A 119,526-nucleotide genomic window follows, 5' to 3' on the forward strand; every position below is an offset into this window, starting at 1 on the left:
TCTGGGTTAAGCCTTATATCTGCTATGTGAAACTGGCAACATCAATGGGGACAACACAGGGCTTCAGTAAACACCTCCTGAACATCCTAAGGAAGACAATTAAGATTAAGCATAAACATTGGTTTAACTAAAAAGCCTTTGTTAATGGAGACTGTAAAATAAGGCAATCTGTACCTAAGTTTTCTGTAGGAGGTTCTTCTGTTTATGTGTTGCTTTCTTTGGTTAATGAATAAAGAAACTGCCTTGGCCTTTGATAGGGCAGAACTTAGGTAGGCAGGAAAAACAGAACTCAATGCTAGGAGGAAGACAGCAGAGTCAGAGAGCCACCATGGAGCCGCCAGAGTCAGACATGCTGAATCTTTCCTGGTAAGCCACTGCCACATGGCAATATACAGATTAATAGAAATGGGTAAATCAAGATGTTAGAGTTAGTCAATAAGAATCTAGAGCAAAGGGGCTGGAGAGATGGCTCAGTGGTTAAGAGCATTGCCTTTTCTTCCAAAGGTCCTGAGTTCAATTCCCAGCAACCACATGGTGGTTCACAACCACCTGTAATGAGATCTGGTGGCCTCTTCAGGCATACATATAGACAGAATATTGTATACATAATAAATTAAATTTTAAAAATAAAAAAAGAAGCTAGAGCAAATGGGCCAAGCAGTGTTTTAATTAATACAATTTCTGTGTGGGTATTTCGGGACTAAGCTAGCCAGGTAGCTGGGATGAACAAGCAACCTCTCCCTAAAACAGCTGGCACTCCAACGTGGTCACTAAATCTACATAAAACCATAGAGGACTTGAAAAAGGAATTATATACGAAAACAATATATTTACATAAAGTTTAACACAGCTTTTTGCTGTTTGCTGGTGGTGTTTCATAGCTCCTTTAAGACAGATTTTCCTGACTCAGAAGTCGCAACAGGAAAAAAACAACAACAACAACAAAAAACGGCCTTTTACATCAGCCTAAAATAATCCATCTCTGGCTGTGGTCTCAGCTAGCTGATAAGCTCTTCGTTCCCCATGGAGATTTTTTTTTTTTACTGGATTCTTGTTTCTGGAATAAAGATTGTTTCTACTTTATTAGACTTTGGTTGTCTATCCCCACCTCTGCATGAGCCCGCTAGACCCTACATCTAGAAGTGTGAACACCACTGGCTGACTAAGGTGTGTTCAACGACATTTCTTTCTAGCCCATGTAGGCCATTACTCCTCTGGCCAAGGCATTTGCAGAAAGCCCAGCATTTCTTCTTCTCTGACTCTCTTTGTCTCTGTCTATGAAAGCACTAAATGCATGTTTATTCCTTCTGTTCCAGGGCACGTAAAAATGGTGATCATTTTTCTATAGAAACATTATCATAGTTTAGGGCGATCAGATTCAATCCTGCTTTTCTTTGATTTCCCTGCCTACAGCAACCCACAGAAGGAATTAGAGATGCTGTCCTCACATAATGGGAAATAAAGACATTGGCATGGTAGCTAAGAACACTCTGAAATCTGGACACCATCTGTCCATGGAGATCAGCCTTGACTGGGAGGCTCCCAAGGATCCTTGTGGGGAGCTGTGCCCCAAGGGGAGGCACATGCACTTGTGGATAAGCACTTGCAGCAGGAAAGCTGAGCAGCACAGAGGCAGCTGCCATTTGTGTGGGCAACAGGGACAGAGAGCAACCTGGATCCCACTGCGCATGTGCACTTGTAGATCTCAGCATCCAGCCTCCCCTGTGCACTTGGAGATCTCCAGCCTTTCTCAAACTGCAGGCACTCAATTGCAAAACACAATCCTAGCCACCTGCTAGAGTCATGGGAAATGTAGCCCCAGGCACAGTTTAGTCACTAGACCTATGACCATGACTGTCACCTGAAAGCTCTTAAAGTCTTCTGCCTCCTTGTTTATTTTATTCCACAATTTTATACCTCTGTGTTTTCTATATTTTTCTTTCCATACAACCGAAGCTCTCAGCCTCCTCCATACTGACGTTCTGTAGATGTTTTTATGAGCAAGAACATAAAATAGTTGCCTTTGAAAGAGATGATCACTATAGCCCTAGATTTTATAGAAAACAACTCTACAGACTCACATTTTCAACTCAAAAGGCAGTATCAACATAAAACAAGAGACATTTACATAAAAAGACTTAACATGGAAGCAGCTAGTGGTGTGCACGCCTTTAATCCCAGCACTCAGAGGCAGAGTTTACAGATCTCTGTGAGTTTACAATGAGCCTAATCTACAAGAGCTAGATCCATGATAGGCTCCAAAACTACAGAGAAACTCTGACTTGAAAAACAAAACCAAAAATACCCAGAAACCAAAAAAATAAAAAAGACTACACGGTGCCTAGTACTTCTTTACATTTTATATGTGTGTATGGATATAAATATACATACATATATGCATAAATTCCTGGTGGTATTTAGTTTCTTGCAGGAAAATAATTAAATATTTCATATCAAATATAATAAAATTTCCACATTTTGTCTCTTACTAAGGTACAGAAAAAAAATGTGTCCTCTCTTGGGTTAACCCAGTCAGGGATGGGCCAAAGCACTTGAACCAGTAACCTTGAACAGCATCTCCAAAGATTCACTGGGTGTCTCTAGGGTCCATCCCAAGAGCAATGAAGGTGTGGGGTTAGGAGATGGGATGGAAGATACTCTAAGCAGCTGCTCTCTTTTAGGACTCTAAGTACATAGAGTGGTAACTTATTGTGTTGTAGGAGTTCGCATGTTTATCTCGACTACCCAGAACCAAACTGACCACACAGACACTGTATTAATTAATCACTGCTTGGCCCATTAGCTTTAACTTCTTATTGGCTAACTCTTACATCTTAATTTAACCCATTTCTAGTAATCTGTGTATCACAATATGGCTGTGACTTACTGACAAGATTCTGAACAGAGTCTGTCTCTGGTGGAGTTACATGAGTTCTCTCTGACTCTGCTTTCTTTCTCCCTGCATTAAGTTTGGTTTTCCTCACCTAGCTCTGATCTACCCTATCACAGGCCCAAAAAGTTTTAACCAATGGTATTCACAGCATATAGAAGTGACTCCCACATCATTATTCCACTCCTGAAGTTCTCATTGGTAATTGTCTCTCTCTATGGGATGAACATGCTAATATATCACCCAGGGATTTGAACTACATGTCTGAGACAGTCTTAAAAACTCTAGCAAGTATTCTTTCACTCATCCAGCCCCATACCCACATTGTAATCATTGAACAAATTCTCTGGTCCATCAGTGCAATTAGTATCCTTTTCCCTTTTCAGTAGTAAAAAGAGAACCCATAAGACATAACAAATGATCGCAAGCAGACTCATCAGACCTGGTCACAAGCAAATGTCTGTGTCCTGGGTTCACTCAACCTGCAGAGCAGGGAAATCCTTACCCCATAGTGGCTGTGAAGGTAGCTGCAGTTGTCTGGGTTTTCTCCAAAACAGGACTCCTCAGAATCCTTCCTTGATGCTCTGCTCTCTTCTGACCTTCGCACCAACTGGACTTCTCATATATAAGCTGGGAAGAGTGCTATAAAATGAGGTGTGGTGTGCCATACACCAGTGGGAAAATGAAACTGGAAACTGAAACAAAAGCCTTCAGGTTTCTCGTCAGCGAAACTGTGGACAACCAGGTATTGGCCTTCCTGTTCTCTACTCTGAACTGATAAGGAGAAAACTCTGGAATAGACTGACATGTCAATTCCCCTCTCTGTCCAGAGAGAGACATCCCTGCACCAGGAGATGCTGTTACAAAGGGGTTGATGGAGGCAATGTGAACATAAAGGACCAGACTTGCATCTTCACAATTTTTTCATCAAAAGTACTAATATTCTGCATTTACTCTTTGGAAGTGAGACTATAATCATGTTGATTTGATGGGATGGCAAATGCAAGTTTAGGGATAGCAGAGTCCATCTGCAAGTTGGTTCCTCTACAGTCTGGAAGTGGTCTAAACCACTTGGCTTGCTCTGTGGCTTTCCTTATCAACTTTTGCAGATTCCATCCATGCATGTCCTCTTCCCTCTGCAGAACTTCCCAGTGTACCTGAGGCTTTAGTAGTTAGATCATAGGTCTGGGACAAACAATGAAACTCTTTAATTAAGCAGAAGGGTTAGTAGAAAAGGAACCTAACCTCTTTTCTCTCTGAGAGAGATCTGAAAGAGAAAAGGGAACATGAAATTTTATAATGCCATTGATTCCCTCCACCTCCCAGAGAGGGCAAAAGAGTGCAGTTCTATGTTGGTATCTGGCATGGGAGGAGACTGGGGAGGATTGGGAGGTGCTAGCCCAGTGTGCAGAGGGGATTTATTGGTGGAAAGTTGGGGTAGGACGGGGAGGGTGAGAAGAAGAGGATGGTGGGTAAGATAGAAGTTGACCTTGACCTTCCAGATTGGCAAGGAAGGGGGTAGACAGGGAAGGAGAGAAATGTAAAAAATGTTGCTTCATAAGAGGGGGTTGGGTAGTGTGGGCTTGACGGAGTAGGGGAGGGGCCAATGCCCCTGGCTTCATGGTCCAGCTGGAATTTTGGGGGTCACAATTCTCAGATGACTGGAAATTTGGAGGCGTTGTGGCCTTAGCTACCAAGACCAGTGCTGCGAGACACTGGCTACTAAGGGAAGGGAAAGAGCACAGAGCTAAAAAACCATGGAAATATGTAAGCTCTGCCCATTTTTTCTGAAGGCGACAAAAATTTTCTAGGATCCAGAGGATGGTAAGCCCATGGCTTCCTTCTGGTATCCAATGCATCCCATTGTCAAGATAGTATTGAGGCCAAATCTTAGTTGCATAGGGAAATTAGACAGATTGCATCGGACAGCCCCAATTTATAAAGATTTTGTAAGAGGTATCCCAGGGGCGACAGCAGATCTGGCTTTGAACTGCAAGTGCCCATTTTAAAGTCTATGCCCAACTGTGTGGCCTAAGTCTATTACAGTGTGTCCACTAAAATAGCTCTTCCTTCTAAGTGGATCAGGGAAATTGAATGCTAGGTGTCCCTAAAGCAAACAAAGTCCATCTCCTCTAGACCCGGTTTTGCCGTTCTAGCCACTGAGGTCAGGCCTCAAGGTGCAGGCCCGCAGCTTCCACAAGGGTCCAATAATCGATAAAAGTAAGTACAAATGGGTCCCCCCAAACCCCTGTAGCATAGACCAGAAAAAGGGACCCACAAAGACACAGCTCTGTAGCCTGGGAGCTGATTTTAGAGGGACATGGAGAGCTCAGATTGTGGACTAGGGGGCTTTTGACATGTGGCCTATGGCCACGAAGAAAGGCCACCCTACACGGTGGGACCTCCAAGATGTTAGGAATATTCCTAACGTGAGTCTCTGCTGACACAAAAATCCCAATCAAGCCAAATTACAAGTCAAACTTACAAATATTCAAATTTAATGGGACTCCTGTGCTCTTGAGTGGCCACTAGGGGGAACCGGGATACCAGGAATGTAATTACTGGCTGGAGCAGGGGAATGGAGGAAAGAGACCACGAGGGAACTTTCCAGGAAAGCAGTTTAAATAGACTGGAGCACTGGTCAAAATTTTGGCAGGCTGTCTTGACCCTGATACAGGGAATGGTCAGGGCGTGGCAGGCACAGAGACTGGGCCTAGAAAAATGGAAACCAAAGAATAGGGCTTATATCACAAACACTTTAGCCACTAGAGAGCCAGAAAGTACACCAGCTGAGCTCAGCACTCATTCAACCCAGACTGACAAATGGTTTACACATGGGAGAGGAAAAGAGGCTTCCCTACAAGATCATTGTGGAGAAGTCTGTGCCATACCCCAGTCAAGGCCTATGTCCAAGTCCCAGGCCCTACTACAGCAGTGATCTGTGTTGTTGTCCAAGGGCTGAGTTATAACCAAAGGCCATGTGAGTGTCTGGGGTCTGTGTTATCACCTGAGGCCATAGTGACATTTGTGGTCAGGGTGGTTGCAAGGGTCTTGTCTGGGTCCATGGTGCTAATGCAGTCTGTGTTCTGTGCCGTCAGCATCCATCAAAGACCATGGGGATATCCTTGGTCTCTGCTAATGCATGAAGCCATCAATATCTGTAGGCTGTGCTGCTGCAGGGTACCAGATTGTTGTGAGTGGGCATCTTGATGTCTGCTGACAGGTCAGCCTATGACAGCTGGGTCTCAGTTAGTGTTCTTACTGAAGCATAGGCCTGTGTTTGTGGTCTACAGTATGCCCAGAATTTGAGTGTGTCATCACGACCCATGTTCCCACTGAATGGAAAGAGCATAGAGATGACTTTTGTGGTGAAAGTGATATCGAAGTCTGCAGAGGCATGGTTGAGAGGGGAAGATATGGAAGGCTTTTGTGGCAGACATTGGACCTCCCAAACTGCCTTCGCCTAAAACACATAACAGCCTAGACAGAGAGCCACCAAAGAAAACTCCTAAAAAGTGTGACAAAGTGTGATGTCAATCATCTGTGATGTCAGCTACCCTACATCAACCCTTTTTTTCCACCTTTAAAACCAGAACTCCACAGGCAGAAACTGGTGGATATCTGAGTTCAAGACCAACCTGGTCTACAGAGGGAGTTCTAGAACAATCAGAGTCACACATAGAAATTCAGTCTCAACAAACCAAAATGAATGAAGCAGTGACTGAATAAATATAAGAAAACGTGTGAACTAGATGAAGACTAGCTGTGACGATTGTTCATCACTTTAAGAGACGAGTCACACCCACTCCCTGCAGCCCCTCCCTCCCTCGCCTTCTTGTTTTCTCTCTCTGTTTCCTTTTCTGCTTCCCCTTTCTCTCTCTTGCTCTGTCCTCTTTTCCTTCTTTTCTCTCTCCCTCTATCTCTTTCTCTGTCTCTCTGTATCTCACACCCTTTTTTCCTTTTCCTTACCCTCCATAATTCAACCAATAAATATCTAATTCAATTCTGTACAATGTGTCTGTCCATGATGTGCTGACCATATGCCTACACTGCTAGCCGGCAGGAACTTGCACATTCACAGGGAACTTGCACTTTCCAGGGGACTCACAGTCTGTAGGACCAACTTTTCTCTGCATGGCTGGGGCCAGCCACCTTGGTTTGTGGACCCACCACAAGCTGCCCGGGGCCTGCAGAAAAATCATACACTAGCTCTCCTCAATCCATAGCTTCTAGATTCTGGTGAATGTGTGGGAGAAGAAGGATTCAGTTGTATTTCCGGGGCCGGGCACTAAGAATTTGATGATGTTCCAAATACTATATAGATAACACAAAGTGAAACTTGTATTTTTCTTGTTTGCTTACTTCTGTTGTAAGTTTACAAGGGGCAGTAGACATGAAAGTACTTTCAAGATCAGAGTGTATGATGTAAAGCTTCCAGATAATCAATAAAAGATGATATGTGTTGAAAAAAGATTACCAAATGAATTAAAAATGTTGTGAATTAAGGGGCATTTCAAGGAAACCAGGCTCAAGGACTTACCTGACAAATCAGATTGAAGAAGTGTAGGCCCATATTTCTACATGATGTGACATCTAAGTTCTCAGGCCATTGGTAATCTTCAGGATTTGAAAAAAGCCTGAGACTCCCTTCCAATACTGCTGTGTGAACTGTGTCTCAATTATTCCTGCATTTCCCTTCACATCCAAGAGAGAAAAATACTTAATGTTGGAACATTGGACCCTGATAAAGAAGGGGTGTTGCTTCCACCCTTGGATATCATCCATAGAGTGACAGTTAGCTAACACTGGGATGTCACAGCCCACACTAACCTATCATCTGATACTTGATGTTTGTGTCAAGGGCTGAGAACCATGTGACAAACATTAGTCCCCTCCCTTGGTGCAGTCTGCTCTACTGAAGGCCCTTTCCCCTGATCACCCATCTAGACCTGGACCTGACTTGCAGCTCTTGCCTTTGACTTGGTTAGGCCTTTTGACTCCTGGCTTGATTCCTCAGCATCTTTCTTGGCCCGATGCTGACAACAACACCAGCAATCACTACCAGCAGCCCCTCCTGGCCTTCTACTCATCTAAGGCTCTTTCTCATTGGGATCATTCTCACTTTTCTTTTGAACTACAGATCATCATGGAATATTGGGAACTGTACTCGTAACTAAGTACACATAATCTACATTTAGTAAACAATAATGACACTATTAGCTACAGTGTGATGCTCAAACCATAAAGCACAGTGGTTTTACGTATTATTACTTTAAATATTTTTCATACTTATTTAGTGGTGTGTGCTTGTTATGTGCTTGTGCACATGCACAGTGTATCACCCATGATTGTCCCTTGCATAGCTGTGCAGGGCGGCCACAACTCATTGAAGTTTCATCCATGTAGTTGTGTCAAGGAGAAGAGTCAGGACAATGGGAGAGACAACTCTATGAGGGGAGAAAGAAGAGCAAAGTGGGCCGGGAGGTGGTGACGCACGCCTTTAATCTCAGCACTCAGGAGGCAGAGGCAGGCGGATCTCTGTGAGTTTGAGGCCAGCCTGGTCTACAAGAGCTTGCCCCAAGACAGCTCCAAAGGTACAGAGAAACCCTGTCATGAAAAACCAAAAAAAAAAAAAGAAGAAGAAGAAGAAGAAGAAGAAGAGCAAAGAAAACCCAAAGAGCTGACAGGACAGTTAAACAGCAGGAAGAGAGGGAGAGGAGGGGCAGAGGGCAGAGAAGAGCTCCTGAGCATTGGCAGTGTAGGTCAGCAGACATAGAGCACAGGTGCATCCTGGCCCAGTGAGTCGGGGATCTGGGAACTGAAGGCACGTTAATCAATGGAAGAAACTTAAGCATTTCAGTTCTTTAGTTTTCACATACAACTCTCATGAAGTTAAGGGCAGGATACAGGGCTTAGTGATAATAGGACATGCCAGATAGCTGAAGCATCCAGTATCTGACACACATATCATCCCCTGAAATATCTTGTAGATATGTCTCCCCTCAGGCAAAGGTGGAAATGGTTTCCTGGAAGAGAAGAGCCTGCCAAATAACCAGATACTAGCTTGTCAATCAAACTGCATGTCTTCCTGCTGCTGCCCAATCTTTCTCTCTCTCATTCCCTTTTCTTCTGCCATTTCAGTTACTCTTCCTCTCTATTAAAGTGGACTACCAGGGAGCATCTTTATGAATCCTGAGAGCTGACACTACAGTTTTCCATTGCTTGAATATAATACACATGTTATTGGCTTAACATGGATAAACCTGTAGAAAGTATGCGTTGTACTTTCCCAAGGGTCAGGCAAAGGAAGTCTAAGCCCATCCCAAGCCTCACCTTCCTACTGAGAAATATCAGCGCTCAGGTACCTGGGTAGCATCAGTCACCCTTACTATCTGGTGTTGTGTAGAATGAAATAACCTTCTTCATGTTTTCACATCCCACGTGCTGCTCTCATGTGCACAGCTTTCTCCCCTGTTGCCCACTCGACTCCTGGGAGTTGGTGTTGCTACCCCATGCCCTCCTGAGTACCGTGGAAGACTAACCTTTGGAATACTATCAACAAATTACACGGAAAGAGCTTGTGATTCCAGTAAATTTTAATGGATTTATTTTAATGCAGGGAAAAGCATCACACATAACACACTATCAATAGGACAGAAAAATTCAGACGAACTTCTTATGTCCTCTTCAGTCTGTAAGGTCCCAGCAAGTTTTCCTTGCATTACTGTCCCCACACTTAAGTCTCTCATTAGCTGTGAATGGGTGTCCAGGACTGTGAAAGCTCTCCTACTTTCAAACTCCCTCCTTTGCTCAAATCTTTTGCTCTGAGGTTGTACTATAGTAAGAGTTCCTGATGATCAAAATTGAATTCTGATTGGAAAAGACTTTTGGTCCATGACACTGGCAGAGAGAGGATGAAGACTTTCTTCTAACATTACAGATATAAGGAAAAAGGTTTGTGACAGGACTCAAAGCATTGAGAACAGCAGGAGTCAGTCCCGGCCATTAAGTGAGCAGGTGTAATGGGGACAGAAGATCCTTCTAGACATGACCATGAGGGTGAGAAAGAGGTGGCAGGAGCCAATGCATTTAGGTCTTGGATTCCAGCAAGATTGCAGTTCTGGGGAAAGCAGTCAGTTAGGAGGGATGGAATCTCAGTGATGAGTACATTATCTTCACAGAGGTGAGCTGCATTCAGAACTCAGGGTTCATCTCCCCAGTGAGCCTCAGAGCCTGCTCATAGTACATTAGGGACTCTTGCATGTTTCCTTTCAGCTTGTGGACTAACCCAAGGAGGCTGACACTCTCCACAAGGCGAACTTCCTTTTTAATTCTTTTGTCAGCCACTTTCTCCAAAGCTATGAGTAGTTTCCTCCAGGCATAGGATGTTTCTTCTATTTTTAGACCTTTTAAGTAGTGGGTGATCGCCTTGTCTTCTGATTTTTGATGAAATTGCTGGTAACGGCCATAGCGTAGATGGATATCTTGTTTTCTGTGACCTGTAAGGTTCTGCATGTTTAGCACCATCTGGAAATTTGCCTCAGCTTCTTCATATTGGTGAATTTCTGCGTGCACTTCAGCCATGCAAACGTAAGCTACATCAAACGTGGGCCTCAGTTCCACAGTCTTCTGAAATTCACAAATGGCCCGTTGGGCCATTTCCTGCGTGCTGCCCTGCCTTCTGGACGGTGTGTTTCTGGGTGTCTTCATTTGGAACATTTGTTCTCTGTAGCAGAGCCCTATTTGGAAATGCAGGTAGCCAGAGTTAGGTGATGTCTGCAAGGCCTTGTGTAGGAGTTGGAGAGCTTTGTCTATGCAGCCTTCCCTTCGGTAATACTTGGCTGCATAACGAAAGACATAGGTTTGACAGGATGTGCTGCTGAGGGCTTCTTCAATGTGTCTTTCTGCTTCTTCTCTTTCTCCTATATCCTGAAGTTTCAGGGCAAGATAAACTTTAATATATGGATCTGCTGGATTTAACATGACAGCCTTCCTTAGGGGTCCCAGAGAAATATTATTGTCATCGAAGTCTTGACGATAGGCGGCTATTGCATAGCCAGTGTTGTATTCGGGGTTTTCAGGCTCAGCTTCCAGAGCTTTTGCAAAGCAGGCCATGGCACGACTATAATTCCGTCCTCCACACTTCAGCAAGGCCCAGCCTTCCTCACAGTCCATCTCGGCACACTCCATCCTGTAGCAGAAGGGACTTGCAAAGTCCTTGCAAGTATTCTCCACCTTGTCCAGGTAGCTCTGGGCTTCTGCCAAGCTGCCCATGTGGTAATGCACCCAGGCACAGTTGCCCCAGGTCACCACACTTCTCTTGCCCAGTGGCTCTTCCTGAATCAAGGCTTCTGCTTCTCTCAGGCTCTGCAGGGCTTCCTCATGCTGGCCTTTCAGGTGTCTCACGTAGGCCAGGAGGTTGTGCATCCCCACTGGCCCCTTGATGTCTAGAAACTCTACCTGCTCTGAGATTCTCATTTCCAAATCGGGTATGTCAGCGTCTTCAAACAGCAAGCTCCACGTGAAGTGACAGCTCAGCTGAAGGAGATTCTCCTTGACCTGATCAGCACCAGCATTCTCTCTGTGAGAAGGAAGCAAGAAGATTTGTTATGTGAGACCTAGGCAGAATCTGACACCATGCAAAGCACATTTTACAACATTCTTGCTTATTTCCTAGAAATCTAACATTTTGTCCATTTAGAATTTCTTGATATCTTTTTTTACATCGATCCCTCAGCTCCACTTACTACAACTGTCAGAGTCTCCTTGACCATGCATGTCCATGTATGTGTACTTACCATCTTAGCTTTTGAGTTCATTTATTTATTCAAGACTAGACACGGTCACAGAGATACAGGCCCACCCGCATTCTTGTCAGACTCCTGCCCTGAGATGTGGAACTCGATAAAACTATTACCCCTTCCCCACTGTGTACATGTGCCTGCCATCTGAGCTGACCTAAATAGAAACTGTCCATGGGTTCAAGACCAAGTATCGGTCATTGCAGGTCCTTACCATTTCATCTCAGACACAAACAGCTGGTGTCCTGTAAGAAGTAGCTGACTAAGAAAAAATGGTCATGCCCCTGCCTTGTGACAGCCTTGTGACACTAGCGATATGATTTTCTCTGGATCTTTTCTCTCTGGGCAACATAGATGGGGGGGGTGACTCAACAATGGTATAGGTGGTCCTTCTGTATTTGTGTTGCTTTCATTGGTAATTAAAGAAACTGTCTTGGCCTAGTTGATAGGGCGGAACTCAGGTAGGTGGGGAAGACAGAACAGAATGCTGGGGAAAAGAACAGATTCAGGCAGACTACATGAATCTCCAGCCTGAGAAGGACATAGGTTAGAATCTTGCTGATAAGCCACAGTCACATGGTGATACACTGATTAATAGAAATGGGTTAATTAAGATGTGAGAGTTGGCCAAGAAGAGGCTAGATGTAATGGGCCAGGCAGTAATTTAATTGATACAATTTCTCTATGGTTATTTCAGGTATACACTAGCTGGGTGGTGGGATGCTGCCTGCTCCTCCTACTTGGGTAGGGCTATAAGCCCCCAGCTTCTACAGAGTGGCACCTAATACGTCCTCTTCTATGGTTACAAAGAATCCCTGCACTCTAAACATGCATCTACTCTCATGTTCTTTTTTGTTTTGCTATGGAGCAGGACAATCACTTCCCTAGAATGTATCACTAATACCTCAATATCACACTGTGCCAATCTGTGTAATGGGAATGATATCAGTGTTCCCCATTTCTGGTCTTTGGGGAAATTAGTGAACCTAAACACATGGCTATGTTATAAACTCCACAGGACTTTCCTGCTTTTCTATCAGTGTTGAGAGCAAGAGATAGAATTGTGTGACTCGGGTTTTGTAGGCACCCACAGCAGCACCTTTGAGTCTTCCATGGCTAGACGTCAATAGGCCATTGGTCCTGTTGGTAGTTGTCTGCCAGAGGCCAGAGATGCCATCGCGCTTAAATCAGCTGTTTTTGGCTTTGATCTGATCAGATGCCAAGAATAGCAGCAGGAGGTGCCATACCTGTTAGGTCTATCCCATAAAGGAACACTCTAGCTTGGAGCCCTTAAGTGTTGACAAATAGAAAATGACAGCCATTTAGAAACCTCATGAATCAGGCATTGGACTCACCAGCCCACCCATCCCCTATGCTTCTATCCTGAAAATGTTATGATCAAAATCCTGATGACTCTGGATAGCCCTCCACTTCTGGGTTCAACGTCTACTGTAGGAACTTTGTCTTCATTCTTTCAGTTAAGTCTGAAGCCTGCTTTCTGAAAATCCCAGGTAAGGTCCATGAGCACCAGTTTTAAATAATACGAGACCAGAATACAGCACCATCGCCTCAAAAAAAGCTTTGCATGACAGGCCAAAATGCTAGAAAATATCCAAGACGCTCCTGTAATAAAAATGATTTTGAAAACAAAGAATTGAAATCACTATAAAGCTAAAATAATCAAGACATTATGGCACCAGCCTAAGTATCCCTATAAGAGAAAAAGGCATATACAGCACCGGGGATGGCGTTTTAGAAACACCTGAGACAGAATACTGATTGCATGGTTGAGCCCTCTGCATACAGGCGGCCGTAGGAGAACCACTGAGCATAGTGCCTTGCCAACAGAACTTGGGGGATTTATATTTTTAAAAAATACTTTTTTTTACATACTAATCTTAATTCTCCCTCCCTACTTCCATCCTGCCCCCTACATCTCCTTCTTTTCACCCTCCATCCACTCCTCAGGCAGGTTAAGGCCTTTCTTGGGGACTCAACAACGTACGACATACCAAGTTGAGGCAGGACCAAGACCATTCCTTCTGTATCAAGGTTGAAAAAGGTAGTCCACCACAGGGAATGGGATCCAAAAAGTCAGTTCATGCACATGGAATAGGTCCTGATCCCATTGCCAGGAAGCCCCACAATAGATCAAGATACATGACTGTCACCCCACATTCAGAGAATCTATTTCAACACAATGCAGGTTCCCCAACTATCAGTTCATAGTCTATGAGCTCCATCTTGCTCAGGTCAGCTGTCTCTGTGGTTTTTTTTCCCACCATGCTCTTCACCTCCCAGTCTTGTTCATATGACAACTCCTCCCTCTCTTCAACTGAATGCCAGGAGTTCAGCCCAGTGCTTGGATGTGGGTCACTGCATCTGCTTCCATCAATTACTAGATGTAGTTTTGTGATGACAAGTAGGGTAGTCACTAATTGCTCAGCACTAAAAAGCAATGACATCATGAAATTTGCAGGCAAAAGGATGGTTCAGAAAAAGCATCCTGACTGAAAAAAGCATCCAGACTGAAGTAACCCAGACCCAGAAAGACAAACATAGTATGTACTCACTCATAGTCCATATTATATGTAAACAAAGAATAACCAGGCTGCAATCCTCAAACACAGAGAGACTAGGTCAAAAGGGGGACCCTAAGAGACACACACATCAGGGTCCCAGGAAGGGAAAATAATTAAAAGCTTCTGGGTAAACTGCACCAGGATCGAGTAAAGGATAGGACAGAAAAGGAGAGCAATGTAAAAGGTACCTTGATAGAGGGGGCCAATATGGGGTTGGGGAGAATCCTGATGCTGGAAAAATTGTCAGGAATCTTCAAGGATGACCCCAGCTACAAGTCCTAGCAATAGTGGAGAGGGAATCTGAACAGGCCTTCCCCTTTCTAAGATTACTACACTAATTGCCATGACATCAAAGAGCCTGCCTACATGGCACCTCACCTGGTAGGTGTTTCTTCCTAACGTGCAGAGGACCACATTTCTGCTAGATCCTCATGTAGTCTTTTTGTCTGTGCAATGAACTCTGAGAACTCTTTTCTGTTTTCTTCCTCTTCTTGTAGGAAAACCTCCCGGCCCTGTAGCAGAAGAGCCCACCCTTGCATCTTCAGCTAACTTTAATCACCTTCCTCTAACTTTATCCGTAGATAAGTACTTTCCTTGAGGCTAATTTGGACAGGGACACAGTTCAGACCTTAGTATAGCCAAATGATTTTTGACTTCTTGATTTAGCCTCTCTAAGGATTTGATTTGAAGAAAGAGGTTCTTTGGGGCAGATTTTAAAGTCTCTCGTGCAACTGAATGCAAAAATGGAGTAGGAAGGATATACTAAAGTAGTTTATTCACCATTTAGGATGGAAAAAGCACCCATGAGAAAATGTTGCAAGAATGGTTTAAATCATGGCATTTGTCTAGAGCCCAGGGGTGGGTACAGAGCTCCAGGGTGTATTCCTCAGTTTTCTTTCTGTGTTTCCACCTTCCTATAGTTTGTGGTCTGTGGTCTGTCTGGTGTGTGTGTTTGAGCTGTCTGTCCTTGTTATCTGAGTGATGGTGTAAAAAACTGTATGTGCTCAGGCCCAATTTTTAACTTGGTTTCAAGTCTGGCAAAAGTTCAGTCTCTTGGAACGTTAGAGATACTTTCAGAAAAATAGATTTTAACCTTGTCTCAAGGCATTCTGGCAGGGTTATGAAAAAGGGAGATAGAAAAAGGAAAATAAAATCAATACTTTCCCACAAATTAGAGGGTTAGAAGTGACAATCTGGAAGCAACTACTCTGAGACACGGGTTTTTGGTTTAGAGAAGCACACATCTCAGTAAGGGATTAGATAGAATGATGCCCCTTCCAACTTGGAAATCCTAGAGTCTTTTATTAGTTTTGAATGCCATTTCTCTACATAAGACCAGAGATAGAATTCACCTCCAAACTTTTAGAGAATTTTACTAGTATGAATGGCCAAAGATGAAATGAACAAGGATAACAACAATGGACAGGAAGCCTCAATGATACACAAAAAATAATGAACAACCAGTACAGTGAGGATGGGAGAGCTGGTATCCCCCGGCTAGGCTGTAGAGCACCAGATGTTCAACCCTGATATCATCCATAGCAAGAAACATTATAAGGACTGGACAGGTACACACACATATATATGTTTATATACACACATACAAAATCAATGAATGCACTAAAGAGGCAATGAATTTGAAGCAGAGCAGGGAGGGTAAATGTGAGGGGCTTGAAAGAGGAAAGGAAACGAAAAGGAGAAATGTCATTGGATTCTAACAGCAAAAATAAACAAAAACCATTAAAGTAAATTAAGGAAAAGTAAAAACATATTTTTAATTTTTTTTTCTGATGAGACGCCAAGGACAATGGCACGGGGTTTTGATCCTACTTAATGTGCTGGCTTGGTGGGAGCCTAGCCAGTTTGGATGTTCACCTTCCTAGATATGGACGGAGGGGGGAGGACCTAGGACTTACCACAGGGCAGGGAACCCTGACTGCTCTTTGGACTGGAGAGGGAGGGGGAGAGGAGTGGGGGAAGGGGGAAAAGGGTGGGAGGAGGGGGAGAAGAGTGGGAGGAGGGGGAGAAGAGTGGGAGGAGGGGGAGGGAAATGGGAGGCTGGGAGGAGGTGGAAATTTGTTTTTTTTTAATTTTAATTGAAAAATAAAAAAAATTAAAAAACATATTTTTAAAGCAGTCATAACGATCAGGAAGTAACTTTTCTTAGGGGCATCTTCTAAGCCTTGTTCTCTCCATGCTCCTCCTTTTCCCATGGCATTTAAACTGTGTTTGTGGAGGGGCTGCAAATGCCAAGGCCCACCTATGAAGGCCGGTGGACAGCATTAGGCACTTGGCTTCACCTGCTTGTTTTCTGAGAAGGAAAGAGAGTGGTTGGCAGCTCTGCTCTCAGTATAGCACTGAGACTGCCATTCCCACACTTGCTTGGCAAACCCTTTACCACTGAGCCATCTCTCCAGCTCCAGTCTAAGTCTCCAAGGGAAACTACTGTGATGCTTCCTTCTCCTGTCACGTGGTATTTCAGATCTTACAGAGAGTTACATAAGATTGATCCCCAGAGACAGTGGCATCAGTGAACATGAAAAAAAGGCCTATTGAGTAGAAACACTGACAGCCCTTTCTTCCCTAGGCTTCATGTATGCTCAAAATGTTCTTGATGTACCAACCAACAGAGGAGCCACGGCTCTTTGATATGCCGTATCTACATGCCCTGTGCTGTTTGGGCTTATCCCTCATCTCACTTGTCCATTCTAATTTCCAGAGCACTGTTTTATAATAAAATATCTCTAGTTCTGTTTCTAATCATGAGCCCATGGCAGAGTTCAATTCATGTTGGACACAATTATTTGAATATTTGAAAAGTGTCTCTGGGGATGGTTGGTCATTGTTCCTATACTCAGGTCTTTTACTATAACATTTGATAAGCAAAGCTAGAAAGAAATAAAAGTGTAAGAAGCTTTTTTGTTGTATCCTTGTCTGTCTGTTTGTCTGTCTCTGTCTCTCTGTCTGTCTGTCTGTCTGTCTCTCTCTCTGTCTGTCTGTCTGTCTGTCTGTCTCTCTCTTTCTCTCTCACTTTGTTTCTCTCTTCTTGCTCTGTCTCTGTCTGTTCAGCAGCACAAACTCCTTGTCCCCTCAGATGAGCACAAAGGACACCAGCCATGATAGACACATACGATTGTTTCTTCAAGAGGAGAAATGTATAGCTTGTTTTTTCACCCTGAAGGCTGGGAACAGAGATCATTAATAGCCTGGTGACTGTGCTTTCTGTAGATCCAGATATACAATGCTCCCACAGAGGGACCAGAAATGGCCAATAACTAGATGGCCTTTGCTTTATCTGTATGGACAAAGTCTCCCCAAGCTCCCAAATCAAGAAGAGAGTTGTCTAATGCTCCAAATGTCCTCTACATTATCTGTATGACTGACACCACATAAGATCCTTCCCTGGGTCCTTAAGGCAATACATAAAACCTATCTCCACAACCCTTCTTCTTAGAAGGAGTTCTTGGAGTTGAGTTCCATTGCAATTATGCCTCTTTGTGGACAGGGCATTGTATTCACCAAAGAAGTATTTTCATATTGAATTGGGCTTAAATAAACTCACAACAAACTGCTCAGGGTCAGACTCTAGTGAAGAGTCCAAGTCTATGAATATAAAAATGTAGATTCCAGAAACAGGAATGTAGAAATAAAAAAATTATAAAGTCGAGTCTAGGAAAATGAGAACAGAATGTCAGCAGCTCTCTCAGCAGCTTCAGGATGACCTATTAAAAATGGATTATTTTGCTTTATAACCGATCGCTCTATGTACAAGGCCATAGCATCTCTCTGCAAACTGAGAGCTACCCTAAGGATATGAGCTGAGTCAACTGTTAGGAAATAGATATATGACCTCTGGGTTATGCCTTATCCCTGCTTTATGAAACTGACAGAATCAAAGGGGAGACCACAGGGCTTCAGCGAACACCACCTGGAAGTACCAAGGAAAACAACAGATTAATGACAAACACTGGTTTAACCAAAAAACCCTGTTAATGAAGATTGTAAAATAAGGCAATCTGTATCTGAGTTTTACATTGAGATTTTAAAAATTCCTTTGTTCAGACCTAATGCTTGGTGCACCTACTATATAAAGGTGGATTCAGAAACTGGCCTTTTACCACAGCCTAACAAAATCCATCTCTGGCTGTGGTCTCAGCTAGCTCCATAGAGACTTTTTAATTTTATTTCTTACAGGATTCTTGTTTCTGGGATAAAGTTTGCTTCTAGTTTATTAGACTTGGGTGGTCTGTCCCCACCTTTGCACAACCCCCCTGGAGCCAGCATCTGGAGGTGTGAACAACATTGGCTGACTAAGGAGTGTTCCACCACATTTCCTTCTTGCCTCTTGCAGACCATTACACAGCTGGCCATTGCATTTGCAGAGAGGGCAGCATTTGTCCTTCCCTGATTCTCTCTGTCTCTGTCTCTGAAAGCACTAAATACATGTACTTCTTTTCCCGGGCATGTAGAAACGATGTACATTTTTCTATAGGAACATTAATCATGGTCTAGGGACATCAGATTCAATCCTGCTTTTCTTTGATTTCCCTGCCTACAGCAACCCACAGCAGGAATTAGAGATGCTGTCCTCACATAATGGGAAATCAATACATTGGCATGGTAGCTAAGAACGCTCTGAAATCTGGACACCATCTGTCCATGGAGATCAGCCTTGACTGGGAGGCCCCCAAGGATCCTTGTGGGGAGCTGTGCCCCAAGGGGAGGCACATGCACTTGTGGATAAGCACTTGCAGCAGGAAAGCTGAGCAGCACAGAATCAGCCACCAGTGGGCAACGGGGACAGAGAGCAACCTGGATCCCAATGCCCACATGCACTTGGAGATCTCAGCATCCAGCCTTCCCTGTGCACTTGGAGATCTCAGAATCCAGCCTCCCCTGTGCACTTGGAGATCTCAGCATCTAGCCTCCCCTGTGCACTTGGAGATCTCCAGCCTTTTTCACACCGCAGGCACCCATTTGGAATCCACAGTTCTAGCCACCTGCTAGAGTCATGGGAACTCTGGACCCAGGCACAGCTTAGTCATTGACCCTATGATCATGACTGTCACCTGACAGCCCTTAGTATCTTCTGCACTCTTGTTGATTTCGTTTCACAATTTTAAGCCTCTGTGGTTTATGTAATCTCTCTCATCATACAACAGAAGCTCCCAGCCTCCTGCATACTCACGTACTATAGATAGTTCTATGTGCAAGAGCATACAATAGTTGCCTAGGAAAGAGATGATCATTGTAGCTCTAGATTCGAGAGAAAACACTCTACTGACTGAACTTTAGACCCAGAAGGCAATTTCAAACATAGAAGTCAGAGGCATTTACATAAAAAGAGCTCACAGGGAGCTGGAGCCTAGTGGTAATGTCTCACTCCATTAATACCAGCACTTGGGAGGCACAGGTAGGGGGATCTCTGTGAGTTCATGACGAGCCTTGGTCTACAAGAGCTAGATCCAGGACAGGCTCTAAAACTATACAGAAACCCTGTCTCGAAAAACCAAAGACAAACAAAAACAAAAAAACTCCAGGTGCCTAGCATTTGTTACGTTTTATATATATATGGATGGATGTGAATATATATATGTGTGTGTACATACATACATTCCTGGGCATATTTAGTTTCTTGCAGGGAAATATTTAAATAGCTCTCATCAAATGTATTAGAATTTCCATATTTTTTTCTCTTACTGAGGGACAGAAAGAAATGTGTTCTCTTTTAGTGTAACCCAGCCAGGGTGGGCAGAAAGCACTTGGAACAGTAACCTTGAGCAGCATCTCAAAAGATCCTCTGGGGGTCTGTTGGGTACATTTCAAGGGGAGTGAATGTGTGTGGTCAGGATACGGCAAGGAGAACACTCTCAGCAGCTGCTCTCGTTTATGGCTCTAATTACATAGAGTGGCACCTTGTTCCATTCCTGAAGCTCTCATTGGTAACCGTCTCTCTGTATGGAATGAGCATGCTAATATATCACCCAGGGATTTTGAACTACATGTGTGAGACAGCCTTACAAACTGAAGCAAGCATCTGTTCACCCATCCAGTCCCATGCAAATATTACAATCATTAAACAAATTTCCTGGATCCTCAGTACAATGAGCCTCCTTATTCCTTTCTGAGTAGTAGAAAGAGAAGCCACAAGAGAGAACAAAAGAATGTAAGCAGACTCAGTCAGAACTGGCCACAAGCAAATGTCTGTGTCCTGGGTTCACTCAAACTGCTGAGCAGGGAAATCCTTACCCCATCGTGGCTGTGGAGGTCACTGAAATTCTCTGGACTTTCACCAGGACAGGACTCCTCAGGATCCCTCCTTGATGTTCTGCTCTGTTGTGGACTTTCATCCCCACTGGACTCTCAGATATAAGCCGGGAAACAGCTCTATAAAGGGAAGTGAGGTGTGGTACGCACCAGTAGGAAATTGAAACTGGAAAGTGAAACTAAAGCCTTCAGGTTCTCCTTAGTGAAACTGTGGACAACCAGGGATTTTCCTTCTTGCTCTCTCTTCTGAACTGATGGGGAGAAGGCTCTGGAACTGACAAACATGTCAGTTACACTGTCTGTCCAGAGAGAGACATTCATGGCACCAGAAGATGCTGTTACAAAGGGGTTGATGGAGGCAGTGAGAACATAAAGGACCAGACTGGCATCTTCCCAATACAACTGTTTCTCAGTCAAAAGAACTGAAGTTCTGTACATTGTTCTTGGCAGTGAGCCCATAGTCGTGTGGATTTGATGGGATGGCAAAAGGGAAGTTTAGGGATAGCAGAGTCCATCTGCAGGTCGGTTCCCATGCAGTCCAGAAGTGGTCCATACCACTTGGTTTGCTGTCTGGCTTTCCTTATGAACTTCTGTAGGTGCCATTATGTATATGAATATGTATGTGTATGTGTATTTGTATGTGTATGTGTATGTGTATTTGTATGTGTATGTGTATATGTATATGTATATATTCTAGTCTGCTTATAATCTGCCCTGTCATAGACTAAAGCAACTTCTTTATTAACGAATGGTAATAAAACATATTCACCATATACAGAGGGTATTTCCATATCATTTGCCCATGACTCATGGATTTTACCCCTCTTCCTGTATGACCTGTTCCATCTGCTTTCAGCTGGTGACTCTTTGGTCCATCTCAGTCAGTTGAATGTGGACTCTGCTCTCAGAACCAAGGTCAGACTCTACTCATGGTTTTGGGACAATCAATACAAATAGATTTCTCCAAACAGGCCCCTCATTTTGTCTAAATAAAAAGATTTTTAACTGTAATATAGTAAAACTATGGACAATAAGGAAAATTATCAGGTATTGTCTAAATAGAAAGGAAAGCTATTAACTTTAACAAATGAAACTTTGTACAATAAGAGCAATTATCAAGTAAGAATTACATTCACATTGTCCAGTCCATTTGTTTTTGGCAAATTCAGAGAAAATATTACCTATCCTCTCCCGATAAACCCAAAGCTTTGTACCTAAATTACTTTCAATCATGGCTAAGAAAAACTACCTGTAACCATCTGTATTCAACACCATCAAAGAGCTGAGAAGGACATACTATTACCTGAGTATATAGGAAGTGCACAGCAAGAATCTTCCAAAACTCTGAGTAATGACAGAAACAGCTGACATCCAAGCAATGTTGGAGCATCCATCTTTGGCCAACAGGCCTAGAATATCTGGTAGACTTTTCTGTGAAGAAGAAAATTTAAAAGACTGCCCTACCTTGTCTTGGCAAATTTCAGTAGTTGCCTTTTTGAGTGTCTTTGTTGAGAGGACAAAAATTCCAATTGAGACAGCATACCTTCAGCAGTTGAGGCAAGGGCAGTCTCTTTGCCCAGCTGCTAACTTTACCATAAATGAAAGAAAACTCCATGCAGAGGTTTTCTTTGATGATCATCTTCTTTGCAGGAAATCAGTGCTGCTAGGAGCAGACGTGTCTCACTGTCACAAAAAGTCCTATGTTATTTGGTATTGGGACTTAGCTTTGTTTTTCATATTATATCCCTGAGAAAATGGTCAATAACAGAGACAAGAATTATTATACCTACAACAGTTTTCTAAAAATTATAATGGAGATAAGTTAATTTGCTGGCTAAATATTAAAGTGATTGGTAAATAAATAAATAAATTTGAATATTGTAAACCAACTCAAAGATAATTGCAGACAACATCACCATTCAAAATTTAACAACCTTTTTGTTTCTACTATGGATGCATTTCTGCAAGAGCTATATTACATACCTGGTACATATATTTCTGCCACGGACTGGCTCAGGGGAGCCACTCAGACCGTGGGAGAAGCAGGGTCTTGGTAACAGGAAGGCACAAGTTCGGCGAATGACAGACAGACACAACCCACAAAAGAGTGGTTGGAATCTGCTGCAATTTTACTAAATTCATGTTTTCATTATACAGTATTCAAACAAAGAACAAATCAGAAGGTCATGTATCATTGGTTGGCACAGTATGAAAGCTTCTTTTAGTCACATCAGCAATATTTAAGAAAAGTATATTATCAGGAACAGGTGTTAGACATAAAGCATCCTTAGAAGAGGAAATCTTGTCCTTGGGAATGTAAACCTCAGACAAGTGGTTTCATCTTATGAATAGAAATTTTCTGTCTCATTATCGCTATCATGGCCCTTCCTCTTCCTAACCCTTTATTTCATCTAGTGACCAAATATACCTAATCAGTTCTCTGCACATGTTGAACTATACTTTTTAGTACCTTCTTATGCACCAGACTTCATGGGGGTTGGGATCTAGCAAGCCTATCCATAAAGTTCAAAGTATAATATAACAGTCTTTGTCCACCAACGTTAACCCATCTATTCCCTAGCTCATAATATACCCTGTGTATGACAAAGGTTCTGCTGTAGTCTTATACGTTCCCATACTGTGCTTCCCTATCTCAGTGCTGTTTCTGAAGAGAATGATCCTTGTCTTGTATATGTAAAGACTATCATTATTATGAAAGAAATTGTGCAAAGCTCATATCCCACATAGCCAGCTACTCGAGAATCCCGTCTGTGCCCCAAGGGCGGCCAATACCAGGCTATCTGCCATTGACCTCCAGGGAGCCTAGTCCCATGGAACATGTAGCTCCCGTCCGGCATAATGACATATGTCATGTCACACAGACAACACTGGAGTTGGTGTGACATATTTCTGTGGCCACAGGGGTGATTAATTTTGTTCTTCTTTTATGTCCTTAAAGAAATGGTTTGATAACACAGTCAAGAATGGGAAATTGAGAAATGATACAGTCTTTATACACAAGTTTTAAAGGCATGAAGAGGTCATAGAGAGCAGCTGAGGTTTGGTACTATGAGAGGCCAAGAAAGGCCATTTGGTGAAGATGCAACTTCAGTGGCAGTTGACGGCTCAAGAGAGAAGGGGTCATGCAAAGAAGTTGAAGCTTGCAACTTTGAAAATAGCATGAGAGTCTGTTTGTGAAAGTAGAAACCAGTTGCAGAAAAAGACCCCATAATTTTGAAGATTCCAATACCACAGGATGGCCACCAAGTACAGCAGCAGCTGGGGAGTGGAGCCAGCCAGAGCCTAGAAGACAAGCTGTGTGTGCTGCAGAGGGCAAAGGGATAAAAGTGACCTAAGCCCTTTGCAGGAGTCCAGAATGGATCCCAGATAATTGGATGGTTGAGATTTTATTTTGCTTTGACTTGATTGTGCCTGTGTCCTGATATTTCCCTCTTTATATAAAAAGGATTTTACTGGAGCCCACAGTTGTGAGACTTGGCTTTTAAAAAACTGTATTTGCAAAGAAATTGGCTATTTTAAAAGAACTGATATTTTAATGTGTTGGAATTTGTAAAGACTGTGGAACTTTTAAAGTGTTTAAGATCTTGAGGATGAATAAGAAAGGAAGCGTTGTGGCTTAACAGAAGTTGGCAAGGGGTCAATTGTACTGACTGGTTTTGTGTGTCAACTTGATACAAGCTGGAGTCAACAAGGGAAATCAGCTAAGGAAAGGTCTCCTTGAGATTCAGCTGTAAGTCATTATTATCATTTAGTGATCAGTGGAAGAGGGCCCAGCCCATTGTGAGTGCTGCCATCCCTGGGATGCTTGTTCTAGGTGTTATAAGCAGTTGTGTTGAGCAAGCCATGGGAAGCAAGTCAATAAGTAACTGCCTCCATGGCTTCTACATCAGCTCCCTCTCTGGGAACCTGTTCTATTTGAGTTCTTGTCCTAACTTCTTTCGAGGGTAAACAGCAGTGCTGAGGTGTAAGCCAAATAAACTCTTTCCTCCCCAACTTGATTTTGATCATGGTGTTTCAATTTAGCTAGGGAAACCCTAAGACAGCTCTCTTGAATAAGAGCCATCATAGCCACTGCCATTCCTGTAAAAAGAAACTGACAAGCTCTCTTTGGGATGGGCTCTAATGGTCACAGTTCCATGCTATGGAAGCCCAGCTGAGCGATACCTCCAGCCAGTGAGTGTCTAATGCCATCTGACTCAGTATTGCGGCCTTTCTTTTACATAAGCACAGACTGACTTTTGATTAATCCTTGGTCATTAATGCCTGACAATAACCTTGAGGAGTCCAAACATGACTGCCTGGGATGCTGAATGTCATCCAAGGTAGGCAACCTGACCTGACACATACTCCCTAACCACCAGAAATGCAGATTTCTACATGACTGGAAGCAATTTTATTCAAGATGTAACCAGGTATGTAGAGGCAGGATGGGTCAAGGGCAGAAAGGTCCCGAGAACAGACATAATTGTCCTGAAATAGGCTTTAAGATGGACTGAAGGGCCAGGCAGTGGTGGTACAAGCCTTTAATCCCAGTACTTGGGAGGCAGAGGCAGGTGGATCTCTGTGAGTACCAGGCCAGCCTGATCTACAAGAGCTAGTTTCAGGACAGGCTCCAAAGCTACAGAGAAACTCTGTTTCAAAAAACAAGAAAAAAAAAAAACAGACTAAAGGAAAACAGTGAACATTGACACAGACAGCCAATATGCTTTTTCCATGGTTCATGTCCATAGACAGATATATAAACAGAGGGACTTAGTCACCTCAGAGGGAAAGATTATTAAAAATAAGTATAAAATTGTCCAGTTGCTAGAGGCCATGTGATGCCAAGTGAATTGCCTATCATTCACTGGCCAGGACACCAAAATACAAAGCCCCCAAACTCAGGGTAACCACCAGGCAAATTAACTTGCTAAAGAGGATGATCCCCAAGAATTCAAACCCCAGACTATCTGTTGTCCCTGAGACCCAACTGTTCTTCTATAAAGGTGTTCCTGAATCAGTTCAGGAGATATCAAGTTATATTCTTGTAACAGGATGGCCGCTTGTTTGTCCCGGCTGCCCAGAACCGAAATAATCACACAGAAAACATGTTCATTAAAACACTGCTTGGCCCATTAGCTCTAACTTATTATTGGCTAACTCTTACATCTTAATTTAACCCATCTGCACTAATTTGTGTATCGCAATGTGGCTGTGGCTTACCAGCAAGATTCTAACTGGCATCTATCTCAGGTGAAGAATCCATGGCTTCTCTTTCTGCCTCTTCTTCCCAGCATTCCATTTAGTTTTCTCTTCCTAGCTCTGTTCTCCTATGGCTCTGCTATAGGCCCAAAGCAGTTCCTTTATTAACCAATGAAAGCAACACATAGACAGAGGACCTCCTACACCATATTCTGACTTGGGGGCTCAGGGGAGCAACAACAGATGGTGGATCTAACCTGGCAGAAGAATCTGCATGCCAAAGGTACTGGGCCAAAACTTGCCAACTGCCTTGCATCGCTCCATGCACTTGTCACCTAAGAAGATCTCAGATGCCTTTCTAAAACTTTAGATTATCTTCTTGGGTTTTTCATCTCAAAGCTATTTGACAAAAACATCTTAGTCTAACTTTAAGTCCTTTTCAATGTTCTGTTTCAGTTGTGGGGCACTCTGAAACCCATGACCACATATCCCAATATTGAGCTTAAAAGAAATTAAGCTCACTGGACTAACTGGGACTCAAAAATTAAAACTTTTTCTTAATCATTAACCTTCTCTTAATCATTAAGTCACAGTCTGTATGGCTCCTCAATAGAAACTTACGTGTTGTAACAGTGTGACACTTCCTTGTTTATATTTTTAACCATGAAAACTCTATCTAAACTGACGTTATTATTATCATTTAGGTAGTATAGCTTAGGAAGAAATCATCTTCATAATAATAATGCTCAGTGGAATGGGATGTTTCCATGAGAGAAAGATGCCAGATACCAGAGAACCATAGCAGCAGCAATCATGTGAGGGCACAGCAGAAGCCAAAGACGTTCCAGGGATTGTGATCTCTGGGTCTAATGTGTTAGAGATTGACCTATCAGAGATTTTCATCCTGGTGGGTTGATACTTTGAACTTAGGCTGCCATCTTTTGCTCTTCTAACACGGCCGCTAGCAAAGACACACCCCATCAAAGATTTGACAGGAAAACATAAGTCAAGGAGGAAATGAGGAATATGCCTACCTGATTATGAAAACAGAACTTATTATGCTGTATTGCTAAACATCAGTTTCCATTTCCTGTAAGAGCTGAGTCACTACTTTTAAGTATCTTTTCTGGATCCTGACCTGCCTCAACCTGTAGGCCCATATTTCTGTATGGTGTGGCAGCCAGGCTCTGAAGCCTTAGGCCCCACCTGAGTTTGTCACATAGCCCTGCAGAAAGGCTGTCACTGCCCCAACAAAACATCAAGATGTTGTTGTTCCTTTCTTTGTAATTTAGAAGATGCCTTATAGAGATGCTGATTCAAGCTTACATGACAGCTAGCATACACAGCAGAACGGTAGTTTGGGACGTGACAAAATGTCATTCACCTGATTACCTAGGAAACACAATGTTGGTGTATTTCCCCCTCAGTTTGTATGTTGGTATGAAAGCTGTTTAGAGAATAAACGAGAGGAAGTCTTTAGGATGTGAACTCAGGACTTCATGAGGGACCACTGAGAATCTCCCTCCCAATTAAGCCTTGTGAGTTGCATCTGTATTTCTGTCTCCTCCACGCCAGTCAAGAGAGAGAGTTTATGTTGGGATCTGGGCTAGAGAAATAATTTATGATCTGGGCTAGAACTGGGCCCTAACATCAACCCATGATCTTGACTTGTTTTTGAGAATCCTTCTTACCCTCCCTAGTCATCTTCTCTAATTGCATGGTGACCACAATGATGTTTCTTGAGATTTTTCTGCATTTCCTTATTGTCCCGTTGTCTCTCTTCTGTAAACCTGCTTTGCAAGCTACGGGTGATTTTACTCCTTAAAAAGGGCCTAAAAAATGGGTTCAGGGCTGCTCTCTTTAACACAATTCAGGAGGCAGCCATTACCCAGCTCTTGGGTGCGCCCCAATGAAATCAAGCTTACTACAAATTCGGCTCACATTGTGGTAATGGTCTTATTCTCACCTGGTGCAATTAACACTATACATGAATTTTCTAAAGTGTGATTGAAAAAACCCATTTAACCCAAAACTTGGTTTTCCTTTGCTTTAAGGCTGCCCCTCTTTGAGCTGTGGGTTGGGCTTTTTTGGTGATGCAGCTGCCCCAGTTCACTTGCATTTCTGTGAGTAGCTACAATAAATTGATTGACACACCATGCTGTACTTACATGGAATTTCTCCTGTCTGTCAGTGTCTTCCACGTGGGGTAAATAGATAAGTCTTTCTATGAACACAGAAAAGTTGTGTAACAGTAGGCCAACACTGAAAATGAGTGACAGGAAGTGTAGATGCTTCCCATTACTTCACACGGAACTGCTTCCTTTTGTTTCTGTAGGCTCCTATCTTTTTTTTTTTTTTTAATATTTATTTATTTATTATGTATACAACATTCTGTCTGTGTGTATGTCTGCTGGCCAGAAGAAGGCACCAGACCTCATTACAGATGGTTGTGAGCCACCATGTGGTTGCTGGGAATTGAACTCAGGACCTTTGGAAGAGCAGGCAATGCTCTTAACCACTGAGCCATCTCTCCAGCCCCCTGTAGGCTCCTATCTTATGTAGGATTTTTATTGCTGTGAAAATACACCATGACCACAGCAATTCTTATAAAGGAAATCATTTATTATGGGCTAGCTTACAGTTTTAGAGGGTTAGTCCATTATCATTATGGCAGAAATCTTGACAGTGTAAAGGCAAAGATAGTGTTGGAGGAACTGGGAATTCTACATCTGTCAAGATGTAGGCAACAGAAGAGAAAAATGTCCCACACTGTGTGTCGCTTGAGCATGTGAGAACTTAAAACCTCCATCCACAGTGACACACTTCCTCTGCCAAGGCCATACTTCTTCCATCAAGGCTGCACCTCCTAATAGTGTCATTCCCTATAGGCTAAGCATTTAAGCACTTGAGTTTATAGGGGTCATACCTATTCAAACCTGCACAGGCTCTGTTTTCAAGCCAGTCCCTGTGGTGGTTTGAATAAAAATATCCACCAGAGATCCCTTAGGGAAGGGTGCTACTAGGAGGAATGACCTTGTTGGAGGAGGTGTGTCACTATGGGCCAGCTTTGAGCTCTTAGATGCTCAAGCCAGGGCCAGTGTGTCATTCTCTTCCTGCTTCCCATTAATCCAGATACAGTTTTCCCAGTTCCTTCCCCAGAACTGTGTCTGTCTGTATACCACCATACTTCCTGCCATCACTATAATGGGCACAAGCATGTTCCAGTCAACAAAGCTGAAAGGAGCTAGAGATCTGAAGAGCATTTTGACATCAAACATGGAGATGTAAAGTTTGTATTTTGCCCAGCTGGTTTTTGGTCTTGCTTTGGTTCAGTATTTCCTCACTATGTTCCCTTTTCTGCTTTTTGGAATGATAATATATATCCTGAACATGATGTTGTAATATTGCATGAGACTTTGAAATTTTAAGAAGGTTCAAGATTGCTATAAATAGACTGTTGGGACATTCGAAGTTGGACAAAGTACATTGTGATATGACTACAAGGCTATGAGGGCCTTGTAGTGTGGTCATGTGGTAGTTTGAATAAAAATGGCCTCCATAGGTCCATAGGGTGTGCCACTATTAGGAGGTGTGGCCTTCTTGGAGTAAGTGTGGTCTTGTGTCAATACGTGTGGCCTTGCTGGAGGAGTGTGTCACTGTAGGTAGGCTTGGAGTTCTCAGATGATGAAGAAAGGCCTGCTGGGTCCATGAGGGTTGCACAGAGATGGGCACAGGTCACCAAAGACTAGTCAACCAGAAGCAAACTTTATTCTGGGGGGAAAATTTAAAAATTAAAATAAATAAATAAATAAATCTCCATGGGCACAAAAATCTTATCAGTTATGTGAGACCACAGCTAGAGTTTGGACTTGTAAGCCTGTGGCAAAGGTTGGCTCCTCCTTTTATAGCAAGCATTAGGCAATAACAAAGGAATTTTTAGAGTCTTGAGGTGAAACTTAGACACAAATTGCCCTTCTTTGCAACTTTCAGTAGTAGAATTTTTCAGTTAAACTAGTGTTTATATTTAGTCCATTGTTTTCCATGCTGTCCCCTGATAGTGTTTACCAAGGCTCTGCACCTCCCCTGACACTGCCAGTTTCCCATAGCAGGGAGGGGTAGGGGAAAATGCACAACTGAAATGTCACATACACCCCACCACTTAAAGGTTAACTCAGCTCATATTCAGTTGTTGATCATGAGTGGCCAGTTTACAGAGCTGACCCTCAGTTTGCAGAGGGCTTCTTCAGTCTTGCAGAGAGAGCTGTTTACAAAAGGGAGCAGCTAATCCTTAAGCTGCTGAGAAAGCTACTGACAGCCTGCTCTCATTCTTCTAGGCTTACAACTTTATATTTCTTGATTTCTACATTCTCGTGTCTGGAATCTACATTTCCATATTCTTATTTTGAACGCTTCTGTTCTACTGTGGCATTTTCTTCCTGCTGCCTGTTGATCTGATGTAGAACTCCAATCCTTCTCCAGCACATGTCTGACTGCACACTGCCATGCCTCCTGCCATAACAATAATGTAATGAACGTCTGAACTGTAATCCATCCCCAATTAAATGTTTTCTTTTATAGGCATTGCCATGGCCATTGTCTCTCTTCACACCACTAGAAACCCTAAGAGTTCCTATCCACCAAAGTATTGTTGATTATTCGCTGATGGTCATGCTGTTTAATACAAAAAACACTGACATGGATATTCATACCTTCCATGCAGTACCTGGAATGCAACTAACTAGAGATGGCCCTGTTCCCTTTCTTACTATACCACCCTGTAATTGGTTTTTTATTCTTTGTTCTTTGAGGGGTCTGCCACCCAGCTCCCAAATAAATCCCACAGAGACATTCTTTCTTATGAATGCTCGGCCTTGGCTTGGCATGTTTCTAGGACACTTTCCTTAGCTTAAATTAACCCATCTACCTTCTGCCTCTGGGTTTGTACTTTTCTATATTCTATATTCCTTTCTTTCCTTCTTACACCACAGCTGGCTATGTGGTTGGGTGCCTGACCCCTGGCATCTACCTTTCCTTCTTTTTTTGCTCCTCCCTCTTCTGTTATTTATTCTCTCTGCCTGTCAGTCTACCTATCCCTCTCTCTTGTATAGTTATTGGTTGTTCAGCTTTTTATTATACCACTCAGGCATTTTAGACAGGCAAAGTAACACAGCCTCACAGAGTTAAACAAATGCAATATAAAAGAATGCAACACTTCTTTGCACCATTAGACAAATATTCCATGGCATAAACAAATGTAACATATCTTCAACTAATATTGAATACAACACACCCCCATTGTAGTTTTTCAGAAAATAATTCATAAATCCAGTCCATTATCATTGGGACTGCCAGTACAAATGTCTGATAAACATGCAAACTTTAAATATATTATTTTTTAGTCTTTTAAATTTATGTGTATATGCGTGTGCCTGCATAAGTCTATGTGTACAACATGCATGGAGGAGCCTATGGAGGCAAACAGCGGGTTGACATGGACCAGCCTCGACAAAAACACATCTTGTCAGGGTAGAGGCAAAGGGATTTAGAAATAGAGATAAGAATATGAAAATGAAAATAATAACATGGAGAAAACGCCTTTAATCCCAGCACATGGGAGGCAGAGGCATGTGGATCTCACACTTATCATCCCCTGAAATATTTTGTAAATATGTCTCCCCTCAGGAAAAGGTGGAAATGGATTACTGGAAGAGAAGAGCCTGCCAAATAGCCAGATCCTAGCTTGTCAATCAAACTGCTGCTGCCCAATCTTTCTCTCTCCCGTTCCCTTTTCGTCTCCCGTCTCAGTTACTCTTCCTGTCCATTGATGTGGGCTATCAGGGATCATCTTTATGAATCCTGAGAGCGGACACTACAGTTTTCCATTGCTTGAATTTAATAAGCATGTTATTGGCTTAACATGGATAAATCTGTAGAAAGTATCCGTTGTAATTTCCCAAAATTCAGGCAAATGAAGTCTAGCCCATCCCAAGCATCATCTTCCTACGGAGAAAAGCAGTGCTCAGGTACCAGGGTAGCATCAGGCATGCTGACTAACACGAGTTGTGTAGAATGAAATAACCTTCTTCATGTTTTCACATCCCATGTGCTGCTCTCATGTGCTCAGCTTCTCCCATGCTTTCCCACTAGACTCCTGGGAGTTGGTTCTGCTATCCCATGCCTTCCTGGGTACTGTGAAAGATGAACCTTTAAAATACTATCAACAAATTACACTGAAAGAGCTTGTGATTCCCATAAATTTTAATGGATTTATTTTAGTGGAGGGAAAAGCATCACACATAGCAAACTATCAATAAGAGAGAAAAAAAATCAGGCAAACTTTTTATTTCATCTTCAGTCTGTAAGGTCCCAGAAAGCTTTCCTTGCATTACTGTCCCCACACTTAAGTCTCTCATTAGCTGTGAATGGGTGTCCAGGACTGTGAGAGCGGTTCTGCTTTCAAACTCTCTCTTTTTCTCATCTCTTTTGCTCTGAGGTTGTACTATAGTAAGAGTTTCTGACGACCTAAAATGAATCCTAATTGGAGAAGACTTCTTCGTCCAGCACACTGGCAGGCAGACGATGAAGATTTTCTTCAGTAAACTCCATTATATTTTTTTGTTTTTTTTAATTAATTAATTAATTTATTTAAAATTTCCACCTCCTCCCATCCTCCCATTTCCTTCCAACTCCCCCCACTCCCATTCCCCGCGCTCCCCAGTCCTAAGAGAAATCAGGGTGCCCTGCCTTGTGGGAAGTCCAAGGATCTCCCTCCATCCTAGAAAGTTGTGCATCCAAACAGACTAAGCTCCCGAAAAGCCAGTACATGCAATACAATCAAAATCCAGTGTAATTGTCATTGGCTTCTCAGTCCGGCCTCATTGTCAACCACATTCAGAGTGTCCGGTCTGATCATATGCTCATTCAGTCCCAGTCCAGCTGGCCTTGGTGGGCTCCCATTAGATCAGTTCCACAGTCTTCCTGGGTAGATGCAACCCTCGCAGTCCTGTCTTCCTTTCTTATATTCTCCCTTCTTCTGCACTTCGATGAAGATTTTCTTGTCACAACACACACATAAGGAAAAAGGTTTGTGTCAGCGCTCAAAGGGTTGAGAACAGCAGGAGTCAGTCCAGGCCACCATTAAGTGAGCAGGTGTAGTGGGGACAGAAGTGAGGGTGAGAAAGAGGTGGCAGGAGCCAATGCATTTAGGTACTTGGATTGCAGCAAGATTGCAGATCTGAGGAAAGCAGTCAGTTAGGAGGAATGGAATCTCAGTGATGAGTACATTATCTTCGCAGAGCTGAGCTGCATTCAGAACTCAGGGTTCATCTCCCCAGTGAGCCTCAGAGCCTGCTCATAGTACAGCTGGGCCTCGGGCATGTTCCCTCTCAGCTTGTGGACTAACCCAAGGAGGCTGGTGCTCTCCACAGGTCGATCATTCTGCTGAATCCGTCTTTCAGCCACTTTCTCCAAAGCTGTGAGTAGTTTCCTCTGGGCATACGACTTTTCTTCTATTTTTAGACCTTTTAAGTAGTGGGTGATGGCCGTGTCTTCTGATTGAAATTGCTGGTAACGGCCATAGCGGAAATGAATGTCCTGCTCTATGTGCCCACTGAGGTTCTTCATGTTCAGCGCTATCTGGAAATTTGCCTCAGCTTCTTCATATTGGCGAATTTCTGCCTGTGTTTCAGCCATGCAAACATAAGCTGCATCAAACGTGGGCCTCAGCTTCACACTCTTCTGAAATTCAAAGATGGCCCGTTGTGCCAATTCCTTAATGCTGCCAGACCTTCGGGTCTGTCTGTTCCTGGATGTCTTCAGTTGGATCATTTGTTGCCTGTAGCAGAACCCTATTTGGTAATGCAGGTAGCCAGACTCAGGTGATGTCTGCAAGGCCTTGCGTAGGAGTTGGAGAGCTTTGTCTATGCAGTCTTTCTTTAGGTAATACTTGGCAGCATGTCGAAAGACATAGGTTTGACAGGATGGGCTGCTGAGGGCTTCTTCAATGTGTCTTTCTGCTTCATCTGTTTCTCCTATGTCCTGAAGTTTCAGGGCAAGATAAACTTTAATATATGGATCTGATGGATTTAACCTGACAGCCTTCCTCAGGGGTTTCAGAGACTTATTTTTGTCATCAAAATCTTCACGATAGGCGGCTACAGCATAGCCAGTGTTGTATTCAGGGTTTGCAGGATCAGCTTCCACAGCTTTTGCAAAGCAGGCCAGGGCTCGTCTATTATACTTTTTCCCACATTTCAGCAAGGCCCAGCCTTCCTCACAGTGCACCTCGGCACACTCCATCCTGTAGCGGAAGGGATTTGCAGATTCCTTGCAAGTATTCTCCACCTTGTCCAGGTAGCTCTGGGCTTCTGCCAAGCTTCCCATGTGGTAATGCACCCAGGCACAGTTGCCCCAGGTCACCAGCATTTTCTTGCGCAATGGCTCTTCCTGGATCAAGGCTTCTGCTTTTCTCAGGCTCTGCAGGGCTTCCTCATGCTGGCCTTTCAGGTGTCTCACATAGGCCAGGAGGTTGTGCATCCCCACTGGGCTCATGATGTCTAGGAATTTGATCTGCTCTGAGATTCTCATTTCCAAATCGGGTATGTCAGCGTCTTCAAACAGCAAGCTCCACGTGAAGTGACAGCTCAGCTGAAGGAGATTCTCCTTGACCTGATCAGCACCAGCATTCTCTCTGTGAAAAGGAAGCAGGAAGATTTTTTTTTGGACAATCTGGCCAGATTCTGACACCACAGAAAACACATTTTACAACATTTTTGCTTATTTCTTGGAAATCTAACATTTTGCCCATTTAGAATTTCTTGATATCTGTTTTTTACATCGATTCCTCAGCTCCTCTTACTACAACTGTCAGAGTCTCCTTGACCATGCACGTCCATGTACGGGTACTTACCATCTTAGCTTTTGAGTTCATTTATTTATTCAAGACTAGACACGGTCACAGAGGTACAGGCCCGGTCTGTATTCTTGTCAGACTCCTGCCCTGAGATGTGGAACTCAACAAAACTATTATCCCTTCCCCACTGTCTGTGAGGAGAATGTGTACAAGTGCCTGCCACCTGAGCTGACCTAAATAGGAACTATTTGTCATTGCAGACCCTTCCCTTTTCATCTCCAACACCAACAGCTGGTGTCCTGTCAGAAGTAGGCTACTCAGAATGGACATGCTCTCTGCCTTGGAACAGCCTTGTGACACTAGCAATATGATTTTCTCTGGATCTTTCCTCTCTGGGCAACATAGATGGGGGGAGGTTACTCAACAATGGTGTAGGTGGTCCTTCTGTATTTGTGTTGCTTTCGTTGGTTATTAAAGAAACTGTCTTGGCCTAGTTGATAGGGCAGAACTCAGGTTGGCAGGGAAGACCAAATGAAGAAGAACAGAGTCAGGCTACACCATGGATCTCCAGCTTGAGACAGACGTAGTTTAGAATCCTGCCAGTAAGCCACTGTCACGTGGTGATACACTGATTCAGTAGAAACGGGTTAATTAAGATGTGAGAGTTGGCCAAGAAGAGGCTAGATGTAATGAGCCAGGCAAAAATTTAATACAATTTCTGTATGATTATTTCAGGTGTAAGCTAGCTGGGTGGTGGGATGCCACCTAATCCTCCTACTCTGGTGGGTCAACAACACCCTCCCCTTCTACAGAGTGACGCATAAGATGTCCTCTCCTATGGTTACGAAGAATCCCTGCATTCTACACATGCATCTACACTTTATGGGCTTTCTTGTTTCGCTATGGAGCAGGACAATCACTTCCCTAGAATGTATCACTAATACCTCAATATCACACTGTGCCCATCTGTGTAATGGAAATGATATCAGTGTTTCTCATTTCTGGTCTTTGCTGAGATTAGTGAAGCTAAACACATGGCTATGTTATAAACTACACAGGAGTTTCCTGCTTTTTTATCAGTGTTGAGAGCAAGAGATAGAATTGTGTGACTCAGGTTTTGTAGGCACCCACAGCCGCACCTTTGAGTCTTCCATGGCTAGACGTCAATAGGCCGTTGGTCCTGTTGGTAGTTGTCTGCCAGAGGCCAGAGATGCCAAAGTGCTTAAATCAGCTGTTTTTGGCTTTGATCTGATCAGATGTCAAGAATAGCAGCAGGAGGTGCTATACCATGTTAGGTCTGTCCCATAAAGGACACTCTAGCTTGGAGCCCTTAAGAGTTGACAAATAGAACATGACAGCCATTTAGAAACCTCATGAATCAGCCAGCTGGACTCACCAGCCCATCCATCCCCTATACCTCTATCCTGATAATGTTTTGATCAAAATCCTGATGACTCTGGATACCCCCCCCCCTTTCTGTTTTCAACATCTACTGTAGGAACTTCATCTTCTTTCTTTCAGTTAAGTTCTCATAATATGTCTGAATTCTGATAACCCCAGTTAAAATCCATGAGTTCCAATTTTAAATACTACAAGACCAGAATACAGCAAAATTGCCTCAAAAAAAGTGTTGTGTGACAGGCCAAAATTCTAGAAAATCTCCAAGATGTTCCTTTAATAAAAGTTAGTTTTCATAAAAAGAATTAAAATAACTACAAACCTAAAATAATCAAAACACTACGCGCTAGCATGAGTATTCATATGAGAGAAAAAGGCATATATAGCACAGAGGATGGCATTGCAGAAAGACATGGGTCAGAACAATGAGTGCATGGTAAAGCCCTTCTATCTACAGAAGGCCATAGAATAATTCCATGGGCCCAGTGGCTTGCACAACAGAACTTTGGGGGCTCTACATATCTAAATAATATTTTTTCTTACATAACAACCTCAGTTCTCCATTCTTCCTTTCCTCCTGCCCCCTACATCCCCTTCTTCCACCCTCCATCCACTCATCAGAAGGTAAGGCATTCCTTGGGAACTCAACAAAGTATGACATACCAAGTTGAGGCAGGACCAAGATCATTCCCTCTGTATCAAGGTTGAGTAAGGTAATCCACCATAGGAAATGTGCTCCAAAGAGTCAGTTCATTACCTAAAATAGGTCTTGATCACACTGTCAGGGAGCCCCACAATAGATTAAGATACATGACTGTCACCCCACATTCAGAGAATCTATTTCAACACAATGCAGGTTCCACAACTATCAATCCATAGTCTGTGAGTTCCAACTAGCTCTGGTCAGCTGTCTTTATGATTTTCCCACCATGCCCTTCACCCCTCCCCCAGTTTTGTTCATATGATCCCTTCTCCCTCTCTTCAACTGAATGCCAGGAGCTCAGCCCAGTGCTTTGATGTGGGTCACTGCATCTGCTTCCATCAGTTACTAGATGTAATTCTGTGATGACAAGTAGAGTAGTCAGCACTAAAAAGCAGTGACTTCTTGAAATTTGCAGACAAACGGATGGAACTAGAAAAAGCTTCCTGACTGAAATAACCCAGTCACATAAATACAAACACAGTATGTACTCACTCATAGTGGATATTAGGCATTCTGGCAGGGTTTTGAAAAATTGACATAGAAGAAAGAGAAGAACACAACACTTCCCTAGCAAATGTAGACTCTTAGAAGTGACAATCTGGAAGCAACTACTCTGAGACAGGTACCTTTGATTTAGAGAAGCACACATCTCAGTAAGGGACTCGATGGATACATGTCCCTTCCATTTTGGAAATCTTACAATCTTTTGATTAGTTTTAAATGCCATTTCTCTATTTAAGACCAGAGATAGAATTCACCTCTAAAATTTTTGAAAATTTCACTGGCTTGAATGACCAAAGATGAGCTGCACAAAGATGATAACAATGGACAGGAAACATACAGATCAGATAGGAAGAGTCAGTGAGGCCTCATGATACACAAAGAGCAATGATCAACCAGTACAGTGGGGTAGGGAGAGCTGGTATCCCCCTGGCTAGGCTGTACAGCACCAAATGTCCAACCCTGATGCCATACATAACAAGAAACAGTATAAGGACTGGACAGGTACACACACATATCTATGTTTATATATGTGCATACATTAACAATCAATGAAAAAAGGAGGCAATGTTTCTGGAGCAGAGTCGGAAAGGCAAATGTGAGGTCCTTGAAATAGGAAATGAAAAAAAGGTAGAAATGTAATTATATATTAACCACAAAAATAAATCAAAACCTCATGCAAGAATACATTAAAGTAAATGAAGAACAAGCAAAAACATTTTTTAAAGCAGTCATAACTATCAGGAAATGACATTTTAGGGGCTTCTTCTAAGCCTTGTTCTCTCCATGTTTCTCCTTATCTCACGGAATTTCAATTGTGTTTGTGGAGGGGCAGCAAATGCCAAGGCCCTCCTATGAAGGCTGGTGGACAGCACTAGGCGCTGGTCTTCACCTGCTTGTTTTCTGCAGCTCAGCTCTCAGTAATTGCACTGAGACTGCCATTCTCACGCTTCCTTGGCAAGTCCTTTACCACTGAGCCATCTCTCCAGCTCCAGTCTAAGTCTCCAAGGGAAGCAACTGTGATGCTTCCTTCTCCTGTCACGTGGTATTTCATATCTTACAGAGAGTTGCATTATTTTGGGGCCCCAGGGAGAGCAGCATCAGTGACAATGAGCAAAGCTTGTTGAGTAAAAACACTGACAGCCCTTCCTTCCCTTGGCTTCAAGCAATGGACAGAGGATGCTTAAAATGTCCTTGATGTACCAACCAGCAGAGGTGTCACAGCTCTTTGTTCATGCCGTATAAAGGGTCATGAGCTTCATGGACCAGTTCTCTTTGGGCTTATCCCTCATCTCACTTGTCCATTCTAATTTCCACAGCACTGTTTCATAATAAAATATTTCTAGTTCTCTTTCTAATCATATACCCCTGGTAGAGTTCTATTGATGCTGGACACAATTATTTGGATATTTGAAAAGTGCCCCTGGAAATGGTTGGCAGTTGTCCCTGTCCTCAAGTCTTTACTGATAACATTTGGTAAGCCAGGTTAGAAAGAGTTAAATGCAGAAGTTTTTTTATAGTCTCTGTGTCTGCCTGTCTGTTAGTCTCTCTGTCCCTCTCTGTCTCATTCTGTTTCTCTCCTCTTGTTCTGTCTCTGTCTGTTGAGCAGCACAAAGTCCTTGTCCCTTCAGATGAGCACAAATGAAACCAGCAATGATAGACACATGGGACTGTTTCTTCAATAAGAAATATGGATAACTTGTTTTTCCACCCTGAAGGCTGGGAATAGAGATCATTAATAGCCTGGTGATTGTGCTCTCTGTAGAGCCAGAACTACAATACTCCTAAAGCGGGACCAGAGGTGGCCAATAGCTAGGTGACCTTTGCTTTATCTGTATAGCCAAAGTCTCCTCAAGCTCCCAAATCAGGGAGGGACGTATTTAATGCTGAAAAATAACATCTATGCTATCTGTTTGACTGACACCTCACAGAATCCTTCCCTGGGCCCTTAAGGTAACACATAAAAGCTACCTCTACAACCCATCTTATTAGAAGTACTTGGAATTGAGATCCAGTGCAATTATGCCTCCTTTTGGACAGAGCATTGTATTACACCAAAGAACTTTTTTTTTTTCAAATTCAATTGGGCTTAATTTAATATTCTCACAACAAACTGCGTGGGGTTCAGTCTCTAGTGAAGAGTTCAAGAATAAGAATCTTAAAATGTAGATTCCAGAAATATAAATTTAGAAATCAAAAAATTTTTTGTAATCTAGTAAATTGAGAACAGACTGTCAGCAGCTCTCTCACCAGTTTGAGAGAGCTTTACAACCCATAGCTCTATTTACAAGGCCAAAGCATCTCTCTGCAAACTGAGAGCTAGCCTACGAATATGAGCTGAGTCAACTGTTAGGAAGTAGATATACGACCTCTGGGTTAAGCCTTATACCCCCTATGTGAAACTGGCAACATCAATGGGGACAACACAGGGCTTCAGTAAAAACCTCCTGAACATCCCAAGGAAGACAATTAAGATTAAGTATAAACATTGGTTTAACTAAAAAGCCTTTGTTAATGGAGACTGTAAAATAAGGCAATCTGTACCTAAGTTTACTGTAGGAGGTACTTCTGTTTAAGTGTTGCTTTCTTTGGTTAACAAATAAAGAAACTGCCTTGGCCTTTGATAGGGCAGAACGTAGGTAGGCAGGAAAAACAGAACTCAATGCTAGGAGGAAGACAGCAGAGTCAGAGAGCCACCATGGAGCTACCAGAGTCAGACATGCTGAATCTTTCCTGGTAAGCCACTGCCACGTGGCAATATACAGACTAATAGAAATGGGTAAATCAAGATGTTAGAGTTAGTCAATAGGAAGCTAGAGTAAAGGGGCTGGAGAGATGGCTCAGTGGTTAAGAGCATTGCCTTTTCTTCCAAAGGTCCTGAGTTCAATTCCCAGCAACCACATGGTGGTTCACAACCACCTGTAATGAGATCTGGTGGCCTCTTCAGGCATACATATAGACAGAATATTGTATACATAATAAATTAAATTTTAAAAATAAAAAAAGAAGCTAGAGAAAATGGGCCAAGCAGTGTTTTAATTAATACAATTTCTGTGTGGGTATTTCGGGAGTAAGCTAGCCAGGTAGCTGGGATGAACAAGCAGCCTCTCCCTAAAACAGCTGGCACTCCAACGTGGTCACTAAATCTACATAAAACCATAGAGGACTTGAAAAAGGAATTATAGAAGAAAACAATATATATACATAAAGTTTAACACAGCTTTTTGCTGTTTGCTGGTGGTGTTTTATAGTTCCTTTAAGACAGATTTTCCTGACTCAGAAGTTGCAACAGGAAAAAAAAATGGCCTTTTACATCAGCCTAAAATAATCCATCTCTGGCTGTGGTCTCAGCTAGCTGATAAGCTCTTCGTTCCTCATGGAGATTTTTTTTTTTTACTGGATTCTTGTTTCTGGAATAAAGATTGTTTATACTTTATTAGACTTTGGTTGTCTATCCCCACCTCTGCATGAGCCCGCTAGACCCTACATCTAGAAGTGTGAACAACACTGGCTGACTAAGGTGTGTTTAACCACATTTCTTTCTTGCCCATGTAGGCCATTACTCCTCTGGCCAAGGCATTTGCAGAGAGCCGAACATTTCTTCTTCTCTAACTCTCTTTGTCTCTGTCTATGAAAGCACTAAATGCATGTTTATTCCTTCTGTTCAAGGGCACGCAAAAATGGTGATCATTTTTCTATAGAAACATTATCATAGTTTAGGGCGATCAGATTCAATCCTGCTTTTCTTTGATTTCCCTGCCTACAGCAACCCACAGCAGGAATTAGAGACGCTGTCCTCACATAATGGGAAATAAATACATTGGCATGGTAGCTAAGAACACTCTGAAATCTGGACACCATCTGTCCATGGAGATCAGCCTTGACTGGGAGGCCCCCAAGGATCCTTGTGGGGAGCTGTGCCCCAAGGGGAGGCACATGCTCTTGTGGATAAGCACTTGCAGCAGGAAAGCTGAGCAGGACAAGGCAGCTGCAATTTGTGTGGGCAACGGGGACAGAGAGCAACCTGGATCCCACTGTGCACATGCACTTGGAGTTCTCAGCATCCAGCCTCCCCTGTGCACTTGGAGTTCTCAGCATCCAGCCTCCCCTGTGCACTTGGAGATCTCAGCATCCAGCCTCCCCTGGGCACTTGGAGATCTCCAGCCTTTCTCAAACTGCAGGCACTCAATTGCAAAACACAGTCCTAGCAACCTGATAGAGTCCTGGGAAATCTAGCCCCAGGCACAGCTTAGTCACTAGACCTATGACCATGTCTGTCACCTGAAAGCTCTTAAAGTCTTCTGCCTCCTTGTTTATTTTATTCCACAATTTTATACCTCTGTGTTTTCTATATTTTTCTTTTCATACAACCGAAGCTCTCAGCCTTCTCCATACTCTCGTTCTGTACATGTTTCTATGTGCAAGAATATAAAATAGTTGCCTTTGAAAGAGATGATCACTATAGCCCTAGATTTTAAAGAAAACAACTCTACAGACTGACATTTTCAACTCAAAAGGCAGTATCAACATAAAACAAGAGACATTTACATAAAAAGACTTAACATGGAAGCAGCTAGTGGTGTACATGCCTTTAATCCCAGCACTCAGAGGCAGAGTTTACAGATCTCTGTGAGTTTACAATGAGCCTAATCTACAAGAGCTAGATCCATGATAGGCTCCAAAACTACAGAGAAACTCTGACTTGAAAAACAAAACCAAAAATACCCAGAAACCAAAAAAATAAAAAAGACTACACGGTGCCTAGTACTTCTTTACATTTAATATATGTGTATGGATATAAATATACATACATATATGCATAAATTCCTGGTGGTATTTAGTTTCTTGCAGGAAAATAATTAAATATTTCATATCAAATATAATAAAATTTCCACATTTTGTCTCTTACTAAGGTACAGAAAAAAAATGTGTCCTCTCTTGGGTTAACCCAGTCAGGGATGGGCCAAAGCACTTGAACCAGTAACCTTGAACAGCATCTCCAAAGATTCACTGGGTGTCTCTAGGGTCCATCCCAAGAGCAATGAAGGTGTGGGGGTAGGAGATGGGATGGAAGATACTCTAAGCAGCTGCTCTCTTTTAGGACTCTAAGTACATAGAGTGGTAACTTATTGTGTTGTAGGAGTTCGCATGTTTATCTCGACTACCCAGAACCAAACTGACCACACAGACACTGTATTAATTAATCACTGCTTGGCCCATTAGCTTTAACTTCTTATTGGCAAACTCTTACATCTTAATTTAACCCATTTCTGGTAATCTGTGTATCACAATATGGCTGTGACTTACTGACAAGATTCTGAACAGTCTGTCTCTGGTGGAGTTACATGAGTTCTCTCTGACTCTGCTTTCTTTCTCCCAGCATAAAGTTTGGTTTTCCTCACCTAGCTCTGATCTACCCTATCACAGGCCCAAAGCAGCTTTAACCAATGGTATTCACAGCATATAGAAGGAAATCCCACATTATTATTCCACTCCTGAAGTTCTCATTGGTAATTGTCTCTCTCCATGGATGAGCATGCTAATGTGTCAACCAGAGATTTGAACTACATGTCTGAGACAGTCTTAAAAACTCTAGCAAGTATTCTTTCACTCATCCAGCCCCATACCCACATTATAATCATTGAACAAATTCTCTGGTCCATCAGTACAATTAGTATCCTTTTCCCTTTTCAGTAGTAAAAAGAGAACCCATAAGACATAACAAATGATTGCAAGCAGACTCATCAGACCTGGTCACAAGCAAATGTCTGTGTCCTGGGTTCACTCAACCTGCAGAGCAGGGAAATCCTTACCCCATGGTGGCTGTGAAGGTGGCTGCAGTTGTCTGGGTTTTAACCAAAACAGGACTCCTCAGGATCCTTCCTTGATGCTCTGCTCTCTTCTGACCTTCGCACCAACTGGACTTCTCATATATAAGCTGGGAAGAGTGCTATAAAATGAGGTGTGGTGTGGCATACACCAGTGGGAAATGAAACTGGAAACTGAAACAAAAGCCTTCAGGTTTCTCGTCAGCGAAACTGTGGACAACCAGGTATTGGCCTTCCTGTTCTCTACTCTGAACTGATAAGGAGAAAACTCTGGAAGAGACTGACATGTCAATTCCCCTCTCTGTCCAGAGAGAGACATCCCTGAACCAGGAGATGCTGTTACAAAGGGGTTGATGGAGGCAATGTGAACATAAAGGACCAGACTTGCATCTTCACAATTTTTTCATCAAAAGTACTAATATTCTGCATTTACTCTTTGGAAGTGAGACTATAGTCATGTTGATTTGATGGGATGACAAAAGGGAAGTTTAGGGATAGCAGAGTCCATCTGCAAGTTGGTTCCTCTACAGTCTGGAAGTGGTCTAAACCACTTCGCTTGCTCTGTGGCTTTCCTTATCAACTTTTGCAGATTCCATCCATGCATGTCCTCTTCCCTCTGCAGAACTTCCCAGTGTACCTGAGGCTTTAGTAGTTAGATCATAGGTCTGGGACAAACAATGAAACTCTTTAATATAAGCAGAAGGGTTAGTAGAAAAGGAACCTAACCTCTTTTCTCTCTGAGAGAGATCTGAAAGAGAAAAGGGAACATGAAATTTTATAATGCCATTGATTCCCTCCACCTCCCAGAGAGGGCAAAAGAGTGCAGTTCTATGTTGGTATCTGGCATGGGAGGAGACTGGGGAGGATTTGGAGGTGCTAGCCCAGTGTGCAGAGGGGGTTTATTGGTGGAAAGTTGGGGTAGGACGGGGAGGGTGAGAAGAAGAGGATGGTGGGTAAGATAGAAGTTGACCTTGACCATCCAGATTGGCAAGGAAGGGGGTAGAAAGGGAAGGAGAGAAATGTAAAAAATGTTGCTTCATAGGAGGGGGTTGGGTAGTGTGGGCTTGACGGAGTAGGGGAGGGGCCAATGCCCCTGGCTTCATGGTCCAGCTGGAATTATTGGGGTCACAATTCTCAGATGACTGGAAATTTGGAGGCGTTGTGGCCTTAGCTACCAAGACCAATGCTGCGAGACACTGGCTACTAAGGGAAGGGAAAGAGCACAGAGCTGAAAAACCATGGAAATATGTAAGCTCTGCCCATTTTTTCTGAAGGCGACAAAAATTTTCTAGGATCCAGAGGATGGTAAGCCCATGGCTTCCTTCTGGTATCCAATGCATCCCATTGTCAAGATAGTATTGAGGCCAAATCTTAGTTGCATAGGGAAATTAGACACTCGGGACAGATTGCATCGGACAGCCCCAATTTATAAAGATTTTGTAAGAGGTATCCCAGGGGCGACAGCAGATCTGGCTTTGAACTGCAAGTGCCCATTTTAAAGTCTATGCCCAACTGCGTGGCCTAAGTCTATTACAGTGTGTCCACTAAAATAGCTCTTCCTTCTAAGTGGATCAGGGAAATTGAATGCTAGGTGTCCCTAAAGCAAACAAAGTCCATCTCCTCTAGACCCGGTTTTGCCGTTCTAGCCACTGAGGTCAGAACTCAAGGTGCAGGCCCGCAGCTTCCACAAGGGTCCAATAATCGATAAAAGTAAGTACAAATGGGTCCCCCCAAACACCTGTAGCATAGACCAGAAAAAGGGACCCACAAAGACACAGCTCTGTAGCCTGGGAGCTGATTTTAGAGGGGCTTGGAGAGCTCAGACTGTGGACTAGGGGGCTTTTGACATGTGGCCTATGGCCACGAAGAAAGGCCACCCTACACGGTGGGACCTCCAAGATGTTAGGAATATTCCTAACGTGAGTCTCTGCTGACACAAAAATCCCAATCAAGCCAAATTACAAGTCAAACTTACAAATATTCAAATTTAATGGGACTCCTGTGCTCTTGAGTGGCCACTAGGGGGAACCGGGATACCAGGAATGTAATTACGGGCTGGAGCAGGGGAGTGGAGGAAAGAGACCAGGAGGGAACTTTCCAGGAAAGCAGTTTAAGTAGACTGGAGCACTGGTCAAAATTTTGGCAGGCTGTCTTGACCCTGATCCAGGGAATGGTCAGGGCTTGGCAGGCACAGAGACTGGGCCTAGAAAAATGGAAACCAAAGAATAGGGCTTATATCACAAACACTTTAGCCACTAGAGAGCCAGAAAGTACACCAGCTGAGCTCAGCACTCATTCAACCCAGACTGACAAATGGTTTACACATGGGAGAGGAAAAGAGGCTTCCCTACAAGATCATTGTGGAGAAGTCTGTGCCATACCCCAGTCAGGGCCTATGTCCAAGTCCCAGGCCCTACTACAGCAGTGATCTGTGTTGTTGTCCAAGGGCTAAGTTATAACCAAAGGCCATGTGAGTGTCTGAGGTCTGTGTTATCACCTGAGGCCATAGTGACATTTGTGGTCAGGGTGGTTGCAAGGGTCTTGTCTGGGTCCATGGTGCTAATGCAGTCTGTGTTCTGTGCCGTCAGCATCCATCAAAGACCATGGGGATATCCTTGGTCTCTGCTAATGCATGAAGCCATCAATATCTGTAGGCTGTGCTTCTGCAGGGTACCAGATTGTTGTGGGTGGGCATCTTGATGTCTGCTGACAGGTCAGCCTATGACAGCTGGGTCTCAGTTAGTGTTCTTACTGAAGCATAGGGCTGTGTTTGTGGTCTACAGTATACCCAGAATTTGAGTGTGTCATCACGACCCATGTTCCCACTGAATGGAAAGAGCATAGAGATGACTTTTGTGGTGAAAGTGATATCGAAGTCTGCAGAGGCAGGGTTGAGAGGGGAAGATATGGAAGGCTTTTGTGGCAGACATTGGACCTCCCAAACTGCCTTCCCCTAAAACACATAACAGCCTAGACAGAGAGCCACCAAAGAAAACTCTTAAAAAGTGTGACAAAGTGTGATGTCAATCATCTGTGATGTCAGCTACCCTATATCAACTCTTTTTTTCCACCTTTAAACCAGAACTCCATAGGCAGAAACTGGTAGATATCTGAGTTCAAGACCAACCTGGTCTACAGAGGGAGTTCTAGAACAGTCAGAGCCACACATAGAAATTCAGTCTCAACAAACCAAAATGAATTAAGCAGTGACTGAATAAATATAAGAAAACGTGTGAACTAGATGAAGACTAGCTGTGACGATTGTTCATCACTTTAAGAGACGAGTCACACCCACTCCCTGCAGCCCCTCCCTCCCTCGCCTTCTTGTTTTCTCTCTCTGTTTCCTTTTCTGCTTCCCCCTTCTCTCTCTTGCTCTGTCCTCTTTTCCTTCTTTTCTCTCTCCCTCTATCTCTTTCTCTGTCTCTCTGTATCTCACACCCTTTTTTCCTTTTCCTTACCCTCCATAATTCAACCAATAAATATCTAATTCAATTCTGTACAATGTGTCTGTCCATGATGTGCTGACCATATGCCTACACTGCTAGCCGGCAGGAACTTGCACATTCACAGGGAACTTGCACTTTCCAGGGGACTCACAGTCTGTAGGACCAACTTTTCTCTGCATGGCTGGGGCCAGCCACCTTGGTTTGTGGACCCACCACAAGCTGCCCGGGGCCTGCAGAAAAATCATACACTAGCTCTCCTCAATCCATAGCTTCTAGATTCTGGTGAATGTGTGGGAGAAGAAGGATTCAGTTGTATTTCCGGGGCCGGGCACTAAGAATTTGATGATGTTCCAAATACTATATAGATAACACAAAGTGAAACTTGTATTTTTCTTGTTTGCTTACTTCTGTTGTAAGTTTACACGGGGCAGTAGACATGAAAGTACTTTCAAGATCAGAGTGTATGATGTAAAGCTTCCAGATAATCAATAAAAGATGGTATGTGTTGAAAAAAGATTACCAAATGCATTAAAAATGTTGTGAATTAAGGGGCATTTCAAGGAAACCAGGCTCAAGGACTTACCTGACAAATCAGATTGAAGAAGTGTAGGCCCATATTTCTACATGATGTGACATCTAAGTTCTCAGGCCATTGGTAATCTTCAGGATTTGTAAAAAGCCTGAGACTCCCTTCCAATACTGCTGTGTGAACTGTGTCTCAATTATTCCTGCATTTCCCTTCACGTCCAAGAGAGAAAAATACTTAATGTTGGGACATTGGACCCTGATAAAGAAGGGGTGTTGCTTCCACCCTAGGATATCATCCATAGAGTGACAGTTACCTGACACTGGGATGTCACAGCCCACACTAACCTATCATCTGATACTTGATGTTTGTGTCAAGGGCTGAGAACCATGTGACAAACATTAGTCCCCTCCCTTGGTGCAGTCTGCTCTACTGAAGGCCCTTTCCCCTGATCACCCATCTAGACCTGGACCTGACTTGCAGCTCTTGCCTTTGACTTGGTTAGGCCTTTTGACTCCTGGCTTGATTCCTCAGCATCTTTCTTGGCCCGATGCTGACAACAACACCAGCAATCAGTACCAGCAGCCCCTCCTGGCCTTCTACTCATCTAAGGCTCTTTCTCATTGGGATCATTCTCACTTCTCTTTTGAACTACAGATCATCATGGAATATTGGGAACTGTACTGGTAACTAAGTACACATAATCTACATTTAGTAAACAATAATGACACTATTAGCTACAGTGTGATTCTCAAACCATAAAGCACAGTGGTTTTACGTATTATTAATTTAAATATTTTTCATACTTATTTAGTGGTGTGTGCTTGTTATGTGCTTGTGCACATGCACAGTGTATCACCCATGATTATCCCTTGCATAGCTGTGCAGGGCGGCCACAACTCATTGAAGTTTCATCCATGCAGTTGTGTCAAGGAGAAGAGTCAGGACAATGGGAGAGACAACTCTATGAGGAGAGAAAGAAGAGCAAAGTGGGCCGGGAGGTGGTGATGCACGCCTTTAATCTCAGCACTCAGGAGGCAGAGGCAGGCGGATCTCTGTGAGTTTGAGGCCAGCCTGGTCTACAAGAGCTTGCCCCAAGACAGCTCCAAAGGTACAGAGAAACCCTGTCATGAAAAACCAAAAAAAAAAAAAAAAAAAAAAAAGAAGAAGAAGAAGAAGAAGAGCAAAGAAAACCCAAAGAGCTGACAGGACAGTTAAACAACAGGAAGGTAGGGAGAGGAGGAGCAGAGGGCAGAGAAGAGCTCCTGAGCATTGGTAGTGTAGGTCAGCAGACATAGAGCACAAGGTGCATCCTGGCCCAGTGAGTCGGGGATCTGGGAACTGAAGGCACGTTAATCAATGGAAGAAACTTAAGCATTTCAGTTCTCTACTTTTGACCTATAACTCTCATGAAGTTAAAGGCAGGATACAGGGCTTAGTGATAATAGGACATGCCAGATAGCTGAAGCATCCAGTATCTGAGACACATAAAATGCCCTGAAATATTTTGTAAATATGTCTCCCCTCAGGCAAAGGTGGAAATGGTTTCCTGGAAGAGAAGAGCCTGCCAAATAACCAGATACTAGCTTGTCAATCAAACTGCATGTCTTCCTGCTGCTGCCCAATCTTTCTCTCTTCCGTTCCCTTTTCTTCTCCCGTCTCAGTTACTCTTCCTGTCTATTGATTTGGACTACCAGCGAGCATCTTTATGAATCCTGAGAGCTGACATCATAGTTTTCCATTGCTTGAATTTAATACACATGTTATTGGCTTAACATGGATAAACTTGTAGAAAGTATCAGTTGTACTTTCCCAAGGGTCAGGCAAAGGAAGTCTAAGCCCATCCCAAGCATCACCTTCCTACTGAGAAATATCAGCGCTCAGGTACCAGGGTAGCATCAGTCACCCTTACTATCTGGTGTTGTGTAGAATGAAATAACCTTCTTCATGTTTTCACATCCCACGTGCTGCTCTCATGTGCACAGCTTCTCCCATGCTTGCCCACTCGACTCCTGGTAGTTGGTGTTGCTACCCCATGCCCTCCTGAGTACCGTGGAAGACTAACCTTTGGAATACTATCAACAAATAACACGGAAAGAGCTTGTGATTCCAGTAAATTTTAATGGATTTATTTTAATGCAGGGAAAAGCATCACACATAACACACTATCAATAGGACAGAAAAATTCAGACGAACTTCTTATGTCCTCTTCAGTCTGTAAGGTCCCAGCAAGGTTTCCTTGCATTACAGTCCCCACACTTAAGTCTCTCATTAGCTGTGAATGGGTGTCCAGGACTGTGAAAGCTCTCCTACTTTCAAACTCTCTCCTTTGCTCAAATCTTTTGCTCTGAGGTTGTACTATAGTAAGAGATCCTGATGATCAAAATTGAATTCTGATTGGAAAAGACTTTTGGTCCATGACACTGGCAGAGAGAGGATGAAGACTTTCTTCTAACATTACAGATATAAGGAAAAAGGTTTGTGACAGGACTCAAAGCATTGAGAACAGCAGGAGTCAGTCCTGGCCATTAAGTGAGCAGGTGTAATGGGGACAGAAGATCCTTCTAGACATGACCATGAGGGTGAGAAAGAGGTGGCAGGAGCCAATGCATTTAGGTACTTGGATTCCAGCAAGATTGCAGTTCTGAGGAAAGCAGTCAGTTAGGAGGGATGGAATCTCAGTGATGAGTACATTATCTTCACAGAGGTGAGCTGCATTCAGAACTCAGGGTTCATCTCCCCAGTGAGCCTCAGAGCCTTCTCATAGTACATTAGGGACTCTTGCATGTTTCCTTTCAGCTTGTGGACTAACCCAAGGAGGCTGACACTCTCCACAAATCGAACTTCATTTTTAATTCTTTTGTCAGCCACTTTCTCCAAAGCTATGAGTAGTTTCCTCCAGGCATAGGACGGTTCTTCTATTTTTAGACCTTTTAAGTAGTGGGTGATCGCCTTGTCTTCTGATTTTTGATGAAATTGCTGATAACGGCCATAGCGTAGATGGATATCTTGTTTTCTGTGACCTGTAAGGTTCTGCATGTTTAGCACCATCTGGAAATTTGCCTCAGCTTCTTCATATTGGTGAATTTCTGCGTGCATTTCAGCCATGCAAACGTAAGCTACATCAAACGTGGGCCTCAGTTCCACAGTCTTCTGAAATTCACAAATGGCCAGTTGGGCCATTTCCTGCGTGCTGCCCTGCCTTCTGGACGGTGTGTTTCTGGGTGTCTTCATTTGGAACATTTGTTCTCTGTAGCAGAGCCCTATTTGGAAATGCAGGTAGCCAGAGTTAGGTGATGTCTGCAAGGCCTTGTGTAGGAGTTGGAGAGCTTTGTCTATGCAGCCTTCCCTTCGGTAATACTTGGCTGCATAACGAAAGACATAGGTTTGACAGAATGTGCTGCTGAGGGCTTCTTCAATGTGTCTTTCTGCTTCTTCTCTTTCTCCTATATCCTGAAGTTTCAGGGCAAGATAAACTTTAATATATGGATCTGCTGGATTTAACATGACAGCCTTCCTTAGGGGTCCCAGAGAAATATTATTGTCATCGAAGTCTTGACGATAGGCGGCTATTGCATAGCCAGTGTTGTATTCGGGGTTTTCAGGCTCAGCTTCCAGAGCTTTTGCAAAGCAGGCCATGGCGCGACTATAATTCCGTCCTCCACACTTCAGCAAGGCCCAGCCTTCCTCACAGTCCATCTCGGCACACTCCATCCTGCAGCGGAAGGGACTTGCAAAGTCCTTGCAAGTATTCTCCACCTTGTCCAGGTAGCTCTGGGCTTCTGCCAAGCTGCCCATGTGGTAATGCACCCAGGCACAGTTGCCCCAGGTCACCACACTTCTCTTGCCCAGTGGCTCTTCCTGAATCAAGGCTTCTGCTTTTCTCAGGCTCTGCAGGGCTTCCTCATGCTGGCCTTTCAGGTGTCTCACGTAGGCCAGGAGGTTGTGCATCCCCACTGGCCCCTTGATGTCTAGAAACTCTACCTGCTCTGAGATTCTCATTTCCAAATCGGGTATGTCAGCGTCTTCAAACAGCAAGCTCCACGTGAAGTGACAGCTCAGCTGAAGGAGATTCTCCTTGACCTGATCAGCACCAGCATTCTCTCTGTGAGAAGGAAGCAAGAAGATTTGTTATGTGAGACCTAGGCAGAATCTGACACCATGCAAAGCACATTTTACAACATTCTTGCTTATTTCCTAGAAATCTAACATTTTGTCCATTTAGAATTTCTTGATATCTTTTTTTACATCGATCCCTCAGCTCCACTTACTACAACTGTCAGAGTCTCCTTGACCATGCATGTCCATGTATGTGTACTTACCATCTTAGCTTTTGAGTTCATTTATTTATTCAAGACTAGACACGGTCACAGAGATACAGGCCCACCCGCATTCTTGTCAGACTCCTGCCCTGAGATGTGGAACTCGATAAAACTATTACCCCTTCCCCACTGTGTACATGTGCCTGCCATCTGAGCTGACCTAAATAGAAACTGTCCATGGGTTCAAGACCAAGTATCAGTCATTGCAGGTCCTTACCATTTCATCTCAGACACAAACAGCTGGTGTCCTGTAAGAAGTAGCTGACTAAGAAAAAATGGTCATGCCCCTGCCTTGTGACAGCCTTGTGACACTAGCGATATGATTTTCTCTGGATCTTTTCTCTCTGGGCAACATAGATGGGGGGGGGGGTGAGTCAACAATGCTATAGGTGGTCCTTCTGTATTTGTGTTGCTTTCATTGGTAATTAAAGAAACTGTCTTGGCCTAGTTGATAGGGCGGAACTCAGGTAGGTGGGGAAGACAGAACAGAATGCTGGGGAAAAGAACAGATTCAGGCAGACTACATGAATCTCCAGCCTGAGAAGGACATAGGTTAGAATCTTGCTGATAAGCCACAGTCACATGGTGATACACTGATTAATAGAAATGGGTTAATTAAGATGTGAGAGTTGGCCAAGAAGAGGCTAGATGTAATGGGCCAGGCAGTAATTTAATTGATACATTTTCTCTATGGTTATTTCAGGTATACACTAGCTGGGTGGTGGGATGCTGCCTGCTCCTCCTACTTGGGTGGGGCTATAAGCCCCCAGCTTCTACAGAGTGGCACCTAATACGTCCTCTTCTATGGTTACAAAGAATCCCTGCACTCTAAACATGCATCTACTCTCATGTTCTTTTTTGTTTTGCTATGGAGCAGGACAATCACTTCCCTAGAATGTATCACTAATACCTCAATATCACACTGTGCCCATCTGTGTAATGGGAATGATATCAGTGTTCCCCATTTCTGGTCTTTGGGGAAATTAGTGAACCTAAACACATGGCTATGTTATAAACTCCACAGGACTTTCCTGCTTTTCTATCAGTGTTGAGAGCAAGAGATAGAATTGTGTGACTCGGGTTTTGTAGGCACCCACAGCAGCACCTTTGAGTCTTCCATGGCTAGACGGCAATAGGCCATTGGTCCTGTTGGTAGTTGTCTGCCAGAGGCCAGAGATGCCATCGCGCTTAAATCAGCTGTTTTTGGCTTTGATCTGATCAGATGCCAAGAATAGCAGCAGGAGGTGCCATACCTGTTAGGTCTATCCCATAAAGGAACACTCTAGCTTGGAGCCCTTAAGTGTTGACAAATAGAAAATGACAGCCATTTAGAAACCTCATGAATCAGGCATTGGACTCACCAGCCCACCCATCCCCTATGCTTCTATCCTGAAAATGTTATGATCAAAATCCTGATGACTCTGGATAGCCCTCCACTTCTGGGTTCAACGTCTACTGTAGGAACTTTGTCTTCATTCTTTCAGTTAAGTCTGAAGCCTGCTTTCTGAAAATCCCAGGTAAGGTCCATGAGCACCAGTTTTAAATAATACGAGACCAGAATACAGCACCATCGCCTCAAAAAAAGCTTTGCATGACAGGCCAAAATGCTAGAAAATATCCAAGACGCTCCTGTAATAAAAATGATTTTGAAAACAAAGAATTGAAATCACTATAAAGCTAAAATAATCAAGACATTATGGCACCAGCCTAAATATCCCTATAAGAGAAAAAGGCATATACAGCACCGGGGATGGCGTTTTAGAAACACCTGAGACAGAATACTGATTGCATGGTTGAGCCCTCTGCATACAGGCGGCCGTAGGAGAACCACTGAGCATAGTGCCTTGCCAACAGAACTTGGGGGATTTATATTTTTAAAAAATACTTTTTTTTACATACTAATCTTAATTCTCCCTCCCTACTTCCATCCTGCCCCCTACATCTCCTTCTTTTCACCCTCCATCCACTCCTCAGGCAGGTTAAGGCCTTTCTTGGGGACTCAACAACGTACGACATACCAAGTTGAGGCAGGACCAAGACCATTCCTTCTGTATCAAGGTTGAAAAAGGTAGTCCACCACAGGGAATGGGATCCAAAAAGTCAGTTCATGCACATGGAATAGGTCCTGATCCCATTGCCAGGAAGCCCCACAATAGATCAAGATACATGACTGTCACCCCACATTCAGAGAATCTATTTCAACACAATGCAGGTTCCCCAACTATCAGTTCATAGTCTATGAGCTCCATCTTGCTCAGGTCAGCTGTCTCTGTGGTTTTTTTTCCCACCATGCTCTTCACCTCCCAGTCTTGTTCATATGACAACTCCTCCCTCTCTTCAACTGAATGCCAGGAGTTCAGCCCAGTGCTTGGATGTGGGTCACTGCATCTGCTTCCATCAATTACTAGATGTAGTTTTGTGATGACAAGTAGGGTAGTCACTAATTGCTCAGCACTAAAAAGCAATGACATCATGAAATTTGCAGGCAAAAGGATGGTTCAGAAAAAGCATCCTGACTGAAAAAAGCATCCAGACTGAAGTAACCCAGACCCAGAAAGACAAACATAGTATGTACTCACTCATAGTCCATATTATATGTAAACAAAGAATAACCAGGCTGCAATCCTCAAACACAGAGAGACTAGGTCAAAAGGGGGACCCTAAGAGACACACACATCAGGGTCCCAGGAAGGGAAAATAATTAAAAGCTTCTGGGTAAACTGCACCAGGATCGAGTAAAGGATAGGACAGAAAAGGAGAGCAATGTAAAAGGTACCTTGATAGAGGGGGCCAATATGGGGTTGGGGAGAATCCTGATGCTGGAAAAATTGTCAGGAATCTTCAAGGATGACCCCAGTTACGAGTCCTAGCAATAGTGGAGAGGGAATCTGAACAGGCCTTCCCCTTTCTAAGATTACTACACTAATTGCCATGACATCAAAGAGCCTGCCTACATGGCACCTCACCTGGTAGGTGTTTCTTCCTAACGTGCAGAGGACCACATTTCTGCTAGATCCTCATGTAGTCTTTTTGTCTGTGCAATGAACTCTGAGAACTCTTTTCTGTTTTCTTCCTCTTCTTGTAGGAAAACCTCCCGGCCCTGTAGCAGAAGAGCCCACCCTTGCATCTTCAGCTAACTTTAATCACCTTCCTCTAACTTTATCCGTAGATAAGTACTTTCCTTGAGGCTAATTTGGACAGGGACACAGTTCAGACCTTAGTATAGCCAAATGATTTTTGACTTCTTGATTTAGCCTCTCTAAGGATTTGATTTGAAGAAAGAGGTTCTTTGGGGCAGATTTTAAAGTCTCTCGTGCAACTGAATGCAAAAATGGAGTAGGAAGGATATACTAAAGTAGTTTATTCACCATTTAGGATGGAAAAAGCACCCATGAGAAAATGTTGCAAGAATGGTTTAAATCATGGCATTTGTCTAGAGCCCAGGGGTGGGTACAGAGCTCCAGGGTGTATTCCTCAGTTTTCTCCCTGTGTTTCCACCTTCCTATAGTTTGTGGTCTGTGGTCTGTCTGGTGTGTGTGTTTGAGCTGTCTGTCCTTGTTATCTGAGTGATGGTGTAAAAAACTGTATGTGCTCAGGCCCAATTTTTAACTTGGTTTCAAGTCTGGCAAAAGTTCAGTCTCTTGGAACGTTAGAGATACTTTCAGAAAAATAGATTTTAACCTTGTCTCAAGGCATTCTGGCAGGGTTATGAAAAAGGGAGATAGAAAAAGGAAAATAAAATCAATACTTTCCCACAAATTAGAGGGTTAGAAGTGACAATCTGGAAGCAACTACTCTGAGACACGGGTTTTTGGTTTAGAGAAGCACACATCTCAGTAAGGGATTAGATAGAATGATGCCCCTTCCAACTTGGAAATCCTAGAGTCTTTTATTAGTTTTGAATGCCATTTCTCTACATAAGACCAGAGATAGAATTCACCTCCAAACTTTTAGAGAATTTTACTAGTATGAATGGCCAAAGATGAAATGAACAAGGATAACAACAATGGACAGGAAGCCTCAATGATACACAAAAAATAATGAACAACCAGTACAGTGAGGATGGGAGAGCTGGTATCCCCCGGCTAGGCTGTAGAGCACCAGATGTTCAACCCTGATATCATCCAGAGCAAGAAACATTATAAGGACTGGACAGGTACACACACATATATATGTTTATATACACACATACAAAATCAATGAATGCACTAAAGAGGCAATGAATTTGAAGCAGAGCAGGGAGGGTAAATGTGAGGGGCTTGAAAGAGGAAAGGAAACGAAAAGGAGAAATGTCATTGGATTCTAACAGCAAAAATAAACAAAAACCATTAAAGTAAATTAAGGAAAAGTAAAAACATATTTTTAATTTTTTTTTCTGATGAGACGCCAAGGACAATGGCACGGGGTTTTGATCCTACTTAATGTGCTGGCTTGGTGGGAGCCTAGCCAGTTTGGATGTTCACCTTCCTAGATATGGACGGAGGGGGGAGGACCTAGGACTTACCACAGGGCAGGGAACCCTGACTGCTCTTTGGACTGGAGAGGGAGGGGGAGAGGAGTGGGGGAAGGGGGAAAAGGGTGGGAGGAGGGGGAGAAGAGTGGGAGGAGGGGGAGAAGAGTGGGAGGAGGGGGAGGGAAATGGGAGGCTGGGAGGAGGTGGAAATTTGTTTTTTTTTAATTTTAATTGAAAAATAAAAAAATTAAAAAACATATTTTTAAAGCAGTCATAACGATCAGGAAGTAACTTTTCTTAGGGGCATCTTCTAAGCCTTGTTCTCTCCATGCTCCTCCTTTTCCCATGGCATTTAAACTGTGTTTGTGGAGGGGCTGCAAATGCCAAGGCCCACCTATGAAGGCCGGTGGACAGCATTAGGCACTTGGCTTCACCTGCTTGTTTTCTGAGAAGGAAAGAGAGTGGTTGGCAGCTCTGCTCTCAGTATAGCACTGAGACTGCCATTCCCACACTTGCTTGGCAAACCCTTTACCACTGAGCCATCTCTCCAGCTCCAGTCTAAGTCTCCAAGGGAAGCAACTGTGATGCTTCCTTCTCCTGTCACGTGGTATTTCAGATCTTACAGAGAGTTACATAAGATTGATCCCCAGAGACAGTGGCATCAGTGAACATGAAAAAAAGGCCTATTGAGTAGAAACACTGACAGCCCTTTCTTCCCTAGGCTTCATGTATGCTCAAAATGTTCTTGATGTACCAACCAACAGAGGAGCCACGGCTCTTTGATATGCCGTATCTACATGCCCTGTGCTGTTTGGGCTTATCCCTCATCTCACTTGTCCATTCTAATTTCCAGAGCACTGTTTTATAATAAAATATCTCTAGTTCTGTTTCTAATCATGAGCCCATGGCAGAGTTCAATTCATGTTGGACACAATTATTTGAATATTTGAAAAGTGTCTCTGGGGATGGTTGGTCATTGTTCCTATACTCAGGTCTTTTACTATAACATTTGATAAGCAAAGCTAGAAAGAAATAAAAGTGTAAGAAGCTTTTTTGTTGTATCCTTGTCTGTCTGTTTGTCTGTCTCTGTCTCTCTGTCTGTCTGTCTGTCTGTCTGTCTCTCTCTCTCTCTGTCTGTCTGTCTGTCTGTCTCTCTCTTTCTCTCTCACTTTGTTTCTCTCTTCTTGCTCTGTCTCTGTCTGTTCAGCAGCACAAACTCCTTGTCCCCTCAGATGAGCACAAAGGACACCAGCCATGATAGACACATACGATTGTTTCTTCAAGAGGAGAAATGTATAGCTTGTTTTTTCACCCTGAAGGCTGGGAACAGAGATCATTAATAGCCTGGTGACTGTGCTTTCTGTAGATCCAGATATACAATGCTCCCACAGAGGGACCAGAAATGGCCAATAACTAGATGGCCTTTGCTTTATCTGTATGGACAAAGTCTCCCCAAGCTCCCAAATCAAGAAGAGAGTTGTCTAATGCTCCAAATGTCCTCTACATTATCTGTATGACTGACACCACATAAGATCCTTCCCTGGGTCCTTAAGGCAATACATAAAACCTATCTCCACAACCCTTCTTCTTAGAAGGAGTTCTTGGAGTTGAGTTCCATTGCAATTATGCCTCTTTGTGGACAGGGCATTGTATTCACCAAAGAAGTATTTTCATATTGAATTGGGCTTAAATAAACTCACAACAAACTGCTCAGGGTCAGACTCTAGTGAAGAGTCCAAGACAATGAATATAAAAATGTAGATTCCAGAAACAGGAATGTAGAAATAAAAAAATTATAAAGTCGAGTCTAGGAAAATGAGAACAGAATGTCAGCAGCTCTCTCAGCAGCTTCAGGATGACCTATTAAAAATGGATTATTTTGCTTTATAACCGATCGCTCTATGTACAAGGCCATAGCATCTCTCTGCAAACTGAGAGCTACCCTAAGGATATGAGCTGAGTCAACTGTTAGGAAACAGATATATGACCTCTGGGTTATGCCTTATCCCTGCTTTATGAAACTGACAGAATCAAAGGGGAGACCACAGGGCTTCAGCGAACACCACCTGGAAGTACCAAGGAAAACAACAGATTAATGACAAACACTGGTTTAACCAAAAAACCCTGTTAATGAAGACTGTAAAATAAGGCAATCTGTATCTGAGTTTTACATTGAGATTTTAAAAATTCCTTTGTTCAGACCTAATGCTTGGTGCACCTACTATATAAAGGTGGATTCAGAAACTGGCCTTTTACCACAGCCTAACAAAATCCATCTCTGGCTGTGGTCTCAGCTAGCTCCATAGAGACTTCTTAATTTTATTTCTTACAGGATTCTTGTTTCTGGGATAAAGTTTGCTTCTAGTTTATTAGACTTGGGTGGTCTGTCCCCACCTTTGCACAACCCCCCTGGAGCCAGCATCTGGAGGTGTGAACAACATTGGCTGACTAAGGAGTGTTCCACCACATTTCCTTCTTGCCTCTTGCAGACCATTACACAGCTGGCCATTGCATTTGCAGAGAGGGCAGCATTTGTCCTTCCCTGATTCTCTCTGTCTCTGTCTCTGAAAGCACTAAATACATGTACTTCTTTTCCCGGGCATGTAGAAACGATGTACATTTTTCTATAGGAACATTAATCATGGTCTAGGGACATCAGATTCAATACTGCTTTTCTTTGATTTCCCTGCCTACAGCAACCCACAGCAGGAATTAGAGATGCTGTCCTCACATAATGGGAAATCAATACATTGGCATGGTAGCTAAGAACGCTCTGAAATCTGGACACCATCTGTCCATGGAGATCAGCCTTGACTGGGAGGCCCCCAAGGATCCTTGTGGGGAGCTGTGCCCCAAGGGGAGGCACATGCTCTTGTGGATAAGCACTTGCAGCAGGAAAGCTGAGCAGCACAGAATCAGCCACCATTTTTGTGGGCAACGGGGACAGAGAGCAACCTGGATCCCAATGCCCACATGCACTTGGAGATCTCAGCATCCAGCCTTCCCTGTGCACTTGGAGATCTCAGAATCCAGCCTCCCCTGTGCACTTGGAGATCTCAGCATCTAGCCTCCCCTGTGCACTTGGAGATCTCCAGCCTTTTTCACACCGCAGGCACCCATTTGGAATCCACAGTTCTAGCCACCTGCTAGAGTCATGGGAACTCTGGACCCAGGCACAGCTTAGTCATTGACCCTATGATCATGACTGTCACCTGACAGCCCTTAGTATCTTCTGCACTCTTGTTGATTTCGTTTCACAATTTTAAGCCTCTGTGGTTTATGTAATCTCTCTCATCATACAACAGAAGCTCCCAGCCTCCTGCATACTCACGTACTATAGATAGTTCTATGTGCAAGAGCATACAATAGTTGCCTAGGAAAGAGATGATCATTGTAGCTCTAGATTCGAGAGAAAACACTCTACTGACTGACACTTTAGACCCAGAAGGCAATTTCAAACATAGAAGTCAGAGACATTTACATAAAAAAAGCTCACAGGGAGCTGGAGCCTAGTGTTAATGTCTTACTCCACTACTACCAGCACTTGGGAGGCACAGGTAGGGGGATCTCTGTGAGTTCATGACGAGCCTTGGTCTACAAGAGCTAGATCCAGGACAACCTCTAAAACTACACAGAAATCCTGTCTCGAAAAACCAAAGACAAACAAAAAACAAAAAAACTCCAGGTGCCTAGCATTTGTTACGTTTTATATTTATATGGATGGATGTGAATATATATATGTGTGTGTACATACATACATTCCTGGGCATATTTAGTTTCTTGCAGGGAAATATTTAAATAGCTCTCATCAAATGTATTAGAATTTCCATATTTTTTTCTCTTACTGAGGGACAGAAAGAAATGTGTTCTCTTTTAGTGTAACCCAGCCAGGGTGGGCAGAAAGCACTTGGAACAGTAACCTTGAGCAGCATCTCAAAAGATCCTCTGGGGGTCTGTTGGGTACATTTCAAGGGGAGTGAATGTGTGTGGTCAGGATACGGCAAGGAGAACACTCTCAGCAGCTGCTCTCGTTTATGGCTCTAATTACATAGAGTGGCACCTTGTTCCATTCCTGAAGCTCTCATTGGTAACCGTCTCTCTGTATGGGATGAGCATGCTAATATATCACCCAGGGATTTTGAACTACATGTGTGAGACAGCCTTACAAACTGAAGCAAGCATCTGTTCACCCATCCAGTCCCATGCAAATATTACAATCATTAAACAAATTTCCTGGATCCTCAGTACAATGAGCCTCCTTATTCCTTTCTGAGTAGTAGAAAGAGAAGCCACAAGAGAGAACAAAAGAATGTAAGCAGACTCAGTCAGAACTGGCCACAAGCAAATGTCTGTGTCCTGGGTTCACTCAAACTGCTGAGCAGGGAAATCCTTACCCCATCGTGGCTGTGGAGGTCACTGAAATTCTCTGGACTTTCACCAGGACAGGACTCCTCAAGATCCCTCCTTGATGTTCTGCTCTGTTGTGGACTTTCATCCCCACTGGACTCTCAGATATAAGCCGGGAAACAGCTCTATAAAGGGAAGTGAGGTGTGGTACGCACCAGTAGGAAATTGAAACTGGAAAGTGAAACTAAAGCCTTCAGGTTCTCCTTAGTGAAACTGTGGACAACCAGGGATTTTCCTTCTTGCTCTCTCTTCTGAACTGATGGGGAGAAGGCTCTGGAACTGACAAACATGTCAGTTACACTGTCTGTCCAGAGAGAGACATCCCTGGCACCAGGAGATGCTGTTACAAAGGGGTTGATGGAGGCAGTGAGAACATAAAGGACCAGACTGGCATCTTCCCAATACAACTGTTTCTTAGTCAAAAGAACTGAAGTTTTGCACTTTGTTCTTCGAAGTGAGCCCATAGTCATGTGGATTTTATGGGATGGCAAAGGGAAGTTTAGGGATAGCAGAGTCCATCTGCAGGCCGGTTCCCCTGCAGTCCAGAAGTGGTCCATACCACTTGGTTTGCTGTCCTTCTTTCCTTATGAACTTCTGGAGATGCCATCATTTAAGTCCACGTCCCTCTGCAGAACGTCTCTGTTCGCCTAAGGCTTTAGGAGTTAACCCTTCATTTAACCAGGTCAATATTCCAGAGCCTAGAGCCATGGAGTCTTGCTTTGTGTTAATTGTTCTGAGATGTTTTTAGTAAAGGGCTCTTGCCACTAGTCACTGCCCCATAAACAAAAATAAATACTCTTTAGAGTGTTGTATTCACAGCCTTGATGCTATCCTGTCCTAAAGGCTAAAAAGAACAGTATAGAAAACTGTAGAAAGTGGGGCTCAGACTGGTTCAGGTCTAGGTCAAGTATGTTAGTCTATCATCTTGGTTTCTTGGTTAATCTGCTTTCTCAGCCCTACTGGGGTCTATCTACTTCCTTAGCCTGGCCATTGATTCCTGTCTTCTCAAATACAGCTCATCCTTCACACCTCCAAACATAATAAAATCATTGAAAGAAACTTAAATATCTACCTCCCTCTCCCTTTGATAGCATTTATCCTCTCCTGAAAGTTTTCCCTGACCAGAGAGTTTCATTCCTAAACTTCAATCAGCGGATAACAAGAGGGGAAGAGGCTCTTTGGACATTTTCCCCTATGAAGTTTAATTATGAAGAACCTGGAGGTGTGAGTCAGTGAGCTGGCTAGGTATATGTCACAGAGTTAAAATGCTTGCTATCAATCCTGCCTCCGCCTGGTTTTAGTCCCCAGAATCCATCATCAAAGTAGAACTAAATCCGAGGCGGGTGGAGGTTATACCGTGACCTTCATACAAATGCCTTGACATGTTTGTTTGCCAAAACAAACACTCATCCACAGAGCTAATGAGGAACTTGCCTAAGTCCATTTTGAAGACTGTACCCATTATGCTCTATTATTATGGAATATAATAAGTTTCCAGTTATTGCAAGTGATTTATTTTAAGATATTTCAATTTTATTTAGGTGATATTTAACAATTCCATTCATTTCTGAATTTGCATTTAATATGGTATATATAACATGAGCTGACATGAACGTAGCATTTAGCGAAATGCGTTTGAAAAACTTACAGTCTCTTCACACGTGAGGCTGGAGACAATTAATGCCAGGAATTTGAGGCAACTGTAGCTTCACAATGAATTTGAGGCCAATATGGACTACAAGGCATGATTTTGTCTTAGCAAAACAATAGCAACAATAACAATACCAACAATTCCCACAAAACTAAAACAATAACAAAAAATGGTGAATTAAATAGTAGCCTCTAAAAAGTAATATGAGTCAAAAAATAAATGAGATTATGTGTATAAGAAAAAATGTGAAGAAAGGATAACATTAAATATGATAGCCATCATGACTAAGAAAACAATCACATAAAATACGGTAAGCATATTTCTAATATAGTAACACATATTAATGAAAATATTTTTCCATGAAAACTTACATGTAAAGAATTAGCCCTAACGTAAAGTTGTGTGACATTAGTGCTTACATTTATAAAAACTTTAACATAGTTTATTCTCTTGTTATTTTATTTTGTAAAATGTTTATATAAATGATTATCTACAAAATGCTGAATTAAAAACTGATGTTTAGTTAACAGAAAAATAGCTTGAAGTACTATACTGTACGTGTTGAGTCACTTGTTTGTCCCGGCTGCCCAGAACCGAAATAATCACACAGAAACCATGTTCATTAAAACACTGCTTGGCCCATTAGCTCTTACTTAATATTGGCTACCTCTGATATCCTAATTTAACCCCTCTCCATTTATCTGTGTATTGCCATGTGGCTGTGACTTACCGGCAAGATTCTAACTGCTGTCTGTGTCAGGTGAAGGATCCATGGCTTTTCTTTCTGCCTCTTCTTCCCAGCATTCCATTTAGTTTTCCACACTTAGCTCTGTTCTCCTACGGCTCTGCTATAGGCCCAAAGCAGTTCCTTTATTAACCAATGAAAGCAACACATAGACAGAGGACCTCCTACACCATATTCTGACTTGGGGGCTCAGGAGAGCCACAACAGATGGTGGATCTAACCTGGCAGAAGAATCTGCATGCTAAAGATACTGGGCCAAAACTTGCCAACTGCCTTGAATCGCTCCATGCACTTGTCACCTAAGAAGATCTCAGAACTCATCTCACTTCATGTCTGGAAACCTGGACACTGAGAAACACTTCAGAGCATTTCTGATTGCTGTCTGACCTGTGCCCAGGTAGATGGAAAGAAGGATATGCTTCTCCCAGGCCAATGGAGTCAAGGTACAATACTGGTGAATTTTGGGAAATGGACTTCACTGAAGTCAAGCTAGATTGCATGGCTACAGATGTTTCCTGGTCTTTGTTGATACCATCACAGTCTGGGTAGAGGCCATTCAATCCCAAGTGGAAATAGCCCAAGTGGTAGCTAAGAAATTAATAATGGAAATTATTCCCAGATTTGGCGTCCCTATGTCTCTGGGTTCTAACAATGGCCCAGCTTTCATGGCCAACTTGTCCCAGTTGCTCTTTAAGGTTCTTGCCTTGACATAGATTAGAAACTTCATTGTATGTATCATCCTCAGAGCTCAGGAAAGATAGAGAGGATGAATAGAACTGTAAAAGAGATTTCAACTAAATATACTCTTGAAATTGGTGTTAACAGGGCCAATTTTACTTTATTACTTATCTTGAAAGGTAAGCTTATAAGGAATCGTAAAAAAATCACATATCTAAAGTTTCACATATGAAAAAGAATCACCAGCTCTACTTTAAATCTTTAGAGTACATATCCACTCATCAATAGTTTTTTATATCAGGAGACAGAGGGCCAAATTGGATACAATCATCACTTTTTGTCATCAAACACTCCTAGCAAGAAAAATGCCTCAGCTAGTAAAAACTGGGCTGCTTTGTTCTTATTCCCGGACCTCAAAGAGTTTCTCATTCAACTACATGCCTTTCTAAAACTTTTGTCTTCTTGGGTTTTTCATCTCAAAGCTATTTTACAAAAACATCTTAGTCTAACTTTACGTTCTTTTCAATGTTCTGTTTCAGCTGTGGGGCACTCTGAAACCTATGACCACATATCCCAATATTGAGCTTAAAAGAAATTGAGCTCATTGGACTAACTGGGACTCAAAAATTAAAACTTTTTCTTAATCATTAACCTTTTCTTAATCATTAAGTCACAGTTTGTATGGATCCTCAATAGAAACTTAGGTGTTTTAACAATGTGACACTTCCTTGTTATATTTTTAACCACAAAAACTCTATCTAAACTGGAGATTTCAAAAACATACACACACACAGACAGACAAAGACACGGAGACACAGGTCATCCTTGATACAAGAGTACCAAGTTTATTGTGCTCCAGGGAAGCTTATATAGGGATCCTTAACTGATAGCCACATCCAGTTCTTGGGACCTTTCAGCCGCAGACCTCATCAGAACCCACTCTCCTGCCATCAAGGTTTCATGCTCAGAGCAGCTTCAGGCATAAGTGCTTTGCTCAGTTCACTTCATCAGGCAAAGGGTCTGAGGCAGACAAAGAAAGTCAAGGGGCCAAGGGTCTATAGCCCCCAATGGATGACTAACTACTAACCTGCATTTTTAAATTATACATTATATTTTTAAATGAGTTGTATGAGCATAATATTCCAAACAAAGGTAAAAACATACATACAACATAGCTGAAATAAAATTAAATTTGTACCAAAAAACTAAAATTTATAGCCATGTAAAATATTTAAGATTAATGTTGTTTTTTGGATTAAAGTAGATTTAATAATCTACCCTTTTATTCTATCATTTCTATATCCTCCCTTTTTGATGGAGGAGGGTCTTCTTTCTATCTGTTGTTTCATTGGTTAAGAAATAAAGAAACTGCTTGGCCTCTGATAGGACAAAAAGTTAGGTAGGCGGAATAGACAGAACAGAATGCTGGGAGAAAGAAGCTGAGTCAGGTTGGTCGCCATGATTCTCCCACTCCAGACAGACGCAGGTTAAGATCTTCCTTGGTAAGCCACCTTGTGGGCTACACAGATTATTAGAAATGGGTTAGATCAATATGTAAGAGCTAGCCAATAAGAGGCTGGAACTAATAGGCCAGGCAGTGTTTAAAAGAATACAGTTTCCGTGTAATTATTTCGTGTATAAAGCTAGCCGTGCAGGCGGCCGGGTGCCAGGAATGCAGCCCGCAACTTTTACAACACCTTTTTCTTTTTAGAAAGAGATCCTTGAATCTAATCTCCCTTTTTAGAATGTTTCCTGACCATTACTAATAACAACTTGCACCCAACCTTCCATTACATGATAATAAACATCCATAACCCATTTGGGGGAATATGGGTGAAATTCTCTAGACTACTTCCTGTTAATCGGGGGTACTGATAATCTTTGGGGGATCCTGAGAAAATTTAGGATTATGGTCATGTCCTGACTGGAGTATTCTGTGAGACTGGCTCATTTCAGCGAGTAGCTTTGAAGCTGTTCTGGATGTAGAACTCAGAGGAACTCTGAGACGTTGGATCATCTGGCCCATCTACTCCCATCAGAGATTTTTCAGCGGGGGGGTGGGGGGGTGGGGTGGTCTTCCTTGATCAAACCTGATTTTTCTTAACCAGGAATGAATCCATGGCCTCTCATTTCCTATGGAAACAAAAGCTTAACTTCTATCCCAAAGTAACACATCTTTCAACTTAAATTTTGAGGTCAAGACATTTAAAATATGTAGGGTCATTGAATCTATCAGTTTTCATAAACCAGTGTCGTTTATCAGTTATCATTTGTTCATTATCAGTCAAAAATCTAAAGACAATATGGCATATAGGATTCAAACTCTCCGTATATTTCTTATCTTTATATATATTTTCATATTTTTATTACTCTATTTTAAAGACTTTATTCTAAAACTATATTTTTAATCTAAGACTGTGTATGTTCTTTTTCCTATCTCCGTGTTTGAGGTGTTACAGTCACTTGGATTCACCTTGGGTCACTTTGTAGTACCAGTGAATGTGAGATAAATTATCTCCCAAATGTGACCTTGAATAAACTTGAGGTATGACTCTAATGATGTACTGATATTCTTAGATAACTTATTTCTTCCATTTGAGTTTCAATACATTTGTGAAGAATCTGTATTGTAATTTATGCATGTCTAGAAAATAACTAAATATACTATGTCTTGATGGTCCTTAAGAAAAATACTAGATGATTAGTTTTTCTTTTATGATTTAAGAGCACATTGATTAAATTTAACTGTTTGTGTTTATGTTTATGACAATTGAGTTAATGAAGGCATAAATTTTGGTGACTGAGTTCCATTAAAGGTCAGTCTATATGAGACTCCCATGGACTCCAATGAGATGGTTATTGCTTACCAACCCTGTACATTTAGCAGGAGAAGACTTGTGAGCACCAAGGACAATGAGTCTTGCATTCTTTCTGGGCAAGCAGTTCATGTGATGTGTCAATCACTTTCCCCACTTCTGTGATAAAATATCTGATAAAGCCAGCTTAACGGACAAGGGTCTTGATTCAACTGAACATCATAGTTCGCTTCCCAGGTACAGTTAGCACAAAAGCTTGGAGATTTTGTCTCACAATAATGAACAAAATAATATATATTCTTTCATTAGAGGCAGAATTAATACACGTTGTATTTAAAAAGGACACACATTTTTCTTCCATGCTTTGTTCTAAGCTAATAAATTTCAAAAAAAATAGTTTCTTCTTCAGAGTATAAAAGCCCTTAAAGAAATGCCTTCACTCTTCTGTTTGATGTAGTACTGTTTACCAAAGTCAAGATATGAATAGAGCAAGCCCATGTTCTAACAAAAGAAAAAATGGTGTTTTGTTCCAATAGCTTGGTTGCACCAATGCCTCTTTCCTTCTATTAGATTTTACTTGTAGATGGTACCCTTGGCTGAACTATGATAGAACCACTCGGAGCTTCTCAACTACCATTCAGTCCACTGTGCTATTTGTTGCACTATTCAAACAGAATGAAATGCCAAGACACTTAACTTGACCAGACTTTTCTTTTCCCACAAAATTCCTAAAATGTTAATTGACATTAAGGGGAACAAACATTGGACTGCCAAACGCTTCCTCTTAAAGTCGACCAAAGAAAGGTAGTGCTTATTCCTCTGTTAGCTCTCCCCATGCTTACCCTACTTTGCAGCTCTGTGCTTTCATCCAAATGAAATAATATTCCTTTGCTGACTAACCTGAGGTACTTTCGAGCCTTATGGCCAAAGCAGCAGGAATCCTAACTGCAGCAGGGTTTTGCCTCATTGTTTCACCACTCTTTCTCCCTGTTGCAATCGTTTGATTCTCAATAAACTTTGTTTTCAAGAACAAATTTTAGGTTTACAGAACAAATACATAGAGACTAAGGAGTTTTCATGTACCTCCCTGATTTTCCCATGATTTTTCTCTAACATTTCTCTGGGGGTATATATTCATGTGTGTGGAGGCCACTGACAAATGTCAGGTGACTTCTTCAAGAACTTCCTTCTCAGATGCTTGAACTCATTGGCACAGGAGACCACTTTCTAAATATTACCCCAGAAGCACAGACACTGAGAAAAGCAATTAATAAATAGGACTTCCTGAAACTGAAAAGCTTCTGTAAAGCAAAGGACACAGTCAACAAGACAAAATGACAGCCTACAGAATGGGAAAAGATCTTCACCAACCACACATCAGACAGAAGTCTGATCTACAAAATACACAAAGAACTCAAAAAATTGGTCATCAAAAGAACAAATAATCCAATTTAAAAATGGAGTATGGACCTAAACAAAGAACTCTCAACAGAGGAATCTAAAATGGCTGAAAGCATCTTCCGGAAATGTTCAGCATCCTTAGTCATTCGAGAAATGCAATCAAAACAACTCTGGGATTCCATCTTGCACCTGTAAGAATGGCCAAGATCAAAAACACTGATGAGAACTTATGCTGGAGAGATTGTGGGGTTAAGGGAACACTCTGCATTGCTGGTGGGAATGCACACTGATGCAGCCCTTTTGGATATCAGTGTGGCATCAGAAAATTAGGAAACAACCTTCCTCAAGACCCAGCAATACCACTTTTGGGTATATACCCAAAGAATGCTCAATTGTGCCAAAAGGATATATGCTCAACTATGTTCATAGCAACATTGTTTGTCATAGCCAGAACCTGAAAACAACCTAAATGCCCCTCAACTGAAGAATGAATAAGAAAAATGTGGTGCATTTTCACAATGAAGTACTACACAGCAGAAAAAATAATGACATCTTGAAATTTGCAGGCAAATGGATGGAGCTAGAAAACATGTTGAGTGAGGTAACCCAGACCGTGAAAGACAATTATCATATGTACTCACTCATAAGTGGTTTTTAAACATAAAGCAAAGAAAACCAGTCTAGAAATACAATCTCAGAGAACCTAGACAATAATGACGACCCTAAGAGAGACATACATGGATCTAGTCTACATGGAAAGTAGAAAAAGACAAGATCTCCTGAGTAAATTGGGAGCATGAGGACCATGGGAGAGGGTTGAAGGAGAGGAGAGGATAAGAGAGGAGAGGAGAGGAGAGGAGAGGAGAGGAGAGGAGAGGAGAGGAGAGGAGAGGAGAGGAGAGGAGAGGAGAGGAGAGGAGAGGAGAAAGGCAGGGAGGGAGCAGAGAAAAACGAAGAGCTCAATAAAATAAAATAAAAAGACAGTCAAAAAAAATTTCCTCCTCCTCATCATCATCACCATCACCATCATGTGTGTGTGTGTGTGTGTGTGTGTGTGTGTGTGTGTGTGTGTGTGTGTGTTGTATGCACATTGTGTATGCTGTGGGCAGAACTATAGTGCCTTTCAGAATATGGGAGGGCAACTTTGTATAGTGTGTTTTCTCCTTGCTTGGCAGGCCGTTTTACCCACTAATCCATCCTACTGGCTGTCCACCTTATTATTATTTTAAGACAAAGTCTCTCACTTGAACTGTCAAGGTCACTTGTTCAGCTAGATTGCTGAGTCAACAGCTGCCAGGATCTGCCTATCTTTGCCTCTCCAGTGTTGGGGTTACTGGCAGTGCATAGCATGACATGGTGAGGTGGTGTACCTGGCTTTTGTAATGGGCTCATTTTCCTGATAAATAGCCCATTCCTTTTATAACTCACAATCCATTAATCCATGAGTGGATGAAACCGTTCATGAGGGCTCTGCCAATTACATTACAGATGCTCAACTGCTATATCTTAGGGACACCTGAACTTGGCAGGGGCAGGGATCTAAATCACAGCAGTTCTTTAGTGCACTGCAGAACAACAACAACAACGAAGAGACATCATAAATAATGGATCAGATGAGTCACATTCTCCCATATAAATTGGAGACTCAAAGTTGTTTTGATTTGCATCTCCCTGATTGCTAAGGAAATTGAACACGACCTTAAGTATCTTTTGGCCATTTGAACTTCTTTTGTTGAGAATTCTCTGTTCAGTACAGTGCCCCATTTTTTAATTGGGTTAATTAGCATTTTAAAGTCTAGTTTCTTGAGTTCTCTATATATTTTGGAGATCAGACCTTTGTCTGTTGCGGGGTTGGTGAAGATCTTCTCCCAGTCAGTAGGTTGCCTTTGTGTCTTAGTGACAGTGTCCTTTGCTTTACAGAAGCTTCTCACTTTTAGTAGGTCCCATTTATTCAATGTTGCCCTTAATGCCTGTGCTTCTGGGGTTATACCTAAGAAGCGATCACCTGTGCCCATCTGTTGTAGGGTATTTCCCACTTTCTCTTCTATCAGGTTCAGTGTTTTCGGGCTGATATTGAGGTCTTTAATCCATTTGGACTTGAGTTTTGTGCACGGTGGCGAACCTAAAGAAGCTAAGTAAAAAGAACTTTCATCTGGCGATGGATGGAGATAGAGACAGAGACCCACACTGGAGCAATGGACTGAGCTCCCAAGGTCCCAATGAGGAGCAGAAGGAGGGAGAACATGAGCAAAGAAGTCGGGACCACTAGGGGTGCACCCACCCATTGAGACAGTGGAGCTGATCTACTGGGAGCTCACCAAGGCCAGCTAGACTGTTACCAAAAAAGCATGGGATAAAACTGGACTCTCTGAACATGACAAACAATGAGGGCTGATGAGACGCCAAGGACAATGGCACGGGGTTTTGATCCTACGCAATCTGCTGGCATGGTGGGAGCCTAGCCAGTTTGGATGTTCACCTTCCTAGATATGGACGGAGGGGGGAGGACCTAGGATTTACCACAGGGCAGGGAACCCTGACTGCTCTTTGGACTGGAGAGGGAGGGGGAGAGGAGTGGGGGGAAGGGGAGAGGGGTGGGAGGAGGGGGAGAAGAGTGGGAGGAGGGGGAGAAGAGTGGGAGGAGGGGGAGGGAAATGGGAGGCTGGGAGGAGGTGGAAATTTGTTTTTTTTTCTTTATTCTTTTTTTATCAATAAAAAAAATTAAAAAACAAAAATAAATAAATAAATAAATAAATAAATTGGAGACTCAGCTGTCTCCTTTGAAAAGAAGTCGCTAGTCTGAGAAAACCAGACCACAAGCCAAATCTTCTCTCTGTAAACCTCTAGATTTAGTACCTGTTAGACTGTGCCTATTCTACCTGATGATGGTTAGATCACCTGTAGGGTCTTTTCATTCTAGGCAACCAGGAGAAGATGACAGAGGGCAACCACCCATAAGAATGAAGCCACTGACCTGAGTTCAGAAAACCCCTTGTTAAAGATTACCTTTGATACGAAACTTCAAAATGCTAAGCATGGTCGCACATGCCTTTAATTCCAGCCCTCAGGAGGCAGAGGTAGAAAGATCTCTGACTTTGAGGTGAACGTGGTCTACAAAGCAAATTCCAAGACATCCAGGGCTATGATATTTCCCATAGAAAAAAATGAAATGAGATCTACATCTTTCATCTCGCACAAAAATAATTTGCAACGGATCTAAGACCTTAATTTAAGCACAAAATACTGAAACTCCTGGGGGAATCATGGGTGATCCTTATCAAGACTTCAGGTTAGGCAAGAACTTCCTGAACAGAGCTCCAGTAGCACAGGACTCAGTCCCAAGCGTCAACAGATGGAACTTCACAGATTGTTAAAGCTTCTGCACAGCAAAGGAAGCCATTAGCAGATCACACAAACAGCTCACACAATGGAAGAAATATTTTACTGCTATACTTCAGACCTGGGGCCAGTATCCAGAATTTGCAAAGAATTACAAAGATCAAATACAAAGGAAACAAAACCACCCCATGAGCAACTGGGCTAATGAAGTGAACGTGTGGTTTACAGAAGAAGATGCACAAAAAACAAAAAAAAAAAAAACTAGTTTTAAAATTGTACAACATCCCTAGTCCTCAAAATATGCATGTAAAACCTGCTTTGAGGTAGTACCTCACACCAGTCAGAATGGTGAGATAGAGAAATCTGGCAACAAATGCTGGAGAGGGTGAGAGAGGAACACTTCTTCACTACTGGTGGGCGTGCAAACTAAAACAGCTATTCAGAAAATCAGTCGCTACGTGCCTCAAAAAGAATTCAAAACAGAACTACCCGATAGATATGGGAATATACCCAGAGGACTCCGTATCCTACCTGATAGCCACGGGAATATACCCAGAGAACTCCATATCCTACCTGATAGCCACGGGAGTATACCCAGAGAACTCCATATCCTACCTGATAGCCACGGGAATATACCCAGAGAACTCCATATCCTACCTGATAGCCATGGGAGTATACCCAGAGGACTCCATATCCTACCTGATAGCCATGGGAGTATACCCAGAGGACTCCATATCCTACCTGATAGCCATGGGAGTATACCCAGAGGACTCCGTATCCTACCTGATAGCCACGGGAATATATCCAGAGAACTCCATATCCTACCTGATAGCCATGGGAGTGTACCCAGAGAACTCCATATCCTACCTGATAGCCACGGGAATATACCCAGAGAACTCCATATCCTACCTGATAGCCACGGGAATATACCCAGAGAACTCCATATCCTACCTGATAGCCACGGGAATATACCCAGAGAACTCCATATCCTACCTGATAGCCACGGGAATATACCCAGAGAACTCCATATCCTACCTGATAGCCATGGGAGTATACCCAGAGGACTCCATATCCTACCTTAGAGATATTTGCACATCCATGTTTATTGCTTCTGTATTTACAACAGCAAGGCAATGAAAACAACCTAGATGTCCATGAGCAGATGAATGGGTAATGAAAATGCAGTACCTATACAAAACAGAATATTGTAGAGCTGCAAAAAAAATGAAATCATGAATTTTGTAGAAAAAAATAAATGGACTTAGAAAGTGTGTGTGTGTGTATACACACACACTTAAGTAACAATGATTATTGAATAAAGAGGCCATGTATTTGACAAAGAGCAAGGAGGGGTATATGGGAAGATTTGGAGGAAGGAACTGGAAGGGAGAAATGGTGTATTTATAGCATAATATCAATACTCTAAAAATAAAAAACTTTTAAAGATGATTTTTTTTCATATTCAGATACAACCTGGTGTGTGTGTGTTTGTGTGTAAGCAGCTGTAAAGAGACTAAGCAAGCATACCGGGTGGTGAGGAAGGACAGAATGCAGGCAGAAGGGCACGAGTCATGAAAGAGATTACAAAGCTTATTGGTTTTCATTTTAACTCTTTCAAAGCTTTTGCTTCCTTTCTTTTGTGTGTGGTAGATAAATGTATAACAGCATACCTGACAGCGAAAGTGTAAACCCCGAAGTGAAGCTTCCTGGCTTCAGAACGGCCGTCCTAACTGCACAGATGTTCCCTGGGAGGCAGAGGCCGAGACTGGACAAGCGTCTGAGTGGCTTCTTTACTCCAGCTGTATAGTGGTCTTCTTTGTGAATTCATTAAAATAAAGCTATGTTTTTTATAGTTGAAAAAAGAAGAAACACTTGAAGGAGGCAGGCCTGTCAGGCCATCACAGAGCGTGTGTTGTGGCGAATAGGAGGTTTTCCAAGAAATTTTGTGAAGGGTTCCCTGAGAAAAAGACCTACGCTCTTAGCTGCCATCTGTTACTTTCGGACATATTCTCCACTAAATAAAACTCCCTAAAAATGCACAAGCGCACAGAGCTTTCCTTTAAAAAGAGACTCGTCAGGATATGTGGATGGATGGATAGAACGGCAGGGAGAAAGGCAAAGCTCCAATCAAAGTTCCCAATCTTCGAAAGTAAGCCTCTCTCTAGTGTTTGTTGTTTTTTGTTTTTTTTCTTCCTAAGAGCAAACACAAATGCACGTCTATTTGCACCACACACGCATGTGCTCATCATATGCTCTGTAGGTTTTTATCTTCCAAATATTTATCTCCCCACGGTCTGCTTTGTGATTCTGTTTACTCCAAAGACACACTGGCCAAGATTCTGAAGACCTAATCTGCTGACCCAGAGTCTCACAGGACCTGGACCATTGCCAAATTCATGCTAACCACATGATGCACGTGTTCTGTTTCCCCGGAAGTTACTAAGCAATCATTTTGTGCACAAAAATGTTGTAGTCGTTCTGATCTCCGTGTCAGCCACCTTCCTAGTGTTCACGTCAGTCTTTGCTCGGGTTTCTATCTCTTCTTTCTCAAGCTGGGCTAAGGCTACCTTGAAGAAAATATTTGCACCTCAAAGCCCATTTGTCTTTTTAGATGAATCCTTTTAAATAAAGAGCTAGAAGAAGAACGTAGCCCCCCTTTCAGAAGTCTCTTGTCACTCTGGCTCTACCACTGCTGGGATCAGCCGAGTGCCCGTGCTACGGAGGCATTATAAATTCTGTGTTCAACTGTCTCCAGGGCTTTTAAACCTGAGCCAGAAAGTGAAACAATCTACACTGCCTCAGTTTAAAGCTCAGAACTGAAGTTTAGCATCTGCACGGGGATGCTACCTGAGGCAATTCTCTCAGTGTCTGATGGGCAATTGCCATGAGGAAGGTTTCTAGCTGATGCTTAGTAAAGATTGGACTGAAGGGGAGACTGGTCCTACGTTAAAAACAATGCTCACAATTCCTGAAAGGTCTTAATCAACTGGCACTGTTCCCCACTTGATCTCCCCATAGCCCCAGAAGGGAAGTCCTGTTATTATTTGGATTAACAAGTGAGTAACTCTGGCATGGAAATGTCAACCAAAGAAGCCAAGATGCCATATTCAGTTAGCAGCAAAGTTCAGTAACGCCCCTGGGTACAGTGTCTCCAGTCAGCCCTTGGTCTCTTCTCAGTACAATCAGGTGTGCATTCAGAAAATGGAGAGCAAAACACATTCACATCCCACGTTATGTGAGAGCTGGGGAAGAAAGAGAAAGTCCTCAGGAAAAGATGTCTCTGGCGGATCCAAACTCGGGTACATGACCATACCTTATTCACCAGTAGGGAGTCTGGAGAACACAGTCTAGTTGAAGGCTCAGGGCAACTCAGCGTCTGTGCGTCTATTCACAGCAGTTTACTGTGGACTAGAGAGATGTCAATAACCTTATCTTGTAACGCACAGCTGGAAACTGCTCTCTGTCCTTGCTTACCCCTTTGCTTATCTGACTACGCTGCTGCCTCCAAAAGCCAGATAAGGAACACCTCACAAGGGAGATTCAGAACCACTGCTTTCCAACATTTCTCTTCCCCTGCTAGTTGGATGGATATACCAGCCTTAGTCTCAGAAAATTTTGATGTTGCTTTTGAGGGACACTATGTGCGGGTTTTGGGGATGTCATAGCAGGGGACTGTTAATTCCACTGATAAAGAATAAGTCCACAACCACAGTTTAAAGCCAAATTTGAAGTAAGCCTTAATTAAATACTGGCCAAGTGGATGGGTTCTGGCCAGGTACATACCCAGATTTCGGGGAAATGGTACCGAGTCATGTTTGCATCTCTTTAAGAAGGAAAACCCATAATTCTTTGCAATACCCATCAGGTTCGATCAGGGGCAAGTGTGTACACTGATTTACCTCCAGCCTGCATCCCGTCAGGGGCAAGCATGTATACTGATGTACCTCCAGCCTGCATCCCGTCAGGGGCAAGCATGTATTCTCATGTACCTCCAGCCTGCATCCCATCAGGACAAGCGTGTATCCTGATCTACCTTCATCCTGCATCCCATCAGGGGCAAGCTAGTATCCTGACATATTTCCTGCCTGTGAAGCTTCCACCCACACGTGATCAAGCATATCTGGTGCAGATGGGTCACAGGAACTCGTTTAGGAGATTGAAAACACGTGGCTGGTTATCTCCCACAAGCAAGAGCCTCCAGCACTTCAGGAGCTATGTGTCCCTGAACAAGAGGCTTGAAGATCAGAGGAATTTTCGGTTCATGGATCTCTAAGGCATAGTAATTAAAACTTAAAATGTAGCATTGACTCTCACAGGACCCAGTAAAACAGCTTAAAAACTATGAGGCTAACTCAAAAGAACTGTGTGGATCTGGAACTAGATACTAACATCCTCACTTCCCTGGATACTCTAGACTCCAGTCGCCCATCACAGCCTGCTGATTTTACTCCTTGCTACTTACTGATCTCCTGCTCCGCTGGCCAATTCAAGTAGGTTGTTTAGGCCACTGATAAGGTCACTGTATTCTAAGTGGACGGGGTAGGAATTTCACAGGAGGATATAAATGGCATGGACTTTGTTGTTTTCAGGATAATATCTCAAAAAAGAAAGAAAGAAAAGAAAATACAGATAAATCAACCATCTGTAATCTCATTCTGCCACAAATGCTTTCTCCAGCTTTCTATTATGCACAAAACGTGCACCCTAAAATGCCCCCTTGGGTGTATGTAGTAGTAACGAAATAGTCTGATGTGTTACATGAAAAAAATTCATCCTTGCCTCTATTCTTTTTGCTCCAACACCGGATGTAAAACATCCTGACATAAAGTCTACATGGAACCCAACACAAACATGACTTCTAACAAAAATCTTGTTGGCTTCCTCAAGTAAGCATGTCTTTTTTTATCAATGGAGAAACAGCCCTCTTTACGTTTCCTTTTCCGTAAGCTGTAACCTTGCCAGTTTCGTTTAGGTCATGGGGTGTGTGAAAAACTGCCTAGTAATCCTCCTATATATAAATACCTTGCTGATCTGAGAACCCTTAGAACCTCGTGGAATTTGGAAGAGACTCTTGGCCTGAATCCAAGTACTACAGAGCCGTCTCCAAGCAACATGAGGTAAAGACTTCCTGTGCTCTGCTCAACCTATTTCTGTACATATTGACATTCTAAAACATAGAGCCTCCGATGACTGGTTCCTAGTATGCTTCCTCCTAACAGAGCCGTCCTGCTCATGGTCCTGATGCTGAGAGGTCTCAGTCTGGCCACTGGGGAAGGTATGGGTAGGAGGGAACAGCAGTGATAGTGTGAAAACCACAGGCCTCTGGGGGCACCGGGAGGGAGAAGCAGTAGATCTGTAATGGTCCTTAGTGATAGCTCTCAGGACGGGCTTCTTGAGAGCCTTGGTGAAGAACTCAACCACCACCAATTTAAAAGCCAGCTTGCTGGGAGCTCACAAGGAGGGATCAAGCCCTTATCCTTTCCCGGCACCCTAGTTCCTAAGTGGTGTAACCAAGCCACTGAAGCCACAAGAAATTGAAAACGTCCAAGAGATCTAGATTAAGAGGTCCACGTGGGAGACAAAGAATAGAGGGCAGTGGTCCAGAAAGGTGAGGTGAGTTTCCAGCCTATAGCAGTCTGCTTGGAAAAGACAACATTGCTCTCGAGGAAATAAATAAGAAAGACGTTCTATTTCAAAGGAGATGCCACTCTGTAGGATTTTCTTTTTTTTTTAACCTCAGTGGCAATTTCCCAAGGGGACACTTACAGACTGCCCATGAAAGGACAGAGGCCTGAGCCTGCGTGAAGACTGGCAAGCAGACAGATGAGGATAATGACTGCAGAGCCTTGGGGGAAGGAGAGGAAGCAGGTTGTAATTTGATAATTACATTGAATCCTAGTGGAAAGGAGAAGCCAATTTTAATTTAATGTAAATATATATGCATATATATTTAATGTATATGTATGTGTGTTTGCCTGCATGAGTTTGTGTGCATCACCTGCCTGCAGGTGTCCATAGAGGCCAGAGGGCATCAGAGTCCCTAGAACTGAGTAACAGGTCACCTGATGTAGGTGCTAAGAACTGAACCAGGTCCTCAACGAGAACAGTAAGTGTTATTAATTACCGAGCCATCTCTCTACTTCCAGCATTTGATAATTACAGTAAAATATGAAAGTGACATTACTCTAAAATATATTTTCACTACATTCGCTATGCTGAGATTAAGCTTATGTGGCTGCCAGTGTCACTGTCAACTGGGTACTTATTGGAAACACAAGTTCCCAGATTCCACCACTCCAGAACTGGTCACTCAGAAACTCCGGAGTAGGCTCGGCCATCTGGATATCTGAGGCATCCAGTGCTACAACTGAGACACTAGACTCAAGGCTTGGAAATTCGGGAACCTTCAGCCTGGGATGCTCCGACGTAGGCCCATATTTCTACGTGGTATGGTGACCAGAATCTCAGGGCACAGTTTACACCTGCTGCACAGGAGGTGGTCACCTAGCCTGTCGCCATCCCTAACAGGCTGTCAGGATGTTGTTCTGCGCCTTCTTTGTAATTTGGAGGATTCCTGAAAAGAGATGTTAGCTGGCATATAGAGCAGGAAGATGCGACAGAACAGGCATAGGTAAATTCACCTGGTTACCTAGGAAACAGAATGCTAATAAATTTCCCCTTCAGTTTATGTTTTGGTATATAAGGCTGTTTGGAGAATAAATGCCGAGGAATTTTCAGGATGTGAAATCAGGATTTCATGAGGGAACACTGAAAAACTCCCTCTCAAGAAAACCATGTGAATTGTGTCTTTAATCCCACGCCTCCCCTCTGGTCCGGAGAAATAACGTATGGTCCGGGCTGGCACCGAACCCCCACACTCTGATTCATAAACCGGACTCCTACTCCAGGTTAGAATGATGACTGTCTTGATATAGTGCAGATATTGTTTGGGTGCCCATAGCTGAGTTCTTGAGAGCAGTGGTCTGCCATATTCAGACAGTGATTAGCTCCAATCCATCACAACTGTTGGCTCTTATCTTTTAATCCCCTCTTATGGGATATTCCTGAGTCTTTGGGGGAGGGGCTGTGATATAGATCTTGTAGTTATGGCTGAACACTCCAATAATACTTATAACACTTTGATTAGTTGTGAATTTCTATAGCAATAACTGTTCACTGGAAGAAGGACAGTACTTTGATGAGGCCTGAGAGTTGCACAAATCTATGGGTAGAGAGACATCAATTTAGAGGGCACTTGTCTCACCCATATGGAAGCTCACAACTATTTGTAGTTCTTGTTCCAAAGGATTTAATCTCTTCTTCATCCCTCCTTAGACACCAGGCGAGCATGTGGTACATATATACATCCAGGCAAAACTATCTAAAGCATAATATAAAATAAATTATTAGAGGGAAGTTTGATATTATGTCCATTTGGCAAAATAATAGTAGTAAGGCCATCCCTGGGGCCTGTAAACCATGGATTCTTGGCCAGACATGCAGTACCTGGCATGTGTTTCCTCCTGTGAACTGGACCTCAGATCCAAACAGAAAGTGACTATTTGTTCCATAGCATTCATGCCACCCTGGTCTCGGTGACCATATCTTGCCACACTGGTCATTCTTGCAGTTCACAGGGCTCATAACTGGGTACGACTGTTGGTAACTCCTCCACCTCCAGTAGCCTGAACAGTGTTTTCCAGGACTGTGAGAACTCGTCAGCAAGGGAGAAACCACCTCGGCAGTACTGACTTGGTTTCCCCGGGTCCTGTGCCGATGTGTGGGGTGTCCTCAGCAATAGGGTCCTATCGCCAAGTAATGGTGGATAATCAAAAATACTGACAATACCCTATATTATCTTGGGGGTCTTTAAAACACCTTGGACCAACAGCATGAAGAATGGTGTCATCCTCCTGGCACATAGCTTTTTACTTGACAATATATGGCATCTGGTATAAATATAATTCTCTTGTGTAGGGTAAATTCAATAAACATATCTCTCTCTCTCTCTCTCTCTCTCTCTCTCTCTCTCTCTCTCTCTCTCTCTCTCTCCTGAGTGAATTTAATACCGGTGATCACTTGGAAATGGATAGCCTATCAAAAGGCTTGTTTCTGAAGAAAATGGTCTCTTTCTCCCTCAGCACTCACTGAGTACCTGTACTTCTTTATCTAGGACTGGGGTCTTGTGAAACATTTCCCAACTCTAAAGTCATGTCAACTGATGCAATAATTACGCAAGTCATGTTTACGCAAGCGCATTGTTGAGATTGTATGAGTAAAGAGCATCCTTGTCAAAACTGGAAGTTCAGATCACCCTTTCTTTACATTCTCTGAGCCTTAGGTATCATAGCTATCTCAGTTAGGGTTTCAACTGCTGTGATAAAGACTATGGCAAAAAGTCAGCTTGGTGGGGAAAGAGTTTATTTCATTTACAGATGTAATTAATTCATCATGAGGGGAAGCCAGAGGGGGAAATCAAGAAAGGAACTTGTAGGCAGGAACTGAAGCAGAAGCCATGGAGGAATGCTGCTTACAGGCTTGCTCCTCATGGCTTGCTCAGTCGATTGCTTATACAACCCAGAACAATCTGCCCAGAGATGGCACCACCCATAACAGGCTGGTCCTTCCCACATCAATCAACTACTAAGAAGATGCCTCATGGGCTAGCCTACTGGCCAATCTTAATGGGAGCATTTTCTCAGTCGAGAACCCCACTTCATTAATGACTCTAGTTTTGGAGTCAAGATGGCATAAAACTATCCAACACAGGGGTTAAAGCCTACTGATAGTAATGATATTATTATTTGGATTGAACTTTAGACATTTTGTAATCAAACACTAGTACCATTAAGTGAGCTGTATTTTTTCAAATTGTAATGTAAAATTACTTCCTATGATAAGAGAAATAAACACACAGTAAGAATAAAAACTGGCAGCAGGAATGTCGGGAGAGAAGGTGTTTGACAACTTACAGAGCTGGCTTGATTTCCAGTAGACAGAGTGTGTAAAAAAAAAATTAGTAACTGGGCTCTGTTTTTACAGTGAGGAACCTCATAGAACTCTCATCCACAACAGCCTGCTTGAGCTGAGCTGTCACTTTACTTGGAAGTTGGTTATAGAAGATGCGGACATGCCTGATTTGGAAAAAAGAATCGTTGATCAAGAGTTACCTGACCCCAACCACAGCATGAGGATGCTCAACCTCCTGGCCTATGTGAGACACCTGAAAGGCCAGCATGAGGAAGCCCTGCAGAGCCTGAAAGAAGCAGAAGACATGATCCAGGAAGAGCCACTGGGCAAGAGAAGCCTGGTGACCTGGGGCAACTGTGCCTGGGTGCATTACCACATGGGCAGCTTGGCAGAAGCCCAGAGCTACCTGGACAAGGTGGAAAATACTTGCAAGGAATTTGCAAGTCCCTTCCGCTACAGGATGGAGTGTGCCGAGATGGACTGTGAGGAAGGCTGGACCTTGCTGAAGTGTGGAAAACAGAATTATAGACAAGCCCTGGCCTGCTTTGCAAAAGCTCTGGAAGCTGATTCTGACAACCCCGAATACAGCATTGGCTATGCCGTTGCTGCCTATCGCCAGGATTTCAATGACAATAGTATTTCTCTGGAACCCCTGAGGAAGGCTGTCAGGTTAAATCCAGCGGATCCATACATTAAAGTTCTCCTTGCCCTAAAGCTGCACAGCTTGGGAGAATCAGATGAAGCAATAAGATACGCTGAAGAAGCTCAGGCCAACATATCTTCCCAGACCTATGTCTTGGGATATTTGGCCAAATTTTACCGATGGAAAGGTATTGTGGAGAAAGCTCTTCACTTCCTTCATTTAGCCTTGCAGGCAAAACCTTTCTCAGCCTTCTTGCATTACGAGACTGGACGTTGCTACAAGAGACAACTGATCCAAATAAAGGAAGCTACAAACATGCAACCTAGAGGTCAGGATAGAAGAATAGCAAACCAATTGATCTGTTTGGCTATGGCTCACTTTAAAAAGACTTTAGAACTGAAACCCACATATGAGGCAGCTTACGTTCATCTGGCTGAACTGTACATAGAAACTGGCCAATTAGAAGAGGCAGAGGAGAATTTTCAGAAAGCATTGAGCATGAGGGGCCTTGATGGTTCCACACAGCAGGAAATCCATTTCCGCTATGGTCGTTTCCAACTTTACTATATGAGATCAGAAGAAACAGCAATCACCCATTACATAAAGGGTTTGAAAATAGAAGTAACTTCTTCCTACGCCAAAGACAAGCTTCTCAATGCTTTGAAGAACCTGGCTGAAAGACGCATTCGCCGGAATTTTCATGTTGTGGAAGGCTTCGGCCTTCTTGGGTTTGTCTACAGACTCAGAGGGGACACAAGCGAGGCTCTGGAATACTACGAGAAGGCCCTGAGACTCACGGAAACATTGAATCCTGAGTTTTGAAGCACAGCTCACCAAGTAACTTATTAAGCATTCTCCCAGCTCATTATTTTCCTTTGTGTGTGTGTGTGTGTGTGTGTGTGTGTGTGTGTAGCTGTTGCCTTAAATACGCAGAACCAGATGAGGCAAGTTAAGATGATTTCTTCTCTGTATTCTGCCTTTCTGCAGGCCTGTTTTTGTTTGGTTTTGTTTATTTAGTTGGTAGGGTTTGTTTTCTTCTTGGAGCCATGTCTGTGATAGGCGCTTCCATCTTCCTATCCCACTTGGCTGCACTCCCTGACCATGGTTGATTCCTGCTCTTCTAGACACCTGTGAGCTGCTGGACCAACATGAACTACTTTCGCTATGAGTGTGCCTTTGGAGTCCATGACCTACATCCTCAGCCTTCGAGTACCCTGATCAAAGGACATTTCACCAAAGAAGGCTTATTTTTCATGCTTGAGGAATCTTGGACATTCAGCAATATGGGAGAGCAAATTAAATGAACAAGGATGAGCATTAAAAAGGGAGGAATTTGGGATTCTCCTATAGTGACAATCCAGTCCATAGTTCTGTTCCTACAGGCCCCATGATAGCTATAACCTGCTAGTCAATGAGCTCAAATTTATAATCAACACAACCTTCTATATCAAATTTATATTTCAAACAATTGTGGTGTGTAGTGGATTTTAATTGTATTTTGATAAATAAAGAATGCCTGAAGATCTGAGAGTAAAGCAGTCCCACTGATTAGCCTTACAGACCAGATTATAGCAGCACACACCTTTGATCTCAGTAGCCATAATGACACAGACCTTCAATCACAGTAGCCACACTAGTTTCCATAGAAAGTGGGTGGTGCATGCCGTTAATCCCAGTATGCCTTGCCTTTGATCTCAGCCCTAGAGAGGAATATAAGAATGGGCGACACAGCTCTAACGCACAGTCTCCTTCTGAGATTCCAGAAAGCAAAAATCATCATTTCAGACTGAGGTCGAGGTAAAAGCCAGCGACTGGCTGTTTTGCTTTTCAGATCTTCAGGTTGAACCCCAATTTCTGACCCTCAGCTTTCATTTAATCACGCATCAGTGGTAGATGTATGAGGTCTAAATTCTAGGCATTTGTGTACGGCTAAGGAAACTTTCAAAGTGTAAAGGAGTAACCTATTTGGAATAGGCACACTAAAATTGGCATAAATCGCTCCATGACACTGCTTAGATTATTGAGAGTTGTGTGATATTATCTTTATTTTATAACCCTATAAAATTCAATAAAATCTGCTAATATCACAGAATTTTGAGTGTATTTTGTTTGTGACATTAAGACCCATATTCTATGTTTGTATGAAATCAGAACACAGAGAACTGACTTACATAGGCTTAAGAGGGACAAGATAAAGAAGCCTTGAATATAGACTCTACTGAATCTTAAAGAATACAGGGGAGAAACGGGGGTAAAATATAAGAAGGACATCTGAAAAACTTATAAGGGATCATACTATCAACTATCTAACTAAATGCCTATAGAACTTATAAGTCAATATATACATACATAGTTTAAATAAAAATTTCCCATTTGGGCTAATAATATTCCCTCCCCTCACCAAGAGCCATAGACAAACAAAATCCCAATACCAGGCATGAGAAACCCCCTTTGAGTTTTTGGTTAGAGTTGTCTAAGAGAATCCCAGAACATGATAGCGCTACTCTGTCACTCTTGATTGCCCCACGAAGGTGGGAGGTAAATCTCTATTGCTGAAGAGTGGACCAAGCCAAGTAACTAATACAGAGGCACAGACATAATGCACACATTGTGAGACAGGTTATGAGAAAGTTGGACAAATGCACATTTAATCTCTAGACACTGAAAGACCACAGCTAGGAAAGCTGTACATAGAACTAGAGCTTTTCATGCGACTTTGCCTCCTGCAAAGTCTACCCAGAAGGTACCAGGTGCCTTTTAGGTCCTTTCTTTACCCCATGTTGTGATTTTAAACATTGCTAGAAAGAGCAGCTCAAGCTGCCTCTGTCCTCACAGAATTCAATGTTGTAGACTTCTGATCAATGTAGTCTAAAGTTCTCAGACCTGCTTAGATCGGTGACTCTGGAAATTCCCAAGCACAAACCACAGCAAAGCCCCTTGTGCAGGCTAGCCACTAAGGTTCTGGGCAGATCCTGGCTTTCTGGTCAATCACACTCACCACTAACCCCAGTCTTCTCCCAGGCCAATTATATAGATAGGAGTAACCCAGAGTAATTAGAACTGTAATTCCAACTCTGACTTTGTTAAATATTTGTAACCTTTGGGGGTAAGGCCAGGGATGACTGTCTCTTTTTCTTTCCTTCAGAGTAATTAGTAGCATCTGCCTTCCCTGGGCCATTGATGCCACAATCCTTCCCTGATAGTTATTTGGTAGGAAAGGTACCATTTTCTTAATTCTCTTTGAGGCTCTGTCAGTGACAGAATCTCAGCAGGTGTAGTTACATTTAAGAAAATCACATTTGCTATGATTTCTCTTTTCTTACAGTCTAATGCACTGCTGAGTCTCAACAAATGTGTATATCTTTGTACCCACCTAGACCCCTTATAGGTTACTTCAGAGGTTCCATAGAATGCCCGTGTGGACTCCATACTCTATCACTATCACCTCTAGGCACCATTGTTCTGCTTCCTGTAACTAGAAATTCAGCAGTTTATATTTTTGAGAGAGAATTGTTTTCTCCTGCCCACCAGCATTTCACAGCAGGAAAAAAAAAAACTTTAAATATTGAGGCTTGGTTTTGTATAAAAAAGAATTTTTAAAACCCCCAAATTAAAAACCCTGTTTATCTGTAAGAATCATTTCTTCTGCCTCAATCCTGAAGTAATCAAACATTTCAGCATTTTGAGTTGAATTTGCAGTACTAAATCCAACTCTCATACTACCTGTTAAGAATATTTCCTAACACGATCTCTTTGCTGACACAAAAATCCCAATCAAGCCAAATCAAAACAAACCAAATTAAAAGATGTTCTGGTTTAATTGGGCTCCAGTGCTCTCGGATGGCCCCGAGGAGAACTGGAAAGCCATAACGTGACCGCCAGGGAGAAAAAAGGAAAACCATGTGTTTATTTTTGGGGGAGCAGTTTAAGTAGCCTGGGGGAGTGGTCTTGACCTTTTCTGGGGAGTGGTCAAAATTTGGCAGGCAGCCTACCTTGACCCTCTCAGGGAGGGGTCTAGATAGATGCAAGGGGCACAGAAGCCAGGCCTTCAAAGATGGAGGCCAGAGACCGGGATTTACACTACCTTCTAGAAAAGGAAGGCTTCCTTTGACCACACACACACATACACACACACACACACACACACACACACACACGGAGCTACCCGGGACTTGAGCAGTCTCTTTCAATAACATCAAGAGGAAAATTCAGCAAGAGCAATTGCATTAGTACTAGCACTGAGTCATATTTTGTCCCTTGAGTGAATCTAACTACATTTTATAGCCCCTCTCCTAGCTCAGGAATTAGTGCCATCCAGTGAGCAGCTTTAGAAATGGCAGGGTCTTGCACATGCCCTCCAAAAGCCATGCTAATTCAGGTGTGTTGAATCTATCAGCAACCAGACAATTTCAGAAACTCCCATGCAGAGAGCAGCCCCATGCATCATCTACTGTGGAAAACCAGAGATTGCACTGACCTCATGATGACGACCTGCTTCTCTGCTGCTGGGGAAAAGCTGGGTGTGGGCTGAGAGGTTCAGAAATCTCAGTTGGCCTCAGGGGGACACTGAGAGGACTAGATAAAGGGCTGGTGGAAGGAGGAACTCACCAACGGATGCTCTCCTGTTTCTAGGGGTTTGTGTTTGTGTAAGAGAAGAGGAAACTGGAAAGTGAAACTGACTTAAAATCAGCCAGAAGAGGAAATAGAAACTGAATCCTGAGACTTTTGGGAGCCAGCCAGTTTCCCAGCCTGAAGCAACACAAAGTAAAGCTAGGCTGACACAGAGCCCCGCGAGATAGTTATTGTTGTAGTTTAAAAAGCGGCTGAGAGAGTAAGACACCATGCAACAGGGCTCATAAGGAGAAGTTTTTTTTAATTGGGGGAAAGGGAATGGGAGAAAGAAGGGAGGGGGATGACTGGCCTCTGGAGACAGGAACAGCAGAAGAGAGAGAGACAGAGAGACAGAGAGACAGAGAGAGAGACAGAGACAGAGACAGAGAGAGAGAGACAGAGACAGAGAGAGACAGAGACAGAGAGAGACAGAGACAGAGACAGAGACAGAGGGACAACAGAGACAGGCAGAGAAGCAGAGAGAGAAGAGAGGAAGAGAAAGAGAGAGAGAGACAAGGAGAGACAGAAAGGGACGGGAGTGGGGAAGGCCCACCTTTTAAAGGGGAACACAGTGAATGTGCTCAGGAGGTGCTCTTAGTGGCTACAGCTGAGGAGGTTTCCTGTGAGGACCCCAAGGGCAGGCCAGTACAGATACGGGAATAGTAACAGACTTTAAATTCTGACAGTGCTGCTACATACGAGGAAGCAGACATGAACTTAGATGGCTGTGGGATTCTGGTTGGTTGTTTTGCTTAGCAACTTACTACTGCTAATTGCATAAGAGGTTAAGTACTCTCCTGTTAGACCCACTGCCTTTGCCTTTAGCCTGAGAATCTCAGTCAGGTTTCCTCTGTAGCCCCCTCCTTGCCCCTTTACAAAAGTGCAGATTATCAGCAAAGAGGCAGCCACACCGTAAATCATTAGAAAAAATTCTTACTTGCTAAGTCTAAGTCCCTTCTCTGAGATAGGTGATGGGGTAATGGTGTGAGAAAGGAGGCCAGAGGTTATGTAGTCTTTAGTTGGAACCCCCATTCCCCGGTTAGTGTCCAACTGATGGTACCCATGCTAACTAAAACAAATCTCAATGAGACTGAAACACTCCTGTGGTTTCTGCTCTCACTGGATGAAGATAGTATAAGTCTAATGGCATGGACTGATGTGGTTTGGACATGGAATGTTCCAGAAAGGCTCCCACTTTGACGGGTCTGGAGGCTCCCAAAAGTTCCAACCACTGAGTTTCCTAACATGATGGCCTCACCAGAGAGTGGTGGAAACTTGTGGATGAAGTAGATCACTGGACGCACGTACTTGGGGATGCGACCTTGTCTCAGGCCATCCTTCGCCTCACTCCTGCCTTCCTGGATTCCACGACATGAGTGTTCCCTTCAGCATGTCCCTCTGCCGCTACAATCCCAGAAAATACACAGCCAACAAATCACAGCTGCAACCTGACACCATCAGTCAAAATCCACCCTCCCTCCTTCATGATTTCTCTCAGGTGTCTGCCACAGCCAGGGAGAAGTGTCAGGGAATTGGGATGGGATGGGGGGAATGAAAGCAGTCACGACTCAGTCCACTGGCTGTGACCCTGACAGAGAAAAAGGACAAGAAGAAGAAGCTGAGAGGGGGCTTTTCACCACGGGAAGTCATTACTTGAAAGCAAGCTAGAGATGACAGACGTTTTCTCGCTCTTTCACTCACACAAACACACCCAAGACACTCAGAGTGCCAACCCAAGCAGGGATCGGAGACATACATAAGCAGGCTTGTGGTCAAACAATGTTCCTATGTAGGGTTGGAGCAAGATGAACAGCAGGTCGAGTGCCAGCATTTTACAGGCTTGCTTGTTAGCACTTAGGGCAGCTTTGTTGGGGATTATCACTTACCTTGGTGAATATATTAGAAAAGATGTGAGAAAGTGACCAAATCACCTCTCTTGACTGATGCAGAAGGAGTGAAACGGGAAGCCAAGGGACCCAAGGCAGGAGGGCACACGTGTGCCAACCGCATTACTAGGGTCACATTTACTGTTACAGCTTCTTTGCTAACAGATACGAGTTTGCATTTCATCACAGAAGCCTTACTCACAGTCCAGCCTGTTCAAGGTTGTACAGGCAGAATGCTGCTATTTTCCTTCAGAGAAGTATCCAAAGCCTAGGAATGTCATGTGACCTATCTCCTCTCTAGAAATGGAGGAAGAGTGCAGGTATTTCTGGGTTCCTTCCCACAGTCCCCTCTTAAGAAATATCAGCATCACAGGTTTTTATGTCTGATTCATAAATTGTCACATCCTCGTATAGCCTTAGGGAGAGGAATGCCATTCCCTGAAGATGTGGTCCAGCTATGTCCTATAATCTACCCAGGGTCTTTAATGGGGTTCTTGCCTTGAATTCCTGTCTGGGCTTCCCTCAGCAATAGACTGTAACTTGTTAGCTATATAGACCCTCAAGCCTGTGTTTTGTCCCTGCAACAGGAAGGGAAACAAGGATAAAAGTCAAGATCAAGTGTGTCCCTGTGCAGATATCAGCCATCAAATATAAAAAGAACAGACACTTCAGGCTGCAAAATAATTAATGCCACTCTTTATTAGTAAGTCTAAGACAGTGAGAGTACAGTAAAATTTTTATTCAGCCAGAACACTGCTCAATGTTCTAGCATGTGTTATTTATTAACAAAGAAATTCAAATGCTGTCTATTGATGGACTTAAGTGCATACAAAGCTTTTTTAATAGTTAAAATAACAAGGAACATTGTTACAGCTGTTAGAATGTCCAGTTTTCAGAACCTATTAATCTAATATATTTTGATTGCTGAAAAATGTTCATATATACTTATAAGCAAACCAATGCCGATAGAGAATCATTTCTACCCCAGAGGCGGTTGCCAGCCTCACGATGGGCCAATCGCCTCTCTGCTGCAGCACATCAACCTTAATGTTTAGGCCATTGCAGATCTACCCAGGAAACACCCGTCATCAGTTTCCTGATGTTCCTGAGTATTTTTCAGAGTTCAAAGAAGCTTTTCTATTCCTTGGTTTGCAACATTTCTAATGGAGGAAAGAATTCTCCCTCCAGTACCCATGCCAATTCCTACCACCAGGCCTCAGTTACCAAGTTATTCTCCCGCCCTGTGTCCTTCTTAAGTTTCCACTTAAGTTTGAAATAAATATTTATTTCAATTGTCACTATGGTAGACAGACCCCCCTTATTTTCATGCAGCTCCACCCTCGTAGGGAGAGCAGAGTTGAGAAGTCTCCCCATGTGCCTCCCGCAAGTCTGGCAATGTAATCGTCTGACTCTATTGGTTTGCACAGATATGGCCCTTCTCTTACTTTCTCTGTCCTCAGTTTCCAAATTAGGTCGCCATCTGAGTTAATGTTGCAATCGAACTCATGTTTATAGGACACTGTAAATTGATGACTGGCTGGTAAATTGGAGGAAGGATTTTGTTCATCAGCTTCTGTTGTTTTTTGTTTGTTTTTAGATCTGGAACTCACTATTCAGTTTCTATTTTGAGCTCAACTAATATTGAGCACTGTTTTGTGAGCTTTGAAATTATACAGTAAAACAAAATCCCTAGCTTCCGTGCTTTAGAAATGTGTGCTGATAGTGGCTATATAGGCATATACAATCCAAACTAACAAGATAATGTACATAATCATTAAATATTTACATGGATAATTCTCACCACCCTCCACCACCCATTCCAGGTCATGCTCAGACTAACTTCAAACTCATGGTAATCCTCCTGTCTCAGCTCCCAAGTGCTGGAATTATTGTCTTGAGCAACTGCCCCTAGCTCCTGAGTTTTTTGATGGGCACTGTTATCTATATAGAACAAGACTGTACAATTGGTAAAATAACTCAAGGATGGAAAACTCACCCATTTGAGGAATTTGGCTGCTTTGCATAAATACAGAAACAGACCCAAGGGAAGCATCCAAAGAAGGTGATGAAAGAATTGCTACCATGGGAACTATTTCTAAGAAATAAAAAGCAACCTAGGCTGTTTGCCAGGCTCTTGTGTCTATGGCTCCAACTGGTTCCTCTCTCAAAGCTCTCTCTGATCCAGCAATTCAGAAGGGTTCCTGTCCACGAAGTTGTTAATTACATTGAATGGCAACTTGGTAAGGGTTTCAGTTTCCTGCCAGCAGCAGCACTGCAGGCACCCTGTCACCCCTACTGGTCCCCATTTTCATGCAAAGATGCTGAAGGAGCAGCCTTCTCAGCATCCAGCACCCTCTCAGCTTCTTTAGCAGCTTGCTTGCCTTCTTCATGCAACTCCCGAAGAAACACCAAGATGTACAAGGCCTCAGAATCAAATTCATTTTCAGAAAGTCGCCTTAGGGCAATTCTTTGAAGTTTGTTTATCATCTTTCCTTTAGGCTTCGTCTCCTGCCTTATTTTCACACCCTCCATAAAATGATGGATGGCCTTTTCTTCACACTTCATTTGAAACAACTGGAAATTGCCATACTGTAGGTGGAGCAACTGTTTAAGGCCTGGACTGAGATCCTTCTTGAATTCCTTCTGGAAGTAATAATTGGCTTCTTCATACTGGTTTGCCATGGCATAAAGTCCAGCAAGGTAGCTACAAGAATGTTCAAGAAATTCCTTGATCTCCTCTGCTTTCCTTAAGTGGTTAACCGCCAGTTGTATTAGTTTCTGAAACCTCATTTGATTCCCATTGAATGCAGTCTCTCTTCTATGAACCATTCCAAGCACTTTTGACCTGTAGCAGCACCCGATATGGTAATGTGCATAGGCATTGTTTGGCAGGTATTCTAAAGCCTTTGTAAGCAGCTGTATAGCTCGGTCTGCGTCGTGTGTCTTGTAATAAAACTTGGCTGCACTGAGAAGCACATCTGTCGCACCTGGGGCTTTCCTTATGGCTTGTTCCACTAGTTCCCATGCTTGGTTTTCATCTTCCGTCTCAAGCCTCAGTGCCAAGAGGACTTTAAGATAAGAGTTGTTGGGAGAAAGTCTAAGGGCTCCCTTCAGAGAGTCAATGGAGTCCTGCCGTGCTGGCCAGTAGTCCAGACGGTAGCATGCAATGGCCCATCCAGAGGTGAATTCTGGGTTCTTTGGGTCCTTTTCCAGAGCCTTCTCAAAACACACCTTCACTCTCTCATGTTGGTTCTGGGTGCACTTTAAACGGGCCCACCCTTCCTCACAGTCAAGCTCAGGACTCTCGATCCTATAGGGACTGGAAAACTTCTCACAGACCCCTCTCACCTTGTCAAGATAAGCCTGTGCTTTTGAGAATTGGCCCATGTGATAATAAACCCAAGCGTAGTTTCCCCAGGTGACCAGACTTCTGATTTCTGCTTGGTCAGGATACTGTTGCTGAATGAAACGTTCAGCATCCTCTAAACACTTCAGCGCTGCCTCGTTTTGGCCTCTGAGGTGGTTGATATAGGCCTGGATGTTGCGCATCGTGGCTTTACATTCACTGTTCTGAAACTCATCCTTGTTAAACACCCTGTCCTCAAACTCATCCAAGGACTCATCTCCTGTTATCAAGTTCCAGGTGAAATGGCATTTTAGCTGCTGGAGCCTGCTCTCCAAGGATTTCTCTATGGTTGTGCTGTGGGACAGAAAAAAAAGAAACAGTCATTTGGGAGACAGCACACGTTCACCTGTCAAGGAGTGGGATCTCAGCAAATATTCCTTTCCTTCTAAAGAGAGTTCATCCAAACCTAACCAAGGCACATGCTTCCCTTTCCTTTATTTCAATATTTGTCATATGTCTGAATTACTGCATAAGGAAGTAAGAGTTTGCTCATTTTAGGCAGAAAAACTGACAGAAGGAAGTGAGTCAGTCCTAGATGGCGTTTGGGTTTCCTAGAAAGACTGTTTCTATTAGCTAGCTCCTGCCTTTGTGTTGGAGGGTCTGTGAACCGCAGTACAGCTTCAGTGTTATTCCTGGAGCTTTGTGTTTAGAGATAGTAACTGAATTTCTTCTTACAAAATCCCACCACAATTCTTCACAGACCTTGAAAGAACAATACTCAACTTCATATGGAAAAACGGAAAACCCAGAGTAGTTTCGACAATCCTGTACAAGAATGGTTCATCCAGAGGCATCACCATCCCTGACTTCAAACTCTACTATAGAGCTATAGTAATAAAAATAGCTTGGTATTGGCATAAAAACAGACATGTGGAATAATAGAATTGAATCAAAGACCCTGACATTAATCTACATACCTACGAGCACCTAATTTCTGACAAAGAAGTAAATATAGTACAATGGAAAAAGGAAATCATCTTTAACAAATGGTGCTGGTCTAATTGGATGTCAATATATATTAGATTGCAAATACATCCATATCTATTGCCATGGACAAAACTCAAGTCCAAATTGATCAAGAACCTCAACAAAAATCCAGTTACATTGAACCTGATAGAAGTGGGAAGTAGCCTTGAACTCATTGACACAGGAGACCACTCCCTAAACAAAACATCAGTAGCACAGACACAGAGAGCAAAAGTCAATAAATAGGACTTACTGAAACCGAAAGTCTTCTATAAGGCAAAAGACATGTTAAATAAGATAGTACGACAGCCCATAGAATGGGAAACGATCATCAACTCCACATCTGAGGGCTGATCTCCAAACTACAAAAAGAACTCAAGAAACTAGATATCAAAATAGAAAATAATTCAATTTAAAAAATGGGGTGATATAGGAAGCTCTTCTGTATATGTGTTGCTTTTATTGGCTAATGAATAAAGAAACTGGCTTGGCCTGATAGGGTAGAAAAGAGTGAGGTGGGGAAAACTAAACTGAATGCTGGGAGAAAGGAGGTAGAGTCAAAGAGAAGCCACGGAGCCCTACCAGAGATAGATGCCGGAACTTAATCTGGCAAGCCACAGTCTCGTGGCAAAACATAGATTAATAGAAATGGGTTGAATTAATATGTAAGAGTTAGTCAATAAGAAATTAGAGATAATGGGCCAAGCAGTGATTTAAATAATACAGTTTCTGTGTGATTATTTCAGGGCTGAGCAGTCGGGAACAAACAAGTGGCTCTCTTTATAACAATGGGGTACAAAGCTGAACAGAATTCTCAGCAGAAGAATTTCAAATGGCAGAAAAATATTGCACAACATCTTTAGCCATCAGGGAAATACAAATCAAAATGATTCTGAGATACTGTCTTATACCTATCAGAATGGCTAAGATCAAAAATACTGAGGACAGCTTATGTTCAAAAGGATTCAGAGTGAGAGGAACACTCTACTATTGCTGGTGGGAGTGTAAACTTGTACAGCTACTTTGGAAATCAGTATGCCAGTTTCTCAGAAAATTGGAATCAGTCTACCTCAAGACTCAGTAATACCACTTCTGGGCATAGGATACTCAATCATACCACAAGGATACTTGCTCAACAAAGTTCATAGCAACATTATTTGTAATAGCCAAAGCCTGGAAACAACCTAGATACCCCTCAACTGAAGAATGGATAAAGAAAATGAGTACATTTACACAATGGAGTATTACTCAAGTGTTAAAAACAATGACATCATAAAATGGAACTAGACAGTTTTTTTTTTGTAATTGCCAATCTGTCTCTCCATCCCCAGTTCAATTTTTAATATATTTTTAATGTGCCTTCTTTTAGCATCTTGAAATTTGATCACATTAGTTGTGTCTTTTATTTAAACATTTTGCTCTCTTCTGCTGTTGGATTACTCTGTAAAGTATTTATTATTAAAAGGTAGTTACTATCTTTGTTTTGAATTCTTTTTTTTTTTTTTTGCATCTTGTACTTTGCATTGGGTGCCTTTTCCCCTGCCCTCTTCTTTCTCTGTTTTGTTGCCCTCATTCCTGTCTCATGTGCAGTGTTCCCACTTTCACTTTATGTCACACGTACCCTGGCCCCTCCCTCCCCCTGCCCCGCTCTTTCATATCACATGTGCTCTGGTGCCCTCCTCCTTCCCCCTCTTTTTTATATGACATGTGCTCTGGTACCCTTCCACCGTCTCCTCTCTTTTATATCACATGTGCCCTGGTGCCTCTCCCTGTCCCCTCTCTTTAATATCATAGGTGCTCTGGTACCCTCCCTCCCCTCTGATCTCTTCTCTTTTAATGTCTCTTTTCTGTTTTCTTCTGATGCGGATTCCATTTCTAGTTCCCTGACAGCTACACACATTCATATAATTACACACATGTAAAGCTAAGATTCACAGATTAGAACAAGCAGTGTTCGCCATTCTGAGTCTGGATTTTCTTACTTAATATTTTCTAGTTCTATCCATTTTCCTTCGGATTGTATACTTTCATTTTGTTCTTTGAAAACACATTATAATTAAAATATAGCGGTGTCACTTCCCACTTTCTCTGCTTTTCCTGCAGTTTCATTTGTCTCCTCCCTCAAACTGCTCCCATGCTCTCCACTCTCAAATTAATAGCCTCTTTTTCTTTGAGCATTTTACATATTTTTGGATACATATGCAAAAAAATCTACAAATACAATCTGCTGAGTCCATCTTTTGCTGTTTGTGTGTATGTGTTTAGGGGCTGAACACTAAGTAACCAGTTAGGTAGCCCATCCCTAGGAGAGGCTAGTCCTTAATTATTTTTTAAATGGCAGAATAAAATTTCATTACATGTACCACATCTTTATTATTCATTTATCAATGTTGGACACCTAGGTTGATTCCATTTCCTTGTTTCATGAAGGAAAAAAATCTTAGTTTGCAATAAACACGGATGATCTGTAATAAGATTAAAGTCCCTTTGGGCATCTGCTCATTCGAACTACTTATATCTTATTTCCAATCATTCTTGAATTTCACACATTTTACCATCATTGGCATATTTCATCCATTAATTGTATTATATATGCTAGCAATGCCTCAAACCTTTATTTCAGAATGAAATGTAGTCTCCATGCCCTTCCCCTGTTTCTTCTTCTTACATTGGTGATGGTTCATTTTGATAGCTTACTAATACTTTCACATTCTTGTTTAATTTCCCTTTGAATTTTATTCTCTCAGATTTATAGTTTATACCAAGGATAGGATGCGTGGCTGCAGGAGAGGCTTCTAGGCATTTAGCTCCTTTCCCCCCTCAGGGTACCATTGTGACTCTTAAAGTTTTTTTTTTCATCTTTTAAGATTCCCTTCAGTCTTACCCAGAGACAGAAAAAGAAATAAGCAGGAAACAAACTAGCCCAGCAGAGAAGCCTCTGGAATGTTGTGTATTCTCACTTACTTTTTCCATGCTGTCTGTAAACCAGCTATGTATTGAAATACTACAGTTTCTGACTTGAACAATTGATAGCTAGAAAGCCACATAGAGTGACAAGGGTCATGTGTGATGGTACTGAACCTCTGTGCTACCAGACAGGAGACAGAGCTGAGAGGCAATGAGTGAGGGGAGCTCCTTCCTTCCTATTCTCTGTTTAGTTCGCAACCCTTCTGCTTTCTGAGATTAATCCAGCAATTATAAGTAAAATTCAGAAGAGGGGGAAACAGTGTTAGTAGTCTAAGTACATCTTTAACAATAAAGAAATAAAAAAAAGAACACTTATATAATATTCATATTAGATACTCTCAATTTAATTTTGCAATGGGTGGGGGCAGAGAGAGGGAGGGAGGGAGAGAGAGAGAATTCACAAGAACAATCCTCCCAGATTTTTCTAAGAAGTCCCTGTGAGATCAAACAACCCTCTCTGATGTCAGGTAGATAAGCAGATCTGGAGGAAGCCACAGGGCATCTCTATGACATAATGACAGCTGTAGAGACAGAGATGTGAAAGGTTAAAACAGGAGTGGCCTCTCTTGGGACCTTGGCTGCTTAGGATTTGCATCTGTCATCAAGGCTGACTGCATTCTCCTCACCAGCAGAGAAAGGGAGGGCATACCTCATAGTTGCTGTGCCTCTCAATTGTGTTGAAGGGCTCAGAGCGGCTGCAGGCGGCTGCAGGTGGCTGCAGGCAGCTACAGACAATCTCGTCCTCTGACTCCTAAAGAAGAGCTACAGACCCTTATATATCACCAGCAGCTGATTTCCTTTCCTGTTTCTCTGCAGCTGACCCCACAGAAGAGAAATAGAAACCAGAAAGTAAAACTGATGTCACCATTTGTGTACAAATGAGTTGAAAGAAAGCCAAGCCTTTCAGGGATTAGCTTTGTGCTGTGAGTCAGAAAGTATTGATGGCTTAGATTTGCAACAGAGAGAGTAATCAACCTGGAGAAAGAAACCTTTACCACAGCATCCGGCCTCATTATTGCCTCAATAATCCATCCTCACTCTCCTCACCCCTATGACCCACAGGCCACTGTAGGGAGCAGTTGCTGTTCCCCAGGAGCAAGGATTTTTCTCTGCTTCATTCACTAAGCTCCTTTCCTTCAAGAGTAAGGGCACACTCCGTGGCCTGGCGGAGACTTGAAATGCGGATGTTGAAGGAATGGACACACATTCTGATAGCCACCTACCTGCATTTCTAGGCTGTGGCTCCCTGAGGGAAGTAACCCCCTGCCTCTAGAGGCTTTAGTTTCTCCTGTTCTGAATTGGAAACAATACTGTTACCAGATCACCATGGTGATGGGAGGATGAAGTGGGTGAATGAGTGAAATGTTCCAGAATCATGCCTGGCACCTAGGAACTAGTGTAATTAGTAACCAAAATCATTAACTGGAAACGAGAAGGGGCAAACTTTGGATATTTGCTTTTTCAGAGCCCAAAATAGTCTGACATTCCATGACCTGTCATGATCACTAACAATATGGAGGCAAATCATGTTTAGGGCACTCTATGTACCCCTGGCTCCCTTGGGACCCGCCCTCTGGGGCAGCATGTGCAAACCCAGGTGTTCAGCAGCTCTCACTGTGATAAAGAGAAATGTGCTGGCCTTGCCTTTTCCTTATTTATGCTTGTGTTCGTTAATCTTGGCCGTCTGCTAGTCTTGGTAAAGCACAGGTCTGCCTCTGTCCGTGGAAGTGTTTCCAGAGACACTGGCAAATGAGAAAGCAAACAAGACGGAAAAGGCCTAACCTGAATGTCAGTAAACATGGCAGAAGAGGGGAAGCTGGCATGAGCACCCATGATGAACCCTATGTGACCACTTGAATGTTTGTAAAGTGTCCTCTCCCAAGAACATTCCACGAAGACTCACATGAAGACTTTTGTTTTTGAAACTTTGAACACTGACTTCCACCAGGAATGATCCAAGTGCCTTTCAGGCCTCAGTCCTTGAATGGGGTGTCATCACCGGTCCCTGTTTTTCTCAGGCATTCAGCAACTTGGCTTGAGCAGCCACTGGCTTTCTGGGCTCTCTACAGAAGGATGCTCTGGGACTGTACGACCTCTGATTATACAGGACCATCTAATACATCCCATAGAATAAACCCTTTGGGAAACTCTGGCCCATATACTACTCTTGAAAAGAGAAGAATTACAGAATATACAGACCCATAGGTCAAAAGGTCATAACACAATTTCCCGACGTGTTTTCTGGGTCACACCAAGACCCACTACTAAAAGTAGATTCTCACTTCTGTCCTCGCTGACAAATCAAAATGTTTAAAATGATTTTCCACATGAACTTCAGCAGTTAATGTAGCAGTGAACTAGCTTGGCATCTTTGTCTCCTTCCTCAGAACATACTTTAGTTTGATTAAATGTCTTTCCTGAAAGTCCATGTCCCAAAATCTTGGTTGCCAGATGATGCTACTAATGGGTCCAATGACAGCAATTAGGTCATTGATGGCATGCCTCTGAAAGGAATTTGGGGGTACTAGCCTCTTCCTGTCTCATTCCTTAGGTCCTGGTTACCACGTGACAAGAGCTGCCTCTGCCCTGTTCTCTCCATTGTAATGTGCTTGCTGTAGGCCCAAGTGACCAAGTACAGAAACCTCTAACACTGCGAGCCAAGATAAATCTTTTCTCTTTTTATGTTAGTTGCCTCAGGTATTTTGTTATAATTACAGAAATTTAACTAACACAGAAATAAACTCAGCATTATTTCTTTTGCTGTGGTTCAAATGTATCCCCTGAAGTTCCTGTGAGAAACTTGATCCCCATGTGCCAATGTAGTGAATGGGGCACCTCGTGGGTTGTAGGATGCTGAGTCATAGGAGCCAATGACCCAGCATGAATGGACCAATACTGTTACCATGGCAGCAGGTCTCCCTAGGAGAGCAGTTGCTTCTTTCTGGCTCTTTCATCTTCTTTGCTTTTCTACCTTGAGATTGCCCACCAGGAAAGCACTTGACACTCCCTCATCTCCTACATCCTGGCTTCTTAACTGTGGGGAAGCCAAACTTCTCTGCATTATGCATTACCCACTCCATGGCATTCTGATAGAAAAGATGAAAGAAATAAGAGTCTTCTTTTTCAAAAATAAAAAAAAGTGTGTTTTGGGGAAAGAGAGAGAGAGAGAGAGAGAGAGAGAGAGAGAGAGAGAGAGAGAGAGAGAGAGAGGAGAATCTAGAAAACAGAGAGAAGGGAAAAGACTTCCCGTGACCAGCACCATGGAAATGGGAGAACAGGAAATAATAGTGGAGACATCAAGATATAACATAGTAAAGGAAGCAATAGAGAGTAAGGGAATAAGAGAGAGAGAGCAAATGGCAAGAGTTAGAGGGAGGTAGGTAGGTAGATAGATAGATAGATAGATAGATAGATAGATAGATAGATAGATAGATAGACAGATGAGTACAGTGAGACAAGACGAGCAGAGAATAATGGCAATAGCCAAGTTATAAGAAGGATGAGTAGCTGTCAGGAGGGAAACCTGTCAGGTGGAAGTTTAGAGTAGAAGAGGGGATGAGAAAGGCAAGGATATTTGCATGAACTTTGAAATTTATAACAGGTGATAACTGTGATAGTGATGGTTTTTAGAGACCAGCATGAGCTTTGATACGCTGATGGTGTTGTGGGTAGCCATATGCCCCTCCTATCAGGTGAGGGAAATGACTGCTTTTTGGCAGATAGACACTGGTTTCACAAGTTTCTGAGGAATTCCAATTTTATCTGACTACCAGAAATCCTCCTATAGTCTCTCCACTCCCCTAATGATAGACAATTAAGTTGACCTCATTTCTTGGTTCTAGTGACCAGTGTTGTCTTTAGCATGGAAGGGCAGATGTTTCTTTTTACCGAAAAAAAGAAAGAAAGAAAGAAAGAAAGAAAGAAAGAAAGAAAGAAAGAAAGAAAGAAAGAAATATTAGGACCAGCAGTAGTAGTGCATGCCTTTAATGCCTGTACTTGGGATGCAGAAGCAGGTAGACCTCTGAGTTAGAGGCCAGCCTCATCTACAAAGTGAGATTCAAGGCAACCAAGGCTACACAAAGAAACCTGTCTCAAAAAGAAAAAGAAGAAGAGGAGGAAGAGGAGGGGGAGGAGAAAAGGAAGAGGGGGGAGAAAAGGAGGAGGGGGGAGAGGAATAGTGGGGAGAAATAGGGGGTAGAAGAACAGAAGAAAGGAAAGAGGGAAGGAAGAAGGGAGGAAGGAAGGAAAGAAGGAAGGAAGGAAGGAAGGAAGGAAGATTGAAGGACTCTGTGGTTAAGAGCATTTGCTGCTCTTTCAGAGGACTGGAATTCAGGTCTCAGCACCCAAATTGGGCAGCTCACAGCCTGTAACTCCAGATCCTGGACATCTGGCTCCCTTAATCTGGCCTCACACATATGTGACATATGCACAGACACACATGTACACATAATAAAAAATAAATTTAAAAAAACACTGAGGTTTAAAAACAAAACAGCAAGTAGACAGGAGTGGATAGGTGTGGGCACCACCTAACCAAGCTTGGCTTCTCTAGAGGCTTTTCCTAACATTTGGGGTTTCAGAGATAAAGATTCTAGCTTATCAACTCACTGGGATTCCTCAGAGAAGAACATCTATATCCCGGCCAAAGCTCATAACAATGTATGCTACCTTCAAATAATATAATGATCCAACTCTTTGCCAAGCAAAACACAGAAACAAGAGCGTGTGAGGCTCTGTCCGCTGAGCTTGCACCCTAGCTGATGGAAAGGGGGTGTGGCTGCAGAGTGGAGCGGACTTGCCCTTCTCTTTGCTCACATCAGCCATGCGCCTCTGGCCTCACTCAGGCCACTTTATGCCTGAGCTTCTGCTCATGTCTACTGCAAACAGGCTGCTCACTCTGGAAATGTCATGGACTAAACACCTCTGAATTAACAGCAAACTCTTTCTCCTCTCCATTAAACATATTGAGCGTTTAAGTAGCTATCAAAATCCAGAATTCTGGGGAAACGTTGAGGTTTTCATAGATACTGGATTCAACTTCAAAGAATCATTAAAAAAAAAAAAATAATAATAAGGTAGGTGTTACCTACTGGTCATGGACTGTTGATTGCAGGCAGTCTGTTCCGGAGCCTTCTCCCCATTGGTTCAGGGGAGAGAGCAAGAAAGCCAATCCCTGCTTGCTTTGAGCTTCCCTGCAGGGGGAAAGCCACAGGCTTAAGTTTCACTTTCCACCTTCAGCTTCGGTTTCCTGCTGCTGGCTGGAGCACCGGAGGACAGCCCACAGAGCTGTTGCCCAGCACAGCACAGCCGAGAATCCAGTGGGTGTGAAAGTCCACAGCAGAGCAGAGCATCAAGGAGGGATCCTGAGGAGTCCTGTCCCGGTGAAAGTCCAGAGCCACCTTCACAGCCACCATGGGGTAAGGATTTCCCTGCTCTGCAGTTTGAATGAACCTAGGACACAGACATTTGCTTGTGAGCAAGTTTAACTGAGTCTGCTTATATTCCTTTGCTCTGTCCTCTGGCATCTCTTCCTACTACTGAAAAGGGAAAAGGACACTAATTGTCCTGAGGGTCCTGGGATTTTGTTTAATGAGAGTGCTGTTGGCACCCAGGATGGGTGACAGGAAGCTTGATTTAGTTTTTAAGGCTGTCTCATACATGTGGTTCAAAATACCTAGGGGAGAATTTAGCATGAACATATCTCATAGAGACAGATGATTACCTATGAGTGCCAGGTGCGTTGTTACCCATCCCAGGTTGGTTTAACCAGTGCACAGAACACATTCTTTTTTAATCTTCCAGGATTAAGAAACAAAAAATATGGAAATACAATTTCTTCTGACAAGAGGTATTTTAGTGCCCTCCCAACCACAAGAAACTCAGTATACACGGACATATATTATACATGAAACTATATGTACGTATAGTATATATATTCAATACATGTGTGATATATATTATTATATATCCAAGAAATACTAGGCACTGAGTGGAGTCTTCTTTATGTGAATGGCTCTGATTTTTTTATGTTTGAAATTGCCTTTTGGGTTTAAAGTGCCAGTCAGTGGAGTTCTTTTTCATGGACTCTAGGACTTCATTGAGCATCTCTTGACTTGGGCAATTACTCTTCTGTCTTTGTACAAAGGATCATCAATAGTATGTGAGGATGCAGGAGACGGAGAACAGCTGTTGTCTGATGAGACAGAATACAGAAATCACAGTGGTAGAAAAGTGTGGATCCCAAGGAACTAGAGGGCAATAAACTGGAGAGGACCAGTCAGGTGACAGTCATGGTCATGGGGTCAATATTCCAATCCATGCCTGGGTCTAGAGTCCCCATGACTCTAGCAGGTGGCTAGAACTGGTTTGCAAATGAGTGCCTGCAGTGTGAGAAAGGCTGGAGATCTCCAAGTGCACAGGGGAGGCTGGATGCTGAGATCTCCAAGTGCACAGGGGAGGCTGGATGCTGAGATCTCCAAGTGCACAGGGGAGGCTGGATGCTGAGATCTCCAAGTGCACAGGGGAGGCTGGATGCTGAGATCTCCAAGTGCACAGGGGAGGCTGGATGCTGAGATCTCCAAGTGCACAGGGGAGGCTGGATGCTGAGAACTCCAAGTGCATGTGCACAGTGGGATCCAGGTTGTTCTCTGTCCCAGTTGCTCACGCAAATGGCGGCTGCCTCTGTGCTGCTCAGCTTTCCTGCTGCAAGTGCTTGTGCACAAGTGCATGTGCCTCCCCCTTGGGGCACAGCTCCCCACAAGGATCCTTGGGGGCCTCCCAGTCAAGGCAGTTCTCCCTAGACAGCTGGTGTCCAGTTGTCAGAATGCTCTTAGCTGCCCTGCCAATGTCTTTATTTCCCATAATGTGAGGACAAAATCTCTAACTCCAGCTGTGGGCTGCTGTAGGCAGGGAAAGCAAATTCAAGCAGGATTGAATCGGATGTCGCCGGGGCCATGACTAATTTTCCTACAGAAATCTGTCCATCATTCCTAAGTGCTCTGGAAAGAAGGGATAACCATGCATTAAGTTATTTGGGAGGGAGACAGAGACAAACAGGCAGAGACAGACACAGAGAGAACAGAAATTGCTTATGCTTTTGTCTCTTTCTAGCCTGGCTCATCGAATGTTACAGGTTAAGATCTGAGTCCAGGCGGGCACAGCTTCCAGGCATTCCCAGATACACTTTTCAGATATCCAAGTCATTGTGTCCAACATCAGACTAGAAACAGAAATAGAGACATTTCATTACAGCAGTCTGGAATTAGAATGGAAGAGTGAGATGAGGGATAAACCCAAAGAGCACTGGACCACGAAACTCATATCCTTTACATGGCATGAACAAAGAGCACTGTCTCTTCTCCAGGTTGGTACATCATAGACATTTTGAGCATCCTCTGTCCGTTACTTGAAGCCTAGAAAAGGAAGCTCCACCAGAGTTTCTCTGCAAACAGGCTTCATTGATGGTCATTGCTGTTGCTGTCTCTTTGGTGCCCAATCTCAAGCCACTCTCCATAAGATCTGAAATGTCATAAGAAAGGAGGGGGAAGCATCACAATTGCTTCCCTAGGAGATTTAAAATAGTGCAGGGCAGATTACTCAGTGGGTAAAGGTCTTGCCAAGCAAGCATGAGGATTGCAACCCCAGTGCTGTTACTGAGAGAAGAACAAGAAACCACTGTCTGTCCTTCCCAAAAAACAAGCAGGTGAAGCCGAGTGTAAAATGCTGTCCTCTGACCTTCATATGCATGCCTTGGCTATAGGACACCTTGCACACACACACACAAACAGACACACACACACATGCATGCATGCACAATGTAAATGTCACATGAAAAGAAGTACTGAGGAAACAATTTTGGCCAAACATCACGTCATTTCAATCATCGTCCTTGTCCTATTCCATGCACTAGATGGTCCTCAAGTCAATAATGTTCAGGGAACTTCTGCATTTAAAACTTGTGTCATGCAGAAGAAATAGGATTTGAGCTAGAGAAAAGGTTTGTAGACTAAGGTGACTTTAATCCAGGACCCACTGAGCCAACGCTCACAGTCACACAAAGCTTCCATTGAGTCAGTGGTACTATGTTCTGCACTTCCAGTCTGCAGAACTGATGCTAATGTACCACAGAAGGGGATTTCAGAAAGATTCACTGTGGGATTATTAGTGGGAACTTCACTGAAAGAAGAAGACAAGGTTTCTATAGTTCAGTGGCTTTCAACCTCTGGCTCACGCTCCATCTGGGGTCACAGATGGAGCATGACCCCAGATTTACATTATGATTCATAACAGTAGCAAAATTACAGTTATAAGCTGGCAACAAAATTATTTTATGGTTGGGGGTCACTACAAGATGAAGAACTGTTAAAAAATGGTTGCAGCATTAGGAAGGTTAGAAAACACTATGGTTTAGCAGAAGTGGAACCTGGAAGAGGAGGCCATCAATAGTGCCTAGTGTAATCTTCATAGCATTTATAGATGGAGGCATGGGGTACAAGTGAGCTAACCTGATCCATGAGGTATCTAGATGACTGTTTCCACTGGCCTACTTTGATGACTGTCTGTTTCCATTAACTCAGCCTTTTGGTCAGGATGCTAGTTTGATCTATTATGGGTAATACAAGATAACACAACTGTATTCTACTATGTTTGGCATTGTAGATGTCAAATGAAAAGATGAACTAATGTAATAAAAACGCAGAAGTTAGAAATTGAGATAAAAACCTGAAAGATACCAAGAAAACTGAGTAATTGACTGACCCTCTCTCCACCTTTTCCAGACTCTCAAGCCCTGAAAACTCCTCCCCCCCAAACCTCCAAAGGTTGGAAGTGTTTTTTCCAGTCCTCTCGAGCCACACTGCAATGACTTTTCCTCAATATGGAGTGTTGAACCCTATTTAGGTCAGTTCAGGTGGCAGGCACTTGTGCACATTGTCCTCCAAGACATAAGAAAAAGGGAATAGTTTTGTAGAGTTTTAAACCATAGACAGGAGTCTGACACGTATGCTCGTGTGTCTATACTTGTGCAACCATGTCCAGTTTCAACAGAAAGGAGTAACTTGCAGCCTAAGTCTGTAAGTACACGTACATGGACGTACATGGTCAAGGAGACTCTGACAGTTGTAGTAAGTGGAGCTGAGGAATCGATGTAAAAACAGATATCAAGAAATTCTAAATGGGCAAAATGTTAGATTTCTAGGAAATAAGCAAGAATGTTGTAAAATGTGCTTTGCATGGTGTCAGATTCTGCCTAGGTCTCACATAACCAATCTTCTTGCTTCCTTCTCACAGAGAGAATGCTGGTGCTGATCAGGTCAAGGAGAATCTCCTTCAGCTGAGCTGTCACTTCACGTGGAGCTTGCTGTTTGAAGACGCTGACATACCTGATTTGGAAATGAGAATCTCAGAGCAGGTAGAGTTTCTAGACATCAAGGGGCCAGTGGGGATGCACAACCTCCTGGCCTACGTGAGACACCTGAAAGGCCAGCATGAGGAAGCCCTGCAGAGCCTGAGAGAAGCAGAAGTCTTGATCCAGGAAGAGCCACTGGGCAAGAGAAGTGTGGTGACCTGGGGCAACTGTGCCTGGGTGCATTACCACATGGGCAGCTTTGCAGAAGCCCAGAGCTACCTGGACAAGGTGGAGAATACTTGCAAGGACTTTGCAAGTCCCTTCCGCTACAGGATGGAGTGTGCCGAGATGGACTGTGAGGAAGGCTGGGCCTTGCTGAAGTGTGGAAGACGGAATTATAGACGAGCCATAGAATGCTTTGCAAAAGCTCTGGAAGCTGAACCTGAAAACCCCGAATACAGCATTGGCTATGCAGTCACCGCCTATCGTGAATACTTCGATGACAATAAAATGTCTCTGGGACCCCTAAGGAAGGCTGTCATGTTAAATCCAGCAAATCCATATATTAAAGTTTATCTTGCCCTGAAACTTCAGGATATAGGAGAAAGAGAAGAAGCAGAAAGACACATTGAAGAAGCCCTCAGCAGCACATCCTGTCAAACCTATGTCTTTCGTTATGCAGCCAAGTATTACCGAAGGAAAGGCTGCATAGACAAAGCTCTCCAACTCCTACACAAGGCCTTGCAGACATCACCTGAGTCTGGCTACCTGCATTACCAAATTGGGCTCTGTTACAAGAAACAAATGACCCAACTGAAAACATCCAGAACCAAACATCCCAGTAGGCAGAGCAATATGAAGAAAATGGCACAACGGGCCATCTCTGAATTCCAGAAGACTGTGGAACTGAGGCCCACGTTTGAGATGGCTTACGTTTGCATGGCTGAAGCGCAGGCAGAAATTCACCAATATGAAGAAGCTGAGGCAAATTTCCAGATAGCACTGAACATGCAGAACCTTGTGGGTCACATAGAGCAGGACATTCATTTCCGCTATGGCCGTTACCAGCAATATCATCAAAAATCAGAAGACAAGGCGATCACCCACTACTTAAAAGGTCTAAAAATAGAGGAAACATCCTATGCCCAGAGGGAACTACTCAAAGCTTTGAATACAGTAGCTAACAAACGGGTTCGGCAGAATGTTCGACTTGTGGAGAGCACCAGCCTTCTTGGGTTAGTCCACAAACTGAAAGGGAACATGACCGAGGCCCAGCTGTACTATAAGAAGGCTCTGAGGCTCACTGGGGAGATGAACCCTGAGTTCTGAATGCAGCTCACCTCTGTGAAGATAATGTACTCATCACTGAGATTCCATCCCTCCTAACTGACTGCTTTCCCCAGAACTGCAATCTTGCTGGAATTCAAGTACCTAAATGCATTGGCTCCTGCCACCTCTTTCTCACCCTCACTTCTGTCCCCACTACACCTGCTCACTTAGTGGTGGCCTGGACTGACTCCTGCTGTTCTCAATGCTTCAAGCCCTGTCACAAACCTTTTTCTTTATCTGTGCTGTGAGAAAGTCTTCATCATCTGCCTGCCAGTGTGCTGGACAAAGAAGTCTTCTCCAATCAGGATTTATTTTAGGTCGTCAGAAACTCTTACTATAGTACAACCTCAGAGCAAAAGAGATGAGCGAAGGAGAGAGTTTGAAAGCAGAGGAGGTCTCACAGTCCTAGGCATTTAGAAGAACCAAGAAGACTTTCAGCTTATTGGGGAAATACAAGGAAAGTCCTTTTTAGGTGGCATAGCCTAAAAATTATATAAATACCTTCATTCAATAGTTGTATGCTAAAAATATCGTTAAAGCAAATGCAATAACAAATTTGTTATATTTTGTTGATGACATTCTAAAAGATGTGATTGTCTATTTGCATAGTATCTTGGATATCTTTTATTCTCAGCTTGATACTTTTTGGAGTCATCTGGAAAGAACTGTCTCCATCAGGATGACATGGGCATATTGTACAATTTTGTCTTGATGTGAGTGGTTTCATCCCTAGGCATGTGGTCCTGGTCTGTATAAGATATCTAACGTACATTTACTAATAAGTAAACCAGCAGGCAGAATTCTTCCATGATTTCTATTCAATTTCTGCCTTGACTTCTTCCCCTGAGTTTCTTCAGTGATGGATTGTGATCTTTAAGTCAAATAAACCTTTTTCCCCAAGTTGTTTTTGGATGTGGTGTTCATCACAGCAATAGAATACATAAGGTCATGAAACAGCAACAGCAATGAATGGAATGATAGCAGCCATGGAGAAAAAGAAGATATACGCATATAAACACTCCCCGGTGGTTGAGTGTGTGTGCATGTGTGTGTGTGTGCGTGTGCATATGTGTGTGAAAATGAGAGCTAATTGTTTACTTCCATATGTCATGAATTGTAAGGGTGATTAATGTCACCATTATCCCTAAGGGTTGGCATTTATGAATGCCAGAATCTGATGCTAGGGACAGGCTTATCTGGGTCATTCACCCAACACCTGAGAAACGCACAGCTGAAAACTGTTTTCAGATTTACACACGATAAGGCAAGAACATGTTTATTAAGTACAAGCATAGGAAATAACTCGTGTACTCCCAGAAGGCTCATGTCACGGTTGACTACTAAGTCTACAAATGAAGTGGGAGAGATACCATGGTACTAGGAAGGGAGAGAGGGTGGGTCCTGAAAACGTTACTAACCAGCCAGTCTGAGAAGATAGCACACCTCTCTTTCTAGGACCGTTTTCCTCTTGCTCCAAGGGAAACTTCTGCATGATTTCTCAAAGAAAGATACTCAGGTTAAAGAGGGAGGCCCCTCGTGTTTCTGTTTCAAACAGGATTATTTTGAAGGGTGAGTATCTTCTCTCCTTCACATAGATCCGCAGAACTGAGGTCTTCAGCAGGATCCGAAGACATTAGTAATAAAAGGTGTCTGCTCATAGTGAAGTGGCTGATGGCTGATGTTTTGTATAGTTTATAAGGTGGATTTCCAGACATCTCCCTTTCATTTGAGAATTTTTCCATAACATGTAACTAGGAGGAGCTTAGGATGGGTGAGCTTGTGTGTTCCTGGCTAACATTAGTGTAGAGTTAAAGACTGTGTGTTCCTGGCTAACAGTGTAGAGTTAATCTATAGAGCACAGATATCAGGGGACACTGAATCCTTAAGGAATGAAGCCTTAGTCTTACAAGGAGGAATTTCTGAGAATGGGGCCTCCATGGTAGGAAGGCTTATTAATATTTTGAATCATATATAACCTTAAAAAAAAGCCAGGATCTTAGCTGGACAGTGGTGGAGCATGCCTTTAACCCTAGCACTCAGGAAGCAGAGAAAGGTGCATCTCTCTGAGTTCAAGGCCAGCCTGATCTTACAGAATGAGTTCCAGGATAGTCAGGGCTACACACAGAGAAACACTGTCTTGAAAAAGACAAAACAAAAGCGAAAACAGGGTCTTGCTATGTAGCTTGGGTTAGCCTTGAACTTGCATTCCTGCCTCAGCCTCCAGAGTCCTGGGTTAAAGGAAAGGAAGGGATGTAAAGACATACATGTCTCGCTTCATACACAGTTCACATTTTGTTTTAGTATTTACTGTGTGTGTGTGCTTGCACACATATGAGCATTCCATGACATGCATGTGGAGGTCAGAAGACAATTTTCAATTGGCTGTTATCTTCCACCCTGTAAGGACAGAGTCTCTCATTTATGCTGCTAGGAAGTATAACCCAGGATAAATTCCCTACAAGTTTCAGGCCACATCTGCTTTTCCTTACTCCCATCTTGCTTTAGGATCACTGAGGTTACAGATCTGTGCCACTATACCTAGCTCTTGGGCTTTCACAGCTATTTTTTTTAAAGATTTATTTATTTATTTATTTATTAAGTATACAGTGGTATGTCCCTGAAGGCAAGAAGAGGGCACCAGATCATAGATGGTTGTGAGCTACCATGTGGTTGCTGGGAATTGAACTCAGGACCTTTGTAAATGCAGCCAGTGCCCTTCACCTCTGAACCATCTCTCTAACCCCCAAAGCTATGTTTTTAGCCCCCACCACTGTGCCACCCACACCAGGGAGCACCTCTTTTCCTCATACTTATTAGGAGTATTTTCAGCTGTTTGGGGTTTCATTTGCTCTTCTTTCTCCCCTCAGAGTATAATCTGTCCTTTGTTATCCAGATTCACAGAATTGGGTGGAGGAGACTTTTAATCTTTTGGGCTAAGTCCCAGAGTAAATACTGCACTTACGAGTCACTTACAGTTTGGACCAGAGAAAAACATAGAAACTGGAGTCAACAGAAGAACATTGTATAGGTATATGGAAGTAAAACCATGAAAAAGTAAATGAAATTTAGTACTATTTCTCTGTGAGGAAAAGCAATACAGCACTGAAGCCTTTGTGCCTTAATCCTGCCACACACGCACGCACACACACACTTACTTTATTTTTAAAGATTTATTCATTTTTATTTGATGTATCTGTGTGCTTGCCTGCATGTACATACGTGGACCACACATGCTCTTGGTGTTTGCAAAGCCCCAAGGAGGTCGTCAGCTCCCCTGAGACTGGAGTTACAGAGGGTTGTGAGCTACCATGTGGGTGCTAGGAACTGAACGCGGGTCCTCTGCACTCAAGCAGCAAGCACTCTTAACCACTGAGTCATGCCCCTAGACCTCAAGCAGCATCTTTTAAATCGTGAAACCCACTCACAGGTTTCTGAAGCGTGAATCATTGCCGGATGCCTAGACAATATCACTCCTAACCTCGAAGTCCTGAAAGAATCGGTATTCATCTAAATCGGCTTCATTTTGCGAAGTCCTGAAAGAATCGGTATTCATCTAAATCGGCTTCATTTTGTTTTGTTTTGTTTTTTCCCTTTGATTTGTATTTGATGTGGACGAATGTTTTTTTTTTGGTTTTTTTGGCATTTAAATATTTATTGATCATATTGCTCTTAAAGTGTTTCTTTTTTTAATTTATTTATTTATTAAGGATTTCTGCCTCCTCCCCGCAACCGCCTCCCATTTCCCTCCCCCTCCCCCAATCAAGTCACCCTCCCTCATCTGCTCGAAGAGCAATCAGGGTTCCCTGACCTGTGGGAAGCCCAAGGACCGCCCACCTCTATCCAGGTCTCCTAAGGTGAGCATCCAAACTGCCTAGGCTCCCCCAAAGCCAGTACGTGCAATAGGATCAAAAACCCACTGCGATTGTTCTTGAGTTCTCAGTATTCCTCATTGTCCTCTATGTTCAGCTAGTCCGGATTTATCCCATGCTTTTTCAGACCCAGGCCAGCTGGCCTTGGTGAGTTCCCGATAGAACATCCCCATTGTCTCAGTGTGTGGGTGCACCCCTCGCGGTCCTGAGTTCCTTGCTCGTGCTCCGTCTCCTTCTGCTCCTGATTTGGACCTTGAGATTTCTGTCCCGTGCTCCTCTGTCTCCTTTTGCCTGCAAGTAAGAACGTCTGTGTAGCACATTATGTGCAGTACCCATGGAGCCAGAAGAGGAGGTCAGCGTCCCTGGGGGTGGAGTGACAGACAGCTGGGAGCTGCCATGGAGATGCTGAAAATCAAACCCTGGTCCTGTGGAAGAGCAACCACTGCTGAGCCGTTTCTCCAGTTCCTAAATCAAGCCTTTTTTTTTTTGCTTGTTTGTTAATTAGTTAATTAATTAATTTATTTTACATCTCAGCCTCAGTTTCAAGATTTTATTTGGAAGTCCTGGAGGTATTATAGGATGACTGTCAGGGACAAATTAAATCACTATTTAAAAATTTTTGTAAAACCAGCTAGGTGGGTGCCCTTCTGAGCTTCCCGCTATAATATTATTTCAAATGTGTAGTCCTATGTGGTGTCTTTAGTTCAATATGCATAAGTAGTAAGTTTCTAGTCCTTCCTAGCACGCTTTTTACCCTGAGTTCAGGTTTTACTTTTTATAAAATTTTGAAGATGGTAATTCTTAAATTTGTTGCTTTCTTCCCACAGGGGATTATTTATAACTGTAAAGAATGTTCTGGAAGAGCCTGCTGATCTTATTGTCCTGAGGAAAGGGTTTAGCAATCATTTAGTTTGCCTGGGAGGGGTTTGCCATGCAAAGACAGCTGCATTTTAAAGTGGTCTCGCCTGGCTGACCTTGCAAACACTAATGAAAGGACCATCTTGCGGTCCCCACAAAAATCCTGAAGGAAATTTAAACGGGTTGGACCAAATCTGTAGGAGCCCCAAGGCCTCCCTAGTCCTAATCCAAGCTTTCTTCCATCCCTAACATTTCGAAAACAGGTCTTTTATTGAGAACTTCCCATTGTTTGGGGAGGGTAAAGGTAATCTGCTTGGTCAGTTCTTCTGGAGAGATATAAACATCTACTCATGTCAAATAAGGCACTATCATCAGAGCCAAGAGTCTATTTAGAGAGCTGTTGAAGTTACTGGGGTACCTACAGGAGTGGGAGTGACTCAAAGGAACACCCCAGCATGAAGAACAACTCACCAAAGTTGCTTCTGTGGGCCTGCCTGCATCATTTGCCATCAGCACCACTGGGGCACTTATGTAACCTCAGAGGCAGGCCTCTCCAATCTCCAAGCACTCCGAGTTGCTTCTGAGTCTTCTGAATGCCCCTCCTTTGTCTATGGGAAACTACAAAGCATGGCTGTCCGTCTAAAGGCCATCTTCCTTAGGGTGCACTCAGTTTTTCCTGATCCATACTCACCTTTTGCCTGGGCCTTCTTCCTTTCCTTCCAGGTGCCAGGGCAAAGGACGCCACCAGCATTTGATTTCTGGCTTTCAGCATTGCTCTTCGTTGTGAAAAAACTTATGTATGGCAGCTACTAGTTTAAAGAAGCTCGTTCTTTCTGGGGTGAGCATCAATTGTCATCATCTCCTTCATTTATCTCATTTCATTTATGTTAGGGTAGTTTGCCCTAACAGTCATATTTATCATATTTTAATCATATGGTCTTCCTGGCTCTACAGCTGTACAATAGCGGTAAGCGCGGTAAGATTTCTCTCTACATTCGAGAGTCTCAATAGGCATCTTTCAAGACCTCTTCTACTTCATTAAGATCTTTGTTTGGGGAGTCTCACGATCCTACCAGAATAAATAGGGTAACCATTTAGTCGAGCTTTCCCATCTGCTTTATTTGGGTCCTATTTTGTGTCATCATCTCCCTCCTATCCAGACTTTCTATGAGGAAATGAAGAAAAGGTATTGCTTGGCCTCCAAACCATCAGAGGACTCAACGATCTTCCCATAGCACCATAATGTATCATAAAAGAATACACTTAAGGAAATTCCTTAATCTTTTTCTCTTACAATAAAAATATAATTAAACATGCTGTAATAATTAAGTCAACCTTTCTCAAACCCCAAGGCATATTACGGCCAGGCTACAATGCCACAAAATATTATCTATTTATTGGCCACAATAAATCAGACTGTTTTCCTAGACTTAGTACCAGGGGACCCCCACTAAGAAAAGATAACACATTCCCCAATTTGACAAGTTGAAAAAAAAATCACAACCACATAGAATGCATTAGTTATTTTGGTGCCCCGATAACAAAACACCTGCCAGGAGCAACTTGAGGGAGGAAGGGTTTATTTTGGATCAGAGGGAAGAGTCCCTCCTGACGGGATTGGTATGATGTGACCTCAAGGGGTGGCAAACAGAAACAAAGAGACAGAGTCTCTGATCAGTGACTCCTAGACTAATCAGGCTACCCAACTTCCCAAAACAGTACCACCAACTGGGAGGGAACAGGGCGATCAAATATGTGATCCAGTCAGAAGCATTTCACAAGCAAGCCATCACACAGGCTAAATGTACTCAAGGAAGGGAAGATAAATAACAGTCTCTCTCTCTCTCTCTCTCTCTCTCTCTCTCTCTCTCTCTCTCTCTCTCTCTCTCTCATACACACACACACACACACACAGCAGAAACAGAAGTCTGGCAGCAAATTTTAAGGTAAAAGTCCTACAATCATTCCATCTCCTAGAACATTCTCTAAAATATTCAAGCCATTACTTGTCTTCTCTTGGAGTATGTCCCTATGCAGAGTGGGGAAAGGGGTGCTAGACAGTACGTTTGGAGGGAACACGGTTCCTACCCTTTCCCATAGCTCTTTCTTAGCCCACCACTTAGATCACACTGAGAGGATGTGATCGCCTCCAGCAATGTAGGACTAGAGAGTACTAAGGAAGGGAAGAGCTGTGAATTTCCTGCGAATTTTTGCCGTACAATGACTCTGTAAAATAGAAAACAGATCTTGGGTGGCAGGGACAGCTAGTCCTTAGGGGAAAAGCAGGCAAGAGCAAAATAAAAATCCCACTGAGAATTGGATCTCATGGGAAATGGCTCATGTAAGATTTCACTAAGGCAGAAAAACTCTCCATTCTCTGTGAGAATGGTGTGACTCTGGGGCTCACCTCGCTGCTCCTTTGGAACCTTAGCTCTGACGACACAAAGCCACGTTCGTGGGGAGGCTTGCCTCAATTCACGGAGCAAACGTGCAAGCGCCTTCACTCTTTGGAAAGGAGGAGTATCCTTATCACCCTAGATAGCATTAGCTTTTGGTTTGGCTCAGTGGCGTAGCTACTGTGGAACCTTAGTCGCCGGCTAATCTAAGCAAACTAAAAACCAAAAACCAGCTGGCGTGTATAACCCACCTGAAAAAAATGTGTCATAAGTGGAACCAAGTGACTCCGCCCATTGGTAAAGTTGCAAGAGAATTAGTATTTATTTGTCCAAACTCAGTCTTCCATTCCTTTCATTTAGGTTCTTTCTTTCTTTTTTTTTTTTTTTTTTTTTTTGGTTTTTTGAGACAGGGTTTCTCTGTGGCTTTGGAGCCTATCCTGGAACTAGCTCTTATCAGAATGGTACTTCAAATATTATAAGGCTTTTCAAATTCTCCCTTGATTACACTGGGTTTGGCTTTCAAACACCGCAGTAAATTCCGTCGCTCACTATACCTCATCTTCTAAGAGTCCTACCATCTCTTAGCATCACCACTATAGGGACCAAGCTTTTAATAATGCAAATCTCTGGGGTTCCACACTCAAACTGTATCCAAACCATAGCACCTACCACTGGGCTGTGGCAGACACAGCTTTATACGTATTTTGTCCTCAGCCAGACCAAATGTGGGAATCACCTCCACTAAGAAGTCCCTGCTGAAGGGACTAAGTGATCCCTAATATCCCCCAACTCCACCCTTTCACATGTGCTCTCCGTGAATCTTAAAATTAGCCTGTGATCTGATTTCATTCCCTTTTCTCCCCCACCCCCACCTCCCCCCACCCCGTCCGTATTTTGCCTCCTATCTCTTCCCTGTGCTGTGCATACTCATATTTTCAATTCGGAAAATAAGCGAGGAGGATATTTCTTAAAGCCATGATTCTCCACTGAGCTGCAGAGGGCTTCAGCAAGTCCGGGCTTCTGAGGTTGGAGCAGGGATGCAAAGTGCGGGGGGGGGGGGGGGGGGGGGGTGTCGCAAATGTGAAGTACTACTGCCACCTAGAGGCTAGACACAAAAATGCAACCTGGATCTCTTTATACATACAAGACAGTTTCCCACCTTAAGAACCAATGGAAGAATGGATGAAGAAAGTATGGAATATATACATATTAGAGTACTACTCAGCAGGAAAAAACAATGACTTCCATCCCACTAAACTCAGGAACACGACAAGGCTGTCCACTCTCTCCATACCTCTTCAATATAGTGCTTGAAGTTCTAGCAATAGCAATAAGAAAACATAATGGGATCAAGGGGATTCGAATTGGAAAGGAAGAAGTGAAACTTTCGTTATTTGCAGATGATATGACAGTGTACATAAGCGACCCCCAAAACTCCACCAAAGAACTTTTACAGCTGATAAACACTTTTAGTAATGTGGCAGGATACAAGATCAACTCCAAAAAATCAGTCGCCCTCCTATACTCAAAGGATATGGAAGCAGAGAGGGAAATCAGAGAAGCTTCACCTTTCATGATAGCCACAAACAGCATAAAATATCTTGGGGTAACTCTAGCCAAGGAAGTGAAAGATCTATTTGACAAGAAATTTAAGGCATTGAAGAAAGAAATTGAAGAGGATACCAGAAAATGGAAGGACCTCCCTTGCTCTTGGATTGGGAGGATCAACATAGTAAAAATGGCAATTCTACCAAAGGCAATTTATAGATTCAATGCAATCCCCATCAAGATCCCATCAAAATTCTTCACAGATCTTGAGAGGACAATAATCAACTTTATATGAAAAAACAAAAAAACCCAGGATAGCCAAACCAATCCTATACAATAAAGGATTGTCTGGAGGCATTACCATCCCTGACTTCAAACTCTATTATAGAGCTACAGTAATGAAAACAGTGTGGTACTGGCATAAAAACAGAGAAGTCGACCAATGGAATCGTATAGAAGACCCGAATTTTAACCCACAAACCTATGATCAACTCATTTTTGATAAAGGAGCTAAAAGTATACAATGAAGACAGAAAGCATCTTCAACAAATGATGCTGGCACAACTGGATGTCAACCTGTAGAAGAATGAAAATAGACCCATATCTATCACCATGCACAAAACTTAAGTCCAAATGGATTAAAGGCCTCAGTATCAGCCCGAACACACTGAACCTGACAGAAGAGAAAGTGGGAAATACCCTACAACAGATGGGCACAGGTGATCGCTTCTTAGGTATAACCCCAGAAGCACAGGCATTAAGGGCAACTTTAAATAAATGGGACCTACTAAAACTGAGAAGCTTCTGTAAAGCAAAGGACACTGTCACTAAGACAAAAAGGCAACCTACTGACTGCGAGAAGATCTTCACCAACCCCACAACAGACAAAGGTCTGATCTCCAAAATATATAGAGAACTCAAGAAACTAGACTTTAAAATGCTAATTAACCCAATTAAAAAATGGGGCACTGAACTGAACAGAGAATTCTCAACAGAAGAAGTTCAAATGGCCAAAAGACACTTAAGGTCATGCTCAACCTCCTTAGCGATCAGAGAAATGCAAATCAAAACAACTTTGAGATATCATCTTACACCTGTCAGAATGGCTAAAGTCAAAAACACCAAGGATAGCCTTTGCTGGAGAGGCTGTGGAGGAAGGGGTACCCTCATCCATTGCTGGTGGGAATGCAATCTTGTGCAACCACTTTGGATATCAGTGTTTCTGTTTCTCAGGAAATTCGGGATCAACTTACCCCTGGACCCAGCAATACCACTCTTGGGACTATACCCAAGAGATGCCCTATCATATGACAAAAGCATTTGTTCAACTATGTTCATAGCAGTATTATTTGTAATAGCCAGAACCTGGAAACAACCTAGATGCCCTTCAATGGAAGAATGGATGAAGAAAGTGTGGAATATCTACACATTAGAGTACTACGCTGCGGTAAAAAAACAATGACTTCTCGAATTTTGCATGCAAATGGATGGAAATAGAAAACACTATCCTGAGTGAGGTAAGCCAGACCCAAAAAGAGGAACATGGGATGTATTCACTCATATTTGGTTTCTAGCCATAAATAAAGGACACTGAGCCTATAATTTGTGATCCTAGAGAAGCTAAATAAGAAGGAGAACCCAAAGAAAAACATATAGGCATCCTTTTGAATATTAACCTTCATCAGGCGATGAAAGGAGACAGAGACAGAGACCCACATTGGAGCACCGGACAGAAATCTCAAGGTCCAAATCAGGAGAAGGAGAGAGAGCACGAGCAAGGAACTCAGGACTGCGAGGGGTGCACCCACACACTGAAACAATGGGGATGTTCTATCGAGAACTCACCAAGGCCAGCTGGCCTGAGTCTGAAAAAGCATGGGATAAAACCGGACTCGCTGAACATAGCGGACAATGAGGACTACTGAGAACGCAAGAACAATGGCAATGGGTTTTTGATCCTACTGCACGTACTGGCTTTGTGGGAGCCCAGGCAGTTTGGATGCTCACCTTACTAGACCTGGATGGAGGTGGGTGGTCCTTGGACTTCCCACAGGTCAGGGAACCCTGATTGCTCTTAGGGCTGACGAGGGAGGGGGACTTGATTGGGGGAGGGGAAGGGAAATGGGAGGCAGTGGCGGGGAGGAGGCAGAAATCTTTAATAAATAAATTAATTAATTAAAAAAAAAGAACCAAATGTCAGAAGTATCAAGGTTCAGAAACTCTGACTTATCTCCATTTCTTGGCAGAATTGCTGACAGTGAGGGCTCATTCTGAACCACTGCTTCGGGAAGACCTACCTGCATTGTTGGTTTTGTTTTATCCTGGTGGAGGGAATGAGGCCTTAAGACAGCTGCCAGAGGAGAGCGTGCCTTTGCAGATCAACTGGCCCTTGACCCTCTGAGTCCAAGCCAAGGAATGCGCACATGTGCCTGACGTCCTCTGATTGGTGGGACTAGCAGGAGGTGGAGTCAGAGAACTTGAGGCCCAGTCAGGCATGGATACACACATGTGCATTTATATGTGTGCACACATATGTGACATGTAAGTGAAAGTAGGAGGAAAACTCTCAGGAAGAGTTCCAGAGGAAAAACCAGAAAGGGCAATAGGAAGACAGATAAAATATTGCATGTTTCTCCCCCATGTGGACTCGGGATTTAATTATACCTGAGTGTGCCTGTGTGTGTCCTAGAGAGCTTTCTGTTGCTCTAACAAACACCATCACCACACATCACTAAGGTTCATCTCATCTTACACTTCCTAGCTAACAGTCCATCCCTGAGGAAGGGCAGGAACTCAAGGCAGGAACTGGGAGGCAGACGCTGAAGCAGAGGCCATGGAGGATGCTGTTTTCTGACCTTCCCACTCCTCAGGTCTTGCTTACCTGCTTCCTTATACAACTCTGGACCATCTCCCCAGGGTTGGCAACACCCACAGTGGGCTGAGCCCTCCTCAGCAGGCAGTCATCGATCACAAAAGTGCTCCACGGGCCAGTCTGGTAGGGTTGTCTTCTCAATTGGAGTTCCTTCTTCTCAAATGTCAAGTTAACCAAACTCTGATTAGACCAGTATGTTGTGTTATATGCAGTGCGGAGGATCCTCCCATAGACAATAAAAGAATGCTTCTTATTGGCAAAAGGGAAAAATTACACAAACTCCTAACTCCATGGCCCATTTATCTTTTTCTTTATGAGGTGGATTTGTGTTTGATTTGAGGACAAAGGCGTCACCATTCTGTAATCTGACCTACAAGCATCTCTGTAGCTGTAACAGCATCCTTATCGTCTACACGAGGCAGAGTGTGGCTAAGGAAACTAAAGGTCTAAAAGTAGGCCCTAGCCTTTCATGTGAGTACCCCACTGCAATGATTCCTTACTGGGCCATGTATCAGACAATTCCCATGGATGGGACTGGGAACAGCAACTCCTTTGGTTTTCCGTATTTCTACCAACGCTGGTTATTAGGAAATCTTGTTTAGAGAAGAATCCTGGATTTCTTTAGTAAGTCAGAGAACAAAACCTCCATACTGAAAAGAAAATGAATTAACTATGCTTTATTGTTATTTAAGTATGAGTGTTTAAAAATGCCTCTATGTAACAGGAATATTGTCTCTGCTAACGACCTCCACACCAAATGTCAGAGAAGCTATGATGGGATTATTTCAATTTGTTTGTATCTGTTGAGACTTTCTTTGTGGTTGAGTATATGATCAGTTTTAGAGAAAGTTCCATGAGGTGCTGAGAAGAAGGCATATTCTTTTGTGTTTGGTGAAATGTTCCGTATATATCTGTTAGGTCCATTTGAGTTATAATGTCTGCTAGTTCCATTATTTCTCTGTTTAACTTCTATCTAAATGACCTGACCATTGGTGAAATTCATGTGTCGAAGTCTTCCACTATTAATATGTAGGGTTCAAGGTGTGATTTAAGCTCTAGTAATGTTTCCTTTACAAATGTGGGTTCCCTTGCATTTGGGTCATAAATGTTCAGAATTGAGACATCCTCTTGATCGATTTTTCCTTCAATGAATATGGAGTGTCTTTCTCCATCTCTTTTGGTGAATTTTAGTTTGAGGTCTATTTTGTTAGATATAAGGATAGCTAGCTATACCAGCTTGCTTTATAGGTCCGTTTAATTGGAAACTTTTTTCAACCCTTTACTCTGAATAGCATCTGTCTTTGATGCTGAGATGTGGGCTTTTTTATATATATATATATATGCAGCAGAAGGACGGATCCGGCTTCATGTTCATTCTGTTAGTCTGTGTCTTTGTATTGGCGAATTGCATCCATTAATATTGAGAGATATTAATGACCATTGACTGCTAATTCCTGTTATTTTGTTTTTGCTGTTGGTGGTGATGGTGGTAGTGTGTGTGTGTATGTGTGTGTGTGTGTGTGTGTGTGTGTTTCCCTTTGAATTCTACTGCTGTGACATTATCTATTGCCTGTGTTTTTATGGGTGTACTTAACTTACTGGGGTTGGAGTTTTTCTTCTAGTACCTTCTGTAGGGCTGAATTTGTGAATAGATATTGTTTACATTTGACTTTGTCATAAAATATCTTGTTTTCTCCAACTATGGTGATTGAAAGTTTTGCTGGTTATAGTTGTCTGGGCTGGCATCCGTGGTCACTTAGAGTCTGCAAGACATCAGTCCAGACCCATCTGGATTTTAGGGTCTCCATTGTAAAGTTGGGTGTGATTCTAGTAGATTTGCCTTTATATGATATTTGGCATCTTCCCCTTGCCACTTTTAATATTCTTTCTTTGTTCTCTATGTTTAGTGTGTTTGATTATTATGTGGTGTGGGGATTTTTTTTTTCTGATCTATTTGGTGTTCTGTAAGCTTCTTGTACCTTTGTAGGCGTGTCTTCCTTTAGGTTGGTTAAATTTTCTTCTATGATTTTGGTAAATATATTCTCTGGGTTTTTGAGCTGGGATTCTTCTTCTTCTTCTAATCCTATTATTCTTTGCACAGTGTCACAGATTTCCAGGAAGTTTGGGTTAGGAATTTTTTAGATTTAACATTTTCTTTGACTAATTATAATCATTAATTAATTTTTTTTTTTGGATTTTCGAGACAGTTTCTCTGTAGCTTTTTGGTTCCTGTCCTGGAACTAGCTCTTGTAGACCAGGCTGGCCTCGAACTCACAGAGATCCTCCTGCCTCTGCCTCCCGAGTGTTGGGATTAAAGGCGTGCACCACCACCACCCGGCTATAATCATTAATTTTAATTATAATTATAATCTATATCCTGTAATGTCTTCAATGCTTGAGATTCTCTCTTCCATCTCTTATATTCTGTTGGTGATGCTTGCATCTATAGTCCCTGTTTGCTTACCCAAATTTTTCATTTCCAAAACTCCATCCATTTGTGTTTTCTTTATTGCTTCTGTTTCCATTTTCAAATCTTCAACTGTTTCCTTCACCTGTTTGTGTTTTCTTGGCATTCTATGAGGAATTTATTTTCTCTAAATTTTTGTTTTGTCTTTTTCTCAATTTCTTTAATGAATCTTTTAATTTTCTCTTTAAGAACCTCTATCATCTCCATATAGTTATTTTTAAGGTTGTTTTCTTGTGTTTCTGCTGCATTGGATTACTGGGGTCTAGTAGGACAGCTGGTTCTGGTGGTGCCCTGTCTGTTATTGATTGTTTTCTTACACCAGCATTTAGGCATCTGGGTTTGGGATAACTCTAGGTCTAGGCATTGATTTCTGCGTTTGTCTTTGTAGGATGGGTGTTTTGGTCCTTGGTTTCTCTTTCCTCTATGGTCTTCTGCTCTAAGTGGCCAAGGTTTCTGGTGACTAACTAGTCTTCAGATAGGGTGTCTCTTCTGGGGTTTGGGGGGTCTGTCTGGCCTCTGGGATTCCTAGTACATCCTGGCCTCCAGTGCAGCAGAAGTTTTCTGCCATGGCTGGGGTCCCCAGAT

General features: G+C 42.9%; 6 protein-coding genes across 10 annotated transcripts; 2 read left to right on the plus strand and 4 right to left on the minus strand.

Annotated features, from left to right (window-relative positions):
• Positions 1-9,485: 9,485 nt before the first annotated feature.
• LOC142850388 (antiviral innate immune response effector IFIT1-like) lies at positions 9,486-20,676 on the minus strand. The gene is made up of 2 exons (XM_075973875.1): positions 20,523-20,676; positions 9,486-11,471 (listed from the first exon to the last, which is right to left on the minus strand). The coding sequence occupies exons 1-2, from the start codon at positions 20,621-20,623 to the stop codon at positions 10,085-10,087; spliced, it is 1,488 nt and encodes a 495-aa protein (XP_075829990.1). The 5' UTR covers positions 20,624-20,676; the 3' UTR covers positions 9,486-10,084.
• Positions 20,677-32,922: 12,246 nt separating this feature from the next.
• Positions 32,923-43,038, minus strand: LOC142850391 (antiviral innate immune response effector IFIT1-like). Its single transcript, XM_075973881.1, has 2 exons — positions 43,009-43,038; positions 32,923-34,431 (listed from the first exon to the last, which is right to left on the minus strand). The coding sequence occupies exons 1-2, from the start codon at positions 43,011-43,013 to the stop codon at positions 33,051-33,053; spliced, it is 1,386 nt and encodes a 461-aa protein (XP_075829996.1). The 5' UTR covers positions 43,014-43,038; the 3' UTR covers positions 32,923-33,050.
• Positions 43,039-49,132: 6,094 nt separating this feature from the next.
• LOC142850387 (antiviral innate immune response effector IFIT1-like) lies at positions 49,133-85,537 on the minus strand. Of its 2 annotated transcripts, none has more exons than XM_075973873.1 (2): positions 84,898-85,537; positions 49,133-51,100 (listed from the first exon to the last, which is right to left on the minus strand). In XM_075973873.1, exons 1-2 carry the CDS (start codon positions 84,900-84,902, stop codon positions 49,714-49,716), a joined length of 1,392 nt encoding a protein of 463 aa, XP_075829988.1. In that variant the 5' UTR covers positions 84,903-85,537; the 3' UTR covers positions 49,133-49,713. The 2 variants fall into 2 exon arrangements, with proteins under 2 accessions (XP_075829988.1, XP_075829989.1); XM_075973874.1 differs by lacking the exon at positions 84,898-85,537 and adding an exon at positions 60,165-60,264.
• LOC142850386 (antiviral innate immune response effector IFIT1-like) lies at positions 75,857-82,510 on the plus strand. 2 transcript variants are annotated; one of them, XM_075973872.1, is made up of 3 exons: positions 76,781-76,913; positions 77,050-77,233; positions 79,850-82,502. In XM_075973872.1, exon 3 carries the CDS (start codon positions 79,938-79,940, stop codon positions 81,240-81,242), a length of 1,305 nt encoding a protein of 434 aa, XP_075829987.1. In that variant the 5' UTR covers positions 76,781-76,913; positions 77,050-77,233; positions 79,850-79,937; the 3' UTR covers positions 81,243-82,502. The 2 variants fall into 2 exon arrangements, with proteins under 2 accessions (XP_075829985.1, XP_075829987.1); XM_075973870.1 differs by lacking the exons at positions 76,781-76,913; positions 77,050-77,233 and adding an exon at positions 75,857-75,924 and having other exon boundaries at positions 79,850-82,510.
• Positions 85,538-87,596: 2,059 nt separating the features above from the next.
• On the minus strand, positions 87,597-112,168 carry LOC142850389 (interferon-induced protein with tetratricopeptide repeats 2-like). 3 transcript variants are annotated; one of them, XM_075973878.1, is made up of 2 exons: positions 99,347-99,685; positions 87,597-90,617 (listed from the first exon to the last, which is right to left on the minus strand). In XM_075973878.1, the coding sequence occupies exon 2, from the start codon at positions 90,464-90,466 to the stop codon at positions 89,210-89,212; it is 1,257 nt and encodes a 418-aa protein (XP_075829993.1). In that variant the 5' UTR covers positions 90,467-90,617; positions 99,347-99,685; the 3' UTR covers positions 87,597-89,209. The 3 variants fall into 3 exon arrangements, with proteins under 3 accessions (XP_075829993.1, XP_075829991.1, XP_075829992.1); XM_075973876.1 differs by lacking the exon at positions 99,347-99,685 and adding an exon at positions 94,906-94,996; XM_075973877.1 differs by lacking the exon at positions 99,347-99,685 and adding an exon at positions 112,066-112,168 and having other exon boundaries at positions 87,628-90,617.
• Positions 99,487-105,825, plus strand: LOC142850390 (antiviral innate immune response effector IFIT1-like). The gene is made up of 2 exons (XM_075973879.1): positions 99,487-99,673; positions 103,545-105,825. The coding sequence occupies exons 1-2, from the start codon at positions 99,669-99,671 to the stop codon at positions 104,929-104,931; spliced, it is 1,392 nt and encodes a 463-aa protein (XP_075829994.1). The 5' UTR covers positions 99,487-99,668; the 3' UTR covers positions 104,932-105,825.
• Positions 112,169-119,526: the final 7,358 nt, after the last annotated feature.

The sequence above is a fragment of the Microtus pennsylvanicus genome, chromosome 5 (assembly GCF_037038515.1).
Source record: "Microtus pennsylvanicus isolate mMicPen1 chromosome 5, mMicPen1.hap1, whole genome shotgun sequence".
Classification (NCBI taxonomy): domain Eukaryota; kingdom Metazoa; phylum Chordata; class Mammalia; order Rodentia; family Cricetidae; genus Microtus; species Microtus pennsylvanicus.

Excerpts from the sequence above, each read along its gene's own strand:
- LOC142850388 (XM_075973875.1), bottom strand. The coding sequence starts at position 20,623 with ATGAAAGTCCACAACAGAGCAGAACATCAAGGAGGGATCCTGAGGAGT. Across the intron at positions 11,472-20,522 it reads ACCTCCACAGCCACGATGGG|AGAGAATGCTGGTGCTGATC; the intron begins GTAAGGATTTCC and ends TCCTTCTCACAG.